The sequence below is a fragment of the Muscardinus avellanarius genome, assembly GCF_963383645.1.
Source record: "Muscardinus avellanarius genome assembly, chromosome: 5".
Classification (NCBI taxonomy): domain Eukaryota; kingdom Metazoa; phylum Chordata; class Mammalia; order Rodentia; family Gliridae; genus Muscardinus; species Muscardinus avellanarius.
The window spans coordinates 90,536,489-90,663,685 of record NC_137790.1 but is presented as its reverse complement, the minus strand read 5'-3'; the positions used below and the strand labels follow the sequence as shown (position 1 = coordinate 90,663,685).

Sequence of the window (127,197 nt, the reverse complement as noted above, 5' to 3'; positions counted from 1 at the left end):
AATAAGGCAGGGCAATCAGCCTGCAGAGGGCTCTATCTATCACAGTATCAAATACCCCGCTCTCCCTCCCACCCCACCCAGAGGGTCTCCTGTGCAACTCCGGCCTCCCACTGTTACTCTTCTCCTTCCTGAGTCCCAGGAACAACCTCCCAGCACAATACTTGGGTTCTTTAGTGCAACTATGGTAAATGAAGAGGGAAGAAGTACTTGAGTAGGGCACACATGAACAGATTCTCTATAGTTTAAGCAACACATCTGCAAACCCCAAAATCTCTAATCTGGCCCAAATTGACAGACCACAAACTTCAACCCCCTGCCTAGAGAGAGGAGAAAATAGACGCAAAAGGTTAAGCTCTACCACTGAATCATATCATCAGCTCCAGAATCTTTCCATAAACTACAGGGCTTGTTGAACATACTTAAAAGCCTTCTGGGAATCTCAGGACCACCAATGACATACATATTTCCACCTATTACTTGGTAAAAATAAGACTATGCAAAATCAAATGTGAAAACTAACCCTACCCCTTGCAGAATGAAGTATACTTAAGTTCAGGAATCTGATCTGTTAGCTAACTTCTCTCTCTGTAAATGTTACTATTAAGAACTACAGATAAAAATCTCAACCTCTGTACTACATTAAAACTGAGATACTATAAATTCACTAACCTCCTGCTATTCACTAATAATCCCACCACCTCTGGACACGATATCCCATGATATGACACATCTCAAAGATCTAGGATTCTTAAGAACTATCTCTTTGTGACTATTACATGATAAACTCAAACTGAAATCAAATGCCAAGGAAGGTAACAATTGAAATTTCTGAAAGTTAATGAACTGAAAGTAAACAAGAAAACCATTTTGATTTCAACTTTTGTTATTGAAAATTATTTTAAAAGGTAGTATACCTTTCTCCCTTGAGTCATATGGTACACTGACATGTTTTAATCCTCCTTTGAAGAACAGGGAAGTACCTGAGGGTCACTGTGATCATCAGTGACTGCTGTACAATGTTGTAGGAAATGGAGATTAACCTGGAAGTATACCAACCACAGTCCATATCCTGGAAATTACTTTTTAATTAAACCTGACATAACTTCTTGTATAACTTCCCCCCATTCTCCTAAAAGCTGGAGGCAGTAAAATAATTAATTTACTTGGGTTTTATCATATGGTTATTATACCCAGAGCTCTGTTCTTTAAAGTTTTAATCTCTGTTGAAGATAGAAGTGAAAAACACAGTTTAAGTCACTTCTGGAAGCCAAGAAGAGCTGTTTACTCTCCTAATGATATCCTAATAGAAAGCAAGATATTAGAAAATTGGAACAAAAATAAGATTGTTTTACTTATATAAACAACAAAGTTATATAAATTATTTAATTTCATGTCATGTTTTAAAATATACATATATATATAATAAATAATACACGTAAATGTCATGTACTTTAACTGTTTTAATTGTTCATTTCTGGTATCTGAGGCAGTATCAATATAAAAAGGACTGAAGCTCCCCATTCCCAACACCTTAAAGGTTAATGGATGACACCTGGCAAAGAACTGATAGTATGGGATTGCCAAGTGGTTAGGGGCAATCCCATTCCTGCAAAGACTGATAAGCACCCTCCTCTTTTGTACTTACTTAATGTACGCTTAACACCATTTCTAACTTTCTGTATCTAGAATATTTTAACACTTCCCTACTAGGGAGAACATACTTAGTTCTGTAGCCTCAAAGACTATCCTGGAGTAGACTCCATACACCTCCTCGCCAGCATATTTAGGAGAGCTATATAACACTCCCACCTGAGTGCACCAGGCAAGGTGTTCCGATTTTGAGAGCAAGGTATTAATTTTAAAATTTTCAACTTAAGGAAGATAAAAAGGGTGACTAACCAAAGAAAAATTATTTTATGGGGGATGACAGGGTGGATAGAAAACTGAGGTGGAAGAGCAGATGGATTTTCTCTATTTCTAATAAAAACCCAGTGGGGATCTTCCCAAGTGCAAAAACGTGTGACAGCTACAATGATTCAGCATTCAAATGTAGTATATGCCATTTACTTTAATACTTATTTAAAGTTAGCAAACTATAGTGGTCACTAAATAAGACTCAATAATACAATATTAAGGTGTTAAAACTACCCAGATATTATCCCGTTTTGAAGAAAGTTTTAAGTATGAAAAAATGTGTAAAACAGGATACATTTTAATTATTTTACTTATTCACATGGGGAAGGGTGTACTGGAGATTGAATCCAGGAGCATTCTACCTCTGAGCTATACCCGCAAGCCCTATTTTTTAATTCTTTATTTTGAAACAGGGTCTAAGTTGCTGAGGACCTTGCTAAGTTGCTTAGGCTGACTACAAACCTGCAATCTTCCTGTCTCAGCCACCCAAGCACTAGAGGGTAGGGGGAGAAAGATACTGTCTCTTGTAATAGAATAAAAAGCTAATTCTAATTTTTTCAAAGATTATCATAATTTGGAGAGTAAAATGCACTTTTCTGCTCAGCTTTCCAAAATAAAAATGGGCTAGATTATCAACACATATGCTTTTACACTTAAATCTAGTATATGTTCACTTTTTTTTAACTCAAGAAATTTAAAAACTACATTTAAAGTAATAGTTTAGGAGTTTAGGGTTGGGATATAGCTCAGCAGTGAAGCACAAGCTTAGCATGCAAAAGTCCCTGGGTTTAGTCCCCAGCACCGATAATAATAGTTTATCTGGGGGGAAAAAATGAAATATAGTGCTTTAGATGTAGCCAAGTATATACCAAGTATATTTACCACTGAACCTACAAAGTATTGTGAAGAGAAGAATGGAGGCCCAAAAAAGGTTTACAGTTAAAAAAAAAAAAAGTTGATAAGGTCTTCCTACTATAAGTATTTCCCTCAGAAAATTAACATGGTCAACTAATTCAAAGCAATTTCAAAACAGAATTTTAATGAGTAAGCAACTTTTTTTTCTTTTTCGTTTTTGGTGGTCCTGGGGATGGAACCCAGGGGCCTCTACCTCTGGGCTACACCTCCAACCTATTTTACATTTTATTTTGAAACAGGGTCTCACTAAGTTGCTGACAGCCTTACTAAGTAGCTGAGGCTGGCTTTGAACCTGTGAGATCCTTCTGTCTCAGCCTCCTAAGTACTAGGATTACAAGTGTACGCCACCATGCCCGGCTTGAGTAAGCAACATTTTAAGAGCAAAAAAATAAGATCCATTTGATTCTTTCTTTCTTTCTTTCTTTCTTTCTTTCTTTTTTTATTTATTTATTTATTTATTTTTTGTGGTATTGGGGTTCCTGGAAGCCCTTCTACCTCCAGGCTACACTCCCAGACCTATTTTTACATTTTTATTTGGAAACAGGGTCTCCTAAGCCAGCGTGCGCGGCTGGCTTTGAACCTGTGCGATCCTCCTGTCTCTGCCTCCCAAGCGCGGGGATTACAAGCCTGCGCCACCACGCCCGGCCCCATTTGATTATTTCTATTATCCTGAATTTTTATCTTCTTACTCTTAAGTTCCAACTTTAGTCTGAACTCTGTCCAGAAAGAAACAGACACACAGGCTTTATATTTTTAGGGAAATTAATTTTCAAATCCAATTCTAGTTATTTGGTGAATCTAGTTCACAAAAGTCAATGTTTTAGACAGTAAAACACCTTAAGAATTTTTTAGTGAAAACTGTAAATTTCACTAAAAGCTCTGTATGTGTGATTATTATACAGTTAACAGCTTAATGTCAAATAAAATTAACAAGAGCTCATTTTAGTCTAGAAAATCATACATTTTATATATGATACGTAGAATTCTGCAGATGGCCAAATGTTACCAATTCCCGAAGCCACTTATCTAAAAAAGGCCTTCCCATAAATTATAGGTCTAATGTCAAAAGTGCAGGAAAAATCAGTTCAACTAAGGAGACTACCTGCTCCAAGAGAAGACTTTCGCCTACATGCAATGTTCGATTGCAGAAAAGTCAAGCTAAGACTCTAGGTTGGAGCAGGTCTTCTACTGCTTCATTCTACCTGCACTTAATATGTAATAGTAATATAACAGGGTTAGTTCAGAATGCAGCCTCTCAAACCTCAACTGCTGTGTGGTTATTGGGAAAATTGCTTAGTCTCTTTGTGCCTCAATTTTTCCTTCTGTTAGGGTTCCATGAATTAACTGAGATTAAACACTTAGAACTGTAACCAGTACATAGTAAGGACTCCTTACAAGTCATAAGGGAAGAAAAATCCACAGAAAAAAGTAAACCAACTTAAATGATAAAAAAAATAACCATAATCAGAAAACTAGCAACTAGCTAGGTGTGGTGGCGCATGCTTATAATCCCAGCATTCAGAAGGCTGAGACGGAAGGATTGTGGTTTGCTGACAGTCTCAGCTACTTAGTGAGGCCCTCTGCAACTTAGTGAGACCCTGTTTCAAAATAAAGAATAAAAAACAGGGCAGGGAGTGTTGCTCAGATGTCGGAATAAAAAACAGGGCAGGGAGTGTTGCTCAGATGTCGGAGGTCTAATGCCCCTGGGTTCCATCCCCAGATCCTCAAAAAAACAAACAAACAAAAAAAACCAAACAAACTAGCAACTAATTTTATTTGTGTTTCTACTGTGTGCAAGACACTGTGCTAGGCATTTAGTTATCAACAACCCTGCGAGGTGGTCTTATTGATCCCCTTTTACCAATGAGGAACAAACCTCAGAACACACTTATACTCATCCAAAAAGTAGCCAGGATTGAAGAAACCCTGCTGCCAGATGCAAAGAATGTTGTTTTTCCATTTATTCTAGAGTCTCCACATGAAGGTAAGGCAAAAAGTGCAATCACTGGTGTGTGTGCGCTGGGAGAGAGGACAGGAATCAAGCAGCACTGCTTCACCTATTTCTATGGAAAAGTAGCTGACTTCCCTTTTCAAATGTAAACAATTTGCATCCTAAAAAAATAAAAATTTCTCTCACAACCTTACTAAAAGACTAATTCTGAGCGGAACACCTATTTAGAATTTGTTGGGGGAAGATGAAGAGGATAGATTATTTTTAAGACAAGTTATTACAAGAGAAAGAAAAACATATTTATAGCACGGTGACAATCTATTCTAAAAGCAGATGGCTATGATCTATGGCTTTGATGGAACAAAGGTCCAAAAACTGGGGTACTAGAAGTCAAGATTCCCTTTTCCAAGGAGATGGTGTGAGACAAAAAACACAAGCACATTACAAAGTATGGCTAGAAAACATAGGGAATATACACAACTTTAAACATTAAGCAAGAGCAACAAAGCACTCATAGTATTTGTTTTAATTATAATCTGCAGTCTGGAATAATCACTTTGTTAGGCCTATGCTGCTCATCATTCTTACATTTCCTGTACTATAAGTAACAAAATTAACTTCTCTAAGAGCACTGTACTACTGCTGAGTCAAATATGGACTAATATACTATGTAATTACTGTACACAATGATATATAATGGCAATCCACCTAAAAGTATTTCAGAAAGTATATCAGTAAGATTGAAATTGGTTCTGTAGAATTTCTCTCACAGGTTTAAAAAAATTCTATTAATGGAAATTTAAATAATTTTCTCCTCACTAACCCCAGAATTATTAGGTTATTCAAAAGACTGCCACTGTAAACAAAAGTCTTGACTTTAGAATAGAGATTGTTTTGCCGGGTGTGGTGGCTCAGCTTCTAATCCCCATACTTAGCAGGCTGAGACAGGACGATAGCACAGGTTGGAGGCCAGCCTCAGCTACTTAGTGAGTCTCTCAGCAACTTAGTGAGCTCCTGGTCTGGGAGGTACAAAGCCCCTGGGTTCCATCCCCAGTACCACCACCAAAAAAAAAAAAAAAAAAAAAAAAAAAAAAAAGAGAATAGAGATTGTTTTGGCTTTAAAGTTATTTTTGCTAATTACTGATTACCTATGATAAGAGAGAAATGGCTTCCTTAAAATTTTACCTATGTTAGCCATACTTCAAATGATTCTCCCAAACTTACTGCTTAAACAAGTAGTCAAAGTAGCTATTATAAATTTGCTTTTCAGGCTGGGCATGGTACCTTTTGTTTTTAGCAATACTTGCTACTTGAGAGGCTGAGGCAGGAGGATCACAAGTTCGAGGCCAGCCTTAGCTACTTAGTGAGGACCCCAACTTAGTGAGACACTGTTTCAAAATAAAAAATTTTAAAAATGGCTGGGGGTATACCTCAGAGGTAAAAGGCCCCTGGGGTTCAAATCCCAGTACAGCAAAAATAAATAAAGAAATAAAATAAAAATCTAAGACTTAGTTTTACTCAAATCTTAAGAGAATAAGGATCCTATGAATAATAAGCACTCTAAATGTTTATTAAAATGAAAATACTCTTATAACAAGGGATTGAGCTATTTACTTTGGGAACTTACCTCTGTGCTCATTGAATAGGAGGTCAAAAGGATAATTCAACAAAACTTTAGAAAAGAACCATTTAAAAGAAAATCTCTTGCAGGGAGGGCATGGTGACCCACACCTGTAAAGTAATCTCAGGACTCTGGGGCCTGAGACAGGAAGGAGCACAAGTTAGAGGTCAGTCTTAGCAAATTAGTGCAACTCTCAGCAACTAGCAAAACCCTGCTTGAAACCCCACAGTAAAAAGGGCCTGGGGGTGTAGCTCAGAAGTAGAATGCCCCTGGGCTTAATAGTACCACTAGGGGGGAAAATGCAAACAAGTGGCCTAATCGTTCTCAATGACCAAGTACTAGTTATATAAAACCAACTCAACAAAGTGATGAAAGATTATTTTAGAAACATTTATCAATTTTGGTTTTGCTCCATGGCTGTAGGTTATACACCTAAAGTGACTAGGTACACTAGATAGTCAGCTGGCTATTCAAGAGCTTGTTTCTGTCCACAAAGCAACTGAATCCTTTTTGGAACTATTTCTCTTCATCAAATGTCATGGCTAATATCACCGCAACTTGAACACCACATACTGAAATTTAAAAGAGGGCTTTCTCCCAGATTTTCCTTACACTTGGTTCAACCTCTGAGAGCATAATCAAAACTGCTACTTGACACAAATGAGCTCTGCTCTCTTATAGAAAAAAAAAGTTAATTTTACTTTACAATCTTTTAAATAAATGTACCAAAAGCTTTAATTTTCAATTACACACTTAATGTTAACATCGAATCAATGAACTGATATGGAAACTCGGTTGCTATTAAACAGAGGAAGAAACCAGAGTGAAACTAATCTACATTTGAGACCTGTACTGAACTGGGGGCTTGCTGGATTAAGAGAGGGGAGGTAAAGTGTAGAACTAGAAACCATGCTTCTAATACTGACTCTGCCACATACTAGCTCTTTACCTACCTTGGTCAAATTACCGACAACCACTAAGTGTACATTTCCAGATCTAAAAGGAGGCAGTAACAAATGAGAGTGGAAATAGTTGCAAACTGACTATACACAGTATGTTCTCAATAAAGGTCAATTTCTGTTCTCCCCCAAAGCCCAGTTTTCTCCATATAGTCACTAAACTACATAGAAGCACTGGCCATACTCAAAAATCTATGAGAGATGTTTTGTTGTGCTCTTTTTATTAACCCTAGTGTGGCTAGCTAAATTTGACAGCCAACTAATTTTGACTGGACATTAGACAGTCATCTTAAACAGATTTCAAAACTGTAAATTATAAGCTGAACAGTAAAGAAAACTTCAGTTAAGGGTCTTATCTTTTTATAAAAAAAAAAACTATGTTAAAAATAGTTATTTATGCCAGGCATGGTGGCGCACACTTGTAATCCCCGCACTTGGGAGACTGAGACAGGAGGATCACACAGGTTTGAAGCCAGCCTCAGTTACTTAGTGATGCTCTCAGCAACTAACTCAGTGAGACACCGTTTCCAAATAAAATATAAAATAGGTCTGGGAGTATAGCTGGGTAGAAGGCCCCTGGGTTCCACCCCCAGTACCACCAAAAAAAAAAAAAATATATATATATATATATATATATATATATATTATCATATTATATATAGTTATTCATGATACTGTACTAAGACACTATGTGACAAAAAAAACAAGGACTATATCACTCCGAATCTTTCAGTGGTTTCCCAACGCTCTAGGAGTAATAGTCCTAACAAATGCTCATAGGTGCCTCTATCCCCACTCTCTACCACTCAGACATCATTTGCTCCAATGACCCCTCAACACATTTGAACACACAGCTCTAGCACACCATCTTCCCTGATTCTCAAGCTCTCTCCACTCTATTCCTGCATGGCTTACCCACTCATCTCCTAGTCTACTCAAAATTCACCTGAAGCCGGGCACGGTGGCACACACTTGTAATCTCAGTACTTGGGAGGCTGAGAAAGGAGGATCACAGCCGGGCATGGTGGTGCACGCTTGTAATCCCCGCGCTTGGGAGGCAGAGACAGGAGGATCGTGTAGGTTCGAAGCCAGCCTTGCTGGCTTAAGAGACCATTTCCAAATAAAAATATAAAAAATAGGTCTGGGAGTGTAGCCCAGAGGTAGAAGGGTTTCCAGAAACCCCAGTACCATCAAAAAATAGGAAAAAAAAAAAAAAGGAAGGAAGGAAGATCACAGGTTTGAGGCCAGCCTCAGCTACTTAGTGAGGCCCTTTGCAACTTAGTTAAGACTCTATTTCAAAATAAAGAATAAAATAGGAGTGGGGGTATAGCTCAAACGTAGAATGCCTCTGGGTTCAATTTCCAGTACAACAACAACAAAAAAAAAATTCACCTCAGAATGGTACAGATAACATTTTGCAACCTCACTCCACCATGTTTGTTTCCCACAGAACACTTTCTAACACTGTAAGGAAGAATATTATATCCTATGTTTATTACTGTACTTTCCTACTAAAATGTATGTGTATGTTTACTAAATAACTGTCAAAAAGACTTAATGCCCTCCTTTACTTGAGGATAATGCAAAGGAATGTGCAAAAAGTTTTGAAGAGACAACCTTGGAACAGATTCACACATGTGGATTTATAAGTTCTGATTGATATATATATATATATATATAGAGAGAGAGAGAGAGAGAGAGAGATGATCTTAATTTCAAAGTCTATACATTTTAAAAAGCCATTAAAATATATTTTATGTTATTTAAAAGACTTAAAGCTACCACAAATGTGGGAAATGGTAGGCCAAAAGAAAAAAGTTTCAGTTCTATAACAATCTTATAAACTTGAACCTCACAACCCCTTGATCCTAAATTATTTATTCTGTAAATGGAGGGAGGAGCAAATTAGATGATCTCTGTAGCCATTTCAGTTCTAAAAACTCTGATGCTATGTTTATAAAAACCTGAGAGATTATACAATCTACACACTGTCACATATTTAATATTATAATCATAAAATTGTTATCTGGGTGGAACTGTAGAAATCATCAAATCAAATCCTGTTGTTTTACGAATAAGAAAACCCAGAAGTTTTGAACATTTCTTAAAAGATTTTTTTAAAATAACATAATATAGTCTTGTTTGGAGAATTATTTGTGTGTGTGTATTTTGCTGGAGATTGAACCCAGGGACATTCTACCTCTAAGCCATCCCCCTCCCCGTCTTTTTTATAATGCTGGGAACTCATTTCAGAGGCATTTCTCCAAAATACACCCCCGACACCCTATTTCATTTTTTAGTTGGAAACAGCGTCTCACTTAAGTTGCTGAGAGCCTTGATAGGTTGCTAGGGCTGGCCTTGATCCTCCTGTCTCAGCCTCCCAAGTACTAGAATTACAGGCATGACCCAGCAAACCTGGCACCTCATTTCTTTATTTTTTGCCTGGAAATAGGGTCTTACTAGGTTGCTGAAAGTGTTGCTATGTTGCTAAGGCTGTCCTTGAACCTGCTATCCTACTGTCTTAGCCTCCCAAATACTGGGAGTACAGCTATGTGCCACTGCACCTAGCTTACCTGAGCAATTTTATGTTTCACAGAGTACTTTCAGCAGGGTGTGGTGGTGCACACTTGTATCCTTGTACTTGGGAGGCTGAGACAGGAGACTTGTGCAGATTTGAAGCCAGCCTCGGTTACTTACTGAAGATCTCAGAAACTTAATAAGACCCTGTTTCCAAATAAAATATAAAATAGGTCTGAGGTAGCCCAAAAACTGTGTGGAGTTTGTAATGAAATATCTTAGTGATAACATTCTTGTAGGCCCATATTGGTTTTCCAAATTAACAAGAACATATCAATACAATTCTAGTGACATGAACTGAGTTCAGTCACAGAAAGTGTTTTCTAAATTAACGATATCTTGTCACCACCGGTATATTTACAACACTTATGACTAAGTTCCAAAATACCTAATTGAATATAAAAAGGACAGGCGCTTACATGCTCCAACCCAGGTTGAACTCTCATCTGAACCACAGCAATCCGGCCCCCAGATCCTAGGGGATCCCTTCATGTAGAGACCTTACTAGACACCACCCATCAGTGCTCTCACTGAGTGTTTACCAGAGAACTTCAAACTTGCTGTACTCATCTAAATACCAAAAGTCTGGAAAGTCTTGGAATTTTAGGAGTAATGTCCCTGTTTAAATACTTAAAGAATGAAAAACTCTAAGGACTCCCTGGTGGATTTCTAAATTTACACTTGTAGCATTAGTCCAAACATTACCTGCACTTTATAGGAAGTTTCCTCACAAATTCAGATTGTAAAGTTTTATGGAGCTTAACAGAAAACAAAAATTCTGAATATGCCGTAGCTAGACCACTTGCCCATATCTGACACCAAAATACTGACAAGTTGGAGGCTGAGGCTAGATACGCAAAATAATCCACTAAACCCAAAGACGCTGGGGCATTCCCCCCAACACGGGCGCTCTCACACACACCCTCCTCAAAGAAGCCTTTATGTTCCCCATGGGCAAAAGGACAATATCATTTTTACTATTCAAACCGTAACCTGCAAGGACTCCACTAAAGCGCTGATTGTAAAATGCCAAACATCACCTCTGCACAACAAAGAGTGTCCAACAGAGTCAGGTACTTAATTACCAAAGTAAACAACTCAACTCCAAGGATCTTGGGGCTTGGAAGAGTTCCCCCCACACTCACAAACAAAAAGAGTAACTTGATGAACTGTTTTTTAAAAATCACAAATGGTGTTTGACTGCTATAATAAAGCAATTACTCCTCCCACCCCAAGCAAATAAATAGGTGCTCCCCAGGCAGCAGGTCTGCTCCCCGATCCTCTGGGAGGAGGACAGGTTGCACTTCCGCGCGGCCCCGGTGCCGCGGAGGTCGGCGCACCCGGGCGGGCAGCGGCCGGGCGCCGGGGCGGGGGGCGGCCAGGGCTGCGCGCCCCGGCCGGGCGGCGCCGGGAGGGCTGGAGGGCGCGCGGAGCGGAGCGGGCGCGGGGCAGAGCGCGGCTCGGCCCTCGGCGGCCGACACAATGGGCGCGGGCCGTTGCCCCGCCGCCCGGCCCCGGCCCCGGCCCCGGCCGCCCCGCTCGGCGCTCCGACTAGGCCCGGCGGCGCTCCGCCTCCTCGGCTCTCGCGTAGCGGCGGCGCCGGCCGGCAGGCGCCGGGGGCGGGCGGGCGGAGCGGGGCGCCCGGAGCGGCGGAGGCCGCGGCCGAGGCTCGGGTCGCGGCGGCGGCGGCGGCGGCGGCGGCGGCCGCAGAGCCTCACCATGTTGGTGTCCTCCAGGCCTCTCCCCTCCTCCTCCGGCTCCGCAGCGAATGGACGGCGGCGGCGGCGGCGGCTCCTCTCACGGGCTCGCCGGGCTCCCGCTCATGCGCAGTGCGGGGCGGCCCGGCGCGGCCCGCGGAGGCAGCCCGGGCCTGGGGGCGGAGGCGCGGGCGCGGGCGCGGGCGGCGGCGCGGGGTCCCGCGGCCCTGGCGGCGGCGGGGAGGGGGCGCGGGGAAGCCCCCCGCGCCGGCGCCGCCTCCCGCCCGCGCCCCGCCGACGCGCGGGCTCGGGCGCCCCTGGAGCGAGGGCTCGGCGCCGGCCCTCCCGAAACACCGCCCGTCAGTGGCCGGGTCCGGCTGCATCCTCCCTCCACGTGAGCACGCGGGGGGACCCTGGTCTGTGCCTGTGGGAGCCCCGACCCCCTCAGGATCTTCCGTACGCAGGGAGACCGGGGGTGGGGGGCAGAGATCCCGGGCAGGGGGGGAGAGGCCGGGCAGCAGAGGCCCCACAGATACAGACCGAGCCCAAGTTGCAGAATGAATCTGCCTACTGCTTGCTCTAAGTAGCCTCTAAGTTCTTACCACGGTAAGTATTGGACTTACATGACTACGTGAACCCCCCCCCCCCAGGGCTGATGTCACCCCTGACCTCCCTAGGTTCTAAGGTGACTGAGGTTGAGGAGAGGAGGGAGTATCAGGGGGTGTGTGGGAGGGGGGTACTGGGGATCGAACCCAGAGGCCTTATACATGGGGGGGGGGCGGGGGGGGAGGTCTCTTAAACCAGTGGAGGCTGGCTTCGAACCTGCGAGATCCTCCTGTCTCAGCCTCCCAAGCACGGGGATTACAAGCGTGTGCCACCACAGCTGGGGATCAAGTAGCAAGGAGTATGAAAAGTTCATTTGGGGTGGTCCCTGCCCTTAAGAAATGTATTGTCCAATTAGAAAAGGCACCTTCCCACACAAAGGAAGGAAATAAAACAGGTAATATAGCAAACCTACTCAGAAAATACATCCAAGCCTGGGCCAGGGGTGTATATAGATTTCAAGACAAGACCAACCCGAGGAAACCTGTTGTCACTATCATCACCAAGACTGCTCTCCTCCCATATCAGGTATGCCAGGTGAGTCCTACAACTTATTTTTGAAATTCTTATCAAAACAACGTTTGTTGTTGTTTTGTTGTTATTGTTACATCTGAGGGCCTCCTCACACTTCCTGAAACCAGCCATGTATTGGAAGCTCCCAGGCTCTACCAAGACATACCTCTCCTTTCCTTCATTCATCCTTTCCACCAAAATTTAGTGTGTGTTTACAAATGTAGTAAGCTTCTTGCTAAGCTCTGGGAAAAACAGCTTTGCCGAGAGAGGGGCAAGATCTGCCTTATGCAGCAAGCCAGAAAACCGGAGCACATGCATGGATGTTCTTTAGGAATACCTAGCAACCTAAAATACTAGGTTGGACTAAAATATTAACTAATGTCTAAAATCTTAAGAGGATTCACTGTATTTCTTGCCCAGCTCTGCTCTACTTTACTAAAGCACTAGATTCTGGGTTTTCTTAAGATTTTTTTTTTTTTTTTTTTTTTTGTGGTACTGGTGATTGAACCCAGGGGCATTCTTTCTACCTCTGAGCTGCACCCCAGCCCTACTTTTTATTCTTTATTTTGAAACAGTGTCTCACTAAGTTGCCTAAGTAGCTGAGGCTGGCTACTACCCACAATCCTGTCTCAACCTCCCAAGTACTGGGATTTCAAGTGTGTGCCATCAGGCCTGCCTCTCTTGAGATCTTTTAACAAACTGCCAACTGCAAGGCGCAGTTCTTAGTTGTCATTCTATTTGTACTCCTGCATTTGAAAGGCTTCCTTCTTGAATTTCCGTAATTTTCCGTGGATCCATTTTCTTCCGTATTTTCTTCTTCCTCTGTGACCACACTCCTTTACTAGCTGTACACTCTGACTCAAAGGCTGCACTTTCTAGAAACATTCCTAAATCTCTTCCTGTATAAAACAGGGCCATGCTCACTCACATTTCTACAATAACTGCTGCCTTTATCACAAGGAGTTCTAAATCATTTCCAGCCCCTCAGTGACATGTCTAACCACTAATTCTGCTCCTTCCACAGGACCCCTCAAGATCAACAAATCCAAAATCATACCTTTAAACTTACTTTCCTCCTGTCTTTTCACCAAATCATCCCAAATCAGAGCCAAGCATGGTGACACACACTTGTAATCTCAGTACTTGCGAGGCTGACACAGGACGATTGCAGGTTCACGACCAGCCTCAGAAATTTAGTGAGACCCTGTTTTAAACTAAAAATAAGCTAGGCATGGTGGCGCACGTTTATAATCCTAGCATTCAGGAGGCTGAGACCACCTCCCAGATCGTGATTCGTGGACAGCCTCAGCTACTTAGGCCCTCCGCAACTTAGTGAGACCCTGTTTCAAAATAAAGAATAAAAAATAGGGCAGGGGGTGTAGCTTGGAGGTCAAATGCCCCTAGGTTCCATCCCCACACCTGCAATAAATAAATAAATTAATTAAATTAAATAAAAATAAAGCCGGGCATGGTGGTGCAGACTTGTAATCCCAGCGCTTGGGAGGCTGAGACAGGAGGATCGCACAGGTTCAAATCCAGCCTCAGTTACTTAGTGAGGCTCTCAGCAATTTAGTGAGACCCTGTTTCCAAATAAAATATAGAATAGATCTGGGAGTATAGCCCGGAGGTAGAAAAGCCCCTGGGTTCCATCCCAGTACCACAATAAAATAAAAAAAATATGGCTGGGGGTATAGCTTGGAGGTAGAATGCCCCTGAGTTCAATCCCCATTAAAACACCACACACACACACACACACACACACACACACACACACACAGAAATCAGAATCATCCAGGACTCTGTCTACCTCAACCCCTTTCATCTAAGCTGCTACCAAGTCCTATCAATCTTGCCTACTAAGTAGCTTTCAAATCTGCACTCTATTTTCCATCCCTGTACCAAGGCTTTATCCTCATCTTACCAGCCAACCTCTTACCTAATCTTCTGGTCCCTATTTTCTCACCGCACCAGAGTTAGTTTATATACTGCAAATCCAAATTTCTTCCTTAAAATTCTCCAAGGATTGCCTTTAGCACGAGTCTCTTTGGCATAGTGCAGAGGTTCTCTCCCCTAATCTGTCTACTCTCCTTACTCTTCTCCATAACCTTCCACACAAATGCAGCTCTTGTTTAATTTCAGTAAACCAAGGCTGCATACTCCTTCGTGTTTCTTGCCGCTTCTCATCCTGCTATTCCTGGCATAACCAGCTAACACGGCTGAAGGCTTCCTGTGTGAAAGGCACCGCTCTGAGCCTATCAAGTAATCCTCACCTTGACCCTGTGGGCTGTGCCCAATTATTCTGCCCTTTTTACAGAGGATGAAACTGAAGCATAGATTAAATAGCATGCTTAAAGTTCAACAGCAAGTAAGTAGTAGAGCTAAGATTTACGTTCAGACGATCTGACTACAGTCTATTCCCTTAACCATCCCAATCAATGTATTTCTTACCAAGACCTTAGTAATCAACTCAAAGAGGGTCTTCTCTGTGATTTTCTCCTGACTCATCCCTGGACTCCAGCAGTTAGGCATGTTTATCCTTCTCTACTTCTATGACACCTTATATGTACTTTTATTACACTTATGACATCATCTGATGGTCATTTGCCTCTGTGACCACCTCTCCTGCCAGACTGTGCACCGCTCCAAGGTAGACACCTGGTTGAACATCTCTGAATTTTTTCAATACTGGGGATTGAACCCAGGGGCATTCTACCTCCAAACTACGCCCTCAGACCTATATTTTATTCTTTGTTTTGGAACAGGGTCTCCCTAAGTTGCAGAGGGCCTCACTAAGTAGCTGAGGCTGTCCTTGAATCCTCCTGTCTCTACCTCCCAAGTACTGGGATTACAAGCATGGGCCACCACACCTGACTCACATCTTTGAATTTTTAGTGTCAAAGTGAGGGCCTGACCTATATGACATATACATGTGTATACAGTAATAACTAAATAAATAAAAGAAGAAAGGAGATATTTACTGATGTCTGTCAATTGGTCTAAGACTGTGACTGGGCCTGAGAGTAACACACTTGCCTAGCATAGGTGAGGCTCTGAGTGAAATCCCCAGCACTATTAAAAAAGAAGAAAAAAAAAGAGCCGGGCATGGTGGCGCACGCTTGTAATCCCCGCGCTTGGGAGGCTGAAATAGGATGATCACACAGGTTCGAAGCCAGCCTCAGCTACTTAGTGAGGCTTTCAGCAACTTAGTGAGACCCTGTTTCCAAATAAAATATAAAAAAAGGTCTGGGAGTATAGCCCGGAGGTAGAAAGCCTCTGGGTTCCACCCCCAGTACCACCAAAAAAAAAAAAAAAGAAGAAAAAGAAGAAGAAGAAAAAGAAGAAGAAGAAGAAGAAGAAAGACTGTGCCTATATTGTATTTGTAATGAAATGGCTGTCCTTGGCAGATGTATGTTGTGCCATATGGTCAGATGTTAAATGTAGTAGCAACTGTACCCATCTCTGCACTTCCTAGCTATGGTACTGAATGTGAAATGGAGAATTATTACTCAATCTTCATTATTGTATGAGAGAAACATACTTGTTAAAATTGTCCGGGTTATTTTTAAAATGGAAAAGAGATCTGAAGACAAAGTATAAATTACAATGTTTGGTTAAAAAAAAGGATATTCATTAACATGCTCATATTACTTTTTTCATGAGGTTTCAAATATTTGGGTTAAGGCTTTGCATTTTTTAAGTATAAAATGTCTAAGGATATTTTATGGTAGCAATCTCAATTTAATAATAAAAGATATTTTGGAAATATCAGGCTGAAATCTATTATTTCCCTCTCCACCCACAAGAACACATGTATACACATATAAATTCTTGGTACACCTATAGATTATATAGACTGATGCAGAGTATATGTAGATATGTGATAGTTCAGGGTAAAACATTTAAGTTCAAATAATTATTGCTGTAAAAGCCTAAAAATTCATGGTAAGATGAATATTCACTGACAAAATAATTGGAGTTGTTTAAAGAAACATAAAACTAAAGATTCTGTACTTCTAGAATCTGTCTTTAGCAGAAAGAGCAGAAGAAATCTAAGAAGACAGACTGCTGACATTTCTAGTAGTTTATCTAGCTAAAATTAGGCTGTTAGTTACAGTTCAAAGACCCTCGCCTGGTGCACAGCCACTAACCTCCCACGTGTCACTTGGGTAGACTCAGTTTTGCCCAACATTTACATTTACATTGTTGGATTCAGACTTGCCTATAAATATGTAAATGAGATTGACCAATGCAATCTATTTTGGTTTGAATAAAACATGGCATGTACATCTTATCAACCCAGAATTATAACTTTAGGGAGGGGATTCTGGGAATTGTACTGAAGGCCTTAAGAATGCTAAACATATATTCTACTACGGAGCTACCCCCTCAAACTCCAGAATTATAACTTCCCTTTTTTTGTTATGCCAGGGGCCTAACACATGCTAGGCAAGTTACCACTGAGTCACATCCTCAGCCCCCTAACTTTTTTTTTTTTCAGTACTGGGGTTGGAACCCAGGGGCATTGTACCTCCACGCTACACCCCCATCCCTATTTTTTAGTCTTTATTTTTTAAACAGAAGCTCAGTTGTGAAGAGCCTTGAAGTAACTGAGGCTGTCTTCAACCTCGATCCTCCAGTCTCCACCTCCCAAATGCTGGGATACAAGCCTGCGCCACCAGGCCCGGCCCCTATAATAGCTTTCTAAAGGGCAAAACAGACTGGGTCAGGAATAGACCCTAGTGTTGTCAAAAAAAAAAAAAAAAAAAAAAAAGTCCAATGTGGGAGCTGTGGTCCCAAATTCACACCAAACTCACCAGAGTGGACATTAGAATCAAAAGCTTTCAGCTCTTACCCTCCCGGATAAACATTACCCGTGAAGCTGAATGGCAGACTCTTTCTTTCATATTCTGAACCATTTGAAGAAGAAACCTTAGTGAGGATAAAGGGGAAAACCTCCAGGACTGTACCTAGGAAATTAGGCATCACTATCCCCTTTGTACAAAAAACCAGTATTCCAGTGGGCCACCTTCTAAATAAACAATGGGACTATTCACCAGAGCCCGTCTGTCACCTCAAGGTACATGTGGATCTGTTGCTTTCAGCTGCTCCACACTCATGGTAGAAGAATGGACTTGTAGTAACAGCTGGGACTGGAGGACCAGCAATGGGACACTTTCAGACCATCACTGATGATGTCACAATGTCCCACTGTCCCACACTGCCCATCATGGACCTCCCTGCCCAACCCAGCATGGTCACTCCTAGATGAAACCCCAGCTCAGCCCAGTGTGTTTGTCCTGCACAGCTCTGTTCAGTGTAAAGAATTAATACCATACCTGAAACAGGCCCACAGAGCAGGGTTGATGATCCACACAGTATCCTGGGTGTTCCTTCCTGGATACTTTTGATACCTCACCAAGCATTTTCCACTGATGACAGAAGGATGCTGGTATTAAACCACCCCCTGCTTTCCTCTACTCAATGGGAAGTACATAAGGCATGAACATTTCTTGGAGACTTGGTATTTTCAAGTACAAAATGAAAATTTGAAATTAGAATAAATTTCCATTAAGCCCTGAGTTCATTTGATTCCTTCCTAGTAAACTATTGGGAGCTGGCCTAACATCAGGACAGGATAGCCAGTGACATTCATTTGTTCTAAGAACATGAAATGCCTAGCTCAGCACTAACATAACAAATGTAACACAAGCCACCAATATATAGCAAATTGAAATTTTAAATTTCACAGTAGTGGCATTTAAATAAGAAAAAAGGGCCTCATTTTAACTTTTTTTTTTTTTTTTTTTTTGGTGGTACTGGGGTTCCTGGAAGCCCTTCTACCTCTGGGCTACACTCTCAGACCTATTTTACATTTTATTTGGAAACAGAGTCTCTTAGCCAGCAAGGCTGTCTTCAAACCTTTGCGACCTCCTGTCTCCGCCTCCCAAGTGCGGGGATTACAAGTGTGCGCCACCACGCCAGGCTTATTTTTAACATTTTATTTAACCCAAGATATCCAAAAAGCATTTCAAGATAAATTCAATGTAAGGTATTCTTGAGATAGTTTACATTTTTTGTGTGTAAGTCTGAAATTTGATGAGTATTGTTATTATTTGAATCTTTTTCTATTATTATCATTAGTGTGTGTGTGTGTGTGTGTGTGTGTGTGTGTGTGTGTGTGTGTTATACTGGGGATTGAACTCTTGAACATTCTACCTGGAGCTATACCCTGTTTTGAAACAGTCTCACTAGTTTGCTGAGTCTTGCTACTTCCTGAGGCTTTCCATGAACCTGAGATCCTCTTATCTCAGCCTTCCTAGTACTAGAATTATGGTCATGCACCACCATGCCCGGCTTACTTGAATCTTAAATGTCTCCCTGAAGTTCATGTGATAAAAGCTTGGTCCCCAGCTGATGGCACTATGGGGAAATGGTAAAACCTTTAGGAGGTTTTTACACTTTAGGAAGTCAGGTGATTGAGGGCCTAACTTGAAGGGTATATTGGGACTCTGGCCCTTTTCTCTCTCTCATTCCTCCCTGACCACCATGAGGTGAGCAGCTTTCCTCTGCCACATGCTTTTGCCATCAGGTCCTCACTGAGTCCAAAAGCAACAGGGTCAAGAGATCATGGACTGAAACTGTGATGCAAAGCAAAAATTTCCTCTTTGTGTGTGTGGGGAAGGTATTGGGGATTGAACCCAGGGGCATCCTACCTCTAAGGTACACCCCAGCCTCATTTTGAAACAGGTCTCACTAGGTTGATAAGAATCTCACTACTTGTTCCTAGCTTAACATTTCCTCTTTTTAAGGTGTTTATCTCAGGTATTTACCACAAGCAACAGAAAGCTGACTAGCACACATATTTTACACCTAAAGTAGATGCTCAACGGCTAGGAGTACTAGTACTCTTTTATCTTCCGGACATAAAGTTGAAATGTTTATACATAAACAAGAGTAAGCACAAAATATTTAGCACTTGGGAAGTTAACACAATTCAATTGGAGAAAAACATTTGGCAAGAGGATAATAGAATTATTCTTAAACATCTTTTAAAAACATGATTTTGATGTCTATTGCAAACTAGAAAACCACTTGTACAAATTGATAAATGTCTTCCAAGCACCAGTAATTTGCCTGAACCTGAACATGTTATCCTGTTAACTGTGAATTCTGCACAAGAATTATTTTTCAGTCAAAATAAGATATATGAGCCAGGCTTGGTGGCACATGCTTGTAATCCCACTACCTGGGATTCTGAGACAGGAGTATCACAGGTTTGTGTCTAGCCTAACGTACCTTTTTCAGCTACTTAGACCACACACACACACACACACACACACACACACACAAAGAGGTAATTAAAAAAAATGAAATACATTTCACAAACACTTCAGGGCCATATAGTATATAAGTAAATGTCATTTTCTCCATTTTCTTCCTTGGAAATGAAGAATTTTTTAAATTTTCCCTTTTTGTGCATGTGTGTGTGTGTGTGTGTGTGTGTGTGTGTGTGTGTGTGTGTGGTACTGGGAGTTGTACCCAGGGACATTCTACCTCCAAACTACACCCCCAGCCCTATTTTTAAAATTTTTATTTTGAAACAGGGTCATGCTAGGTTGATAAGTAAAACTACTTGCTGAGGCTATCCTCAAACCTGCAATCCTCCTATCTCAGACTCCTAAGTACTGGGATTACAGGCATGCACCACCATGCCTGGATCTAAATTTCCCTTTTCAAAGAAGTTATTTAGGATGGGTTAGGGAAAAAAAAGTTTTGGAAAAAGGAGGATTTTGTTGTTGTTGTTGTTGTTGTTGTTGTGTGTGTGTGTGTGTGTGTGTGTGTGTGTGTGGTACTGGGGGTGGAAGCCACGGGCTTTTCTACCTCTGGGCTATACTCCCAGACCTTTTTTATACTTTACTTGGAAACAGGGTCTCACTAAATTGCTGAGAGCTTCACTAAATAGCTGAGACTGGCTTCAAACCTGTGTGATCCTCCTGTCTCATCTTCCCAAGCGCTGTGATTACAAGTGTGTGCTACCACGCCTGGCTTGGAAAAGAAGTTTTTACAAATATAACAAGCCTTAAAACAATCAGGGTCAAATTTGTGTATAGAATTATGAGAAAAAAACAATAAAATGCCATATTATGAGATGATCATTTTGAGAATATACATATACAGAAAAAGGAAATCAATGAAAAATATCAAAGGTAAAACCCAACTGTTTTTCTGTATTGTGGGAGACCAGGGAGAATCCTTCAGGACATTTAGGCAAGGGGATGAATGGGTAAAGGTTGTTTTTGTTTTGTTTTGTTTTGTTTGTTTGTTTGTTTTGTGCGGTACTGGGGCTGGACCCTAGGGACAAACTACCTCCTAGCTGCACCCTCAACCTTATTTTTTTTATTCTTTATTTTGAAACAGGGTTTCACTGAGTTGCAAAGGGCCTCACTAAGTAGCTGAGGCTGTCTGCAAACAACAATCCTCCTGTATCAGCCTCCCAAATGCTGGGATTACAAGTGTGCACCACCATGCTTGACTAGGTGAAGGATTTTAGAGATAAAATATAACCCAGGAGCTCTTATAATCAATTATGAAGTCACTGTCCTTGCAATTTTCAATATTATCTCTACATTTTTTTGTGTGTGTGTGGGTTTGGGGATGGAACCCAGAGGCATTTGACCTCCGAGCTATTCCCTCTGCCCAATTTTTTATTCTTTATTTTGAAACAGGGTCTCACTGAGTTGCAGAGGGCCTCACTAAGTAGCTGAGGCTGTCCGTGAACTCTGATCCTCCAGTCTCAGCCTCCCGAATGCTGAGATTACAAGCATGCGCCACCATGCCTGGCTATCTCTACATTATTTGATGTTCAGATCCCTTGGCATTTTCTTTTCTCATTTTTATTAATGTAAATGGAAAAGGCCATGGCCACAGATCACCATGATAAACCAAAACAATGAATTTTAGAGAATGTGAAGAGGTCCTTGCTTTTGTTAACAGGCTGACCATAGAAGGGCCAGGCAGAGGGTGGTGCTGAACAGGGCAGAAGGAAGGAAGCACAGGCTCATGTCAGGCCTGCTGGGTGAGCTCTGCAGAGGGTGGATGACAGCATCATTGGCAGATCTGGTCAGGCTGGAAAGCACAGCCAGCAGGAGGGGTCAAGAGAGAGGGAGAGATTATTTTCATTCTTGATCAATAGGCTGCAGCCCTACAGAGTAACAGCATAGCTGTGAAATGTGTAAGGGAAGACCTCGCTCAGTCTGTGTGAATGTGACCAGGCTACATGCCACTAGTAAAGTGCGTGGCACAGAGCCCAGGCTTTCAGCCCACCACCATTGATCCAAATGAACTGTTGCTTGGTTGATTTTGTGCCTGAGAAGTGTCTAAGAGTTTATTTCAACCATTCAGAGGGAGGATTTTTTAAAAGAACTAACATAGAGTACTGATAATCAGTTAGAAAGTCATTGTAGTTGGAATTTTTAATGTTGTTTCTACATAATTTGATGTTTGGATCTCTTGGTATTTTCTTTGTGCATTTTTATAATTTTCACATAATTTACAAACTGAGATGTGACATCAGCTTTGTGACTTCTTCAGTAGGCCTGTGGGCTATGTGACAGTCATGGACTTAAACTGCATTCTAGTCCAACTTTCATCATGTGACTGGGCAAATCACCTGCTTTCTTTGAGACTCAGTTCCCCTGACTGGTAGTAAAATAAGAACTTTGAATTTAATAAATGTTTGGTTACCTTCCAACTTCAAATCTGAGCTTTCCTGAAAACTCCAGGAAGTATAATTGTTTTCATTAAGTCAATTTTAATATTTATTGAACACCTGTGTGTCAGCCACAGTAGGAAGTGCTAGAAATAGATACAAAAATTGATACAGTCCCAGCATCCTTGCCCAACCTACTCATCCCAGGAGCTGAGGATCAAGCAATATGGAATCCAGAGGTGAGAAAGGGTCTCCAAGAAGGAAGTACAGGTACCACCTTTGAGGATTCCAGGAGGATTGTGAGGAGAATGTGGGTTTTGAGTTTCCTGCATCTGTGCCATTTATGACAAAGACAGGGATGGAATATTTCTTAACCTCTCTGAGCCCCAGTGTCATCCTCTGTAAAATATTTACCTGATAGTATTGTGTGATATGTAAATGAGACAACACAGGTATACTAATGGGAGACATTTGATGACCATGGCTGCTGATTCCAGAAGAGATGATATTGAATAGGGTTCTGAAGAATGAACAGCAGTAAGCCTCAAACTCATATGATTTGGTTTCACTTTCAGAAAAGGAAAGAAGTTGTAAAGGATTATACACCATGAACAGTTAAATAATTTAGGAAGAAGAATTTTTTTCCAGTTGCATTTAGATGTCTTTTTAGCCAAAAGTCACCTTCAGGTAGAGTACTGTACTTATTAGACTAAGTCAGCCAAGATCATAAGTATTCATATTACACAATGAGGGCAATATTGGATAATTCTCTTTCAACATAATGTCAACACACAGATTCTTCTGACAGTTGAGGCCCTAGCATCCAGAAACACTTTGACCAATAGAACCAACTTGATTGGTTATAAATATCTGCATACCACTATTATATTTCTTCCCCCAAACTCAAGGGGTTATGGTAAGAAATGATGATGATGATGATGATGATGATGATGATGACAATGACGACTACTCAGGAAACATTTTTTAACCTTTCCATGATGCAAAACAGAAAAGAAGGCAACTTTTTCCTCTCCTTAATGTAGTCAATGGAATAATTTGAGTCTGAGCCAATTAGGTCCTGGCCTCCATCTCTCTCTGTTCATCCATCTCTGATAATGTTGATAGAGGACTCTGGATAGATCTGGGGATGATCCACTGATGGCCAAACCAATAAAGAAGATCTGGCCAAGCATGGTGGCACTCACTTGTAATACCAGTACTTGGGAGGCTGAGACAGGAGGATCACAGTTCACAGACAGCCTCAGCTACTTAGTGAGGCCCGTTGCAACTCAGTGAGACCCTGTATTAAAATAAAGAATAAAAAATATGGCTGAGGGTGTAGCTTGGAGATAGAATGCCCCTGGATTCAACCCCAAGTACCCAACTCCTACTTGGCCTCACCTGGCAAAAGTCCTCCCACCTCTCAACATCACCACAGTGGGAACCAAGCCAACACATGAACCTTTGGGAGACAAATGATATCAGAGCCACAGAACCCCTTCTATTCAACCTTGTACTGAGGTTCTAGCCAATTCAGTAAGGGGAAAATGTTAAGGCATCCAAAGGAAAGAAGAAATAAAATTATTACTCTCAGATGACATTGTCCTGTATGTAGAAGACCTTAAGAAGTCTGCCCACCACCATCCAGAATTGCTAGAAGTTAAAAAAAAAAGTGAACTATACCTCCAGCATTATTTTATTTTTTAGGTTTGAACAGTCTCACTAAGTTGATGAGGCCCTAAGTTGCTGGGGCTGGCCTCATGATATATTTTTTTCCATCCTTTCACTTTCAGTCTATGAATATCTTTGGCTGTAAGGTAAGTTTCTTGCAAGCAGCATATATTTGGATTATGTTTTTAAATCCACATTGCCAGTCTATGTCTTTTAATTAGCAAGTTAAGTCCTTTGATGTTCAGGGTTATTATTGAAATATGATTTTTGTTCCATGTCACTTTGTGTTCTATCTTCTGTTTGATATAATGTTATTTCTTCTTTACTTAGTTGCCCCGCTGATAAACTTGATCTCTTATCTGGTTCTGTAATTTGCTTCTTTTTCCTTCTTTATGGTTTATTTCTAGTGTTGGTTTTGCATTCATGAATTTTTTGAGATTCTGCTTATCTTGAAACACTTTTGTTTCTCCATCAATTTTGAATAATAACCTTGCTGGATATAGCAGTTTTGGTTTAAATAAATGAAAGATGTATACAAGGATGTTCATATCAGCATTGTATATAACAAACAAAAACGGTTGATTATCCAAATGTTTATAATCTGGTAAATGGATCAAATAAATATGGTATATCACACAATGAAATATCATTCAGTAATAAAAAAGGCAATTTTGTGTGGCTCCTGGTTATTCCCATTTTCTTACAAATTGGAGTCTCCTTGGGTTGAAAGCAAACTAGGAAAGTGAGCTATGAATCTGGGGTGCCATGGCACATGCCTATCATCCCAATACTTGGGATGCTGAGACAGGACAATCACAGGTCCAAGGTCAGCCTCAGCAATTTAGCAAGACCCTGTTTCAAAATAAAACATAAAAGGGCTAGGGGTGTAGCTGGCAGGTAAAATACCCCTGGATTCAATCCCCAGTACCAAAATAAAAACAATAGTGAGCTACTGGTTTCTAGCTGGGGTGGCAGGACTCATTTTTTAAAATATGCTTTTATTGGTGCATTATAGTCTCACATCATAATGTAAATTATGTTGGCAGCAATGTACATGCACACAGCACTTGGTAGACCCCCATACCTCACCATTTCTTTCCTTCCCAGTACAGAGTACTGAGGCTGACATTGGTATTTTCACATATGTACACAGAATTGATAGTAGTAATTCCATTAATGAACCTCACTCTTCCCTCTCCCGTTCCCCTAGACCATTTCACTGGCTCCACTGAGGTTTCTTCTCCATTACCTGGAGTCCTTTTGGTATACCTATTACTCCCTCGCTTGCACATACTAGAGATGACACATGACCCTTCGTTTTCTTTGACTGACTAATCTTACTTAACATAATGTCCTTCAGGTTCTTCCTTTTCTTACAAATGACATGACTTTGTTCTTTTTATTGCTGAGTAGAATTCTATTGTGGGTATATCCCATAATTTTGTGGTCCATTCATCTGTTGATGGACACCTAGATTGGTTTCATAATTTGGCTATTGTGAATTGTGCTGCTAAGAACATGGGTATGCATATGTTACTGTCATTCTCTGATTTCAACCCCTTTGGAAAGATACTCGGGAGTGGTATAGCCAGATCATATGGTAGATCCATTTCCAGTTTTCTTTTCTTTTCTTTTTCTCTCTTTCTTTTTCTTTTTCGATACTGGAGATGAAACCCAGGGGGATTCTACCTCTGAGCTATACCCCCCAGCCCTATTTTTTATTCATATTTATTTATTTATTTATTTATTTATTTATTTATTTATTTTTGTGGTACTGGGGATGGAACCCAGGGGCATTCTACCTCTGAGCTACATCTGAAGCCCTATTTTTTATTCTTTATTTTGAAACAGGGTCTCACTGAGTTGCAAAGAGCCTCACTAAGTAGCTGAGGCTGTCTGTGAACTGCAATCCTCCTGTCTCAGCCTCCCAGATGCTGGAATTACAAGCATACGCCACCATACCCAGCTCCATTTTCAATTTACTGAAGAATCTCCACACTGATCTGCATAGCACCATAGCATCTGAACTAAGTTGCAATCCCACCAACAGTGTAGAAGAGTTCCAATTTCCCCACATCCTTCCCAACATTTATTGTTTTTTGACTTCTTAATGATTACCATTTTGATTGGGGTTAGATGGAATCTCAGTGTAGTTTTAATTAGCAACTCCCTGGTTGCTAATGATGTTGAACAGTTTTTCATGTATTTATTGGCCATTTGTATCTCTTCATTTGTGAAGTGTCTGTTCAATTAAATTGCTCATTTCTTGATTGGGTTATTTTTTCTGGTGTAAAGTCTTCTAAATTCTTTGTATTCTCTCTGTATTAGTCTTCTGTCAGAGGGATAACAGGCAAAGATCTCCCATCCCATAGGCTTTCTCTTTAAACTCTTAATTATTTCCTTTGATGAGCAGAAACATTTTAGTTTAATGCCATCCCACTTACTAATTCTTGTTTTAGTTTCCTGAGATTTGGGGGTCTTGTTGAAGTTTCTACCTGTGCCTATAGGTTGGAGTGTTGGGCCTATGCCTTCCTCTAGTAGTTTCACGGTCTCTGGTCTTTCACGTCTTTGAATCTCAAGTTGATTCCTGTGCAAGAGTAAGAGGTAAGGATTTAGTTATATATTTGTGTGTGTGTGTGTGTGTGTGTGTGTGTGTGTGTGTGTGGTTCTGGGATTGAACCAAGGGGCATTCTATCCCCAAGCTATACCCCCAGCCCAATTTTTTATCCTTTAATTTGAACCAGAGTCTCACTAAGTTGCAGAGGGCCTCACTAAGTAGCTGAGTCTGGCTGTGAACCCAGATCCTTCAGTCTCAGCCTCCCAAGTACTGGGATTACAAGTGTGCCACCATGCCTGGCTTAGTTCCATTTTCTAAAACTGAATAACCAGTTTTCCCAACGCCGTTTGTTGAAAGGTCTACTAGAGTTAATTAAACTGAAATGAATACCCAAAGGGAGAAAAGAGAAAGGCAGGAAGCTGAGGGGTTTCAAAACAAACCACCTTAGGCCAGGCGTGGTGGTGCATGCTTGTAATCCCCGCACTTGGGAGGCGGAGACAGGAGGATCGCACAGGTTTGAAGCCAGCTGCGTGCACTGGCTTAGGAGACCCTGTTTCCAAAAAAAAAAAAAAAAAAAAAATAGGTCCGGGAGTGTATCCCGGAGGTAGAAGAGCTTCCAGGAACCCCAGTACCACCAAAAAAAAAAAACAAAAAACAAAAAACAAACAAACAAACAAAAAAAAACAAAAAGAAAAACAAACCACCTGCTTCACAGAAAATAAAAATGGCAGCAAAGTTTTACCCAAAAAATTATTAATTCATGTATTTTAATTAATGAGAAGGGGGAAATTTTACATTTTAAAACATATTCAGGTCTTTTTTATAGGTAATTTAATAAGTAGAGCTATTACCCCAATTACCATTTGCAAAGATAGCAATATGGATCCCAGACCATTTTAATATGTAAAATGGTGTGAATAGAGGGGAAAAAAAAAGGTTTTCTACTGCCAACAGATTAAAATTCTTTCCTTTTAGGTAGTATTTTTTCACCTTAGGGTGTAATCTTTGTCACACCAACTCACATATCTGCCTAAAGTATTCACCACCTCCCAGTAGTCCATGAAACCCAGGGGCCTTCTAGCTCTCAGCTACACCCTCAACCTGATTGTATTCTTCATTTAGAAACAGGATCTCTTTAAGTTGCTGAGAGCTGCACTAAATTTCTGAAGCTGGCTTCAAATGTGGGATTGTTCTGTCTCAGCCTCCATAGTACTGGGATTACAGGCATGCACCACCATACCCAGCTAGTTATTAAAATTATTAATCCATCAAATGGATTAACCCACTGATAAGATTAGAACCTTCATTATTTCCCAAAGTTCTAACTCTGGACACTGCTGTATTGGGAACCAATCCTTCAACAAATAAGACTTTGGGGGTATTTTTCAGATTCAAACCATAACTTGAGGTGAAATGAGAATAGTTTTAACAAAAAGGAAATGCAATAAGGGATGTGGGGTTAATGGCACACGCTTATAACCTCAGTATTGGGGAGACTGAGATAGAAAGATCACAGGTTTGAAGCCAGCTTTGGCAATTTAGTGAGGCCCTCTGCAACTTAGTGAGATCCGATTTCCAAATAAGAAATAAAATTGGGTTGGGGGTATAACTTTAAAGTAGAATGTCTCTGGGTTTAATCCCTAGTACCAAAAAAAAGGGGGGGGGGAATAGTTTCTAGGAGTATTCCAGGTTTATATGATCAATTTTAGTGTGCTCACATTTTTCAAATTTTAAACCAATTTAAATCATAACAAAAGGAACCACTTTCCCCTTACTTAAAAAGCTGCAGAAAATCAATCTTTTACTGGAAAATTTAGATTTTTTGTTGTTGTGATACTTCTATATAGTTCATTGATCAAGTCAAGTCAATGCCAAAGAAGGCAGGAATTGGGATGCTGGTAGATATTGCTGCTTTTAGTAGTTACAATATAAGCCAAGAGGCCAACCAATTTCTACATTATGCTTTCATCTGGAGTTTAGAATAAACTCACCCAAGAAAGTTTAAGATTTCACTGGCTTTGAGAAAATTCAGGATGAACCATTTCTGTGTTATTCCCAAATAAGCATATTTTTTATTTTGGGGGGTCCTGGGGATGGAACCCAGGGGCATGCTACCTCTGAGCTACAATCCCAGCCCAATTTTTTTTTCTCTTTATTTTGAGACAGGGTCTCACTGAGTTGCAAGGGCCTCACTAAGTAGTAGCTGAGGCTGTCCTCGAACCGCAATCCTCCTGTCTCAGCCTCCCAAATGCTGGAATTACAATCATGCACTGCCACACCTGGTGCAAATAAGCATATTTTATTTTTTTTATTTTTTTAAATAATTTTTTAATTGAACATAAATGGTATACATTTAAACTATATTTGGTGCCCTCTCCCCCCCCGCCCCCATTTTCCCTTCCCCCCTCCCACCAATGGTTGTCCAGTTTAACCATGTCATATTCATAATTTTACAGTATTCAGATGTAGACCCTCATTAATCAAGGTCAGCCTTCCTCCTCTCCTATCTTTCCATTAAAACTTTGCTGATATTTCCCCTCCATTATCTGGAGTCCCACTGGTATCCTCTGTGTTTCCTAGTCTGGACATATTAGAGGAAACATATGTATCTTCTCCTTCTGTGCTTGGTGATCTCACTTAACATAATGTTCTCCAGGGCTTTCCATCTTCTTGCAAATGATATAATTTTGTTCTTCTTTATGGCTGAATAGAATTCCATTGTGTGTATTTCCCACAGTTTTGTTATCCATTCATCTGTTGATGGAGAACTGGGTTGGTTCCATATTTTGGCTATTACAAATTGTGCTGCTATGAACATAGGTATGCATATGTTGCTGTATTTCTCTGAATTCAACCCCTTTGGAAAGATACCCAGGAGTGGTATAGCTGGATCATATGGTGGATCTATTCCCACCTTTCTTAGGAATCTCCACACAGATCTCCATAGTGGCTGAACTAGTTTGCATTCCCACCAACAGTGTAAAAGAATTCCTTTTTCCCCACATCCTCACCAGCATTTGTTGTTGTTTGATTTCTTTATGCTTGCTACTCTGACTGGGGTTAGATGGAATCTCAGTGTAGTTTTGATTTGCATCTCCCTGATGGCCAGTGATGTAGAACATCTTTTCATGTATCTATTGGCCCTTTGTATCTCTTCTTTTGTGAAGTGTCTATTTAGTTCATTTGCCCTAAATAAGCATATTTTAAAGTTCAAAATGACTGTCCCACTAACAAAACCTCATTGTCAACACCTCCCTTTCAGATACATGCTTTGTAGAAATGCAGGAAACCCAACCACAGGAACGCTTTGAGGTAGGCAGGGTAGAGATCCGGGTTGAGAGTTTCAGATGATGTGTGAAATCACTGAGGCTCTGGTAATATTTAGTGTTTTGATTTTACAACTGAAATAGACTAAATAATAACATATCATGCTAAAAGTTTGTGTGTGTGTGTGTGTGTGTGTGTGTGTGTGTTACTAGGGATGGAACCCAGGGGCTTCCACCCCCGGCTACACTCCCAGACCTATTTTATAATTTATTTGGAAACAGGATCTCACTAAGTTGCTGAGAGCCTCACTAAGTAGCTGATGCTGGCTTCAAACCTGTGCAACCTTCCCGTCTCAGCCTCCCAAGTGCTGGGATTACAAACATATGCCACCATGCCCGGCTCTAGAAGTTTTTAAATATATACAAAAGTAGGCTTAATGGTATAATTAACTCCTATCCATGTACCCACCACCCAACTTATATATCTATCAACTCAAAGGAGAATCATCTCTTATCTGTACCCCATTCATTTTTATAAAATGCATAATTTTAATGCAAATTTCTAACATAATGATTTTGTAAATATTTCAGCATACATCTCTAAGAAAGTGGGCTTTGGAAAAATAAATGTAATATCATTAACTCACCTACTAAATTAACAATAATTATTTAATATATTTAAATCTATAGTTTGTGTTTGTGTTTCCCTGAGGATCATCTTTTTTTAAATTTATTTTTGTGGCATTGGGAATTGAACCTAGGTGCATTCTACCTCTGAGCTATACCCCGTGCCCATTTTTTATTCTTTATTTTGAAACAGGGTCTCACTGAGTTGCAGAGGGCCTCACCAAGTAGCTGAGGCTGTCCGCTAACCACGATCCTCCGGTCTCAGCCTCTTGAATGCTGGGATTACAAGCGTGTGCCACCACGCCCAGCTCCCCCAGCCCTATTTCATATTTTATTTTGAAACAGAGTCTTACTAGTTGTGGAAGGCCTCACCTAGTACCTGTGATCTGCCTGTCTCAGCCTTCCAAGTGCTGCGATTACAAGTGTGTGCCACCATCCCTGGCTTATTTCTTAATTTTAAACTTTACTAAAATATTAATTGACTCAGGATTTTGTTCTTAATTTCCTAATAAATGACATAGTGTTTGAGCAGAGAGACTGTTTCATTTATGCCTGCCTCTGACTGCTTTGTATATATGTATATATGTCCAGATTTCACAGTAGAGGTAATAATTAAATTTGTAATAAAATAGCTTTTTAGAAACTTTTTACAAATTAGAAAATTATCATACTACCTGTCCAGTTTGTTTGTTTTGTGATGCTGGTGACTGAATCTAGGGGCATTCTACCTTTAAGATATATCCCCAGCCTTAATTTTATTCTTTATTTTGAAGCAGGGTCTCACTAAGTAGCTGAGATTTACCATGAATCTGTGATCCTCCTATCTCAGTCTCTCAAGTACTGGGATTACAAGTGTGTGCCACCATATTCGGCTTTTTTTTTTTTTTTTTTAATGATTCTACTGATGTATTAGACCCAGAGGCATTCTACCTCCAAGCTACACTCCCAGCCCTATTTCATTGTTTACTTTGAAACAGAGTCTAGGTTGATGAGAGTCTCACTACTGATAAGTCAGGTCCCTCCCTTCCCCTGGGGACCCCGCAGCAGGGACAGGAGGCAGAACTCCAGAAACCAGAACAAAGATGTTGCGAGACTCCAGATGTCATGAGACTCCAGATGTTGTGAGAGGACTGGCTAGCCCCACCCCAAGACCCAGCTATATAAATACCCTCACTTCTTCTCTGTGGCATGACTCTGCCTACCCTGACTCTGCTGACCATGACTCTGTTGACCATGTGACTCTGCTGCTCGGTCATCAGTCCCTTCCCCCACAGTCGGCAGACCTCGCTCCAAGGTGCCAGTTTTAATTAAAGAGGCCTTTTATAACTTGGCTGGTGTTTGCCTCTTTCTTGACCGCCAATTCAATTTCAACATTACATCTGGTGCACAAAACCTGGGAGGATTAATTTTTTTATTTTTTCCCTTTTTTGTTGTTGTACCCCCTCCTTGAGCCCCAGACTCTCCGACCCGACCCTCAATTGGACCAACTGCTTTCTTTCAGACAGGGTAAGCTCCCTCCCCTTCTGTTGGTCAGTGGGTCCTGGCTTCTGCTTCCAGCTTCTCTGTTATTGAAATGCATGGCTCAGTCAGAGTTGCCTCCGGACGAGCAGTTCGTGCTCAGGTCTTGAGAACAGAGTAGAGACATCTCTCTCATGCATGACCCCCATTCCCGGACTTTGATCAGGATAATCAGGGCACCTATTTCTTGTTCTTTGTTCTTGCTTGTGGACCAGACATGGGAAGCCAGAATTTTAAAATAATGGGTCACTATGGCCCAAAAATGGAACTCTGGATTTTTTTTTTTTTTTTTTTTTTTTTTGCTGGTACTGGGGGTGGAGCCCAGAGGCTTTCTATCTCTGGGCTATTCTCCCAGACCTTTTTATGTTTTATTTGGAAACAGGATCTCACTAAGTTGCTGAGAGCCTCACTAAGCAGCTGAGGCTGGCAACAAATCTGTGCGATCCTCCTGTCTCAGCCTTCCAAGCACGGGATTACATGCGTGCACCACCACGCCCGGCTAGGAACTCTGGATTTTAATACTCTGACCGGGATCAGCAATTTTTGTAAGGAGTCTGGTAAATGGTCGGAAGTCCTTTATGTCCAGACCTTCTTTTTCCTGCACTCCCGTCCCTCTGACCCTTCTCCCCTGACAGCCGCCATTTTGTGATGGCGCGGTTGTGACCTAGTGATGTCACAAGGTCGCCATCTGGTCTCCCCATTGTAGTGGCATGTGATTGCCAGCTTGTGACCTTGCTGGGTACAGGTGCCACTTTCTGAGGACCCTGATTCCCAGGATCTCTCCTCACTACCCTGACCACCAGCCTACCTTAGGACAGCTTCTTACTCTAACCTGCTCCTTTACCCCTCGCCATCCTCCCTTAAGGGACCGACCCTTACCTCCCCCTTGTCGTCCCCTGTAAATTACTGTACCCAGGTCCAAGGACCCATCTCGCTTGGCCCCGCTCTGCGAGGTGGCTAATACAGAAGGTGTAGTCTGTGTTCAGGTCCCTTTCTCCCTTCCAGACTTTGCTCAAATTGAAATAAAACTGTGTTCTTTTTCCACCAATCCATCCAGTTTTATTTAAAAATTCCAATATATCATGCAAGTGTATGATCTCACATGGAGGGATCTTCTTGTTATTTTAATCTTCGCCTTAACTCCAGATGAACAGGATCATATTATAAAGGCTACCCAAGAACGGGCCAACCAGGCTCATTTAACCAACCAGCACTCCCTGCAGAAGCAGCTGCAGTTTCTTCTGAGAATCCCCACTGGGATTATCAGCTAGCCCCTAATGGCAGAGGTGAGGGAATAAAAATGAGAGACTGTATGATACTATGCCTTCTTGATGGCTTGTGGGTTGCCTCCCATAAGGTGGTTTATTACAGTAAGCTTAAGGAAATCACCCAAGGTCCAGATGAAAACCCAGCCATTTTTCTTAATCAGCTTCAGGAGGCTTTTACCCTCTATTCCCTCTTAGATCCATCTACTGAGGCAGGATTTATGGTGTCGGCAACCCATTTCATTGGGCAATTAGCCCCTGATATTTGAAAAATTAAGAAAGGTTGAGGATAGCTCTCAGACCCCTATCTGAAATTTGGTGAACATGGCATTTAAAGTCTTTATTTCCCAAGAGGAACAGGCTGAAATGGAGCATAGACTCCAACTTCACCAAAAGGCAGATCCCTGGTAGCTGTCCTGTGGCTGGTGGTGGCAGCTCAGCCCTCTGGAGCACCACCTAGGAGTGGAGGACAGCAACCATGACTACCTCCAGGAGTCTGCTTCAAGTGTGGCAAGGCCATGCCCACCAACCAGACCATGCCCAGCATGTGGCCAGGAGGGTCACTGGAACAATACTCTTGGAAAAGCAGTGAGCGCCAGGTGTCTCAACACAGGGGGACCACCCTTCCAGACCAGGCCCTGCCGCTGGCCCTACTCAGCCTGGCCGCAGACTGACAGCTCCCCAACTCCTCAGTCTTGATCATCTTTGCCGAGCCCAAGGTAACTCAAGGTAGCAGGTAAGCCAGTCTCCTTTTTGGTTACCTACTCAGTCCTTCCATCCTTTTTGGGTCCTAGTTTTCCTTTTCCAATCTTGGTATAGGGGATTGACAGTAAGCCCTCCTGCCCATGCACTAAAGGCCCTCTTTTACAGGACAAAATTGTCTTGCCTGAGGCTCAGGCCAAAGCTGTTGTTAACCTAATACATAATTCCCTATATATTGGGCCTATAGCACTTAAACATTTCCTAAACCCCTTGTTTTATTCTCCCCTGCAGCAGATGATTAGTAAAGTCAGTGCCTACTGTTCTACTTGCACCACCATTTCTTCCCAAGGAGGTCTACCTCCCTCTTTTTCTACCCACTAAATGAGAGGACATTTTCCAGGACAGGACCGGCAAACTGATTTTACACATATGTCCTTTCACAAAAAAACTAAAATATCTTCTTACCATGGTTGATACCCTAACAGGTTGGGTAGAGGCTTTCTCTCCAAAGGAAGAGACAGCCAGCACGGTGGCAATTGTTCTATGCTCGGACATCAACCCTTGGTTTGAACTCCCTAATTTCTTACAGTCTGATAATGGACCAGCTTTTATTTTTAAAGTTACTCAACAGGTGGCACAAGCCCTTGACATTTCTTGGAAGCTCCACATCTCATATTGACCAGAGTTATCAGGAAAGGTAGAAAAAATAAGTGGGATTCTTAAAGACCATCTAACAAAACTCTCCCTGGAGCTGCGGGTGTCGTGGCCTGAACTCCTACCACTGGCTCTGGCCTGTGTAAAGGCTACCCCCCGAAGCCCCACCTTCATGAGCCTCTTTGAATTGCTGTGTGGTCGCCCTTTTTTGATTAATCATTCTCTCCCTTTGGATCCCCCTCCTTTGGCTTCCTATCTCCCTTTTTTGTCTTTTCTCAGACACCTCCCTAGGGCACACACTGACCAATATCTTCCCCAACCTGAGCCTGAAGAAGCAGCTGCACACTCAGCAGCCAAAGCCCTCAAGCCAGGAGACCAAGTCCTCCTCAAGTCGCTTAAGCAAAAACATCTCCAACCACAGTGGACTGGGCCGTTTACAGTGATCCTCACCACACCCAGTGCAGCCAAACTGCTGGGGGACCCCAAATGGCATCACCTTACTCTGCTAAAAAGGGCTCTGTTACAACAGCCTCATGGAAAATTCTTCTGTACAAAGTTGGGGCCCACTAAGTTCCATTTTTCTCAGCATAATTCTCTTGTATGCTTTTATTTCAGAAGGCCCACCTATTTATGTCTAGAATTTCACTGTGCAAGTGACCTATTTGCCTCCCCTCCATAAAACATTGGACTGACCACAAGGTGGGATCAGTGCATTGCTCTCCCTCTCTGATGCCAGGTAGCCATAAGTATTAAATTCTCTAAAATCTGTTACTGATGCTCCTGACCCAATAGCATGTTTTCCGTTTGACCAGACTGACCCATACTTACTAACTGCTGAAAATAGTGGTGTATGTCTCTTTCTCATGGAAAAATGCTGCTATTAAATTAATGAATCTTGTCTAATGGAGAAAAATGTCTAAACACTGACCAGGTTAAGCGAGAATCTAAAAACACAATATTGATAGTCTCCCTTATATCTGGAAGGTTTCCAGGGGCCAGTAGTTGCTGGGCTCCTTCCCTTCCTGGGACCCATTCTCATGATTTGCTGTTCTCATTATTTGCCTTTTTTAAAATAGTTCCTCGTCTGCTAAAGTTCATTCGAATGTGCATTACTGAGCTGTTCAGGATAACCTCCAATTAACTCCCGCTGCAGCCATATTCCCAACTACCTACTCCCAAATGACCCAACCTCTCTTGGCCAAGGGACCCCCTAAAATGCCCCCTGACAGCAGGAAGTAGTTATTGACTCGGTCATCGACCAATATCACCAAAAGGCTGGGATGGTAGGTCGTGTCTCTCCCTTCCCCAATGGGACCCTGCAGCGGGGACAGGAGGCATAACCCCAGAAGCCAGAGCAGAGATGAGACTCCAGATGTTTCAAGAGGACTGGCTAGCCCCACCCCAAGACCTGGCTATACAAATACCCTCACTTCCTTTCTGCTGCATGACTCTGCCTACCGTGACTCTGCTGACCACGTGACTCTGCTATTCGGTCATTGGTCCCTTCCCCCATGGTCAGCAGACCTTGCCCAAAGGTGCCAGTTTTAATTAAAGAGGCCTTTAATAACTTAGCTGGTGTTAGCCTCTTTCACGAACCCCAACTCAATTTCAACATTACTACCTGTTGAGGCAATCCTTGAACCTGCATTCCTCCTGTCTCACTCTCCCAAGTGCTGGGATTACAAGCATGACTCAGCATGCCTAGCTCTTGTTCAGGTTTTTGGTATAGAATAGGGACAATATTGATCCAAAATTTCTTGAATTTAAGTTGGAATGAAAATGTTACATCTAGCATAATTAGGTAATTGCAAATATGAAAAACCTGGCTATCAAATAATCTTTCTTAAAAGCTGGGTGTGGCCGTGCGTGGTGGTGCACCCTTGTAATCCCTGCGCTTGGGAGGTGGAGACGGGAGAATTACACAGGTTCGAAGCCAGCCTTGCTGGCTTAAGAGACCCTGTTTCCAAATAAAAAAATATAAAATAGGTCTGGGAGTGTAGCCCATAAAAGGGTTTCCAGGAACTCCAGTACCATTAAAAAAAAAAAAAAAAAAAGCTGGGTGTGGTGGCACACACTTGTAATCCCAGCATTTGGGAGGCGGAGACAGGAGGATCAGAGTTCATGGCCAGCCTCAGCTACTAAATGAGGCCCTTTGCAACTCAGTGAGACTCTGTTTCAAAATAAAGAATAAAAAATAGGTCTGGGGTGTAGCTCGGAGGTAGAATGCCCCTGGGTTCCATCCCTAGTACTGCAAAAATAAATAAATATATAAATAAATAAATAAGTAAATAAATAAATAAATCTTTCTTGATAGAAAGATTATAATTATTATAATTTTTGACCACTTGAAAAATGGGTTCTCCAAATAATTATATACTCTTGTCGGTTTTGGTGTGATACACACAGTCACCAAAGAAAAGCAGAAGAACAACCCTGATATGAGAAAGGTATATGTTAGGATAAGCAGCCCAGTCATGCCAAAGATGGCACCTCTCCGGCTTCTCTTCCGGATTGTGCTGATTACCTCATAGCTTGCCAAAGCCAGTCAGTCCCCTGATACACACCCACTGGGGTATGAGCCACCCAATCAGTAAACGCCCCGTACTTTATGCGATCTTCCGCTGTGAGCGGAAGCTCCCTCCTCCCAGCTGCCTGATATAAAAGGGAGCTGGGCTGTCTTAATAAAGCTTTTGCTTGCTTGCTTGCTTATGACGGCTAGCCTTGGGTCTTTCCTGCGCCGACCCCCCCACCTTCATTGTTCCTGGAGACCCCCGACCCCCTTCAGTATATATTATAAATTTTAATACAAAAATTAAAGGCTTTGTCTAGGGTTAAACCAAAATAAATAATTCTGAGTATCTACCTATGAAGGGTGTTTTCTTTTTTAATAGCTCCCTACATATTTCTTTCCCTTTTCTACCCCAATTCTAGTTCTTTTTTGGGTGGAACAATGCAACACATAGGTTTGTAGAAAAATAATTTGAGAGATATGTATCCTTGGGCATACGGATCCAGTATGAGATAGAAAGCTAGGTATACCAAAGTGCAGTGCAGTATTCTTTTATCGTGTTTTATTGCTTTTTTTGTAGTACTGGGGGTGGAACTCACGGCCTGTCTACCTCCGGGCTATACTCCCAGACCTATTTTATACTTTATTTGGAAACAAGGTCTCACTAAGTTGCTGAGAGCCTCACTAAGTAGCTGAGGCTGGCTTCGAACCTGTGCGGTCCTCCTGTCTCAGCCTCCTAAACTCTGGGATTACAAGCATGTGACACCACACCTGGCTTTATCTTATTTTAAACTATATATATATATATACTGGAAATTGCACCCAGGGACTTCTACCTCTGAGCTATGCCCACAACCCTTTTAAATTTTGTTTTGAAATACAGTCTTGCAAGCCAGGTGTGGTAGTATATGCTTGTAATTCCAGCATTCAGGAAGCTGAGAACGGAGGACTATCATTCGTGGACAGCCTCAGCTACTTAGTGAGGCCCTTTGCAACTCAGTGAGACCCTGTTTCAAGAAATAAAATGACTAAAAAATAGGACTGGGGATGTAGCCCCTGGGTTCCATCCCCAGGACTACAAAGAAAGAAAAAAAAGAAATAAGGTCTTGCTAGGTTGCTGACGGTCTTGCTATATTGGTGAGGCTGTCCTCAAACCTGCAGTCCTCTATCTTGAACTTGAACTGGGCATGATGGCACACAATTGTAATCCTAGTACTTGGGAGGTTGAGGCAGGAGGATTTCAGGTTCAAGGACAGCTTCACCAAGTAGGAGACTCTCATTAATCATATTGAGAGTCTCACTACTAGTGAGACCCTATTTCAAAATAAAAATAAAAATAAACCGGGCATGGTGGTGCACACTTGTAATCCCAGCATTTGGGAGGCTGAGACAGAAGGATCGCGATTCATGGACAGCCTCAGCTACTTAGGCCCTTTGCAACTTAGTGAGACCTTGTTTCAAAATAAAGAATAAAAAATAGAGCTGGGGGTATAACTCAGAGGCAGAATGCCCCTGAGATCCATCCCCAGTACCATAAATAAATAAGTAAGTAAATAAATAAATAAATAAATAAATAAATAAATAAATAAATAAAATAGGGTTGAGATTGTAGCTCCAAGGTAGAAGGCCTCTGGGTTCAATCCCTATTACCACACAAAAAATAAAATAAAATTATAATATTGTAAGTTAAAAATTTTAAGGGTAAAACAATAGAACTTAAGTTATATGTATCACATTCAAATATTTGTCTGTTTAAAATTTATCTTTAGCCGGGCGTGGTGGCGCACGCTTGTAATCCCTGCGCTTGGGAGGCAGAGACAGGAGGATCGTGCAGGTTTGAAGCCAGCCGTGTGCGCTGGCTTAGGAGACCCTGTTTCCAAATAAAAATGTAAAAATAGGTCTGGGAGTGTAGCCCGGAGGTAGAAGGGCTTCCAGGAACCCGAGTACCACCAAAAAAATAAAAATAAAAAAATTATCTTTAATATATATAGCAAACTATATATAATACATATATAAAAATATGTATATTTACTTATTATATAGCAGTCATGAAAGAATAAAATTAACTTTTTAAAAATGATACATTGAAATCAAGTACAATTATTTCTTTCATTAAATTTTACTTCTCCTTTCTCTTAAGTATTAAATCATAATGCTGTAATATTTACTAACATGATACCTAGCAGGGCTCATTACAGATTTAGGCTCTTGACATACATTGGCTGAACAGACTTAAGATCATCTAGTTAACAAGTATTTATTGAAGATCTACCTCACCAAACACACTTTTTTCCAGTTCTGGGGTGGAAGCCAAGGGCATTCTACCTCCGAGCTACACTCCCAGCCCTATCTTTTTTATTCTTTATTTGAAACAGGGTCTCACTGAGTTGCAAAGGGCCTCACTAAGTAGCCGAGGCTGTCCATGAACCGCGATCCTCTTGTCTCAGTCTCCTAAATACTAGAAATCTAAGCATGCACCACTACACCTGGCCCAACAAAATATTATTTTGTCTTAGAAGAAAAGAGCCAAACGGTGGTTGTTGCTGTTTGTTTTTTTGTTTTTGTTTTTTGTTTTGGTGGTACTGGGGGTGGAATCCAGGGGCTTTTCTACCTCCAGGCTATACTCCCAGACCTGTTTTATACTTTATTTGGAAACAGGGTTTCACTAAGTTGCTGAGAGCCTCACTAAATAGCTGAGGCTGGCTGTGAACCTGTGTGATCCTCCTGTCTCAGCCTCCCAAGTACAGGGATTACAAGTGTGCACTACATGCCCAGCTCCAAATGGTTTTTTAAATTATAAAATGCAATTATTCATAAATGTGCAATAAATGTAAGTATACAGTTTAACAAACTGAAACACACCCCGGTGTGACCACTTTCCTACAGCGTCAAGAACTGGAACACCACCAGAGCCAAGAGCCCAACACCTGAGGTCTTGAAGCCCCTGCCTGCACTCCAGGGTCACCAGGACAGAGCTGGATGTGGCAACATTCGGGAAGCTCCAGACCCTGCTTGTACAGCCCCTTCCAAGATGCCCCCATTTGACTTTTATAAAATTTGCAAAAGAAACATTTTACCACATTCAGTTGAGATCTCTTTTTACTTTTATAACTAAATTTGTATCCGTAATTTTACATTCTCTGTCTCTTTTTTTTTTTTTGGTTCTAGGAATTGTTTTATTTTTATTATTATTTTTGGTGGTACTGGGTTTCCTGGAAGCCCTTCTACCTCCGGGCTACACTCCCAGACCTATTTTATACTTTTTTATTTAGAAACAGGGTCTCTTAAACCAGCGCGGCTGGCTTCAAACCTGCGCGATCCTCCTGTCTCCGCCTCCCAAGTGCAAGGATTATAAGCGTGCACCACCACACCCGGCTGGTGCTAGGAATTGAATACAGTGATACTGTGCCCTGAAAGAGATACATTCCCTGACCCCCCCCCCCTTTTTTTTTGGTGGTACTGGGGGTGGAACCCAGGGGCTTTCTACCTCCAGGCTATACTCCCAGACCTATTTTATATTTTATTTGGAAACAGGGTCTCACTAAGTTGCTGAGAGCCTCACTAATAGCTGAGGCTGACTTTGAACCTGCGCGTTCCTCCTGTCTCAGCCTCCCAAGTGTGGGGATTACAAGTGTGTACCACCACACCCAGCTTCCCTGACCATTTTTAAAAATTGTTTTTAGAGCCGGGCCTATATAATAGGTCTGGGAGTGTAGCCTGGAGGTAGAAGGGTTTTCAGGAACCCCAGTACCACCAAGAAAAAAATTATTTTTAAAATTTGAGATAGGGTTTCTCTAAATTTCTCAGACTGGCCTCAAATCTTCAATCCTTCTGCCCTAACCTCTCAAGTCACTGGGATCACAGGTGTACGCCACTGTGCCTGGGCCACTCTGACATCCTTTTTTTTTTTTTATATGGGGTCCCTCCAAATTGTATAAGCTCAGGATCCACAAAGCCTGGATCTGCCTCTGGAACCACTCTTCTAAGATTGGGTATTCTTGGCTTCCAGCTGGATTACATTGTGTGAAACCATCTACTCCCAATATAAAACGTTCCAATTATTTCTGTGAGTGCTAACCCTGGGCTGCTCAGGGAGCGACTCAGAAGAGTTGACCAGCCTGCCACAGAAGCATGGAAAATGCTTCCCAGAGCTGGGAACATATTTCAGCTTGCCTGGCTTCTTTGTGAGACACTGGCTCAAGAAGGGCAGCAAAGCAGCGCGTCACCTCCTGGGCTCGTCCTCCAAAGTACAGCTCCTAACCAAAGGCCAGCTGATTAGGCACATGGGATATTTTCACGAAATCTCAGTTTGCCAAAGTTTAAAAATAAAAACAAAATCCTGGAGTACGTGACCATCTGGGCCCACATCCCACCTGGCTGACCTGGCACCACCTGGGCGTGCTGAAGCACAGCTGCTCCCTGAGGCCTGCAGCTCCTCCGCCCCTGGCCAAGCCTCCCCTCCCGGGTGTCGCCCACTTGCTGCCTGCTTGGTCCTTTGGCTTTTGCATCTACAAAGCCTATTCTAATTTATTATATTAATACAAAGCGGTTTCCGTAGTGGAGTTTAGAAATGAAATTTGTAGCTATCAAGGAACAAGCTCCACCCTGACACTCCAAGATGACTTTTTTGCCAATATTTCCTGAGCCATTTACAATGGGACTAGCAAGTCACTTTGCTAGTCCCCAGTGACGTTAAACAATGTAAATGTACACAAAACAAGTAAGAGTGAAAATATGCCTCTCAAAGTAATTTTCCAGCCAGAAGCATAAGAAACAGCTAAGCAAACCACAGATCTGTGGCTCTTGAATTTAAGTCTATCCACACCTCAAGGTGATGAGCCCCTTCTGCAGAGATCCTGGTTCTGCAGGTGTAGGCTGGGGCTGAGGTTCTACCTTTCTAACAAGTTCTCAGGTTGCTGATGCTACTGGTCCTGGGCTTTGAGAATCACAGATACAGGCTACTCCAAACGGGGCCTGCAGCTCGCTAGAAATGGAGGCTCTCGGGCTCAGACAGGGAGATGGCAGGATGGGGTGTAGCTGGGAGGCAGAATGCCCCAGAGTTAAATCTCAGTAAAACACACACGCACACACAGTTTGGTTGTCGTAGTGGAAAAATCAGTACCTGAGAGGCTGAGACAGGAGTATGGAAGGTTTGGGGCCAGCATGCAGTAACTCAGACTCTGTTTCAAAATAAAAAATAAAAATAAAAAAAGGGTGGAAAATGTAGCTCAGAGTAAGAATGCCCCTTGGATTCAATCCTAAGAAGGGAGGGAAGGAGGAAAAGAGGAAGGGAAGAAGGAAGGGAGGGAGGGAAGATGAATCTCTCAGTCCTTCTCCAGACCAGTGAAACCAGGATCTGCTGTGGTTTATAGGGACATTGCATTTTGAGATGCCCTGGACTAATGTTATCCACAGAACTTTCTGGTAAAAAATGACCTGTAGCCGGGCGTGGTGGCACACGCTTGTGATCCCCGCGCTTGGGAGGCAGAGGCAGGAGGATCGCACAGGTTCGAAGCCAGCCGCGCGCGCTGGCTCAGGAGACCCTGTTTCCAAATAAAACTGTAAAAATAGGTCTGGAGTGTAGCCCGGAGGTAGAAGGGCTTCCAGGAACCCCAGTACCACCAAAAAAAAAAAAAAAAAAAAAAAGACCTGGAGCATTTGTTAAATATACAGAATGTAAGACCTTTTCCTTAGAGATTCGAATTCAGAAATTTGCTTTTGGAAAGGATTTCAGGTGATTCCTGTCCTTGGGGAATTTTAGGGGAAACAGGCTAATGGTATTAATACATCTAAAAATAGGCTAATAAGGTAGAGATGAGCAAATAAAACAGAAAAATAAGAAGTTTGAGGAGTGAGACTCGTAGATGCCTTCAGCTCTTGGGGGTTCCGCAGCTTCTGTAGAGGGAGGTGCACCTAATTGTTAGATGCTCTGCTCAGCCACACACCATGCTGCTTGGGTTGGAGCCATGCACCACGCTGCTCTTTTAACGGGTTGAATAAATTATATCCTTTTTGTGTGTGGTACTGGAGATTGAATCCAGGGGGCATTCTATCTCTGAGCTACAAGTCCAGGCCTTTCCCCCCCTTATTATTTTGAGTGTGTGGTGTGTGGTGTGTGTGTGTGTGTGTGTGTGTGTGTGTGTGTGTGTGTGTGTACTGTTATTGGTACATTATAGTCTCACATCATAATGTAAATCATGTTGACAATGGCATACACGCACAAGCTCTTGGTGCCCTGTTTTCCAAAGTGGTTGCACTAACTTGCAGTCCTACCAACAATATTTTAGAGTTCCCATTTCTCTGAGTCCTTGCCAGCATTTATTGTTGTTTGTATTTTTAATGATTACCATTCTAGTTTTGTAATCTGTTCATCTGTTGATGGACACCTTGACCCAGCCCTATTTTTTATTCTTTATTTTGAAACAGGGTCTCACTAAGTTGTAGAGGCCTCACTAAGTAGCTGAGGCTGGCTGTGAACCTGCGGTCCTCCTGTCTCGGGCTCCCAGTTCTGGAATTATAAGCACATCGTACCACATCCAGCTGCATTTGCTTTTGAGTGCGTAAAGAAACAGCAGAAACAAATAATAGCATTTAACTCTTAATGGAGATGGAGGACTAGATCAGTGGGAGGGATATTATTTACAGTATATGTTTATTTTTTAGTACCCTGGATTGAATCCACAGGCATTTACCTCTGAGCTACACTCCCAGCCCTTATTTTATTTTATTTTTTTGAGTGGGGTCTCACTAAGTTGCTAAATTCCTTACTAAATTGCTGAGACTGGCCTCTCACCTACAATTCTCCTGTCTCGGCCTCCCAAGTACTGGGATTACAGGCATGTGCCACCATGGCCTCGCATCATGGTATACCTTTTAATATGTAGTTTTAGATTTTTTGAACAATGGGAATGTATTACCTATTTAAAAAGTACTTTAGCGCTTAATTGGTATGTAAATAATATTTACATGGCCAAGGAACTACATATTCATGGTCTATTTTAAATAAAGTAGATCTTCAATAGTTAGTTGATGTAGTAAGGATTAAGGTTTGTGATAGTTCAGACTTAGCAGAGGACTAAGGAAGGGCCAGGGCAAATGCTGCCCACTGACCAGCTAGAAGAGGAAGCCTACTTACTCTGGCTTAGGAAAAATGACAGGGGCCAGAGAGGCAACAGCAAACTTAGGGGTGGGGGTGGCAATATGAATTATAATGAACAGGTAGCCAGCTCTCAATGGGGAAAAAACCCATGATGTTTTTAATGACATGATTGAGGAAGAACCCAAGTTATCTTCTTTTGCTTGGTGGCTTTTTGTTTGGGGAGAGAATTGGTTTTGGAGTGACAATTCTTTCTTTTGGGGGGCAGGTGCTAGAGATTAACTCAAGGGCTTCACACATGCTAAGTATGTGTCCTACCTCTGAGCTACAACTCTGGACCTTGAGAAGGATTTCTAACCTACTTTAAAGGTTTAGCAAAATGAAAATGAGAGGTGGTGCATTTGGAGAATGGAATTAGCCATTCTGAGGAGGAAGAGAATGGCCACCTATGCTGTGGCTTGGAGGTCTAAGAGGGGAAGAGGAGTGCGTGCTATACTTGGAACTCTCAGCTGAAGCCTGAGCTAGTGATCCAGCAGATGGGAGGTAAATGTCAGGGTGACAGGGTCATCGTGGGCATCAGGGCTGTAATCTCCCAAAGACCCAGGCACCCTGTGGGCCAGAAGGGTTGTGGCAGGGCTTGGCTGCTCCCACCCAGCCTGGGCCTTGAGAACTGTGGGCGGGAGCTTCTGCGATGCCCTATACTGCCCAGAGCCTGCTAGGGAAGAATGACTAACCCCAAGGCTGCAGCCCCTGGGCAAGCCCTCTGGGACAGTGTGTCAAGAGCAGGGAAGGACCGGTGACCCATGGCTCCCTATGGCATAGGGCAGAGATATGGAACAATTCCTCCCCTCTCACAGACAGACTAAGTCACTTTTTCTTCTCTTCCTGGGTATTTTGGAGCTTGGTGTGACTATCTGGGAGTGCTTTTTGAGATCTTCCCATTGGTGCAATCGAAGTGCAAAGTATTATGATCCACACTGTAAATATTTTAACGACAACCGGAGAAGTGCTGTGGCAACATAGAGCGCAGATGCATATTGCTAATATTCTAAGTAGAGTCCTAAGAACAACAGTGTACAGGAGTGAGAAGCTGACCGTGGAGGAAAAATAAGAGTTCAGCGGAGTCCACCTACCCTGCTCCCCAGTGGGGGTGGCGATGCCCACCGCACCGAGGCCGAGGCCAGCTAGGAGGGCTGGCTCCAGGGCTAGCGACACAAGTGTATGACGTGTGATGAGGCAGATGGAAGAAGTCCAAGCCCGGCCTTCGTGTGGCAGGCAGGCTGCCCTCGGGCACGCGGCTGTCCGGTCGGCTCATAGGCCGCGGTTACATGCCGGCCTGGCAGTCGGCTAGAGCAACACAATCTGCCTGAGGTTGACAGGTGCCCGGGTGGCACTGACACAGGCCAGAGCTGGGATGGGGGGGGGGGGAACGGGCTGGCGCAGGTCCAGGCAGGGTTTTTCACCATCCAAGGACTGGGCATTTTTGCTAGGCTGAATTTAGTTCTGTTTCTTAATTGTTCCCTAGCAGTAACTGGGACCAGAAATTAATGATAACACATGTAAAGGGAGGGAGGAGGGGGAGCAGGTGGGACACAGAGGGCTGCACACTCAGGGACGTGTGTGCGCATGCGTTCGCATCCCTTGGAATCTCACTCTGACGTATAATTATAAAGCGTAAATAAAAGGCATATATAGAAAAAGTTAATAATAAGTACTAGGTGAGCACAAATGAGGTTTCAGGGATAGCGCTAAAGGCAACATCTACATTTTCTCATTTAATTTCCAAAACAACCTTGTGAGGTATGTCTGCATATCACAAAGCTCGGAGAGGATAAATGGCCTGTTCAAGGCAACACGGCTACTAGAGACAACGTGGGGCTTCAGTGGAAAAGTTTGAACTCCTAGCCCATGTTTTGACTACACTAACAGTGTCAGGATTAAAGTGTTCTTCCCTGGGATTAAAAAGAGACCACCAGCCAGGTGTGGTGGTACGTGCCTGTTATCCCAGTATTTGGGAGGCTGAGACAGGAGAAATTCAGATTTAAAGCCAGTCTCAGCAACTTAGGGAGACCTTGTTTCAAAATAAAACATAAAGTAGGTCTGAAGATGTAGCTCAGAAGCATCCCTGGTTTGCTTCTGAGATGCCCCTGGATTCAATCCACAGTACCACACACATGCACATAAAGGCAACCACCATGGGGCTGGGGTGTAGCTGAGGTAGAGCACATGCTTAGCACAGGTAAGGCCCTGGGCAACGGGGCTCTGAAATCTTGTTCTTCTCTTGGTTATCATGGACTTGAGCAGCTGCTTCCAGAATGTTACTGTCAAAGAGAAAAGAGCAAATTGCCCTATTCCAAGTATATGGCTCTTTGGATTCCGTGCCTATAAATGGATCTCACCAAAAGGAAGAAATTTGTTGTTGTTGTTATTATTATTATTATTTTGATTATTATTTTGGTGCTGGGGATTGAACCAGGGCCTCATACATGTTCATGTGCCCTACCACCTATCTATACCCTAGATCAGAAGAATTACTTTTTTTTTTTTTATTTTGGTATTGAGAATGGAACCCAGGGGCATTCTACCTCTGAGCTACACGACCTGCCCTATTTTTTATTCTTTATTTTGAAACAGGGTCTCACTGAGTTCCAAAGGGCCTCACTAAGTAGTAGCTGAGGCTGTCCTTGAACCACTATCCTCCCATCTCAGCCTCCCAAATGCTGGTATTACAAGCGAGTGCCACCACGCCTGGCTGAAGAATTACTTTTAAGTCAAGGATGTACACCAAGGTCTGTCTTCCCCACCCTGGGCCCCACATTGGGCATCTTCTTTGGGCCCTCTTCACTCACCAACTTACACTCCAGACTGTGCACATAATACAACTTGGAACATAGCTGTTTGAAAATCTCCAGCAGTTCCCACTGCTTCCAAAATAAAGTTTGGGACAGAAAAAGTCCTTTTCCTTCAGGGCAGCCACTTCCCCAGCTCCTCTCTGCCAAACTTTCTTGTGGTCCAGTCCATGCTGTGTCACTCTGTGTCCCCAAACCACTGTGGCTTTCATGCCTTGCTGTTATTATTAGCATCTGCTAGTCCTCTGCCTGCACTGGCTTGGACTCACCACCTTCTTTCTCCATCTGGCAGATGGCTGCTCTCCAAAGACTGGTTCAAATGTTACTGCTTCTCACAGCTTCCTGACCCAACCAGAATTGCTCACTGGCCCCCACGACTCCTAGGGCACAGGTGAAGTATTCCACTTGCTATCAATTACTTTGTACTTTCTCTGCAGCTGGGTTCTGTTTCTTATTAGACAGAGCAAGGGCAGAAGCCATTTCTTATAATCTTTTTGTTGTTGTTGTTACTGGAGATTGAACCTAGAGGCATTCTACCTCCAAGCTATGCCTCCAGTCCGATTTTATTTCCTTATTTGAAAACAGAGAGGGTTTTAATCCCTGAGACCCTCACTATGTTGCTGAGGCTGGCTTTGAACTTGTGATGCTACTGTCTCAGTCTCCCAAGTACTGGGATTACAAGCATGCATCACAATGCCTGGCACCATCTTTGCTTACAAAGGCCTTGGTGGACAAGTGCTCTGGAAGTGTTTGTAGAATAAATAAGCATCCCTGTGAAGGGAACTCTGCTCACACAGCACTGTAACTGGAGGTGATCCTAAAATATGAATTCCAAGCTGAGCGTGGTGGGGCAGGCCTGTAATCCCAGTATTTCAGAAGCTGGAACAGGAGAATCATAGGTTCAAGGACAACCTCAGCAACTTAGACCTCGTTTCAAACTAAAAAGTAAAATAGGGCTAGAAGTGTAGCCTATACCTTGGATTCAATCCCAAGTACTGAAAAAAAAGGATGGGTTCCACTAGTATTTATGTAATCATTGGACTAGCTGGCTTTAAAAGTCTTCTACAAGCCGGGCATAGTGGCGCACGCTTGTAATCCCAGCGCTTAGGAGGCTGAGATAGGAGGATTGCACAGGTTCGAAGACAGCTTCAGCTACTTAGTGAGGCCCTCAGCAACTTAGTGAGACCCTGTTTCCAAATAAAATATAAAAAATAGGTCTGGGAGTATAGCCCGGAGGTAGAAAGCCTCTAGGTTCCACTCCCAGTACCACCAAAATAAATTTATTTATAAATATATATATATATTTTATTTATTTATATAATATATATTTATTTATTTATAAATAAATAAATAAATAAATAAATAAAAGCCTTCTACACACGTATTTCCAACAGTTTGGAAACAGCTCTGCCTTGTTCCACTGAAGGACAGAAATTATGTTCTTTAGTTGGGCACAGTGGCCCACACCTATAATCTGAGTACTTTGAGTACTTGGGGGTATGTGGGGGTGTGGGAGGGTCTGAGACAGGAAGATCACAGGTGTGAGGCCAGCCTCAGCAATTTAGTCAGACTCTCAGCAACCTAGTAAAACCCTGCTTCAAAACAAAAGTAAAAAGAGCTAGGGTATAGCTCAGGGGCTAGAATGCCCCTGGGCTCAATAAGCCAGTACCAAAAAAAAAAAAAAAAAAAAAAGAAGTTCTTTCAAGAAGTCAGCAAACTAGAAATTTCTACCAGAGAACCTTTTCTCTTCCCTTATTCACTTATTTATTTAGTGGTACTAGGGATTGAACCTAGGGACATTCTACTCCAGAGCTACACAGCCCTATTATTTGAAACAAGGTCTTGCTGGGTTGCTGAGAACCTCACTACATTGCTGAAGCTATCCTTGAACTGTGGTCCTTCTGTCTCAGCCTCCCAACTACTGGGAATACAAGGCATGTGCCACCATGCCTGGCTCTGCTCTTCCCCTTTTTATTTTATTTTAGTATTATTCTGCTGCTGGGAACTGAAGCTATTCTACTTCTAAGCTATAACCCCAGACCTATTTTACTTTTTCTTTTGAAAAAGGATCTTGCTAAGTTGCTGAGGCTATGCTCAAACCTGCAGTCCTCCTGTTTCAGCCTCCTAAGTCCTGGGATTATACCTGTGTACCACCAATGCACCTGACTCTTCCTTTTTAAATGAGGAAACTTTGGGCATAGCTTAGTGGTAGAGTGCCTGCTTTGCATGCCCAAAGCCTTGTTTAATTTCCAGCAGCAAAACAAACAAACAAACAAACAAACAAAGTAGAAAGCAGAAAAGTATTGAAAAAACATAGCTTGAAAAGCCCTGGTGTGAGGGGCTCACTGAGTTGCTGAGAGCCTCACTAAGTAGCTGAGGCTGGCTTCGAACCTGTGTGATACTCTTGTCTCAGCCGCCCAAGCATGGGGATTACAAGCGTGCACCACCATGCCTGGCTGTTTCCCAGTGTTTAGTTTTCTCTTCCTCCATCCAGTTTGTATGCTGATGTGAGGTGAAATCTTAAAACATACCTAAAAAGTATCATTTGAATTATAAATGTTTACATGCAACATGTTATGAAGCATAATTCTGTAATGAATATAACCAACCATTCAGCCCAACTAGAACATTAACAGACATTGTACACGCCTTTTTCAAAACAACATTCTTGCCTAACACCCAGAGCTTGTCCCTAAAAACAACACCCAGACCGAACTGCCATCTGCTTTGAGTTTCTTGTTCCATTTTGAAAAGAATATAGCCTTATCACAGGTCTATAGGAGCTAAACACTGTACTATCATGTCGGGTTGCTGACTTTGGAGGCTGGTCCTTGTGCTTCCCGGCACATACTTATTTCACTCAGCATTGTAATTTCAAGATCCATCCATGGTGATGCTATTAACCCGATTATTTTATTGCTACACAGTGACCAACATGTGCCCAAGCCACAATTACCCCTTTGCCTGCCAACCCTGTTCCCAGTGCTTTGCTTTTATGGATGGTGGGGCTATGAACACCTTTTCTTTCTTTTGTTGTGTTCAGAATTGAATCCAGTGCCTTGCACATGATAGCCAAGAGCTCTACCTCACTACACCCAGCCTCACTGTGGGGATTTCTAGAAGTGGGGTGTGATAGGGAAATGTCTAACCTTGTGAAATTATGTCAGTGTTCCTCAAAGGGGCTTTAATAGATAAAATTTTCCCAAATGTTACTGCTTTTCCCACTAAAACATAATTCAATGTAATCTCTACCAAAAATAAAAAGCAAAAAACCCCAAGCCTGACATTCTATGTCAGCTACACACTGGCCCCAAAAGAAATCCTCATGTTCATACAGCCCTCCTCCCACTCTGCTTTCTGGCACAGAACACGCCTTGCTCATTACCAAGAGGGAAGCCCTCCACTTATTTCTCATCTACAACTTCCACACCTCACTCCTGTCCCTGGTTCTACTCTACGAACCCTATACTCTGCTCACATCCGCCTACAGAACTCTCTCTCACCCCAGCTCCTAAAATGCCTACTCTGCACCAGCATGGCAGTAACCCTCACCTCCACCCGTGTCTTGGCCATTCTGAGTTTCAGGTTGCCTTACTTGAGAAATGGACACTCTTAACTCAGCTGTGGAATCAGATTTATTTGAGAACTCAGCATTTCCAGTTTTAGTAGCCTGTGCTTCTCCCCACTGCCTTGCAGATGGGCTCGCTTCCTTGGCAGACAGGAGGTGGGTTCATTTTGGAGTGCGTGTCTTCTCACATAATATAGCTTCTGAGATGATTATGTTTTATTTTCCAATTAAATTATAGGCATCTTAAAGGACAGAGATTATCTTTGTATTTCTTTATATTCTCCACAACATTTAACATGGTCTTATGTATTCAGCAAGAAAGCCATGGAATAGATATTTACCATGTCAAAGAATATATAAAAATGCAGAGGGCCCCACATGTTTGTGATAGTAACATAAAATCTAGACAAAAGGAAAGAAATAAAATGGAAACTTTCTCTTTTATTTTGCAATAAAGACTCTAAAAAAGCATGCAACACTCTGGATTTCTACTCTCACCCACTTTCTGTAAAATTATATTTTCTTTTTCTTTCTTTCTTTTTTTTTCTGTACTGGGGATTGAACCCAGGGGCATTCTACCTCTGAGCTACACTCCTAGCTCTATTTTATTATTTATTGGAACAGGGTCTCACTAAATTGCAGAGGGCATCACTAAGTAGTTGAGGCAGGCCACAAACCTGTGACCTTCCTGTCTCAGCCTCCCTAGTACTAGGATTACAAGTGTGTGCCCCCATGTCCAGCCAAAATTATATTTTAATTTTTAATTTTTAAAAAATTTTTGGTGGTACTGGGGTTCTTGGAAACCCTTCCACCTCCAGGCTACACTCCTGGACCTATTTTATACTTTTATTGGGAAACAGGGTCTCATAAGCCAGTGAGGCTGGCTTCGAACCCGCGCGATCCTCCTGTCTCTACTTCCCAAGTGTGAGATTACAAGCGTGCACCACCACGCCCGGCTCATAATTGTATTTGAAAATGTATTCAAATTAAGTATTAATAAGTGTTATGTTCTAGCATAGTATGCACACTTTTTATTTACAAGCTTAGAAAGTATAGTGCCATATAGGCAGAGACAGTCTAGATAGAAACTTTCTAATCACAAGGACCAGAAACTAAATTCATGCCTCAAACTGCCTAATAAGTAACTCTTTGCAAAACAAAGCCTTGGTTGAGTTTAGCTTTATGACATCTGTCTCTAAAATATGTTACTCTCTATTTTCATTATGACTGTAAAATTAAAATTAAAACTAAAATTAAATGAACTGGAAAGCAGTTCATTTAATTAAGCGACCTTTTCTTTTCCAATCATTCTCTTTCGATCAAGTTGCTACCCCCCTTCCTAAAAGATACTAGAATGTATAAAATTTGAGACAGACACAAAGAATAGTGGCTTCCAAGGAAAAAAGTAGAATTTCATTTTATTAGTATAAAATCTTGTGACATAATTTATCATATTTGTGACCCAAGTGCATGATTTTGAAGCATGAAAGGGCTTTAGCACAAACACACAATCATCTACTTAGTGCAACTGCTGTTTTTGATTCCTGGAGAAAAGCGAGGCACTTTCTCTTTTTGGCACAGAAAAGATACTGCTTGGTTAGCCATTTCTTTGATGGGGTTTATTCTGATTCACTTTTGTCAGATTCTTCCTCCTCAAACTCCACTAAAGAAGCGTGTCTGTTGGCCTGAGAACCTTCTCTGTAGAGCACTTTCTTTATCGTGCCATCCTTTGGAGCCTTTATTGTATGCTGCCGAGACATAAGACAGGACAAACAATGGCTGCAGTACTAATGAGGACTGAGCATATACCAAGTCAAGGAAGCCAGACAAAGTAATGAATGTTTTGATGTCGTGTGGATCAGTGCATCCCCATTTTTTTTCTTCTTCTTTTTCTCTTCTTTCTTTCTTTTCTTTTTCTTTTTTCTTTTTTTTTTTGCGGTACTGGGGATGGAACTCAGGGGCATTCTATCTCTGAGCTACACCCCTAGCCCCATTTTTTATTTTTTATTTTGAAACCGGGTCTCACTGAGTTGCAAAGGGCCTCACTAAGTAGCTGAGGCTCTCCTTGTACTGCGATCCTCTTGTCTCAGCCTCCCGAATGCTGAGATTACAAGTGTGCGCCACTACGCCTGGTTTCTTCTTCTTTTTTAAAAATGCACGGCAATACACAGAGAAAATGGTGACATTTTTATAGGTGAGAGGAATTGATACTTAGACAACCAGTATCCCCTTCACGGACATGACTGGGAAGCTGTGGTCTAATTAGGAGTTCTCAACACCAGCTTCACATTAAAATTTCACCTGGAAACTTTTACAAAGTACTAGGGCTAGGGATATAAATTGGTGGTGAAGCGTTTTACCTGGCAGGGTCTGAACCCTGGGTGCCATCCTAGCACTGTAAAACATACAAAGAAAGGGACTGCCTCCCACCTAGGCTTTACTCCTGGAGATCCCTATTCAACTTGTCTAAGGAAGTTGATTTGAAAATCTTCCCAGGTGAATGTGATATTTGGCTAGGGCTGAGGACCACTCATCTGCAATTTCCAAGGATCAAAAAAGCTTAACATATGATTTAATTTGGCTGAGGTTTTCACTTTGATACTAATGCTTGGCATCCAAAGTTCAGCCTCAGAAGATACAAACAGTTAACATTCAGTTGGGTTACTGCCTGATTCTAAGCTAATGTTAATTTCATAATCAGAAAATGACAGGTGCAATTTCACAGAAATAAAATTGAATTTTCATTAAAATGAAAATGTATTTACAAGAGGGATGCTCTGGTTATGTTCCTGCAATGAATGCGTAGCCAATCCCTAGTTCTTAATATTTAAAGCAGGACTTTAGATAATGGAGAAGAAACCCCATTGGAGCGATGCGGGGCCTAGGGGGAAGGGAGGGAGAATTAATGAAGGAAACACTTTCACTGACATTATGTACAAAAGTGACTACTGCCAGGTGGGGTGGTGCACGCCGTAAGGCTGAGACATGAAGATCACAGGTTTGCGATCAGCTTCAGCTCCTTAGGGAGGCTCTCTGCAACTTAGTGAGAATGGTTTCAAAATAAATAATAAAAAATAGGGATAGGGTATAGTTTGGAGGTAGAATGCCTCTAGGTTCAATCCCCGGTACTGCAAAAAAAAAAAAAAAAAAAAATTTAAACAACCAACGACAACCTCAATATCCTGTGTGGGGAAAGAGGGAGTGGAGAGGGAGCTAGTGGCAGCCCACCACGTGCTGTGTACACTCTGAACTACATTATGATGTGAGACTACAAAGTACCAATATAAGTACATAAAAATAAAACAAAATGGCATTCACTTACAAAACGAGCAAAAGAACAATTAGGTCTGATAGTTCCCAAGGTTTAAGCAGCAACAGAACTTGCGATTTCACATACCTCCATCTTCATGGCAATCATAACCATCAGAGAGTCTCCAGCTTTGACTTTGTCTCCAGCTTTCACAAACACCTAGAGATTCAGAGTGATAGGTTTAATGTTTAAGAACACAGAGGTGTTTTGTGGTCCTACAGTTGGCATGTAAACATGCAGGCAGAAGTAGGTGTCTGTGTGATTGTGTCATCTGCCAAAGACAAATGTCCTGGTGCAGGCTGGAGATGTCCTGGTCAACCTGGCATTGCCAGCCCCACTGTCAGGGCCCAGAGCTGCTTGGTCCCCGTTCCTACTTCCCAAGACAGCTAGACTGGCTTGAGTCAAGGGACTACACATACATGTCTGGGTATCCTTTTGTTTTTTTCACGAATGAACAATGGAGACACGTTGCCAACAGGGAAGCACTAATATGTGTAGTCTCTATCGTAGACAGGGTGGAGGGATGAGAGTCTTGACTGGTGTTCTAGTTTGGAGGTTGTCTAGAATAGTGTTCCAGGTCTTTAGGGCCCTGTACGGTAAGTGTGTAGACAATCCTCATTTGAGAGAATGAAACTTAGCAGCAACCTCATAAAAGTATTTCCATTTCCTTTTTATGTGTATAAATGAACTCGGATATTCCATATGGTCTCACTAACTTTTTCCTTAACATGGTCACTAGAGAGCTTTTAGAAACATCACACAGTGGAGTTAGGGTACTGGGGATTGGACCCAGGGGAATTCTACTCTGAGCTGCACCCCTAGCTCCTTGAACTGAGGCTGAACAGACTAAAGGCAGATCCAGGTTTTGGTTCATAGCCCCATGGAGGCGAATACTCACAGGGGGAACAGCCGATGGAATCACCCACATGGCATACACCCTTCTTTCTTTTGGGGTGGGAGATATCAAGAACATACAGCTGAATGTTTATGATTTAAATGCATCAGGGAAGGCTCACCTGGCTCTAGACTGAGCTCTCCCAACTGAAGTTATTTCAGTCCATGCCTTTTGTTTGAGTATTCACGTCCCTGAAAATGTATATATTGAAATCCTGACCTCTGAGATGAGCGTAGTTGAGTTGGGCCTTTGGGAGGTGACCAGAAGGAACCACGGCCCTATAAAGAGGCCAGAGCAGGCGCTATGCCCCTTCTATCATGTGAGGACACAGTGAGAAGATGCTCTGTTTATGACCCAGGAAGCAGACTCTCAACAGACACCACATGTGCTGGTATGTCTATCTTGGACTTCCCAGGCTCCAGAACTGTGAGGAATAAATGTCAGCGGCTTGTGAACCCCCAGTCTTCGGCATTCTTATAGCAGTCCAAATGAACTAAGACAGTATAGATCTTGATGCTGAATACATCGCGTGTTCAACATCAAACCACATTGTCCTTTACCAACACTCACCTTTGAAATTTATATTAAAACAGATACAATTATGTACATTAGAGCAAATGTATTATTGAATGACAATAGTATTTACTATTAAATTTAACATTAAGCCGGGCATGGTAGTGCACACCTGTAATCCCAGTACTTGGAAGGCTAAGACAGGAGGATCACAGATTTGAGGCCAGCCTCAGCAACTTAGTGAAGCTCTCAGCAACTTAGTGAGATTCTGTTTCCAAATAAAAAATAGAAATAGCCCAAAGGTAGAAGGCCTCTGGGTTCTAACCCCACTAGCATAAAAACAAAACAAAACAAAACAAAACAAAACAAAAACCTGCTTTTTTGGATAGTGCTTGGTGAATGGTCCATTTCTTTTTCTTTTTTCTTCTTTTCTTTTTTTTTTTTTGTGGTACTGGAGATGGAACCCAGGGACATTCTACCTCTGAGCTATACCCCAGCCCTATTTTTATATTCTTTATTTTGAAACAGGGTCTCAGTTGCAAAGGGCCTCACTAAGTAGCTGAGGCTGTCCGCAAACTGTGATCCTCCTGTCTCAGTCTCCCAAATGCTGGGATTACAAGTGTGTGCCACCACGCCCAGCTGGATGCTCCATTTCAATCATAAGGCAATTTGAATTATTTTTCCCTTTTTTGTTTTTGGTTGAATTCAGGAATTGAATTCAAGGCCCTGAGCCCAAGAAGTCTTGAGCCAGGTGTGGTGGCACACACCTATAATCCCAGTATCTGGGAGGCTGAGACAGGTTTGCAGCCAGCCTCAGCAACTTAGTGAAGGCCTCCTCAGGGAGACCTTATTTTAAAATAAAATATAAAAATAAAAAATAAAATAACTCAGAGGAAGAATGTCCCTGGGTTCAATTCCTAGTACCAAAATCTCAGTGGTAGAGCAGATGCTTAGTATGCACAGGTTCCTAAGTTCAAGTCCCAACACCAAAAACAAACAAAACAAACAGCCGTCTTTACTATAAATTAAATAAATATTTTTTAATGAAGATTGAAACATAGAATCTGAACCTTAGTTTCGTGTGTGTTTGTGTGTATGTGTGTGTGTGTGTATGTGTGTGTGTGTGTGTAACTGTGGACTGAACTCAGGCATTCTACCTCCCAGCTGCAACCCGAGCCCCATTTTATATATTTATTGTGGTGCTGGGGATTGAACCCAGGGGCATCCTTCCTCCGACCTACACACCCAGTTATATTTTTCATTCTTTTTTTTGAAATAAGGACTCACTGAGTTGCAGAGAGGCTCATTAAGGAGCTGAGGCTGACCGTGAACCTGTGATCCTCTTGTCTCAGCCTCCTAAGTACCAGGATTATAAGCATGCACCATCACACCTGGCTTATATTTTATTTTATTTTAATTTTTTTTATTTCTTTTTTGCAGGTCTGGGGATGGAACCCAGGGGCATTCAACCTCCAAGCTATACCCTCTCCCCTATTTTTTATTTTTTATTTTGAAACAGGGTCTCACTGAGTTGCAGAGGCCTCATTAAGTAGCTGAGGCTGTCCGCGAACCGCGAGCCTCCTGTCTCAGCCTCCCGAATGTTGGGATTATAAGCGTGAGCCACCACGCCCGGCTTTATTTTTTTTTTTTAAACAAGGTTCTCTAGTTTTACTTAGTTCCTGAGGCTGGCTCTGAACCCTCAATCCTCCTGTCTCAGTCTCCCAGGTACTGGGATTACAAGCATGCACCTTAGTTTTTTCTGCTAAGATTTAGAGAGAGAAAAGGATATATATGACAAAATTCAACAAAGACACTGACTAGGCCTTACTGGCCAATATTCTACTGACACAGATGGCTACCTTTTCAATGGTTCCAGTCATAGGAGCTGTGGCTCCTCCATGAGTTCCTTCTGAGCTCACTGAAGACAAATATTTGGGTACTGGAATGCCAATCTCAGTGCTTCCTTCCTATATAAAGAAAACAAAATGGAAATGAATTGAGATCTAATCACTGTATTTTCACTAATAAACCTGCAGTAATGATGAGATTTACAAGCAATTTGCTAACTATTAGTCTTCACTGATACCAAAATTCTAATCTAGCTTTGTGACTTTGAACAAATTACTAAACCTCTCTCCATCTTGGTTTCCCATTTTAAAGGGAAATTTATACACGCCTCATCAGGAGATTAAAGAACTAAAGCATATAATTGGAGTAACAGCCAGCCAGTGTCTGGAAGCTAATTTTAGTAGCACCCTCACTATTGAGTGTTTCACCTATGTCAGGAACTTAACATTTAGATGAATTATGTCATTAACCACTACAACTCTATGAAGCAGGTACTGTTATTATTCCTATTTATAGGTGGGGGAACTGAAGCCCAGAGAGTTCAACTGTGCCAGGTCATAGAGCTGCTAAGAGGCAGGGCCAGGATTTGAACCAAAGTATCCTCACCTTCCAAAACCTGTGCTCTTCACTACTCCATAACCTTCCTCTACCATTATATTGTTACAGCACGGTCAACGGTGAGAAGGAAAGCCTGGCAGAGTAGGATCATTCTTGATTCCACACATGCAAGTTTAATGATTACAATACTAAAACCACCTCATCATGAAGGGCTGTGATCTTTAAGAGGTTTCCCAAATGTGAGGAGACTAAAAAAGGCCACGTTATACCTGAGAAGCCATTCTCCTTCTGCCCAGACAGAAGGGTAAGGACTCACTGGGCAGCAAGCTCCTAACCAAGATCATGTGCAGCCTTGGCTGTCCTGTGATTGCCAGAGACTACCACTGACGCCATCCGCCTTCCTACTGTCCAAGGCCCCAGAGGAAGGTGTGCTGGGATGAAAGCCCTAGAGGTCATGGCCCACTGGCCTGGGAGAGGCCCCAACAAGGAGAGTTTAGTTAAGCTGTATTTCAGAATTCACGGGGGAGCATGCTTATGTGTCTAACAGTGACAACCCGAGTGAACAAAAGGAACCAAGGCAAGAACGTGGCAAGGAGACACCATGCAGAGAGGGACACGGAAAAGCCATCACAGTGTGGCCGCAGGAGGCAGGACCCTTCTAATTTCCCTGTGAAGTGCCTGTGGTCAAGCAATTCTCTCCCAAGCCCTAAGTGTGAAATGATAAAAAAAAAAAAAGACATTACCATGGAAAATAGGTAAATAGTGTTTTTCAGGATAATCAGCTTGGATTTAGTAACAACTCCATCCACAGAACATTTCAGGTAAGTACAGTCTCCCTCACTGTAGAGATCACCAAGGACTTGGAAAGTTTTATCTTCAATCTGAAAAAAGAGAGAAAAGTACAATCTTTAAAATAAATAAACATTCCTACAGAATTAATATAATTAGGACCAATCTTCACTGTTAGTAGTTTTAGAGGGTAACATGTAAGATTTATTTTCTAAAAAGTAGGAGCTTCCCCCAAGCTCCTAGCCAAAGTACTTTAGATAGAAATGATAACTAAAAGAAAAAAAATTGGTTATATAAAACATAATGCTAGAGATAAACATTCACTTAAGAACAGAAAGAACAGCAAAAATGTGAAATAAAAATACAAACCAAATTAAGTAAAATTGTTTATATTGCTTATATAAATTGTTTATTTATATAAATCAAATCTGTGTATATTATACATTAATATTAATTTCTGAGTACCTGGGTTCAAAGAAACTTAGCTTTCCTATACCAATGCCAGTAATGAAAAAAGCCAGTTACATAATTAGATGATTCTTCTTTGATCTCGACATGTAGATCCAGCTCCTAAACTTAAATCTCCTAAATCTCAGAGAACACAAATCAATGTGTCTCAAAGAATTGGGAAGTTTGGTTGTGATTTAGATTGGCCATAATTTTCTCACTCTATATAAGAGATTTTTAAATTAATGTTTCAAAGAAGTTGACAAAAGGACATGAAAACGTCCCATTTTAAAGAGTATTTTCTCACATACACACTGGAAAAAAATTCCTTTGTACAAAAAAATTCACTTCCATCTTCTCTGTATTTTTCAATTCAATCCCCATGATGTTAGTTTAGAAGTCTTGTGGCTGTTCTTATCAGATGTATTATGGAGGCTAAGGTGAAATAGGTCACACGGCAGTATTTACACATTGATTCTCATCTATCCTAAGTTAAATGTGACATTTTATTCTGTTTTGTAACTTACTAAAACAACCATCTGAATGTTTGTGAAATTCTCAGGCCAGAAAGGTTGGATTAGAAACAGTTTTGTTTAAAGTTTCACAAAAGTACATTCTCAATTTATGAATTTAGTTCCATGAACTATTAGAACAAATTGGTCATTTACTTTACAAGGAACAAAAAGGATCCCCCCAACCAGAGGCACCAATATGAATTACAGCCCTCACATACTAATGCTCGAATCTCAGAGAACACAAATCAATGTGTCTCAAAGTGTTGGGAAGTTTAACACATGTCACTGATGGATCCATTGTGCAGGATTTGAAATCTTTTGGTTCATATTAAAAATGATATATCTATCCCTGAGTTTATACCTTGCTATAGGAATTTGGTTGAATTCTTTATTGGTATTTCATTGCCAGTGTAATGCACTTCTTTTAATTGAAGGCTATCATAAACTTTCCATTGGAGGTTCTAAACCGTGACCTGAGATTCCTTGAGGCTCCCAACACCCATTTAGGGATCCATGAAGTCAAAGACTATTTTCATAAGACCAAGATATTATTTGCCATTTTTTATCCTCATTCTCTCATGAGTACATGGTGGAATTTTCCAGAAGCTACTGGATATGTGAAAATATGTACCTGCATAATCATAGGTTTTACAATTTTCTCAGTTTTTTCTGCAACACAACAGCAATAGCAAAATAACTGGATTTAAATATAAGTAAAAGTCTTAAATAGACATTTCTCTCCAAATGAAATACAAATGGCCCATAAACTCAGACTGGGAATACAGCTCAGTGGTAGAAGAATTGTCTAGTATGTATGAGGCCCTGGGTTTGATCCCAGCACTGCAAAAACAAACAAACAAAAAACAAAAAATACCTCAACATCCTTAGTCGTAATGAAAAGACAGATCAAACTCAAAATGAAAGGACACTTTATAACCACTAGGATTGCTATTATTAAAAACACAACCAGGCTGGGTGTGATGGCGCATGCTTTTAATCTCAATAGTTGAGAGGCTGAGACAGGAGGATCACAGGTTCGAGGATAGCCTCAGCTACTTACTAAGGCCCTCTGTAACTTAGCGAGACCTTCTTTCAAAATAAAGAAAAGAAAATAGGGTTGGGGTGTAGCTCAAAGGTAAAATGCCCCTGTTTTAATCCCTAGTACTACAAAAACAAAAAACAAACAAAAAATAATCAGTAATAACAAAACAGGAAGTAACAAGTAGTGACCAGTGTGAAGAAGTCCGAATCCTTGTGCTCTGCTGGTCAGAATGCAAAATGGCACAGTTGCTACAGAAAATAGTGTGTGTGTGTGTGTGTGTGTGTGTGTGTGTGTGTGTGTGTGTGTTTCTTGATATGAACCCAGGAGTGTCCTACCCCCAGCCCTATTTTACTTTTTACTTGGAAGCAGGGTCTCGCTAAGTTGCTGAGGGTCTGCCTCTAAGTTGCTGAGGCTGGCCTTAAGCCTATGATCCTCCTTTCAGCCTCCCAAGTACTGGGATAACAGGCATACACTACCAAGTCCAACTAATATGGTTGTTTCTCAAAAAAATTAAAAATAGAATTACTAGTAGAGTATGGTAGCACAGGCTTATAATCCCAGCTATTCTAGAGGATGAGGCAGAGGGTTTTAAATTCAAGGCTAGACTTGATAACTTAGGAAGACCCTGTCTCAAAATAAAAACATAAAAGGGCTGAGGATGTAACTCAGTGGTAGGATGGTGTCTAAGGGCATGAGCCCCTGGCTGTGATCCCCAGCACCTTAAAAATAAGTAAATACAGCATATATAGCAAATATAAAATGTGGTTCTTGGGCTGTGGGAAAGCGGGAATGGAGTTAATATTGCTTAATGGGTACAGTTTGCAAGATAAAAAGCTCTAGAGTTGGATGGTGGTGATAGTCACACAACCATGTTAATGAGTTTAATGCCATTTTCTCAATCATTTGAGAAAAATTATTAAAATGGTAAATTGTATGCCATGTATTAAAAATTTACAAGGTTGAGACCACAAAATTGAGGGCTGTTACTTTGATGTAAGTATATACACACATTTTAGGATTCTTAAGTATCCGATTTGAGGCTATTAATTTTTCCAAGCTTTTATTCTTATGGAAACAATAACCAAACTGAGTAAACAATTAATTAAAAAGTACATGTGGGATAATTCCTCCTCCAAATTTGTCTGAAATAAAAGCACATAACATTTTCCTAACTATAATAACAGCAGTCAAGGGTTTAAGAGACACTGGAGAGTGAAAAAAAGAATTATTCATTATGACAACTATCAGATGTAGGTCTGAACCACCACACAATAAAAACTTAATAAGACTTACCTGCATGGTATATGATCCATCATGGTTATATGTTACAGCTATAGCTACATCTTTGTGAAAAAGGAAAAACATTAAAGAAAAATTAGAAGATATTCATTTATTCAATAACTGAGTTGCCAAAAATCTCACTTTCAATCTTTTTTTAAAAATTTTTATTGGTGCACTGTATTCATACATCATAGTGGGACACAAAAAAAACTTTTGTAGACTTACATGCACACATCGCCAGTCAACCCCCACCTGATCCCCACCCCGTTCCCTCCCCATCACTCCTTCCCATGCTTGGCTTAGTGGTTGACATCTAGTATTATAGCAATTTATCCAAAATTAAAAATGATAATCTCACATAACAGTTTCATTTGTCTGTCACTTTCAATCTTAAATAGCTATTCAAAAAAATCATCTTTTAACTTCCTGGAAAAAAAAAAGCTTTTTCTTAGAAAAGCACCTGCCAGGCAGGTTTGAATAAAGTTAAATCACAAACTTATTAAAAATAAAGTTTTAGGTACTTTAAGATTATAGAACATTTTAGCTATTTTTCTTTGAACAAATAGGCTACAGAATTACATAAGAAAATACAAGCCGGGCGTGGTGGCGCATGCTTGTAATCCCCGCACTTGGGAGGCAGAGACAGGAGGATCACGCAGGTTCGAAGCCAGCCGCGTGTGCTGGCTTAAGGAGACCCTATTTCCAAATAAAAAAATGTAAAAATAGGTCTGGGAGTGTAGCCCGGAGGTAGAAGGGCTTCCAGGAACCCCAGTACCACCAAAAAAAAAAAAAAAAAAGAAAATACAAAAAAAAAAATCAATAAAAAGGAAGTTCTGGTTTAATACCCAAATCTGCCACCTGATAATCTCTGTGATCTTGATTAAGTCACTGAATTTCTGAGCCTTTATTTTCTGAGCCATGAAATGGGTATAAGAACAGACCAATGATCCAATACATGGGAGAGTGCTTTATAAACAGCAGCAGCATATACAAATATAAGAAATTATTTGTGTTATTACATAAATACAGAATTAGATGAAGACCATCCTAGGAGTTGGAAATAAAAATTTTTGTGGGAGTCTAAGTGTGTTGCTCAGTGGTCAAGCATGTGCTTAGCATGTATGAAGTCATGGGTTTCATCCTTAGCGACAAAAATTTTGTTTAAAGTTTTATGGGGCAGAGTTTGCCCAACCTGACACGTTGATCATCATTTTGATGCTGCTAGCTCAAATCAGGTTCTAGCCCTGACCGTCCTTCTCTAGAATGCTGATTAGTCATCACAACTGGGTACTGCACTGGCACCTTAATATGAACATGCTGGATCCTGACGTGAGCTCCAGGACTGGCACCGCTGTTCTCCTGGTTGCCTGGACCTCAGACCTGTCGTCCTTGACTCATCCTCCTTTGCTTTTCATATCCAGCTTCTGCATCTCTTCCTTTCCATTCTAAACATCTGTCTCAGGACTGGCTGGCCCTGCGCTCCTCCAGGGTCTTCCTGCTTTCTGTCTCAACCCGGCCCCACTACACTAGAAATACTTGGCCTGGTGCTGAAGGCCCCGAACTCTCAGCCTTACTCGCTACCTTCCACACACAGAGCCCTCTGCCCCAACCAAATGGACGACTACTCCCCACTGTGCTCAGGGCTCCTCCTTCACTGTGCCGCTGTCCCCAGCCACCACCTCAAGACCCCACACCTGTTCACATCATGCTCGCTGTCTCCTGTCCCCAGGAAGTCTGACTAGGCGGGATGGATGCCCCCTCCTCTCAACATTTACACATCTGCATATATAACACCACTATGATTCTCTCCTCATCCTGATTCATGATAGAGTGATCCTTCCTTCCTTCCTTCCTTCCTTCCTTCCTTCCTTCCTTCCTTCCTTCCTTCCTTCCTTTCTTTCTTTCTTTCTTTCTTTCTTTCTTTCTTTCTTTCTTTCTTTCTTTCTTTCTTTCTTTCTTGGTTGGAACCCAGGGGCTTTCTACCTCCAGGCTACACTCCCAGACCTATTTTATATTTTATTTGGAAATAGGATCTCATTAAAGTTGCTGAGAGCCTAAGTAGCTGAGGCTGGCTTTGAACCTGCGCGATCCTCCTGTCTCAGCCTCCCAAGCGTGGGGATTATATGCGTGAGTCACCACACCCGGCGTAGAGTGAGTTTTCTCTGCATCAGTTATTAATAAAAACAAAACAAACAAAAAAACTATACAAAAATAAAAATGTTCACAAAAGTCAAATACTAAACTCCAGGACCTACATTATTAACCACTACACCAGCCATCTTCCTAAGACACATACTTCCAAATTGTAATTTTTTTTTGTATTGTATTGGGGATTGACTCCAGGGTCCTTCTACATCTGGGCTACACCCTAAGCCCTATTTTTTATTCTTTATTTTGAAAGAGGGACTCACTATGTTGTGGAGGGCCTCACTGAGTAGCTGAGACTGGCTGTGAACCTGTGATCCTCCTGTCTTAGCCTACCAGGTACTGGGATTACAAATGTGCACCACAACACTCGGTTCCAAATCGTAAATTTCTTGACAGAACAAAGCAGGACTAATACCTTTTCTCCGACCCTTCTCTATATCACTCAACTATTATATCAAAAACTTTGTATAAAAATTCCCCACCCTACATTTTATAAAGTTGATCTCACGGGCCTGTTCTGAAAATGCAAATGAAATCATCTTTGGCAGGTGTTTAACACAGCACCTGACATACACCAAATACTCAACAGGTCTTAGCTGTTATGATCATTGACAGTCAGGGAACAGTACCAGGTTTCAAGCCTCTGATATAGTACTTGTTGGTTCTACTTTGGAATGATAAATGCTTCAAGGCCCTAAGGCTTCTGTTTAATGTACTCACTCATTCAAACATGGTCACTGCTGGTGAGCATCTTTCAGAGACTCACTAGAACATTTCTATAGCTATTGCATTCAGACCAGGATATGTATATATATATACATATACATATACATATACATATACATATACATATACATATACATATACATATACATATATATATATATATATATATATATATATATATATATATATAATTTTGGTGGTACTGGGGTTCCTGGAAGCCCTTTTACCTCCGGGCTAAACTCCCAGACCTATTTTATACTTTTTATTTGGAAACAGGGTCTCTTAAGCCAGCACAGCTGGCTTCGAACCTGCGCGATCCTCCTGTCTCTGCCTCCCAGGCACCGGGATTACAAGCGTGCGCCACCACACCTGGCCTCAGACCAGGATAATTTTTGTAGAGTAACAGCATAAGGGTAGAGTAAACAGTAATCATGTTGGCTTTTCAACTATTTATTTCCAAATTAAACCTTTTTTAATTCCAAAAAATTCAGCATAATTCAAAACATTGCTCCATACCTAAATGAAGATCCATGCCAGATAACACAGTGGGCTCATCTGAATTACAATGACATGTGTAATTCTTCTGTTTAATTTAGGCTGAAGAGGCCACTTAAAACTTTATTGCTTCTGATACTAATATTCGTCATAGAGGAATCGAGAGTAAGATATTCCTAGGTTTGTGAGGCTGCTTTTTTGGATGAAATGAGTAAATAAACCAGCATAAAGTAGACAGGGTAACTATGTACACAATGCTACCATGTAAAAGATGCTTGTAACCTTTGTGAAGGCTTGGAGATACACCTTAAGGTAAGGACCATCTAGGTTCACCACGACAAAACAAGTAGTTACTAGGTGAGTTGTTATCTAGAAAACTGACGTTGAAAAGATCCTACTCTCTTCAGAGCATGCAGTGATCAGCTGGCAAGAGGATTTGCTCAATCTGGTAGGCACATTTTTGTAACGAGGCTGTCACAGTTCAAGGGTGCCTCACATTCAAAGCAATCCAGCACTCTTACCTCTGTCTGCACCTATCTGACTCCCCATGCAAACTGTCCTGGGTCAGAAGGGATAGAGTCACCAGCTATCATAGCAGTCTAGTCCCGCTGGTACACTACTCCAGGTATAAATTTATAAACTATCTTCTGGCTTCGGTGTCAACCTCTTCTGACTTCAGTTAAATCAGTCCCTTCCTTGAGCCTGCTCAAATGAGTTTGCAATAAGAAATCAATATTCCACTGGAAAAGTGGTAGAAATAGGATGGGATTTGGTGCCAAGAAGAGTGGGTATCAACAATGCTCTACCATCTACTGGCCTTGAGTAAGTTCCTTCACCCTCCATTTCTCAGTTTTATCATCCATAGGTGGGTATAAAAGTGACTCCCTGGCTGGGCATGGTGGCACACGCTTGTAATCCCAGCATTTTGGAGGCAGAGACAGGAGGTCGAAAGTTCAAAGACAGCTTCACCTACTTAGCAAGGTCCTTTGCAACTCAGTGAGACCCTGTTTCAAAAATAAAGAATAAAGAATAGGGCTGGGGGGTGTAGCTCAGAGGTAGAATGCCCCTGGGTTCCATCCCCAGTACCTCAAAAAAAATGATTCCCCCTGTTGTATAGACAAGAACTTACATGTTAGATAAGGCCTGCAGTAAAGTATAGCTCTTTAGCGACCCACTTCCATGTGAAACATTGCCTAAGCAATGGTAATTCTCCCTTTCTGACATAGTTTTGGATGTTTGCTTTTCTTATTTAAAAGTAATATACTCTCACTGCAGAAAAACTGAAAGCAAGGGAAAACAAGGACAAAGAACTGGGAAAACAGAAATTGCCTCAAATTTTACTACCCTATGATAACCTTGCTAAAATTTTGGTATATTTTGGTTGTTTTGATATATACACACACACACACACACACACACACACACACACACACACATACACATATACATTCACACACATATATACACAAATATATATGTATATATTATTATATAGCATGGTATATTTGGTATATATTGGTTATTTTGATATATAGAAATATATAATAAATATTATAGCAAATATAAATATGTATATTACTGACATATTTTTAGAATATTTCAGTAAAAAATAAATACCATTAATTCTACCACTTGGAACCAATTAATTCTAATTTAGGTATATTCCCTACTAATGTTTGAGTGAGGCATTTATAAAACTATTCTTGACTGGTCATGACCAGGCTGAATTGTTTTTATCAGTTTAATGTGATATATTTTCATGACTCATATTTCTCTTTTAACAAAACAAAATATTACTTACTTTTTGTACCGTCTTTAAAAGTCATGTTTCTGGTGTAACACATATTCAGCCTTCTTCCACTGCTGAGTGAAAATGGAGAGAACTGATCTAGAAAAAATATAAAGTTCAACAACAAATTTACAAATATCAAGTCTACAAAAAATACCTTCCAAAAGGAAACAAACTGCAGGTCCTAAACTGGCAGTTCAAATGTATTCTCCTTGTTCTTCTATTGTTTTAAATTTACCTCAGATACATTCACTTATATCTCAGAAAATTTCCTATGAAAAAAAGCCCAGCTTCTCTGAGAGAATCAGAATATGTGCAAACTGAACCCTCATCCTCTGGTGGTATATACTGTGCAGTGCTCACCCCATACACTCTGGCTCACCCAAACCCACTACTCACTACTTTTTGTTCACTGGACCCCTTTCAGTCCTTTTGTCTAGCCCCTAGGGGGCTTGGGGACACACCCTCTGCAGGACAAAGTCCAGGGGCCACAGTCTCCTATTTGTGCTAGTTAAAAATTTTAAAAAGAAAGATGATAGCAGAAGGACACTCCATTCTAAAAATGTTAAGTTCAGGCTCAGTAATACCACATGGGCAGATTCTTTTCATTTAATGTAGAAGAACAAAATGAGAACACAGCACACGTCTAAGACATACTTGTACACTTTAAGTTTTCAACATAACCATCTCAAAGGCATCTAGAAACTAAAGAGCTTAATAAAAAGACCCTATAAAAAGGTAGAAAAAAGCAATTAATACTCCTAGTAATGAGAGATAAATGGAATAGGTTTTTTTAAAAAAAAATTCTAGTTGCTTCAAAGGTCTGTTAGTCTGAATAAATATTATGGTACAAGTTTGAGAGAACTCATATTTTAGATCTATTTGATGGAAGACCTTTCTAATAGCTGACTGAAGCTATAATAGGCCAGTGTATGAGAAAATGACATTCCAGTTTCCGACATGTTAGAAAGAGGTTGGGCCTAGTGGGGATGCTGACACAGTCAGGATGAATCCCTGCTCAGATTCTATGATACCATGGAACACCTGAGTCTCTAGGTAGGTAGAGATGCAACACAGTATGGAAAAAGTGAGGAAGAAGTAACTCAACAGTAAATTATGGAGTTTCAGCTGGGCATGATGGCACACACTGGTAATACCAGTACTTGGGAGGCTGAGACAGAGGATTATAGGTTTGAGGACAGCCTCAGCAATTTAGTGAGAACCTCAGCAACTGAGCAAGACCCCATTTAAAAAAAATTGGGCTGGAGTAAAATGCCTCTGGGTTCAATCTCCAGTTAAAAAAAAAGGCCGGCTCTTTAAAAAGCAGGAGGTACATAAACATACGTATCAGAGTTAATCACCAAACAAGCATGGGATCGAGGGAGGGGGGAGGGAATGGAATGGGGACTGGATGAGGGCTAATTGGATGATGTGTGCTTGTATATCCTCTCAAGTCTTGTATTCCAATGTGATGTATGATTACAATGTACCAATAAAAACAAATTAAAAAAAATAAAATGAATAAAAAAAAAAAAAGGCCGGGTGTGGTGGCTCAGCGTGTAATCCCTGCACTTGGGAGGCTGAGACAGGAGGATTGCGCAGGTTCAAAGCCAGTCTCAGGTGGCTTAAGAGACCCTGTTTCCAAAAAATATATAAAATAAGTCTGGGAGCATAGCCCAGAGTTAAAAGGTCCCTGGTTCCATCCCCAGTACCACCACCACCAAAAAAAAAAAAAAGATAGGGCTGGAGGTGTAGCTCAGAGGTAGTTGCCCTTGGGTTCCATTCCCAGTGCCGAGAAAAAATAAATAAATAAAAAATAAGAAGTCTCTAAGAGTCTTCAGTGTTCTGTCTTTAGCTTCTGGGTTCAAAGTACAGGTACCTCTGCTACAGGGCCAGAGTTGAGGACAAAGCAGACCTTGGGGAGTGGCAAATAAAAGGAGTCACAGGGAATCCGTTCAAGATAGAGGAAGAATTTGCATTGGGTTAAAAAGAGACCCATTTCTACAATGTTAAGGATTAGTTAAGCACTCCATGGGTTAAATCATGTTTAAGGGTGCTTCCATGACATGTGAAGAGTTCTCCTTCGTGCTAGAGAACACATCTCAGAGAACAGTGTCAGTCACTGAGAACGTAGAAAGAAGGCAAGGGCAGTATACAGAACGGCATGCTTAGTGGCGATTTATACAGTGCAGTGGACAGAAGACAGAGAGAAGCTTTCACACCTTGCCTCTGGAGTTTAAAAGCCTCAGTCACTGCTTTCTCCTGGAGGATGAGGCCAAGAGCTGCCTGGCACAAGTATACTTTTGTCGCTGCCCTCCGTTCGGGCAGCAGATCTTTGTGGTGTTGAGGGATGAAGTCAGTGTGCACATTGCCAGCTTCAAACTCTGGGTGGCCAGACAGACGCAGCAGGAAGTCAATGTTGGTGCTCAGGCCCACGATCTGGGAAGAGAGTAGAGCGAGGTCCTACTGAGTGTGGGAGACAAAATATTCAGAAAAGCATGCTTTCTTTTTCCTAAGTATTTTCTACTGTGGACAACTCTTAGAAAAAATTAAAAAATTATTAATGTAGCATATCCATATCCATCACTAGATATCTGGATCTCACACTTAAAACTGCATTTTAATAAGATAAAGAGGTTGTAGGAAAGGGTGTCATAGTAGGTAGTGTGGAGACATCTAATTGACTCAGTTTAGAAAAGGGGTAAATTTTAAGAAACATAAATGAAAAACTTTTGTAAGACATTGAGGGATGTCTGCTCAGGACTCCACAAAATAAAATGACTACACACAGCAGGCAGGATTCCCATGGGGGGCGGGAACAGGATGAAATGGCCTCAACAGAACTTCTTTCCAACACTGAAATCCAAACTTGACATGCTGATATAGAAATAAATAAGATATAAAAATAACCCCAACCCATCTAACAAGCAGGATCAAAGGTAAAATAGCTGCATGAGCCGTAGGTTTACTCGTTCATTCACACGTTCGTCTATTTCTTCATTCACTTAATAGCCATTGACAGAGCATCTTTTAGGTGCCAGGCTCTGACCCAGGCCCTGGAGACAGTGAGGAATAAAACAGATGAAGTCCTTGCCTACACAGAGCTTACACTCTGGAGAGGCAGGGATTAAAGAAAAAACAAGCAGTCATCTAGTATAATTCACTTGCTATGAAGGAAACTAAGCTGGCTAGGGGGACAGAGTTTGTTTATTTATTTATTTATTTATTTATTTATTTATTTATTTATTTATTTATTTAATGTGGTACTCAGGGGCTTTCTACCTCTGGGCTACATTCCCAGACCTATTTTATATTTGAGTTGGAAACAGGGTCTAAGTGGCTGAGAGTCTAAGTAGCTGAAGCTGGCTTCGAACCTGCGTGATCCCTCCTATCTCAGCCTCCCAAACTGATTACAAGCCTGCTCCACCACGCCCAGCTTCAACAGGTCTTATTTAAAATAGAGTGGCTGGGGAGGGTTCCTGAGAAGTGAGCAGAGTTGAGGACAGGAAAGAGCCCTGCGATCATAACAGGGATAAACATTCTGGAAGAGAGGACAGGAACATGACTCCAAGCTGGATATATCTAAGGAATGAAAAGGATTCAGTGTGGATGGAGCCACAGAAATCAGAGGCTTGATCAAATTAATAGCATATAACAATTTTAAAAAGTAATGGGTATTCTTATGTGAAGCTAAAATCAATGTGGTATGGGACTTTCTGCCCCAAGGAAATTAATGTGCTATAGAAAAATAACAAACTGTCAAATGGATGGCACTGAACAACACTTGTGTGGTTGCTTCACTCATAGAATGACCAGGAGTTCACTGAAATATAACACTATCAGTAAGAGCTTTACTTTTGCAATTTTTCTTTTCTAACCCAAATCAAGGTCTTCAAACCCTTCTCTAACCCATGTTAAACTCCCCTGTGTGAAAGGATTTTGTCTGTGACACACAAGCAATTGGTGGAAATAGTCTGACAGGACCAAGGCTCTGACGAGGACACAGGATGACCTTTGATGCTGACAAAGGCATCACTCACATTGTACTGACGAAGGCTGTACCTCAGTTTTTTCAAGGCCGCCTGGCGATCTGCAGCCCATATGACCAGCTTTGCAATCATGGGGTCATAATGCACTGAAACTTCATCTCCTGAAAGTGAAAAACCATAGCATCTCTCAAAGTCAAAACTTAGAATAAACCATGACAAGCAAGACCTTCTACTAATGTACATTTCACACTTAGTTCTCACAAACTCCTATATGATGGGCATCATTACTACTATTTGTCTGTAGGGGAAATGAGGCTCAGAGGAGTTTAAGAATTTGCCCAAAGTCTAAGAAGAATGTGGCCACCCAAGAACACCAGGCCTTAATGTGCTGATTCAGTGACACACAGGTTGGCTTTCTCCATCCTATCTCTTTCTCCTCTTCCTCCTCCTCCTCCTCTCCTCCTCTTTCTTCTCCTCCTTCTTTTTTCCTATGGTACTAGTGATTGAATCCAGGGGCATTCTGCCTCCAAGCTATACCCCCAGCCCTATTTTTATTTTTTGAAACAGGATCTTACTAGGTTGATGAGTGTCTCACTACTTGCTGAGACTATCCTCAAACCTGTGATTCTCCTGTCTCAACCTCTCAGGTACTAGGATTAACAGGCATGTGCCACCATGCCCATCAATCTCTTCTCTTTATTTTTTATTTTGTGTGATATTGGGGATTGAGACCAGGGATGTTCTACCTCTGAGCTATACCCCCAGTCCTATTTTATGTTGAAACAGGGCCTCATTAAATTGCTGAAGTTTTCCTTGAATCTGTCTCAAACTCTCAGGTACTAGGATTACGGGCATGTGCCATCACACCTGGCCGAGGGTGGGCAGTGGCGCCATATTGACAGCAGCGGTGGCGAGTTAACTACGCCCATGACGGCTCCAGATCAGCGGGCACAATAACGGTAAGTGAAATTGCGGCCCCTAAGGAGAAATCCCAGCACTGCACCCCCAGGGACTTATGCAGCTTTGATAATCTCCCTGGGTCTGAGATTTTGCAGTCCAACTCAGTGAAGGAGTAGTGGTGGCAAAGATACCACACCCTGGTCACAGCTCTCCGTGGGAAAACGCCCAGCCTGGCACCACCACGGTCTCACGCAGCCTCAATTAACTCCCTGGGTTCTGAGACTTCGTGATACAACCCAGTAAAGAAGTAGTGGCGGCTAAGATTACCACAAACTCGAAATCCAGAGCACCCTAAGTGAAGTCGTGGTGACTAGGGGAAGAACTCAGAGAAGGCACAAACTTCTGAAATCATGGGAAAGAGGAACAACAATAGAGTAATGTACGCCCACAACCCCACAATATCAGAACCTGATAAAACAGAAATTCAGAGATCTCCAGAAGATCAAATAAGGAATATAACTGTAGAAATAATACAGGACTTTCAAAAAGAATTTAGAGAGAGTCTAAAAGATATAAAGGATGCAATCATTGAAGTAAAGGCATCAATTCAAACTATAAACAATCAATTAGACCTCATGGAGAATAGAATCTCACTCCTAGAAGATGATCATTCCAGAAACGAATGCATAATTTATAATTTAGAGAAAAAAATCCGACAGCAGGAATTTGACACTGAAGAAATATGGGACAATTTTAAGAGAGCTAACCTAAGAATAATTGGAATAGAGGAAGGAAAAGAAGGTGAAACCAAGGGATCAATAATCTCTTCAAAGAAGTAACAGCAGAAAATTTTCCAAACATAGATCAAGAGGTCAATACACAGGTCCAGGAAACTTATATAACTCCCTTTAGACAGGATCAGAGAAGAGGATCCCCACGCCACATAATTGTCAAAATGACCAATGTGGAAGCCAAGCAGAGAATCTTAAAGGCAACAAAAAACAAAAGGCCAAGTGACATTCAGAGGCAAACCAATGAGAATCACTCCAGACTTCCCAAACCAAGTCATGAAAGCCAGAAAGGCTTGGAGTAACATATTACAAACTCTGAAAGAAAACAATTTCCAGCCAAAATTTCCTACCCAGCAAAACTATCTATCAAATTAGATGGGAAATAAGAAGCTTCCATGACAAACAGAAACTCAAGGAATTTATGTCTTCAAAACTAATGCTAGAGAAAATACTCAAAGAGATTAACTACAAAGAAGAAATAGGATACACACACCAGAACCAGAGAAATAAGATTTTCCATCCAGCAGACAACTAAGCAAAAAAGAATAAACAGTCTTTCAAACAGAAATAAAATCTTAACATGTTAGGAGTTAAAAGTTATCTCTCAATAATCACACTGAATGTAAATGGCCTCATTTCCACAATAAAAAGACATAAAGTGGCAAAATGAATTAAAATTCAGAATCCATCCATCTGCTGCTTACAAGAAACACACTTTACAAGTAACAATGTAAAGGGCTGGAGCAAGGTAATTCATGTTAAGTAGCCATCCTAACAAATGTGAAGTAGTATTTCACTATAGTTTTTACTTGTATTTCCTTAATGATTAGTTATATTATGATAATGATGAGTGATATTCATGTGTTTATTGGTCATATAAAAATCTTTGGGGATTCATAATCTATTTTAGTCTTTTACCTATTTCCAGATTGTATTGTTTGCTTTTATTTTTGCTAATTTTTAAGATTTCTATTTGGAATATTAATATACCTTCAGATATAGCATGTGGAAATATTTTAACATATTCTATCAGTAACTTTTAATTCTGTTTACATTGTCTTTGGATGTACAATATATTTTTTAAATTTTTTATGAAGTTTGTTTGTTTATTCTTTTTTTGCCTGTGCCTTTGGAATCATATCCAAGAAATCACTGCCAATTTCAATGTTGTGAAGTTTTATAACCCAGGTTTTCTTCTAAAAGTTTATAGTCTTAAGATTTACATTTAGGTCTTTTATCTATTTTGAGTTAATATTTGTATGTGGTGGTAGGAAAGAGCCCAATTTTATTCTTTTTCATGTAATTTTTATTTTTCAACAATATTTAGCGAAAATATTATTATTTCCTTCACCAAATATTCTTGGAAACTTTGTCAAAAATAACTTGACTATATATGGAAGAATTTATTTCTAGTCTTTTTATTTTAGTCCACTGGCTTATATATCTGCCTTTATAGCAGCACTACACTGTTTCTATTATTGTAGCTTTATAAGGTTTGAAACCAGAAAATGTATGTCTTCTAGCTATGTTCTTTTTCGAGATTGTTTTGGGTGTTTAAAGTTCATATTTCATGTTAGGATAGATTTTTTTTCTGAAGAATAAGTGTCAAGACTTTTTTTATAAAGATTACATTAAGAAGTGGGAACTATAGCTGGGCATGGTGGCGCACGCTTGTTATCCCCACGCTTGGGAGGCGGAAACAGGAGGATCGTGCAGGTTCAAAACCAGCTGCGCTGGCGTAAGAGACCCTGTTTCAAAAATATAAAATAGGTCTGGGAGTGTAGCCCGGAGGTAGAAGGGCTTCCAGGAACCCCAGTACCACCAAAAAAAAAAAAAAAAAAAAAAAAGGGAACTCTAAAATATTGTTGATAGGATTGCAAATTAGTGCAACCACTTTGGAAAACAGTATGGAGGATCCTCAGAAGAATGGGAACAAACTCACCATTTGATCCAGCAATACCACTTCTGGGTATCTACCCAAAAGAAATGAAACCAAACTACCAAATTAATGCATGTGTATCTATGTTCATAGCTGCACAATTCACCATTTCCAAACTATGGAAACAACCAAGATGTCCATCACCAGATGAATGGATTACAAAACTGTGGGATATGTACACAATGGAATTTTACTCAGCCATAAAGAAAAACACAATTATGTCATGTACAGGGAAATGGATGGAATTGGAGGACATTATGCTAGGTGAGATTAGTCACAAAAAATAAGAAATCGGATGCTTTTCCTAATATGCGAAAGCTAGGGAGAAATGGGTAACAAGAGGAACTCCAGATGAAGAAGGAGATCCTACAGAGAAGTAAATAAGGCAACCTAACTGAGGGAATTGGAGGGTGAAGAGGGAAAGTCTCTAAAGCACATGATGTACTTAAACATATAAAAATCAATCACTAAGCCAAGCATGGGAAGGAAGGATGGGGAGGTAATGAGGTGGGGATTGGGTATGGGCTAATTGGATAATGTGTGCATGTATGTCTATACAAATCTTTTATCCCATTAAGATGTATGACTAGTAACATACTATAGAAATGATCCCTGAAAGTATAGCCTTAACTGAATAGACACTTTGCAAAAGAAGAGATACAAATGGCCAATAGATACATGAAAAGATATTCTACATCATTAGCCATCAGGGAGATGCAAATCAAAACTACGCTGAGACCCCATCTAACCCCAATCAGAGAGGAAAATATAAAGAAATCAAGGTGAGGATGTGGGGAAAGAGGAACTCTTTTACACTGTTGGTGGGAATGCAAACTAGTTTAGCTGCTATGAAGATCAGTGTGGAAATTTCTTAGAAAACTGGGAATAGATCCACCGTAAGATCCAGCTCTACCACTCCTGGGTATTTTTCAAAAGGGATTGAAATCAGAGAACTACAATAACATATGCATACGTATGTTCATAGCAGCACAATTTGTAATAGCCAAAATATGGAACCAAGCCAGATCTCTATCAACAGATAAATGGACTGCAAAATTATGGGAAATATACACAACGGAATTCTATTTAGCTATAAAGAAGAACAAAATAATGGCATTTGCAAGAAGATGGAAAGATCTGGAGAACATTATGTTAAGTGAGGCCAGCCAAGCACAGAAAGAGAAGGAACATATGTTTTCTCTAATATGCCCAAACTAGGGAGCATTGGGGATACCAGAAGGACTCCAGATAATGGAGGGGAAACCTCAGCAAAGCTAGAATGGAAGGATAGGAGAAGAAGAAGGCTAAGACTGATTAATGGAGGAGCTACGTCCAAATATGTGTAAAAGTATGAATATAGCATGGTTAACCTGAACACTCATTGTTGGGAGGGGAGAAGGAGAATTGGGGTGGGAGGGAGAGGGCACCAAGCACAGTCTAAATGTATACCATTTTCAATATGTTCCACTTATAAATAAAAGTAAAGAAAAAAATTAAAAATGCATTATAAAAATAATAAAAAAGGGAAATAAAGGGTCTCATTAAGTTGCTGAGGGTCTTGCTAAGTTGCTGAGACTGGCCTAGAACCTGCAACTCAATCCTCTGTCTCAGCCTCCCAAGAACCAGGATTACAGGCATGCACCACTATGCCTGGCTGGCTTCACTACCACCTATATTAAAGTATACTGCAAACTCTGCTTGCCCCGCAGGCTTTTTTTCTATTGTAACATCCTTTTATTCCCAACATGCTCAGCTAATAAGGTAAACATTTTACCAACTATCAAATATTTTTTTTCTGCTTTTATTTTTTTATTTTTTATTTTTTTAAATTTATTTATTTTTATTGGTGCACTGTATTCATACATCATAGTAGGATACATACTTTTGTAGACATACATGCACACTTTTCCCAGTCAGCCCCCACCCAATCCCCACCCTATTCTCTCCCTATCCCTCCCTCCCATGCTTGGCTTAGTAGCTGACATCTAGTATTACGGCAATTTATCTAAAATTAAAAATGATAATCTCACATAACAGTTTCATTTGTCTGATACCAAGCTTTTGATGACTTAAAGATAACATTTCAATATTTCTTTTTGCTTTCTTTCTTACCAGAGAATATTTTTTTCTATTTTTAGGTGAAACTATCATATATTTATATATTTATTTTTCAGAAAAAAATCTATCCTAATATGGAATATGGACTCTAGGTACCCAAAACGATCTTGAAAAAGAACAAAGCTAGAAGATATATATTTTCTGATTTCAAACCATATAAAGCTACAATAATTGAAACAGTGTAGTACTATTCTAAAGGCAGATATAAAAACCATTGGAGTTAAATAAAAGCCTAGAGCTAAATTCTTCCCTATAATGTCAAGTTATTTTTGACAAGGTTTCCACGAACATTTGGTGATGGAAATATTAATCTTTTAACTAAATATTGTTAAAAAATAATAATTACATGGAAAAGAATAAAATTGGACCCTTACCTAATCCCATATACAAATATTAACTCAAAATAGATAATAGACCTAAATATAAATCTTAAGACTATAAACTTTTAGGAGAAAATCTGGGTCATTAAACCTCACAATATTGAAATTGGCAGTGATTTCTTGGTTATGATTTCAAAGGCACAGGCAACAGAGGAGTATACAAACTCCCTAAAAAAAAAAATTGTATATCCAAAGACAATGTAAACAGAGTTAACAGTTACTAATAGAATGGGATAAAATATTTCCAAATGCTATATCTGAAGGTGTATTAATATTCCAACTAGGAATCCTAGAAATTAACAACAATAAAGGCAAATAATACCCTTTACAGATAGGTAAAAGACTAATATAAATAATGAATCTCCACAGATAACCAATCTTAGTTGTTTGTTGAATGGAAAATCTTGTTTCTCTAGTTCTGGAGTGTGTTACCTATTTCTTCTTTGTAGTTAATCTCTTTGAGTATTTTCTCTAGTGCTGGTTTTGAAGACATAAATTCCTTCAGTTTCTGTTTGTCATGGAAGCTTCTTATTTCTCCTTCTAATTTGATAGAAAGTTTTGCTGGGTAGGAAATTTTTGGCTGGAAGTTGTTTTCTTTCAGAGTTTGGAATATGTTACTCCAAGCCCTTCTGGCTCTCATGACTTGGTTTGGGAAGTCTGGAGTGATTCTAATTGGTTTGTCTCTGAATGTCACTTGGCCCTTTGCTTTTGTTGCCTTTAAGATTCTCTGCTTGGCTTCCACATTGGTCATTTTGACAATTATGTGGCGTGGGGATCCTCTTCTCCGATCCTGTCTAAAGGGAGTTCTATAAGTTTCCTGGACCTGTGTATCGACCTCTTGCTCTATGTCTGGAAAATTTTCTGCTATTACTTCCTTGAAGAGATTGTTGATCCCTTTGGTTTCACTTTCTTTTCCCTTGAAGAGATTGTTGATCCCTTTGGTTTCACTTTCTTTTCCCTCCTCTATTCCAATTATTCTTAGGTTAGCTCTATTCAAATGGGCCCATATTTCTTCAATATCAGATTCCTGCTGTCGGATATTTTTTTCTAGATTAGAAACTATGCGTTCATTTTTGGATTGCTCATCTTCTAAGAGCGAGATTCTGTTCTCCATGTGTTCTAATCGGTTGTTTGTGCTTTGAATTGAGGCCTTTACTTCATTAATTGCATCCTTTATCTCTTTTTGGCTCTCTCTGAGTTCTTTTCAAAGCACCTCTATTATTTCTACAGTTATTTTCCTGATTTGATCTTCTAGAAATCTCTGATTTTCTGTTTTATCGGGTTCTGATGTTGTGGGCATTTATTGCTCCAGTATTATTCCTCTTTCCCATGATTTTGGATGTTTGTGCCTTCTCTGGGTTCTTCCCTTGGGTCACTATGACTTCACTTAAGGTGCTCTGGATCTCGAGTCAGTAGTATCTCAGACCCCACTACTCCTTTACTGGGTTGTATCACAGAGTCTCCGACCCAGAGAGTCGATAGAGGCTGCTTTAGACTGTGGGGGGTGCCAGGTTGCACGTTCTCCTATGGTGTGATATCTCTGCCACTGCCCCTCCTCCACTGGGTCAAGTCCCAGGGAGTACAGTACTGGGATTTCTCCTCTGTGGCCCGCAATTTGACTCACTGTTCTTGAGTACGCAGATGTAACTGTACTGGCCTCACTGGATTCGGTGCTGCTGCCGCCGGTGACAATATGGCGCCGCTGCTACGCCCTCGGCTGTGGGGCTGGTGTTTTTCTTCTTGGTTTTGGTTTCCACTCTGAATCCCTGCAGCGTGTGCTGAGCTCGGCCACTGGGAACTTTAGATGCTCTCTGCGCGGAGAAATCCCGCCTGGCTGTTCCGCAGTGGCTCACCTCGGCTTGCTGTAGCCGTCCCGTGAATTCGCCGGCAGTATGGCGCTGCTGCCGCCGCGTCTGCCGCGTCCTCGGGCGATAGGCCGGTTATCTCCTCTGTGGCTCTGTTCTCAGTCCGCTTTCTCTCTGGAGCCTGGTGATTTTTTGTTTCACTGGTGATGGTGTTTTCTGGCTATGAAAGGCGCTGATTTTGTGGTAATGGAGGTTTGTTGTTAGCGGGGCTCTTAAGCCCCGCTTTTCTCGGTCGCCATCTTCCCGGAAGTCCCAACTATCAAATATTGCTGTGGCTCAGCTAATTTATTATCAACACGTCCTAATTCCTCATTTTGGATTTTGAAATGCCACATAATTTGACCTCAACTTATGTCTCCAAGTGCATTTCCAACTATCCACTTTTTGACCCTTTTCTTCAACCACATATTTATTTTTTACAGTTCTTTAAAATTTTTTTTCATGTTCTCTTCTCTTCACTCTTTATTATACTATTATATCTGTCTACTTCCTCTGAAAAATGAGTCCCAATTATATTAGCCTAACTTAGTCTCTTAGTTCTAAGAACTGCTATATCCCATCATTGTGTAGTCTACTCTTGCAACTGAAATTAAAACGGCTGTAAACAGTGGTGACTCAGAGCATGAACTCTGGAGCCAGATGGCTGTGTCTGAATCTTAGATCCATAGGTGACCTTGGGGAAGTCACAACCCTTCTTGTGACCTAGTTTCCTCATCTCCCACATGGGGATGATAGTAATGCCTGCTCAGAGGGTGGTTCTCATGGTTAAACAAGCTTCGATAGAAAAATCACCTAGATAGTACCTGTATATAGGAGGTGCTAAGAAATTGCTAATTATGACCACTGTTATTAAACATCTGTTGAACTGTGAAAGCTCTTGCACTGTTACTTTTTAATGTATTTTATTTATTTTATTATTGTTTAGCTTGTACTAGGTTTACACTTGACTTTAAGGCCCTTGAAGGCAAAGTGCCTATAGTAGAGCAGATTTTTTTTTTCTCTGTGTGGTACTGAAAATTGAACCCAGGGGGATTTTACCTCTGAACTACATCCTCAGCACTTTTTAAATTTTCTACTTGGAAACAGGGTCTCACTAAGTTGCTGACAGCCTCACTAAGTTGCTAAAGCTGGTTTCAAACCTGCAATCCTCCTGTCTCAGCCTCCCAAGTACTGGAATTACATGTTTGCTCAGTATAGCAGATTTTATCATACCTTAAATCATGTTTAGAGCCTAGGCAGAGTAAAAAAATAAAACAACACACACAACATATTTCTTGGTAAAGGGTCTGAATATGTTGTATTTCAAAACAAGAGTACAATGTTTAAAATACTAGTTATGCCAGGCATGATGGCACATGCCTGTAATATCAGTACTTGAGAGACTGAGACAGAAGGATCACAAGTTTGAGATCAGCCTCAGCAACTTAGTGAGACCCTGTTTCAAAATAAAACATAAAATAGGCCTGAGGGTATAGCTCAGAGGTAGAATGCTTCTGGGTTCAATCTGCAGTACGCCCCCCCCCCCAAAAAAAACCCCAAAACTCAAAACAGCTGGGCGTGGTGATGCATGCTTGTAATTCCAGCACTTGGGAGGCTGAGACAAGAGGATCACACAGGTTCGAAGCCAGCCTCAACTACTTACTGAGCCTCTTGGCAATTTAGTGAGACCCTTTTTTTTCTAAATAAAGTATAAAACAGGTCTGGGAGTGTAGCCCCAGTACCACCAAAAACCCCACAAAAAAAGAAAAAAAACCAAAAAAACCCAACCCCCCAAAAACCTAGTTGTTCTTTTAAAATAATATTCCAGAAGGAAAAAGTAACACTTGAAATAAATGAAATGCTTTACTTTTTTAAAACATGCTAGAGCCAAGTATCGTGGCACACACCTGTTATCTCAGTACTTGGTAGGCTGAGACAGGAGTATCTGGCTTTGCAGCCAACCTCAGCTACTACTTAGTGAGGCCCTTTGCAATTCAGTGAGACCCTGTATCAAAAATAAAGAATAAAAAAATAGGGGCTGGAGCCGGGCGTGGTGGCGCATGCTTGTAATCCCCACGCTTGGGAGGCTGAGACAGGAGGATTGCACTGGTTCGAAGCCAGCCTCAGCTACTTAGTGAGGCTTTCAGCAACTTAGTAAGACCCTGTTTCCAAATAAAACATAAAAAAGGTCTGGGAGTATGGCCCAGAGGTAGAAAACTTCTGGGTTCTACCCCTAGTACCACCAAAAAAAAAAGGGGGGGGGGCTGGGAGTGTTGCTCAAAGGTAGAATGCCCCAGGGTTCCATCTTTGCTACTGAAAAAAAAAAAAAAAAAAAAAAAAAAAAAAAAAAAAAAGGGCTAGGCGTGTAACTCAAAGGTAGCCTCTGGGTTGAAACCCCAGTACCACACACACACACACACACACACACACACACACACACACTCATAAATCAATAAAGCATGCTAGATATTTCTATAAAATTCAAAGATAAGACTCCATCCCAAAATAAACATACTAAAGCGGTATATGTCTATAGGCCTGGTTAATCAGAAGGATGAGGCAGGAGCATCACTTGGACCTAGGAGTTTGAGATCAGCCTTAGTAATATAACAAGACCCCATCATAAAAGAAAAAAAAATGCACTAAAAATTAACAAGAGACTGTTTTACTTCAGCTTACCTTGCCGCACCCCAGTCTCTATCCTAGTGGAAAGGTCTGCTCGAGGGGTAGAGAGATGCACCAGTGGTCCAGCCCCCGGCATGAAGTTATTGTTAGGATCTTCCGCATATATTCTAGCCTCAAAGGCATGGCCCTGTAGAGGTATTTCTTCCTGGCTCAAAGGAACCTTCTCTCCTGCTGCAATCTGGTAATAAAAGAATAATGCCTCTCATGAAAATTCCCCTAAAAGCAGCTACAAGACTTAGTAAGTCAACAATCTTGCCTTGCTTTTTTTTTTTTTTTTTTTAAATAAATGTTTACTGGTGCATTGTAGTCATACATCTCAATGGGATAAAAAACTTCTGGAGATATACACGCACATATCACCCAATCAGCCCCTACCCAATCTCGAAGCTCTTCCCTCCCCCTCCCTCCTACCCATGCTTGGCTTCTTGATTGACTTTGATATGTTTAAGTACATCATGTGCTTATCAACAGATGAATGGATTACAAAATGGTGGGATATGTACACAATGGAATTTTACTCAGCCATTTAAAAAAAACTCAATTACATCATTTTCAGGGAAATGGATGGAAATGGAGGACATTATGCTAAGTGAGATTAGTCAGTCACAAAAAATAAGAAATCAGATGCTTTCCCTAATATGTGAAAGCTAAGGAGAAATGAATGGGTCATAGAGGAACTCTAGATGAAAAAGGAAATCCTATAGAGGAGCAAACAAGACAACCTAAAGGAGGAGACAGGAGGGGGGAAGAGGAAAATCTCTAAAACACACAATGTACTTAAACATATTGAAGTCAACCACTAAGCCAAGCAAGGGAAGGAGGGACGGGGAGGGAATGGGGTAGGAATTGGGTAGGGGTTAAATCAGTGATGTGTACATCTATGTACACACAATTTTTTACCCCAATATGATATATGAATATAATGCACCAATAAAAAATTTAAAAAAATAAAGTTTCCCTTATCCTTCCTCTTATCCCCTCAGATATGTCACCTTAATTTCTCCTCTATAGGGTCCCTTCTTTATCTAGAGTTCCTCCTGTTACCCATTTCTCCCTAATATTTTGTACATTAAGTAAAGCATCTGATTTCTTATTTTTTTGTGACATTTCACTGTAAATGCCACAATTTTGTTCTCCCTTACAATCTTGCCTTTCCCTGTGGAAAAATATACATTTGGATTTACCAGTTTAGCCAAATAAAAACTGGTTTTACCCATTTACTTGAGTATTGGTAGAAACAGAAAAATTTAATTTATTTTTTAATTTATTTTTTGTGGTAATGGAGGTTGAACTCAGAGGCATTCTACCTTCAAGCTACACTCCTAGCCTGATTTTATTTCTTATTTGAAAACAGGGTCAGCCGGGCGTGGTAGCGCACGCTTGTAATCCCAGTGCTTGGGAGGCTGAGACAGGAGGATCGCACAGGTCTGAAGCGAGCCTCACCTACTTAGTGAGGCTCTAGGCAATTTGGTGAGACCCTGTTTCTAATAAAATATAAAAATAGGTCTGGGAGTATAGCCTGGAGGTAGAAAGCTGGGTACCACCAAAAAATAAATAAATAAATAAATAAATAAATAAATAAACAAATAAATAAAATAAAAAGAAAACAGGGTCTCACTAGGTTGATGAGAGTCTCACTATTTGCTGAGACTATCCCAGAACCTGAGATCCTTCTGTCTCAGCCTTTCAAGTACTGTGGTTATAGGCATGTACCACCACTCCTGGTTAGAAACATTTTTAAAAAAGAGATGTAACTTGGGAATAATCTATGAACTGCAATGGGTTTCTAGGGTTTTTAAGTGGAGAAATGCAAACTAATGGCTAATCTGTAAGTAAAAAAAAAAAAAAAAACCCAGTTTTTAATATAATCAAAATCAAAATTTCTTGCCAGGGATGGTGGCATACACTTGGGAGACTGAGACACAAGAACCATGGGTTCCTGGCCAGCCTCAACTACTTAGTGAGGCCCTCTGCAACTTAGTGAGACCTTGTTTCAAAATAAAGAATAAAAATTAGGACTGGGGGGTGTAGCTTGGAGTTAAAATGCCCCTGGGTTCCATCCCTAGCACCAAGAAAAAAAAAAAAAAAGAAAAAAGAAAAGAAAAAAAAAAGAAAAAAGGAAGAAAAACAATTCTAACTGGTGAGATAGTCTCAATTTTCATTTAAAACATTAGCACTTAGATCCTAAATCAATAAATTAAAAAATCTTTTTTTGGTACTAGAGACTGAACCCAGGGACATTCTACCCTTGAAATATACTCCCAGCCCTATTTTACTTTTTATTTTGAAACAGGGTCTTGATAAGTTGCTGAGGGCCTCATAAGTTGCTAAGGCTAGTTTTGAACCTGGAATCCTTCTAAGCCTCACCAAGTACTGGGATTATAGGTGTGTACCACTGTGCCCAGCTAAAATCAATCTTTTTAAATAGTAAATTATTAGTTGGTATTTTAAGACTACATTCACAGCCATGAAAAGAATGCATCTGGCTTTAGTCGTCCTATGATGTACTTTTCATCAAGTGAGTAATAAAGCCAAAGGAAAGGGGAACCCTGATGGAGTCTCAATCTTATTATGCTTCAGTGTGCTACCAGATTAGAAACAACAATAATGATTACAGTTCATTGCTTCTATAATTAACTGCTATCTTGGCTCTGAGGTACAAATACAGCAAATTTCTCTTTTTGAAGCTGGGTGTAGTGATGCATGCCTATAATCCTAGTATTTGGGAGGCTGAGACAGGAGGATCACAGATTCAAGGACAGCCTGAGCAAGTAGTGAGAATCTTATCAACCTAGCAAGACCCTGTTTCAAAATAAAAATAAAATAAGGCTGGAGAGTTATAGCTCGGAGGTAGAATGCCCCTGGGTTCAATCCCTACTGCCTCATACAAAATAACAACCTCTTTGACTAATATAACTTGGAAAAGCTATTGGAGGATACTTGGTCATCTTCTCTCTTTATTCTACATTTCAAGTTTTTCCCCCCAAGATGGGAAATGACAACCTGAGAAAGCAATACAGACACAAGAAAGAGGACTCTAAGTTAAACTCAGCATGATCCTGAACTCAACAGGTAAACACACAGCGGAGGCAAGGCTTCACCTCTTTGAACCTGTAAATAGGATAGATCAGGCACCACAGTGGTTGAGCATGAAAGGAAGCAAACTGAGTTGACTTTTTGGTGTTTCAAACCAGACTCTGCAGTCATTTTTCATGGGTGCGAACTGTCTCTATTCTCACTTTGTGACGTGGGCAAGTTTCTTAACTCATTCAGTCCCATCATCCCAGATGTAGAGCACCTACTAAAAACTTAAATATACTACTTATAATAACTTTGAAGTAATTTCTATGTTTTAGAGTCCCATTGAGAAAAGTAACAGGTAAATGATTAGATCACTTGAAAATATTTTTAATTTCACTGTGGCAATGGCATAACTTTACTACTAAAGTTACTTTTACTAAATATCCAGCTGAACAAATTATTCTATCTATAATTGATCTGCAGTATAAGAACTGTACTCCTGAAAGTATTTTGTAGCGCTAGGTTGTCATTTTTTTCTCCAGGAATGCACCATATTTCAAATGATCAGTGTTCAACAATAGCTCTCCTGTAATCAAGAAACAGGGACAATGTACACTGCAGTTAAGTGTAGTGTACTGCATTGCAGCCCCAAAACTGTAACATCTGCCTGTGACTATTTTTTGACAAGGTATGACCTATGTTTTCATACTCCAAAGAATATATTAGGAAAAAAAAAACACTTATTCTGAATGTTTGAGAAAAATAAAGGATTCATTGATGTATTTCAGCCTGGTAGAAATTTTGAAAACATATTGACACCTGAAATATACAATGTACTCTAATCTGCATTAAATAAGAACAAATTTAAAGTACTAAATGTGGATGAATTATAAACACTTTTAGGAATTCTTATGCTTTCAGGTTATTATTAGCTATCTTCCATAAGAAATGTTAGATTTGGGTGTATCTATCATCAAAGATTCAATGTCAAGAAATCATTTCCAGGAGTTGAAAAGTATCATACATTTTTTTTTCTCTGTGGTACTGGGGATGGAACCCAGGGACATTCTACCTCCGAGCTATACCCATCCCAATTTTTCATTATTTATTTTATTTTTTTTGTGGTACTGGGGGTGGAACCCAGAGGCTTTCTACCTCCGAGCTATACTCTCAGACATATTTTTTATATTGGAAACAGGGTCTCACTAAGTTACTGAGAGCCTCACTAAGTAGCTGAGGCTGGCTTCGAACCTGTGTTGATCCTCCTGTCTCAGCCTTCCAAGTGCAGTGATTACAAGCATGCGCCACCATGTCTGGCCTTATTTATTTGTTTGTTTGTTTATTTATTTATTTATTTATTTATTTATTTATTTATTTATTTATTGTGGTACTGGGGTTCCTGGAAGCCCTTCTACCTCCAGGTTACACTCCCAGACCTATTTTATATGTTTTTATTTTTGGAAACAGGGTCTCTTAAGCCAGCATGGCTGGCTTTGAACCTGCGGGATCCTCTTGTCTCTGCCTCCCAAGCGTGGGGATTATACCCCTGCACCATCATGCCCGGCATTTATTCTTCATTTTAAAACAGTGTCTCACTGAGTTGTAAAAGGCATCACTAAGTAGTAGCTGAGGCTGTCCTTGAACCTCAATCCTATTGTGTCAGCCTCCCAAATACTAGGATTACAAGCATGCGCCACCACGCCAGGCATACCATACATTTTTGCAACAATAATGAATGGCAAGAGAATATTGAACATAGCTGGACGTGGTGGCGCACACTTGTAATCCCAGCGCTTGGGAGGCTGAGACAGGAGGATTGCTCAGGTTCAAAGCCAGCCTCAGCTACTTAGTGAGGCTCTCAGCAACTTAGTGAGACCCTGTTTCAAAATAAAATATAGCCGGGCGTGGTGGCGCACGCTTGTAATCCCCGCGCTTGGGAGGCAGAGACAGGAGGATCGCGCAGGTTCGAAGCCAGCCGCGTGCGCTGGCTTAGGAGACCCTGTTTCCAAATAAAAATGTAAAAATAGGCCTGAGAGTGTAGCCCGGAGGTAGAAGGGCTTCCAGGAACCCCAGTACCACCAAAAATAAAATAATAAAATAAAATAAAATATAAAATAGGTCAGGGGTGTAGCCTGGAGGTAGAGGCCCTGGGTTCCATCCCCAAGAACTCCCCCCACACACACACACAAAGAGAAAATACTGGACATAAAGGTTTTATTTTTTATTATTTACTTATTTATTGCAGTACTGGGGATGGAACCCAGGGATATTCTACCTCTGAACTACACCCCTATTCCTATTTTTTTATTTTGAAACAGTGTCTCACTGAGTTGCAAAGGGCCTCACTAAGTAGCTGAGGCTGTCCACATGTGCCACCACACCCAGCTCTTGAACATAAAGGTTTTAAAATTCATCTTCTAATACGCCTAATTTAAAAGTCATGCGTGGGCAATCAGAGAGATACAAATTAAAACTACCCTGAGATTTCACCTAACTCCAACTAGAATGGCAATCATTCAAAACACAAACAACAACAGATGCTGGCGAGGATGTGGAGAAGTGGGAACTCTAAGACATTGTTGGTGGGATTGCAAATTAGTGCAACCACTTTGGAAAACAGTATGGAAAATCCTCAGAAGAATGGGAACAAACTTACCATTTGATCCAGCAATACCACTTCTGGTTATTTACCCAAAAGAAATGAAACCAAACTACCAAACTAATGCATGTGTATCTATCTATGTTCATAGCTGCACAATTCACTATAGCCAAACTATGGAACCAGCCAAGATGTCCATCAACAGATGAATGGATTACAAAACTGTGGGATATGTACACAATGGAATTTTACTCAGCCATTTAAAAAAAAACTCAATTACATCATTTTCAGGGAAATGGATGGAACTGGAGGACATTATGCTAAGTGAGATTAGTCAGTCACAAAAAATAAGAAATCAGATGCTTTCCCTAATATGTGAAAGCTAAGGAGAAATGGGTCATAGGAGGAACTCTAGATGAAAAAGGAAATCCTATAGAGGAACAAACAAGACAATTTAAATGAGGGAATGGGAAGGAGAAAGAAGGAAAATCTCTAAAACACACAATGTACTTAAATATATCGAAGTCAACCACTAAGCCAAGCAAGGGAAGAAGGGATGGGGAGGGAATGGGGTGGGAATTGGGTAGGGGCTAAATGGGTGATATGTATATGTATGTCTACACAAGTTTTTTACCCCAATATGATGTATGAATATAATGCACCAGTAAAAAATTAAAAAAATAAAAGTCATGCATACAATTTTGTGTTTCTAAATAATGCTTGACAGCAGATAATATGATGATCAGATATTACAGATTTTTTTTTTTTTGCAGTACTAGGGATATAATTCAGGGGCACTCTAACTCTGAGCTACCCTCCTGGCCCTATTTTTTATTCTTTATTTTGAAACAGGGTCTCACTGAGTTGCAAAGTAGCTGAGGCTATCCGTGAACCACTATCCTTCTGTCTTGGCCTCCAGAATGCTGAGGTTACAAGTATGCGACACCATGCTCATCTTATGGACACAATTTACTAAAACAATTTATAAGAGGTAAGCATGTATGATTTGCCTATCAATTCTGGACACTGGGTATTGTTATAACTTTAATTTGTATCATGCAAAAAGTGCTTGTGAAGGATTCAACGATGATCTTTTATTTGGGAGTAAATGCCTGAAGTGGTTCAGAATCCACAGGCAGGCTCTAGTTTTTTTTTTTTTTTTTTTTTTTTTTTTTACAATTTATTCCCCAGTAATGATTTTTTATACCTTTGAAATACTGGATTCTAAGCTGTAGCTATCATGAGGGAAAAAAGCCTAAACAAGTAGCCCCTGAAACTGATAACACCAGTAAAGAAACAAGCAAGAGGGAAACACATCACTACAGATTCAATACAGATAATAAAATCCTCATTGTAAAATGATTATATAATAAATGTGTCATTGTTGGAAGAACTACAACACAGTGGAACCATTTGGTAAAGCTCAAGTATAGAAAAAAGCAATAAAGAGTAGAACCACTGTGCCTCAGCCAAAGGTAGTGGGTGACCACAACTTCATTGGTGGTGAGGATACACGTGATGAGCTTGTTTCCCAACACTTCACTTCTATTAGAGGTAAAAAATGGTAATAGCCTTTGTTCACTTGAATAATTGATAAATGGATCATAAATGCAAGAATAATTCACAAACTTGCTAACAAAGGTAAAAAGAGCTGGATTTCAAAAGAGGCAACTACTTGGTATTTCTAAAATGAGGCAACAAGAAGCCACCAAGAGGAAGAAAATGAAATATTCCCCAATATTCTCAGACCTACTACTATCTAAGATGATACCAGATTTGATATGAGAAGCCATGTTATTCTCAAATAGCAGGAACAACACCCATGTCAAAAACAAGCTGTGTCATGCAAAACCAACACATTGTCAAAATATATTATAAAACTTTGCTTGAAATACTTTGTTCCTTTCCACCAAAATTAATTGTTGAACAGTTCAGGAAAGTCATTTCCTTGCATAATGTGTAATGTATAAAAGAATATCATATTGTCCCAATTTCCTATTTATAGGACAATCTGTTTTTATTTTTAATGATAATAAAGGATATATTATCATACATTATAATCTTATAATAAGTATCATAAGATAATAAAGTCTAGATTATGATATTTAGCCTATTTTTAAAGTATCTGTATCAATTTCATTGAAACATTCGAAGAATTGAAACTTGGTATTTAAGGGTTAAGTACTCCATACCTCAGAAAAAAGTGCTTGGAGTACTTTAAGTACTATGTAAGTGTTAGTGGGTAGCATTTCATTCCTATCCCCATAATGAATTTTCTCTAATGTTTTAATAAAGAGCTCTATTTTAATATAAAAAGAATGACCAGTTGCTGAGGCTGTCTTCAGACCTGCCATCTTCCTGTCTTAGAATTGTTTGTGTTTAAGACAGTGAGACAGTGATGCTTTTATTTGGCAAATTTTAGTGGACTGATTTTAGTCTTAAAACATTAGGAAGACTTCTGGGAAGATGGCGACTGAGAAAAGCAATGTTTGCTAGTCCTGCTAACACTCAATCTCTATTGCCACAAAATCAGTGCTTTTTATAGCCAGAAAACACTATCAGCAGAGAAATAAAAATATGTAAACACAAGGGAGAGAGAAAAAGAAGACTAGAAGAACAACCAGAGACCAGAAAAGAAACCAGCCTGCAAAGCAGAGCTGCACTGGCACCATCATGGCTCACAGAGAGGAAAGGTAAACAAGGAGCTGAAGTGAACAGCTGCGGATCATTTGGGTGTAATTCAGCAGTTCTTTCAGTGCAAAGAACGTCTAAAACTCCCAGTGGCCAAGCTCATCACGCCTTCCTGGGACTTAGAACAGAGCTCAAAACCAGAAAAGAAATATGCCAGCCTCACGGCTGAGGGCGTGGCAGCGGCGTCATATTTCCAGCAGCGTGAGTTCACCACACCCACGACAACTCCAGATCAGCACGCAAAATAACTCTAAGTGAAATTGCGGCCCTTACAGGAGAAATCCCAGCACTGCACCTCCATGGACTTATGCAGCTTTGATAATCTCCCTGGGTCTGAGATTTTGCAGTCCAACCCAGTGAAGGAGTAGTGGTGGCAAAGATACCACACTCTAGTCACAGTTCCTTGTGGGAAAACTCCCAGCTTGGCACCCCCCACAGTCTTGCACAGCCTCGATTAACCCCTGGGTCTGAGACTTTGTGATACAACCCAGTAAAGGAGTAGTGGCGGCTGAGATTACCACAAACTCGAGATCCAGAGCACCCTAAGTGAAGTCGTGGTGACCTGGGGAAGAACCTAGAGAAGGCACAAACTTCTGAAATCATGGAAAAGAGGAACAACAATAGAGCAATGAACGCCCACAACCCCATAATATCAGAACCTGATAAAACAGAAATTCAGAGATCTCCAGAAGATCAAATAAGAAATATAACTGTAGAAATAATACAGGACTTTCAAAAAGAATTTAGAGAGAGTCTAAAAGATATAAAGGATGCAATCATTGAAGTAAAGGCATCAATTCAAACTATAAACAATCAATTAGACCTCATGGAGAATAGAATCTCACTCCTAGAAGATGATCACTCCAAAAACGAAAGCATAATTTATAACTTAGAAAAAAAAATCCGACAGCAGGAATTTGACATTGAAGAAATATGGGACAATTTTAAGAGAGCTAACCTAAGAATAATTGGAATAGAGGAAGGAAAAGAAGGTGAAACCAAGGGATTAATAATCTCTTCAAAGAAGTAACAGCAGAAAATTTTCCAAACATAGAGCAAGAGGTCGATACATAGGTCTAGGAAACTTATAGAACTCCCTTTAGACAGGATCAGAGAAAAGATTCCCCACACCACATAATTGTCAAAATGACCAATGTGGAAGCCAAGCAGAGAATCTTAAAGGCAACAAAAAACAAAAGGCCAAGTGACATTCAGAGGCAAACCAATGAGAATCACTCCAGACTTCCCAAACCAAGTCATGAAAGCCAGAAAGGCTTGGAGTAACATATTACAAACTCTGAAAGAAAACAATTTCCAGCCAAAATTTCCTACCCAGCAAAACTATCTATCAAATTAGATGGGAAATAAGAAGCTTCCATGACAAACAGAAACTCAAGGAATTTATGTCTTCAAAACTAATGCTAGAGAAAATACTCAAAGAGATTAACTACAAAGAAGAAATAGGATACACACACCAGAACCAGAGAAATAAGATTTTCCATCCAGCAGACAACTAAGCAAAAAAGAATAAACAGTCTTTCAAACAGAAATAAAATCTTAACATGTTAGGAGTTAAAAGTTATCTCTCAATAATCACACTGAATGTAAATGGCCTCATTTCCACAATAAAAAGACATAAAGTGGCAAAATGAATTAAAATTCAGAATCCATCCATCTGCTGCTTACAAGAAACACACTTTACAAGTAACAATGTAAAGGGCTGGAGCAAGGTAATTCATGTTAAGTAGCCATCCTAACAAATGTGAAGTAGTATTTCACTATAGTTTTTACTTGTATTTCCTTAATGATTAGTTATATTATGATAATGATGAGTGATATTCATGTGTTTATTGGTCATATAAAAATCTTTGGGGATTCATAATCTATTTTAGTCTTTTACCTATTTCCAGATTGTATTGTTTGCTTTTATTTTTGCTAATTTTTAAGATTTCTATTTGGAATATTAATATACCTTCAGATATAGCATGTGGAAATATTTTATCCTATTCTATCAGTAACTTAATTCTGTTTATGTTGTCTTTGGATGTACAATATTTTTTTTAAATTTTTTATGAAGTTTGCTTGTTTATTCTTTTGTTGCCTGTGCCTTTAGAATCATATCCAAGAAATCACTGCCAATTTCAATGTTGTGAAGTTTTATAACCCAGGTTTTCTTCTAAAAGTTTATAGTCTTAAGATTTACATTTAGGTCTTTTATCTATTTTGAGTTAATATTTGTATATGGTGGTAGGTAAGAGCCCACTTTTATTCTTTTTCATGTTATTATTTTTCAACAATATTTAGTGAAAAGATTATTATTTCCTTCACCAAATGTTCTTAGAAACTTTGTCAAAAATAACTTGACCATATATGGAAGAAAAAAAACCAAACATATCAAAGTTAATCAGGAAACAAAGCATGGGACGGAGGGACGGGGAGGGAAGGGTGAGGGATGGGTAGGGGCTGATTGAGTGATGTGTGTGTGTGTATATCTCCACAAGCTTTTTATCCCATTAATATGTATGACTACAATGTACTAATAAAAGTTTATTTAACAAGAACAACAACAACAAAAAGAATGACCAATGCATCCAGATCCTAAGATCTTATTTCAAACTATATAGACCCATTAAAAAAACTAGTTGGTCTTTGCCTGTTTATTTTCCTCTGAGAATGACTTTCTAAGCCCAAAAGTGTTGGCTCCCACCATGCCTACAGGTATTTGGAATTCTGAGTCGCTTGGGTTCTCTCAGGCTTAGACATTGGCCCTTCGGAACCTTTAACCTTGGACACTTTCTCTAGCTTCCCCTGCATGCTGCTGGCCATCTGCACCTGCAGCCTGAACCTGGATGTTCACATCACTGAACATTCATTCTAAGAACGCTGAGTCCACAGGCAGGTCCTGGAGCTCGAAGTCCTGACCCCCCCAAATGGAGAGTTCCCTTATGTTTCCTCTGCCTGGAAGACAGCCCACACAGTGCTGTGAACTCTGCAAGACAGGTCCAGCAGTCTCCCTACTTCAGAGTCTCCCCTTACATGATAAAAATGTGCTTCTCTTTCTGAAGAGCTTTGACAAACTTTTGTGATTTCTCAAGTTTCAGAAAGAAATGTCTGGCTGGGCATAGTGGCACACCTGTAATCTCAGGACTTGGGAGGCTGAGACAGGACGATTGCATGTCTGGGGACAGACTCAGCAACTTAGCGAGACCCTGTTTCAACTTTTTTTTTTCTTTTTTGTGGTGCTTGGGATTGAACCCATGGGCATTCTACTTCAGAGATATACTTTCAGCCCTATATATTTTTTTTGTTATTCTTTATTTTTAAATAGGGTCTACGTTGCAGAGGGCCTCACTAAGTAGCTGAGGCTGGCCGTGAACTTGTAATCATCCTGTATCAGCCTCCCAACAACTACTGGGATTATAATCATGAGCCAATACACCCAGTTATTTCAAAAATTAAAAAAAAAATAGAGCTAGGGGTGTATCTTGGAGGTATTACGCCCTGTTTTTTTTTTTTTTTTTTTGTGGTACTGGGGTTCCTGGGAGCCCTTCTACCTCTGGGCTACACTCCCAGACCTATTTTATTTTTGGAAATAGGGTCTCTTAACCCAGCGCGGCTGGCTTTGAACCTGTGCGATCCTCCTGTCTCTGCCTCCCATGTGCGGGGATTACAAGCATGTGCCACCACGCCTGGCTATGCCCTGGTTTTAATCTCCACTCCCACCAAAAAAAAAAAAAAAAAAAAAGGAAGAAAGGAAGGAAGAAAGAAAGAACGATCTGCTAATTTCACTGATGTCCAAAAGTTTTCTCCTTCCTTAATTCTTAGAGACCTTTATCCTCCATTGTTTCAAAAGCCTACTCTCTTGGTTACTGCTTCAGAAAAAAAAAAAAAAATCCTTCTTTTTCTTGAATTTGGAAATACAAGTACTCATGCTGAAAGTTTCCAAATATACTAGTTTTTCCTGACACTAACACTTACTAGCCTCATGTGCCTCGTTTTCATTAGTTCCTGAGGCTATTTAGCTCAGAAGACTCTGGTCCCAAGGAGCCAGCAAAATGAATATCATATTACTGTCCACAGGAGTTCTGAAAAGACAAAATTATCAAAATAATCAAGACTGTAGCATCACAGCATGGAAAAAGATAATTTAGATTCAGTATGTATGAAGAACCAAGACTCCTATAAGAATAAGTAATAACAACAGTAATAATAATATTTAATATTTTGGGAGGACCGGGGATGTAGCTCAGTATCTGCCTAGCATATGAGAGGTTCTGAGTTTGTTCCCTACTATCATGAAAACAAAAAAACTAAACTTTTTCATATTAAAAAGGATGAGGTAAAAATATCCTAAGATATTATTATATTAATAATACTTGAAGGAATATGCTTTTTAGAACTCTGGTTACACTTGTGCTTCTCAAAATATTCACAGTGAAAAAAACAGTTATAGGTGTATTTCTTTTTGTAAAATACAGCAGACATGTCATTATAATGTCAAAAAGGTTTAAGTTTCTAAAATTTACTCTCAAGGGTTACTAAGAATGCACATTTACTTATGGGCTGGGAACAGGTTACGAGTCAGCACTTTACATGGATCATTCTATTGGCCTAGACCACTCCCTGGGCTCTTCATTCCCAACTCTGCCTTAGCCTGTTTCATCTTGCTGAGCATCTGCTTGCTCCAAAATCTAACAATGGCATGGCCCAGACTGCTGTGGCCTCAGGTAGACCACTAAGCTCTGGCCTTGAGACCACGTGGTCATGAGGAGCCCAAGGTTGGGACAGATCACCTGCGCTTGCCTGGTGCCTCAGGGGAAGTGAAGGTTAAAGTGACAAATTGGAAATCTGAGTTCCTAATGTGCAAATAATGTCACTGCATCAAATGTAACTCCACTTGTTACCTCTTATTTTCCTGTCCTCATCACAAGTACCAAGAAGAAAACTAATATATTTGGAAACTTCTTTCTGTCCAAAGCAATACCTCTTTTAGGAGGCAAAAGGTAATATATCTTTAAGACCAAACTAACTTACTTACTTACTTTCTTTCTTTTCTTCTTCTTCTTCTTCTTCTTCTTCTTCTTCTTCTTCTTCTTCTTCTTCTTCTTCTTTTTCTCTCTCTCTCTCTCTCTCTCTCTCTCTCTCTCTCTCTCTGTGTCTCTCTCTCTGTGTCTCTCTCTCTGTCCCTTTCTTTCTTTCTTTCTTTCTTTCTTTCTTTCTTTCTTTCTTTCTTTCTTTCTTTCTTTCTTTCTTTCTTTCTTTCTTTCTTTCTTTCTTTCTTTCTGCAGTACTGAGGATTGAACCCAGAGGCATTCTACCTCCAAAGTACGCCCCCAGCCCATACTTTTTATTGTTAATTTTTGAAACAGGGTCTCGCTAAGTTGCAGAGGGCCTCACTAAGTAGCTGAGGCTGGCCAAGAACCTGCAATTCTCCTGTCTAAACCTCCCAAGTACTGGGATCATAAGGGTGCACCACCACGCCTGGCTTGAACTTTATTTTTAATATGTTTTATTTTTTTGCAGTGCTGGGGATCAAACATTGGACCTTATGTATGCTAGGCAAACACATTCCCAATGAACCACACCTTAGCTCTTTTGAGACTGATTTTTTTTTGGTACTGGGGCTGGAACCCAGGGGCATTCTACCTCCAACCTACACCCCCACCTCTATTTTTTATTCTTTATTTTAAAATAGGATCTCACTCAGTTGCACAGGGCCTTACTAGCTGAGGCTGTCCACAAACCGTGATCCTTCTGTTTTAGCCTCCCAAATGCTGGTATTACAAGCGTGTGCCACCAGGCCCGGCTCAAGACTGATTTTTAATAGAAAATATTCTCACCCTAAGCTGCCACTCCACCAAGTCAGTTCCTGTGATCATCTCAGTAACAGGGTGCTCCACTTGAAGTCTTGTATTCATCTCCATGAAGTAGAAATTGTGCTGTGAGTCCATAATAAACTCCACAGTTCCTAGTGAATAAGGTATAATTGTTATCTTTCAGTAGTATACAGTCAGTAGCAAATCAAGATATTCCATGCTGCCTGCATTTAATAGTAAACAATCTGCATTTCATGAAGAAAACACTTCACATTTTGTGATAGAAAATGAGTCTGAGTTAAAAATAGGGACTTGTATAAAATTTAGTGATGGAAAAGTATATTTGGGGTTGTGAACAAATGGTAAACTCAAATTATGAACCACTTTGGCTGTTATAGTAGTGAGAATACGGCTGGACTGTGTGTTACTGCACCAGAGCACCAACACTCCTGGGGCCTCATACCATGACATTCCATCTCAATCTCACTCTGTAGAGAATCACTTACTCCTGCCCCCCTGATTGTGGGCTCTTGGGAGTTTCTTTTAATAGTGCTTTTGTGCCAGGCGTGGTGATACACACCTCTAATCCTAGTACTTAGGAGGCTGAGACAGGAGGATTTCAGGTTTGAGGACAACCTGGGCACGTAGTTTGACTCTCATCAACATCACAAGACTTTCTCAAAATAAAAATAGGACTGGTTGTCTAGCTCTGAAGTAGAATGTCCTGGTTTCAATCTCTGGTTCATAAACAAACAAAAAAGTGCTTTTGTTAGCAGCACACTATAAGACGATTTAGAAACTAAGCCATATGTTAATTAATCCCTCCCCATTTGTTTTTCTTTTATGTAGTGCTGGGAATTAAACCCAGAGCCTTGCACATATTAGGCAAGCATCCCTTAGCTTTATTAAGTTTAGTTTTAGACAATAAATTTTAGGTATTTCAAGTGTAGGTGTGCTGATTTTTGTCAAATAAATAAAATTGTATTTATAAAATAAATAAAATTTCTGATTTTTGTCAGAAAATTAGTAAGGATAGAGTCGACCTTAACAGTACCATCAATCAACCAGATATCATTTACTTGTATAGACTACATCATCCAACAACAGAACACATTCTCAAGCTACCAAAGAACCTTCACCAAAAGGGACCACATTCTGTGCTCTAAGCCCAGAGCACACACACATCTTAACACCTTTTAAAGAATAGAAATCATATGGTGTCTGCTCTTAGAACACAATAGAATGAAACTATAACCAAGAGCAGAAAAACAGTTAGAAATCCCATAGAATGTACAACACTAAGAGTAAACACTAAAGTAAACTATGAACTTTGGTTGTGATGACATGTAGGTTTACTGACTGTAACAACATGCTACTGTGGTACAGGAATGTCGATAGTGCTGAAGGAGGTGTGTGTGTGTGTGTGTGTGTGTGTGTGTGACACCAATAATTTTTTTTTTTTGGTGCTGGTACTGGGGTTCCTGGAAGCCCTTCTACCTCTGGGCTACACTCCCAGACCTATTTTTATATTTTTATTTGGAAACAGGGTCTCTTAAGCCGGCGCACGCAGCTGGCTTCGAACCAGCACGATCCTCCTGTCTCCACCTCCCAAGCGCGGGGATTACAAGCGTGCACCACCACGCCTGGCTACACCAATAAAATTTAAAAACGTGTTGGATATGAGAACTCTGACTTTTTAATTCCATTTTGCTGTGAACTTAAATTGTTTTAAGGAGTATGAGTGTTGTTCAGTGATAAAGTGCTTGTCAGAGCATGAGTGCTGCTTTCAATCCCCTGCACCATAAAAACAACCCCCCCAAAAAAAACCAACAAAAACTGCTCTAAAAATTAAAGTTCAATTACTAAAATCAATTTAGTAATTTAATTTTAAGGCAGTGTAGGAAATATTAAAACTCAACATATATGACTTGAGTGAATAATGATCAGTGCAACGTTTCAAAGGCACATATATACAACCATCATCACTTAAGTGTACAAATATATAAAACATATTTTTTACTAGTGGATCTGGTAAAAAACAAACAAACTTGAAAACCACTGATTTAAAAGTTAAAGGTTTCTCTTATCTTCTGAAACAAAAATAAATTAGTTTTGTCACTTCTGATAGAAGAAAATTTTAATGTACCTGCTCCAACATAATTTACAGCTTTAGCAGCTTTGACTGCAGCTTCTCCAAGTTTTTTTCTTACTTCAGGTTTAATACCAGGCTATGAAAAATATTAAAAAATTATTTTCATTATACAATACACCAATAAAACGTTAAAAATATTTCCATTAGTACATTGCCTTACTAGACATTTCCATCAAAATGCAATACTATGAAGCTGGGCATGGTGGTACACACTTGTAGTCCCAGTACTTGGGAGGCCGAGACAAGAGGATTGAAAGTTCAAAGCCAGACTCAGCAACTTAGTGAGGCTCTCAGCAACTTAGTGAAACCCTGCTTTCAAATAAAAATATAAAATAGGTGTGGGGTTGTGACTCAGAGGTAGGAGGCCCCTGGGTTCTACCATCCCTAGTACTACACACACACACACACACACACACACACACACACACACATACACACACACACACTCACATGCAATACTATGTTTTCATGTATCAAATAACTGCATTAAAAAGATAAGGATAAGCCGGGCGTGGTGGCGCACACTTGTAATCCCTGCGCTTGGGAGGCGGAGACAGGAGGATCGCACAGGTTCGAAGCCAGCCGCGCGCGCTGGCTTAGGAGACCCTGTTTCCAAATAAAAATATAAAATAGGTCTGGGAGTGTAACCTGGAGGTAGAAGGGTTTCCAGGAACCCCAGTATCACCAAAAAAAAAAAAAAAAAAAAAAGATAAGGATAAAAAGCTAATGTTATATACTTCTTCAAGAAACACTTGTCCTTTGCCAGTTTAACTGTCAATACACCAAGTATAATGGTTTTGCTGTAATTTTGTTGAATCACAGGTACTACCCAACATAATTGCTTATCTTCATCCCTGTATATAACTTTCAAAATTATGTGAAAGATTAGACATATCAAGATGAGAATTTTCTTTCTTCTTTCCTCCTCCTCCTCCTCCTCCTCCTCCTCCTCCTCCTTCTTTTTTTGGTGGTACTGGGGTTTCTGGAAGCCCTTCTACCTCCGGGCTACACTCCCAGACCTATTTTATATTTTTATTTGGAAATAGGGTCTCTTAAGCCAGCGCAGCTGACTTCGAACCTGCGTGATCCTCCTGTCTCCGCCTCCCAAGCATGGGTATTATAAGCGTGCGCCACCACGCCCGGCCTAAGATGAGAATTTTCAATGATACTTATTTTGCTTTATAGAACACCTGAATCAGGTGCCCAATGATTTCTTGGAATAAGGAGACATCTTGAGTCTCAAAATTATTAAGCAAGATTGGTAAAGTGAAATAAACATCAATAAATAAGCAAAGTTTTAACATCTTAAAACAGTGTTCTACAGGGATATATTTAAGCAGTCCCTGTTTGAAAATAAGTCTTTACTGAAATTCTTGTTGACATGGTATAATATACCCTGCAACAGATTATATATATATATATATATATATTTTTTTTTTTGGTGGTACTGGGGTTCCTGGAAGCCCTTCTTCCTCCGGGCTACACTCCCAGACCTATTTTATATTTTTGAAACAGGGTCTCTTACGCCAGCACGGCTGGCTTCGAACCTGCGTGATCCTCCTGTCTCCGCCTCCCAAGCGCGGGGATTACAAGCGTGCGCCACCATGCCCAGCCTTCAGATATTATATTTTGAATATATTGTAACAAACTAAGAAATCTTACATCCCTGGTTTTTTTTGAAATACATCTTGAAACAAAGAAAACACAAACAAAATACCACATATTTAACCCCAGGCATTAGCAGGCCAAAAAGATATATAAATCCAAAATGAGTCCTCATAGTTGGCCTTGACCCAGACAACAATCTAAACCATTAAGGCAGGAAAAGGATTGACATATTTTAGGAACATCTGGAATAGTTGTTAAGAGTCCTATCTATAAAACCTATATTCAATTAACCAGATCATTCCATTACTGTAATTAGTTCTAGTTACAATGTCAAATGTGTAGTGAAACTTCCTATCCAGCTGTTTACCCTACATCAGATTCCTGAGTGAGAGGTGATTTTCCCAGATTCTATTCAGAAGGAACATGGCCCTGCTGAGTCTGGCCCCAGAACATCAATGCCCTCCTCCCTCATTTGCAACACTGCAGTGAGGCCCCATCACTGTACTAGCTGTTGTCCAACAGGGATTTGAGGGGTGGGAAGCACTAGATTTAAGGAATACTGATGTGAAAATAGGACCGCACAAGATTTACATTATAGGGAAGCTTTTGAACTTTCTTTCAAGGTCCTTACCGCTGGGGCCTCCTCAATGATCTTCTGATGTCGCCTCTGGACACTACAGTCTCTTTCAAACAAGTATACTGCGTTGCCATGGTGATCACCAAATATCTGGACTTCAACATGCCTATTTAATAGCAAAAACACATATACTTTGTTAAGGGTGATAAATACCACATTCATTAATCTAAACTAGTGGCCATGGAGATCAGGACTCCTCAACTTTAAGTAACATCTAATTGTTTAATTTCATCATCACCATCACCACCATCATCATCATCATCGCAACAATGTACTTGGTGATTATAGCTTCTGGGTAAATTAAATGAAGAGGAAAGGTCAACAATGCAAGAAAGCCACAGAGAAAAAAATCAGTCCAAGTATTTTGTCAAGAGTGTATTAGATGGGTGGGAAAATTAAAAAATAGAAAGGATGATAAATGAAGACAGAAAGTTTGACAACTAGTGGTCCTGGGGATGGGACCCAGGGCCCTGTAATGCTTAACATGTGCTCTACCACGGAGCCGCATGCCCAGCCCTGCTGCTATTTTCTGTTACAGCCATTTAGAATAAGAAACAGAAGAGATGTTTATCATCACTTATCTTCTTTAATCCCTTTCCTTTATGTAGAACTGAGTTTCTGACCTATATAATTTTCCTTCTTTTTGAAGAACTTCCCTTAATATTTCATACAAGGAAGGTCTAGTGATAAGTTCTTTAAATTTTTTTTTTCTTTCTTAATTTTGTTTGCCTGAGAAAGTCTTTATCCTTCACATTTAAACAATGACTTTGCTGGACGCAGAAATCTAGGTTGGTGTTTTTTTTTTTTTTTTAACCTCACTGTCTTGTCTATGTGGTTTCTGATGAGATTGCTTTTTTGATTCTCTTTAAGTAATATCCCCCCCATATCTTCCATTTCTTTTTCATTTCCAAATGTTTGAATAGGATGTGCATAGGTATAGATATTTTGGTGTCTATCTTGCTTGGTATCCTCTTCTCATTAGTTGATTTTTTTGCTACACCCCCAGTCCTGTTTTTATTTTTTATTTTGAAACAGGGTCTAAGTTGTAAAGATCTCACTAAGTAGCTGAGGCTGTCTCGAACCTGCAATCCTCCAGTCTCAGCCTCTCAAGTGCTGGGATTACAAGCCTGTGCCACCATGCCCACCTTAGTATCTTCTTTTGAGCTTCCTAGTTCTATAGTTTTGTTTTGTTTTCTGGTACGAGGGATGGAACCCAGGGCATTTTACTTCAGAGCTACACCCCAAGCCCTTTTTATTATTCTGATACAGGGTTTCACTGAGTTGCAAAGGGCCTCACTAAGCAGCTGAGGCTGCTGCAAACCGTGATCCTTCTGTCTCAGCCTCCCAAATACTGGGATTACAAGCGTGTGCCACCACACCCAGCTTGGTTCTATAGTTTGATGTGTATCATTAATTTTGGAAAATTCTTGGTCATTATTATTTCAAATATTTGTCCTGCTCCTTTTCCTCTTCTCTTTATGGTATGCAAATAACACATTATACTTTCTTAAGCTTTCTTGTAGTTTTTGGATAAGATTTTTTTTTTTTTTTGGTGGTACTAGAGGTGGAACCCAGAGGCTTTCTACCTCTATGGGCTATACTTCCAGACATATTTTATATATTTTTTGGAAACAGGGTCTCACTAAGTTGCTGAGAGCCTCACTAAGTAGCTGAGGCTGGCTTCGAACCTGTGCGATCCTCCTGTCTCAGCCTCCCAAGCACGGGGATTACAAGCATGCGCCACCACACCCGACTTTTTGGGTAAGATTTTGGAAACAGTTTTTTTCCCTTTATTATTCTTTGCGTTTCAATTGGGGACGTTTCCAGTGATGCATGTTAAAGAGCACTGATACTTTCCTTGGCTATCACTGGTCTAGGCTACTGATGAGCCCATCAAACACATTAATTTCTGTAACAGTGTTTTTGATTCTTAGTATTTAAAAAAGTCCTTTGTTAGCATTTCCCTCTCTCTACTGATATTACACACACACACAGGGCCTCACACACATGCAAGGCGAACCCTCTCCACTGAGCCATATTCCCAGTCCTACCCGTCTGCTCTTGCATTGCGTATTCGTGTTCCATTGAAGTCTTTAACATATTGGCCAGTTACTTTGAACCCCTTATCTGATCATTCTAAACTGTGATATCTTAGCCTGGCTGTGATATTTACTTGCTTCTTCAGATTGTGTTTTTTCTGACCCTTTAGCGTGTCTAGTAATTTTTGCTGTTATTGTTACTGTTGTTGAAAGTAGGCATGATGTATCAGGTAGTGAGCTCTGAGGTCAAGAGACCTTCAGAAAGGTTCTACATGAATCTGGTCAGGAAGTAGGCTGTGTGCAGTGTTGGCAGTGGCTATCAGTGCCAGAAATTTCTGTTTCTTCTAGAGTTGCTATTTCATTATTTTTTCTTCCCTGCTGTTTTTGGGTTTCCCACAACTTCTTCAATAGAGCTTGTGTTTTATATCTCCTTCCTTTGTAATTCAGTTGCATATTAGAGCCCCAGCAACATGTGTCTTCCTTGGTTCTGGCTACCCCTCCAAAATGTTTTAGATTGAGTAATTGATAAACAGCAGAAGTGTATTTCTTACAGTTCTAGAGATTGTAAGTCCAGTGCGCGAGCAGGTCCAATGTTGGGTGAGGGCTCTTTCCCCAAAGATGGTGTCACCTGTCCTCACGTGACAGAGGCCAGCAGGCTCCTCCAGCCTCGTGGAGGCACTCACTCCACTCATGACCGAAACACTCCCCAGGTCCCTGGGGCTGAATGCCACCACGTTAGCAGTTAGGTTTCAACATAGGACTTTTGGAGGCACATAAGCATTCAGGTCATTGTAATGTGACGTCAGAGTTTGGGGAGAGAACACACCCTATAATCTTATGACTAAATCTCAGTCTTTCAGTGGGGCTGGTTAGTGCTGCTTCTTAGCCTTCTTTTCTTCCCTTATGTGAAACAGATGGGCTAGAGGGAGTTAGAGCTGGCTAGCTGAGTTTCTCCCAGGACAGATGAGGTTTCGGCAACATTTTCCCTGGAGTTAGGGAGTCTTCTGTTAGAATAGAATGCTCTGGGGTCTATTTTCACAATAGTCACTTTCCCCCTTCTCATTTCCTCAAATCAAGAGGTAAGTTTTCTTAGATTTCCACTTGAAAGCCTCATGGGGATTCTTAGAATTAAAAACCAGGAAAGCGGGGAATCTCCTGAAGACTGGGCCCTAACAGGTTTCACTCTTTCAAACTAATCCACATTCAATTGCTAGTCAGGTGTTAAAATTTTTAGCTAGGTGTGGAGGTACAGGCCTGCAATCATAGTATCTGGGAGGCTGAGACAGGAAAATCATGGGTTCCTAGGCCAGCCTCAGCAACTTAGTAAGGACCCTGTTTCAAAATAAAAACTAAAATAGGGCTGAGGGTATAGTTCAAGGTAGAACATCTCTAAGTTCAATCCCCAGTACCAAAAACAGAAAAAAACTGCTCTAGCAGTTCAATTTAAGGTAAATTGGCCTCAGGTATGATGTGCTGTATCCACAGGCTTGTCCAGATTTCAGAATGATGATCTGATTAGAGGCATCCCTTCTCTGATAGGTCTAAATGTCACAATCTTTCATTCTGGTCAGCATTTTTCTTGCTTTTTGGGTATAAGTGATGACTTCCAAGCTTTTTACATTTTGGAGCTGAGCCATCTGTGAAATTCTAACTGTAAAATTACCCTCCACTAAAATTTCCACTTCCACTGACCCTCCCTCATCTTTTAGAGGCTCCAGGGAAGGACACACTACAGCAGGGACTCTGAGTTACAAAGAGAACACACAGGGGCCTCACTCCGAATGCATCGCAGCTGCTTTCTGAGTTCCCAAAAGTTGATAACTCCTTGGCTACTCCATACATGGGGGAAACCTGAGGGGGAGCTGGATCCTCTGGGTTACCTGTTGTGACTTCTGTCACCACCCAGTCATTCTTACCTTGTCTTTGTTTGTTTCTTTCCCTCCTCTTCCTCTTCCTCCTCCTCCTTCTTTTTTTTTTTTTTTTTTTGTACTGGGGATTGAACCCAGAAGCATTCTACCTCCAAGCTTTACCCCTAGCCCGATTTTTTATTCTTTAATTTGAAAGAGGGTCTAAGTTGTGGAGGGCCTAAATAGCTGAGACTGGCCATGCACCTGGATCCTCCTGTCTCAGCCTCCCAAATACTGGGATTACAAGTGAGTGCCATCATGCCTGGCTCGCTTCTTTTTCTGAAGGACCCTTTTTCTATGCCGCTTTACCTAACTGTGAGATTCTGGATCACAATGTCTAGCAGGATTTGAGGCGTATTAAATCCCAGTGGCTCGAATCCAATCACTGCTGGAGTCTGACTAAATAGACATGGGTTGAGGTGCTGTTGGATCCTATCAGAAATGTCTTGTGTTTTCAAAGAATATTGAAATCTTTATTTTCTTATTATTAAATTTTTTAATCTATCTAAAATAGACATTGAATACAAATTGAGGAAGCAATACAGTTTTCCCCCATTCTAAAATAGTACACTTTAAAGATGGTTTCCTAGCCCAGCCTTGAAGGTAAACTCAATAGTTCTAATAGGATTTGTAAAGCACTTGACATGTACTTTTCAGTTGTCAGCACCACTCTGACCATCTTCTAGCATTCCATTTGTTTAGTAGGTAATTATTTAGAAGAGCATACATTATCTGCAGCATGATGATGAAATTTAAGTGTCATTACCAGAAATTACAGAACAGAAATGCTTATATTTACATTCGGAGGAGATTAAAGGATATTTTGTCATGCATCCTGTATTTTCCAAAATCTTATAAAATATATTTATAAGCTGAGCATGTTGGTGCACGCCTGTAATCCCAGTACCTGGGAGGCTGAAACAGGAACATCACACGTTCAAGGACAGTCTCAGCAAGTAGTAAGACTCTCATAAACCTAGTGAGATCTGGTTTAAAAAAAACAGGACTGAGGGTATAGCTCAGAGGTACAATGTCCCTGGGTTCAATCTCCAGTGCCACAAAAATAAATAAGTAAATAAATATACATATATATTTATATTTTTATGTTTCAAAACTTATTCTGATTATTATGAGAAAAATAGTATACCAAGCAATATATATAGGAAAATAAAGTGATATATATCACCAGGTTTCTCATTCCTAGGAATTTCTCAAATACTAGGAGAATAAAGTACAATGTGAAGCAATGAATAGCTAACATTCCACATAAAAAAAATCCATGTCTTCAGTACTTGGGAGGCTAAGATAGGAGAAACACAGGTTTGAGGACAGCCTCAGCAGTTTATTGAGACCCTGCGAAATTGAGACTGTGTCTCAAAATAAAAAAATAATATAGGAAGTGGGGCCTGGTGGCACATACTTGTAATCCCAGTACTTGGTAGGCTGAGACAGGAGGATCATAGGCTTGTGGCCAGCCTCAGCTACTTAGGCCCTCCGCAACTTTGTTTGACCCTATTTCAAAATAAAAAATGAAGCTGGGTGTGGTGGCACACGCTTGTAATCCCTGTGCTTGGGAGGCAGAGACAGGAGGATAACGCAGGTTCGGAGCCAGCCTTGCTGGCTTAAGAAACCCTGTTTCCAAATAAAATTATAAAATAGGTCTGGGAGTATAGCCCAGAGGTAGAAGGGTTCCATCCCCAGTACCACCAAAAAGAAAGAAAGAAAGAAAGAAAGAAAGAAAGAAAGAAAGAAAGAAAGAAGAAAAGAAAAACAGGACTAGGGGTGTAGCTCATAGACAAAATGCCCCTGGGTTCAATATTCAGCAAATAAATAAATAAATAAATAAATAAACAAACAAACAATAAAATAGGGCTGGGAGTGTAGCTCAGAAGCATAATCCCCCTGGGTTCAATACCAGTACCGTTCTACACACAGAATTTACATCTTCAAAACAATGTTGCAGGCATTTAGTTAGAGTTACAGCACAGTCAGCTGATGCTTCCACAATTTTAACTCCAGAGCATTATAACTGGGTGGCTAGCCTATTCCTTTTTGACAGATATCACAGAAGGAGACTTTTAATTTCTTTAGAACCTCTGCTATTTTGTCCTGCATTCTCCTAACAGGTGGCATATGCTGTGCTCTCCTAATCAACTGATGTACTTTGAGGCTGACTCTTTAAAAAACTATCAAACTATAATTGAATTGCATTTACTGCATCATGCTCAAGTACAGTTCCACCTTTGTAGGACCTGAAACAGAAACAATTTGGGACCTTATTTTAGAAAAAGTATACAAAATAAAATTAGATAGTCCTGGAAGAGGCTCATGTAGGAGAAGGGCCTAAAGCTTCCAGTTCTATATATCGTCAAGGTAAATCCTTTTCTGATATAGTTTCCGAATGAATGATTATTTTTGTTTGACTTACACATCATATGTAAATAGAGGTAGACCTCTATTTACTGACATGAATAGATGTCTGTGATATATTAGTATATCATATGATTTTAGTTCTAATATTAATATATAAGATTCTGTTCACTGTTCTTTTGCCTTTTTATTTTTGTACTGAAGACTGAACCTAGAGGCATTCTACCCTGAATTACACCCCCAGCTATTTTCATTTTCAATTTTTTTTTTTTTTTTTTTTTTTTTTGCGGGTCTGGGGATGGAACCCAGGGGCATTCGACCTCTGAGCTATACCCCTTGTCCTATTTTTTATTCTTTATTTTGAAACCAGGTCTCACTCAGTTGCAAAGGGCCTCACTAAGTAGCTGAGGCTGTCCGCGAACTGCGATCCTCCGGTCTCAGCCTCCCGAATGCTGGGATTACAAGCGTGCGCCACCACGCCCAGCTAATTTTTCAAAAATTTGAAACAGGGTCTCACTAAGTTGCCAGGGGTCTCATTAAATTGCTAAGGCTGGTCTCAAACCTGTGATCCTCCTTTCTCTACCTCCCAAGTACTAGGATTACAAGAATGTGCCACCATACTTGGCTCTGTTCACTGCTCTTTTGTATGTATTTTCTGTCTCTATGTGATGTATGGTTCATTTCCTATAAAACTGCTCAGAAGAATACATACAATCTTAATTAGCAGTTATATCAGAGGATGGGGTGGGGAATTTAATTAATTTATTTACTATTAGAATTTTATGTTTAATAGACTGTGCATATATTACTTTTAGAATGTAATTTAAAAATCTGAATTAGGAAAAAAAACCCTCAGTCTACCTTGGCGTGTCTACAAACTTCTCAATCAGCATAGCATCGTCATTGAAAGACTTCTTAGCCTCTCTCCGGGCGGATTCTAGCTGTTCTTGAAATTCTTTTTCTGATCTAACAATCCTCATGCCCTAAGAGAGAAAAGATGGTTACAACTACAACACAACTAATCAAAGACAAGGACCTTGAAACAGCAAAGACGAACACCCCCAACCTTACCTTTCCTCCACCACCGCGGACGGCTTTGATCATGACAGGATAGCCGATTCTCCCAGCCTGTTCCTTCAGGCACTGGTCAGACTGGTCCTCACCATGATAGCCTTCAACAACAGGCACTCCAGCAGCAGCCATTATGGATTTGGATGTGCTTTAGAGCAAAAACACCAAGATGCCCCAGTTCTACGAGCTTTCCCACAAAAGAAACACACAGGCAGCCCAGCCTATAAATTACAATGGGACTCAATCTAATTAAATCAATTTATTGATTGATTGAACCGAGGATAACTTTACCAGTGAACAACAACCCAGCCCTTTTTATTTTGAAACAGGTTCTCAATATGGTGTCCCAGCCAGCCTTAAATAGGCAAGTAGCTGGGGTCACAGGCAGATGCCACCAACCCTGGCACAATGGAACTCTTTAAAGAAAGCATCCTGTAGGTAAAATAACACTATAGTCTAAGACAACAAACATTAATGCTCATACTAAAATGGCTACTAGCAGCCAGGCGTGGTGGTGCACGCTTGTAATCCCAGCATTTGGGAGGCTGAGACCAAAGGACTGTGGTTCATGGACAGCCTCAGCTACTTAGTAAGGCCCTTTGCAACTCAGTGAGATCAAAATAATGCATAAAAAAATAGGACTGGTTATGTAGCTCGGAGGTAGAATGCCCCAGGGTTCCATCTACTGTACCACAAAATAAATAAATAAATAAATAAATAAATAAATAAATAAATAAATGTTTACTAGCTGTTTTTCCTTTTTTTTTTTTTTTTCAGTACTAGGGATGAAACCCAGGAGCATTTTACCTCTGAGCTATACCTCCAGCCCCATTTTTTTATTCTATATTTTGAAACAGGGTCTGAGTTGCAAAGGGCCTCGCTAAGTAGCTGAGGCTGGCCATGAACTGCAATCCTCTTGTCTCAGCCTCCCAAATGCTGGGATTACAAGCATGTGCCATCACGACCAGCTTATTTTTCCTTATTTTGTGTGGTAACTTACCCCACCTTATATTTGTACCCCCCAAAAAACCTAATTAACATATTGATTAGAAACACTGATTAAATGAGTATTTTTCTGTAACTCAATAGCACTTTCCTACATAGCAGATAAATCACTATGCCTATGACAATAAAAGGGTATTATCAAAATGCCAATGACAGGTAAAGAAACTTTCAATTGAATTTCATATGGTTATATTTAAAAAGATGTAAGTTCCACTGGGCATGGGGGTGCACACTTGTAATCCCAGCATTTGGGAGGCTGAGACAGGATGATCACAGTTCGGGGACAGCCTCAGCTACTACTTAGTGAGGCCCTTTGCAACTCAGTGAGACCCAGTTTCAAAATAAAGAATAAAATATATAGGGCTGGAAGTGTCACTCAGAGATAGAATACCCCTGGGTTCCATCCCCAGTACCAAAAAATTAAATTAAATTTTACAAAAAGATGTAAGCTCATACCTCTTTATACCCATGTCTCTAATTGCAGATGAAGGAGGACCTATAAAAATTATTCCTTCTTGTTTACAAAGTTCGGCAAATTCCATATTTTCAGAAAGAAAGCCATATCCTGGATGGATAGCCTAGAAGTAAAAGAATAAAATTATTAACTAACTAGTTAGTAAGGCAAAGCTTTGATGCATGTAAAGTTGTGTTCCTCTGCAGAAGCTTCTTCCCATACTGTCACAGGTACACTATGGTCTCCATCAAAACCTTCCAAAGAGATGTCTGGACATCCAAACTAAAATTCAGAAGCCCATCTAAGCTAGGAAAGTCTGCATTTTCTCTTCCCTTATCTATTCCCTGCTCCCTCCCTTTCTTCAGATCAAACCCAGGGTCTCATGTGCCAGACAAGAGTTCTACCACTGAGCCATTCAGATACACCACCAGCCCTTGTAATTAAACAAAACAAAACAAAACAAAACAAAGCAAACTGATGTAGTGTTTACATAACTTAGAATTTTTAATCACTTTTTTGGTGCTGAACGTTCTATTTCTGAGCTAGACCCCAGCCCTATTTCATTTTTTATTTTGAAACAGGGTTTTGGCCGGGCATGGTGGCGCACGCTTGTAATCCCCGCGCTTGGGAGGCGGAGACAGGAGGATCGCGCTGGTTCGGAGCCAGCCGTGCTGGCTTAAGAGACCCTGTTTGCACATAAAAAAGTTAAAAAATAGGTCTGGGAGTGTAGCCTGTGGGAGTGTATCCCGGGGGTAGAAGGGCTTCCAGGAACCCCAGTACCACCAAAAATAAAAATAAAAATAAAAAAAGGAAATAGGGTTTTGTTAAATTGCTTACTTATTTGTTTACTGTCTGTGTGTAAAACAGCTAGATTGAAATAAGACCATCCCAAAGCTAGAAAGAGCACACTAGCACTCAGATCGAGTTATCTTCAGGCCTCTATCTGCTAATGTCTTTTCAGCAAAGAGCTAAGAAGCAAATAAAAGTCAAGTGTTTGAGTCTCTGTGTACTTTAGTGAAAAAGGAACCCCTGAGAAGCCAGCCTAGTCACTTCTAATTTACTCAGATCTTAACACATTTAGTTATCTGTCTTTTTAGTCCACAGACAGGAAGATCGCCACCCAAAGGACAGCAAGATTTCTAGGAGTTAATGCACTGACAGTCAAGGGAGGAAACACGAGAGCCAGAGGAAGCGGGTCCTGGGGAGCTGGTGATGGGTGAAGCAACTCTCTCCAGCAGCAGCCCGGGGGCCTGCGTGCTCTTCTAAAATAAGAAGGGATGTAAAAAGAGCTCAGTCAACCCTAAGTCAAAGCAGTGAAGTCCCAAGAACATTTCACAAGTAAAAGGGTTATCTTGAGTTGTCTGAGAAACAGTAGAATAAGCTGTTACAGAATAACTGACAGCAAACAACAAAGTGTCAGGTGCAGGTAAAACTCCCGGGCACTCACACCTCGCTGACAGCTTAGAGATTCAAGCTCAATTTTAGGATTTTATATCAAATGTCAAGCAGTTGTGATAAGCAAGGCAAAACAGGTCCACATTCGATCCCTCCCTTGGTTGTTTCATTTTTTTTAATTTTAATACATAGCACTAGCTTCTGTGAGTGATTACCTGTCACTGTAATCTGGTTTCTGTCATTAGAGAACGTCCCTGTGCTCTTGTGCAGTCAGTGCCTGATCTCAGGTCCACACAGCCGCTGACCTGCTGCCTGCCTCTGTAGCTTGCTTTTGAAAGCTTGTAGCACATGTTTATGTGTCTGGATTACTTTATGTAGCATAATTTTTTGAGGTTAGTTCATGTTGTATGTGTCAGTTACTCATATCTTTTTAGATTTCATTATGATTTAGATTCAGATTTCATATCAATCTGTCACATTTTATTTACTTATCTAGCTGGATATTTATCCAGTTTGGTGTTATAGCACTAAATGCTACTATAAATACACATGTACAAGTGGTAGACATTTATTTTTTCATTTTTATTGAGTAAATAAATACTCAGTGGTACAATTATTGGGTCATAATATGATAATTCTATGTTTAATTTTTAAAGAAACAGCTAAGCTGGGCCTAGTGGTACATACTTGTAATCTCAGTACGTGAGAGGCTGAGACAGGAGGATTTCAGGGTTAAGGCAGCCTCAGCAACTTAGCAGTAAATAAGAAAACTTCAATAACAAACATAATACATCTCTCCCCCTACTCTATGTGAGTCTACACACACACACACACACACACACACACACACACACACACACACACATTTCTTTTTCCTTTTGTAATACTGAGATGGAATCCAGGACCTTACACATGCTAAGAAAATGCTTTACTATGGAGTTACATCTTTAGGCCCAATGTATACAATTAATGTCTAAATTATTCAATATAGAAACTCTAAAAAAAAATAAAAATACTAACTCAGGATCACACATACACAAAAAACCCCACAAAACAATTACATGTATTCACTAATTCAAATGAAGGACCCTCTTTGTATCGGTTCTTTGGGCTTCTAAGAGGTATTAGGTAGAACATGACCATAGTAAGAAATCAAATGCTCAAGGCAAAGAGACATCTGTGTGACCAGGGACAGGAGAGACTTTGTGAGGGGCAGGATGCCGGTGGGGCAAAGGGCAGGACTACTGCACTGCTAATGTTCCCCTGTTTACCTGTCTGTCAGCAGCCCAGCCTTCAACGCGCCCAGCTTATCTAACTGTTCCCCGCCCAGTGGCCACAGGCGCTTACTAAACTGTACCTCAGATCATTCACTCTTGTGCTCAGAATCTTGCAATGGTTACTTAGAGTGAAATGCAAACTCCTCGTGAAGGCCCATCATGTCCTAAATAACTCTGCCCCTCCTCTCTCTGCTTCAGTGCCTCGATTCTGAGCTTCAAACCCAGCCATCCAGGCTCTGCTCTGAGATGGGGTTCTGGGACTTTGCCAGGCAGCTTTTCTGTTAGGTCTTGCCAGCATGGTCACTCTAGGGAAACTAGAAAGCGGAAAGCTTTCCTCTGCTGTGCCCTGGGCAGCAGCAGTTGGGTCCAGTCCTCAGCTGTTCTGGAACTTCCACAGCCATCCCCACGAAGCCCCCCGCAGCCAGCTGGGCCCCTCCAAAGATACACACGAGGGCCAGAGGTCCCTCCTCCAGCCTCTTCCCCAGACCAGGGGAAGGTTGTCAGTTTTTCTTGTTATGCTCATGAGGGTAATCTCCCTCACCTCATTCAGCTCTCCAACACTGAGGGAACTAACTCCTAAATTAAATTCCCTCTGCTGAAAGTCAACGGAATTCTAGTTTCACTGACTTAGTACCCTGAATGCCACAGTCCCTGGCTGCCTTCACTCTGATCACACCGAACACTGCTGTCCCTTGAACACGAGGTTGTTTTCAACTCAGAGTCTTGGCAATTACCCCTGAACCTTCTTCCTTAAGTTCCTCACGTGGCTCACTCCTCATCCAGGCCTTTGTTCAACTGTCAGGGCCTAAGCACCGTATTCAAAAGTACCTTCTACTCAGTCTCACCGCCTGTACAGCATTACTTTCATCTCACCAAGGACACTTGCTGGTTGTATGATTTGTTTAAATGTTCACATATGTCTCACTCCCTGTGGTGTGGCTTCATAGGGGAGGAGCAGTGTCTCGCTTAAAGCAGGAAACCAACCAGCATGGTTGAGAGAATAAATGCATGGATGAAAGGGATGGGAGAAACGGCACTTCAAGCAAGTGGAACCATGTCAGCAAACGCAAAGATGAAACAGCAGGCTGTAAAAGGAGAGGGAGAAAACTTCAGTACAGCTATTAGAAAGGCCTGGAGATGAAACATAAGTTGCTTTTTAGGTTTTATTTTTGTTTTGCAGAGCTGGGGATAGAACTCAGGGCCTCTCACATGCCAGGCGAGTGCTCTATCACTGTTCTTCACCCAAACCACAAATATGTTTTTTGTTTGTTTGTTTTTTGTTTTGCAATACTGGGAATGGAACCCAGGAGCATTCTACCTCTGAGCTACACTCCCAGCCCTATTTTTTATTCTTTATTTTGAAACACGCCACCATGCCCCGCTCAAATGTAAGTTTTGATAAACAGAATGGGACCAAGCCATGGCGTGGTGGCTCACGCTTGTAATCCCAGCATTTGGGAGGCTGAGACAGGAGGATTGCAGTTCGTAGACAGCCTCAGCTACTACTTAGTGAGGCCCTTTGCAACTCAGTGAGACCCTGTTTCAAAATAAAGAATAAAAAATAGGGCTGGGGGTGTAGCCCCTGCGTCCCATCCCCAGTACTGCAAAATAAAATAAAAAAAGAATAGAATGGGACTATATTAAAAATTCTTTTGAATGACAGGCCTAAGAATTTGAACTTTATTTTGTAACCAGTAAAGATTTACTAACTAAAGGACAACATGGGGAAGGAGTAAGGTTATTTAACAAAAAAAGGAGTGGGACAGAAGATTATAATTCATCGCATTTAAGAAATGTTCATCCAGAAATATAAAAAACTGATTGGATTGGTAAAAGATTTACAAATAGGAAAATCAGCTGAGACTCAGAAATCCAGTTAAGAGATCCTAAGATCTAGCTATGTGATAGTTGGTTCCTATTTCATTTTGAAGAATAAAAAAGAAATGTAATAACATCCAAATTCTGAACCTGGGATATTGGAAAAACCAGAAGAGGGTCCCTAAAATTACCAGAAAGTCAAGGGAAAAAAGATTTGTCTTCTGATTATATTTTATCTTATAATTTAGAGCAACATCTATTTCTCCTGAATAATCTGATGCTTCTAGCACTTGCTTTTGATGGTAGAAGAACTGAATTATCTCTCAATTTTAATTTACACTTTAGACTGTCCCTCCCCTATGTCCTCTAAGGTCTAAGGTACACAGGATTCAATAAAAGTGGCTGAAGCTAGGCATGGTGATGCACACTTGTAATCCCAGTGCTTGGGAGGCTGAGACAGGAGGATCACAGGTTCTGGCAGCCTCAGCTATTTAGTGAAAACTTGTTTCAAAATAAAGAATAAAAATTAGGACTGGGGTATAGCTCAGAGGCAGAATGCCCCTGGGTTCAATCCCCAGTACCAAAAAAAAAAAAAAAAAAAAAAAAAAGAGAAGAAAGAAAAAAGAAGAGAAAAATAAGAGTGGTTGAGAAAAGAGATGTATGCAGTTTCCAATGTCAACCTAATAATAAAATAAAAAATCTTGGTTAAAATAGAAAATAGTTTCTACGAATATATAATTTTGAAGGCCGGGTGTGGTGGCACATGCTTGTAATCTCCGCACTTGGGAGGCAGAGACAGGAGGATCACGCAGATTCAAAGCCAGCTGTGCTGGCTTCAGAGACCCTTTTCAAAAAAAAAAAAAAAAAATAGGTCTGGGAGTGTAGCCCGGAGGTAGAAGGGCTTCCAGGTACCCCAGTGCCACCAAAAAAAAAAAAAAAAAAGAAAAGAAAAAGAAAAAGAAAAAAAATAGTTTCTACAAATATATAATTTTGAATAAATTAGACAAAACTTATTCCTTTTGCACTGTAAATCTCTTCAGAACTCTTACCTGGGAACCAGAGATCTTGGCCACTTGAATAATTTTCTCCATAGACAGGTAGCTCTGCTGGCTGGGGGCGGGGCCAATGCAGTATGCTTCATCTGCCTGTTCAAGAAATATCACATGCTTCAAAGATGGCATGACTGGTGCACACTTGTAACCATTTAAAGCTGCTTCAAGGGCATTTTATTATCATAGACAAAAATGCTAACTCCTCAAGGACAATGCAAGAATTAAGAAACAGATGATAGTACCAGCTTATGTTTATGTTATAAAAATGAGCCAATCTTAGAATCTTTCATATGGAAAAAATGCTAAGACTTGATTTTCACAAATAAGCCATACTCTAAAGTGAAATTTGAATGTCTGAGGGTAGAAAGTAGGAAGTATCCAATATGGAATTATTAGAACAATAATGACCTTAAATATATTTAATGTCAAAATGTTAAAGTTTGATAAGATTCAAAATACACAACTGACATATACAGCAAGAAAAGAAATTTAAAAGTTTATTACAGTTTATATAATTGTTAAGACTATGATAATAATGCTCCTTCCATACATTTATAAGCTATTTTTTTTTTTTTTTTTTGGTGGTACTGGGGTTCCTGGAAGCCCTTCTACCTCCAGGCTACACTCCCAGGCCTATTTTTACATTTTTTTATTTGGAAACAGGGTCTCCTAAGCCAGCATGCACGGCTGGCTTCGAACCTGCGCGATCCTCCTGTCTCTGCCTCCCAAGTGCGGGGATTACAAGCGTGCGCCACCACGCCCGGCCCCATTTATAAGCTATTTTATACTGTCCCTTGGAACTTTCACATAATCCTAGCATCCCTTGAACTAGAAAAGATAGAAAACATCACTCCTTCATTCAACGACTTGCTGAATGCCTACTGTGTGCCCTGCTCTTGCCTCGTGGGTAGGAGCTGTCTGTACAGCAATGAACAAGACCAATGACCCTATCTTGAGGGAGAGACAGTTATTAAGCATTCACACACTTAATGACAACTGGGATAAAGGCCCTAAAATACAAGAACATCAGAGGAAGGTGGAGGACCGGGTCTGGTCTGAAGGTGATCAGGGTAGGCTAGGAGGAAGGTTCCTTAAAGACAATGAAGACTTGGCCTGGCAAATGGCAGGAGAATGTGAAACTTGGAGCAGGAATGAAGTTGAGAAGGAGCTTCCCAGGCAGAGAAATCGCTTGTAGGCAGGTGCTGAGGTGGGAAGAAGCCTGTGTGGTTACAACACCGTGAGTGAAGGGGTCAAGTGACCAGAGATGAGGCTGGACCAGAGTAGGGCACAGACTTCACAGGCTACTGGGGGAGATTAAAAAAGCTTTGGATTTTCTCCTAAGAATATATAATAAGACCTAGAAAAATATTTTTCTCAACTTTTAACCTTACACAACGCAAATTCATTTCCATTTTACAGAATGTGAACAGTAATACGAAGGCAATTTTTTTTGACACTCTCTTCTCTCCTCATTTCAATTTCCTTCCAGACAGAACTTCCTCTATGACCATTTGGGATAAATTTTTTCCATGTCCAGATTCCTATGTATTGATAAGCACTTGCACAAATACACACAATTTTAGTTTTTGTTTTTACACAGATGGAATCACACTATATAGTTATCTTTTGCAATCACTTTTCCCATTAACAGAATTTTTTTTTTTGTGGTACTGGGGGTGGAACCCAGGGGCTTTCTACCTCTAGGCTATACTCCCGGTCCTATTTTATTTTATTTTATTTTATTTTATTTTATTTTATTTTTGGTGGTACTGGGGTTCCTGGAAGCCCTTCTACCTCCGGGCTACACTCCCAGACCTATTTTTACATTTTCATTTGGAAACAGGGTCTCCTAAGCCAGCGCGCGTGGCTGGCTTCGAACCTGCGCGATCCTCCTGTCTCTGCCTCCCAAGTGCGGGGATTACAAGTGTGCGCCACCATGCCCGGCTCCCAGTCCTATTTTATACTTTATTTGGAAACAGGATCTCACTAAGTTGCTGAGAGCCTCACTCAGTAGCTGAGGCTGGCTTCAAACCTGTGCGATCCTCCTGTCTCAGCCTCCCAAGGGCTGGCATTACAAGTTTGCGCCACCACGCCCGGCTTAACAGAATGTTTTGATCATATGATCCAGCTATACCACTCCTACCTAGGTATCTTTTCAAAGGGACTGAAATTAGAGAACTACAGTAATATATGCATATCCATGTTCATAGCAGCCCAATTCACAATAAACAAATTATGGAACCAACCTTGGTATCCATCAAAATATGAATGGATTACAAAATTATGGGACATCCACACAATGGACTTCTACTCAGCAATAAAGAAGAATAAAATTATGTCCGTGCAGGAAAATGGAAGGACCTGGAGAACATTATATCAAGAGAGATTAGCCAGTCACAGAAAATGAAAGGTTATATGTTTTCTCTAATATGTACAAGCTAGGGAGTAGTTGGGATACCAGAGGGACTCCAAATAATGGAGGAGAAACCTCAGTGGAGCCAGGGAGGTGGTCTAGGGGAAGGGTGGGGGAAGAGTGAGGATCAATGAAGAAATTACTACCACTGGCTTTGTGTACATATGTAAAAATACCAATGTCAATCTCAGTATTCTACATGGGGAAGGGAAGATGGGGGAGGGTTACAAAGTGCTGTGTGCATGTGTCACTGTCAACATGATTTACATTATGATGTGAGACTGTAGAGCACCAATAAAAGCATATATAAAAATAAATAAATAAAAAATAGACTTAAAAAAGAGTATGTTTTGGGAGCTGCTTCCTTGTTAGCACAGATGTGTCTACCTCACTTTGTGTAACACATGCAAAACATTCCCTGGTATGAAGGTGCCACGGTTCGTTTTATCATGGGCCTCTTGGTATTCACTTAGGTTTTACCAATATACATCTCCATCAGCAGACCAACAACCACCTTCATCACCACTGAGCATTACCTGTCTTTTAAATCACTCCGAATCTGGCAGGTCACATACAGGTTCAAAGCATTTAAAGCAGGAAGAGCAACATGATCACATTTTGTTTCACACTCTCATTCTGGCTGAAATGCAGAAACTAGATTGTAGAAGAGGGCAAGAGTAGAAGTCAAGTGACTTCTCAGGGGCTCTAGCAGTTAGCTGACCAGGCAAGAGATGACAGTGGTTTGACTTAAGGTTCAGAGAGGAGAGAACACAAAGTGGAAGGAGATGTTTGGGCAGAACAATTTATGGCACTTGGTGACCTGGGAAAGCAGTGGGGGGGCATAGAGTATGGGAAAAGGGAGAAATGTTCAAAGACATTCAGATCTCTGATGTTACTATTTTTATAAGCAAACGTATTGCCATCTACCGGGGAGGGACAAATGCAAGAAAAGCACATTTAGTAACAGAGGAAAAGTCAGGAGTTCAATGTCAGACACATTAGTTTGGAGAGTGGGCATCTGGGTATACATGCATCCTGCTCAAAAGAAAGTCTGGGCAAAAACAGAAACTCAGGGGTTTTTCATAAAATTAGAGGAACAGATGAAATGACCTAGAATGACATACACAGTGATTAAAGAAGTGGGTCAAGGATCAAGTTCTGAGGAATTAGAACATTAAGGCTTTAAGTTTACTTAAGATGGGTAAGGTCTAAGGGCACTGAGAGAGGACAGAAGGGCCAGAGATCATTAAAGCCATAAGAAGAATTTAGTTCTAAACAGAGGGACAAGTTTAGTATAGTGTTAAGTGGTGCTCTGAGGTCAAGTCGTTTCAAGACTCCATCAAATTTAGGGACACGGATGTTGCAAGTGACCTTAGCAGGGATAGCGTCACTGGGGGAACGGAGCATCAGCCAAAGAGGAGTAGATTGAGAAGAGAATGGGAGGTAAGGGAGAGAAAAGGTCAGGGCAAACAATTATTAAATTGGCAATACATGGTAGAAGAAAGAGTGCTGAGTGGGGAGAGGGGAATGTGGGGCGACAACAGTTAAGAAGAGGGAGAACAAAATGGTCTTGCAGTGCTTTCAGGAGGTTCTAGTAGAGAGTGACTGAAGAAATGGAAGATTTCTTTTGAAGTAGGAATATACCAATGTGTTTTTATTAATATTTTAAGTTGACAAATATAATTGTGTGTATATATGTGAAATATAATGTGATTTTAATTTATTTTTGTGTTTTTATTGGTGCATTATAGTCTCACAACATATTTTAAATCATGTTGACAATGCCATACATAATGTGATTTTTGATATATGTATACAATGTTAAATAACTAAAATCAAGCTAATTTACAATTCTATCACCTGGGTTTACATATCATTCTAAATGATGAGACATTTGAAATTTATACTCTAGTTATTCAGGGAAAGTGTGTGTGTGTGTGTGTGTGTGTGTGTGTGTGTGTGTGTGTTGTGCTGGGGGTTGAGCCCGGGGCTTTACAAATGCTAAGTATTTGCTCTACTACTGAGCTACCTCCCCAGCCCAAGAAAATTCTGAAAAAGGCAAGAAGAGAAGGGAAGATGAATGGCCTTAGGTGGAAAGATGATGGATATAGTTGTGCCTGGGTTAGCAGATTCTGTGGCAGGAAGTTCAGTTCTATTTTCTTTCTGAAATCAAAATCATTTGCTGAGAATAGGTGGGTAAAGAAAAAACTTCAGGTTGTAATGAAGCCAAATGAATTAGAAAAAGAATGAGAAAGCGAAGGGGCTGGAGAGCTACATGGCCTCTGTGCAGCGAGGAAAGCCCAGGTGAGGCGAGGAAAGCCCAGGTAAGGCGAGGAAAGCCCAGGTGAGGCGAGGAAAGCCCAGGTGAGGCGTGTCTCCACTAACATTTTTTTGTACATTGAATCTTGCTGCAGGCATAATGAAGGCCAAAGTGGAATTCAGCCATGGTTGGGGTTCTGTCTGGTGCTTAATAGCAAGTGACACAGCTGATAACATTTACAAACTTCAGGGGAGTTGGTTTTTTTTTAGATAGAATTTTACAAATAAACCAAGGCTCGGAAACATGAAGTGACTTATCTAGAATCATTCAGCCAGGAAGAGGTGGTTTGTAAGGACTGGGTCTAGGTCTTTCTTTTTGTACACCAGAGATCTAGACATGTGCCATTCCAAGTGTGGTCTGTGGATAAACCACATTCTGTGAACTGCGTTATCCAATCCTTAATGAGATGGGACCTTGCCACAAATCAATTATGCCAGTAAGCTAAGCATACTATTTAATTCAACTGGTGTTATATTTTTAAAGTGTCTCAAGAGGAATTATTAGTGAACAGTTTCAATCTACTTAAACCCCATTAACACTATTAACACTAGCAAATATCAATTGCCACCATAAAGAACTAAAACTGACATAATAAACAAATAAACATGACCACTTACAAGCCCTACTTCCAAATTTTAACAACGTACCATGGCCACATGCATAGAGTGCCTGTCAGCCTCGCTGTAAACAGCCACAGACCGCACATCCATTTTTTTGGCTGTTCGCATCACTCTGCAGGCAATTTCTCCTCTGTTTGCAATGAGAACCTTGGTAATGCTTTGTCCTGCTTAAAATACCATGAAAGGAATACACAAATATTACTGAGGAGCAAGAAATGAGAGTAGGAACATGGTTGCAGCCATCTGATAAAAATTTGTTTTGGTAAAATCAGCATAACGAAGCCCAAAATTATCATTTTACCATATATTAGTGCATTTATGTTCAATGAAATTTAAGATACCCTTATTGACATAAATTACATAGCTTTTCAACTTAAAATAAAATTCAAAGGTGCTTTGCTATGCCACAAGTAAGATTATAATAGCTTAAAAGTCATGTTCATTAATAACAACCAGTCTTTAATAAACACACTCTATGTGCATAGAGTGTGTTTAAGCTGAAGACGCACCGAGCTACATGCCCAGCAGGATGCGAGTTTGCTCCCAGGTGTGTCTCACGCCAAGACACGAGTTCCTATTTACTCTGCTCAGCTGGCTCCTTCTCTGTGCACACAGAGCTCTATGGCAGTCCTGCAATATCAATGGCTATTGCATCAGTCCACTGCCATCAGGCCACAACGACGTGCTGCTGCATTAACATATAAATCTGACTTCTATCACCACACATGAAATAAATATGAACAGTTTATAATAAAGTTATTCCCCAAAACTAAGGGTTCATAGCATTTAGGTTTTTTTGGTGGGGATCTATAGAGCTCAAGAGTTATCACAGGTCACAAGTGCTGTTGGAATCAAAGGTGGGGTAGGTAGGAGGTTATACTCAATTAACCAAAATTTATAGTTTTATTACACTTTCCTTTTTGTGTGGTACTGGGGTTCCTAGAAACCCTTCTACCCCTAGACATATATACATACACACACACACACACACACACACACACACACACACACACACACACACATATATATATAGGAAACAGTGTCTCTTAAGCCAGCACGGCTGGCTTCGAACCTGCGCGATCCACCTCCCATGCGCAGGGATTACAAGCATGTGCCACCATGCCTGGCTTATACTTAACTTTTATAGTTGGGAATTCCATATGAATATTTATTTATTTATTTATTTATTTTTGGTGGTACTGGGGTTCTTGGAAACCCTTCTACCTCCGGGCTACACTCCCAGACCTATTTTTATACTTTTTTTATTTGGAAACAGGGTCTCTTAAGCCAGCGTGATCCTCCTGTCTTCACCTCCCAAGCGCGGGATGACAAGCGTGCGCCACCACACCCAGCCAATGAACTTTTATTTTAAAACAGAGGTTTTGTTACTTAAAATAATTGCTTTAGAAGCACTAATTTAGACCATCATAATTATGCCTTTCCATTTCAATATAAGGGTCAAACAGAAAGAAATAACAACATAAATATATAATATTCTCCATTATTACTCTCTCTGTTTTTGGCACAATAGCAAGCGGAGTTTGATATAAAAGAAGTGAAAACCTAGCCGGGTATGGTGGCACGTGCCTGTAATGCCAGTACCTGCAACACTGAAACAGAGGATCACAGGTTCAAAGACAACCTAAGCAACTTAGCAAGGCTCTCAGCAATTTAGACCATTTCCAGATAAAAAATTTAAAAATAGGATTGAGGGTGTAGCTCAGAGAAAGAATGCCCCTCCCTGGTTAAAAAAAAAAAGAAGTGAAATCTTAATAATTGGTAATAAAATTATCATGAAAACCCAAAGCTTCAAAGCTTTATGAGAACTAATTATATTTTTAACTAATTCTATTATGCATTAAGCAAGGACTAAACAGTAATTCTCTTTCTTTGTTCACAATTGAAGCAAAGTCAAATAGTATAATAACAATCTGTTGGTACCTGTGCTTGTTGCATACATGGCTCTTGGCTTCCAATTCCATTTCCTATAAAACAAATCCAAATAGAATTACAATTAACCAGAAAATACCATATTAGTCATTGTTCTTTCAAAAAATCTAAGTTGAAAAAATACATGTTGGGTATAGTGGCACATGCTTGTAATCTCAGTAACTGGGAGGCTGAAACAGGAGGATTGCAGGTTTGAGGCCAGCCTCAGCTACTTACTGAGGACCTCCATCGTTGGGAGTACTGTTATTTATCTGCTTTGAGTTCACCTTAGCCCAGCTTGGGAGGGGCACAAACTGCCCAACCAAGTAGAAATTGCTTGTATACAGACTAGTTTCCAAGGACCAGATAGGACCGGTAGAGGGACCCTGACTCATAAGCAAAGACCCTGACAGTTTCCTTGTTTACCCTTTCCTTCCCTAATTTATCTGTGACTGCCTTGGTGTTATTCCCTGACTTGCCCCATGACTGCTTTGCTATTTCCTGTGATAAGTAATTTCTTATAATTTTTGGCTGTAGCCCTCAGTAAAAGCAGGATGCTAGTGGAAGGATGGCAGGAGTGGAGATCTCCCTCTCCTTCCTGGCCTCCTCAGCTGCCATGCTGACTCCTTGTCATTCACGTGAGAGACGACTTCTCACCAATCAACATCAATGCCATTCATTCTCTACACTCCGCAACTTAGTGAAACCCTGTTTCAAAATAAAGAATAAAAAATAGGCTGGAAGCCAGGCGTGGTGGCACACGCTTGTAATCCCAGTACAAGGGCAATTGAGACAGGAAGACTGCAGGTTTGCAGCCAGCCTTAGCTACTCAGTGAGGCCCACCACAACTTACTGAGACCTTGTTTCAAAATAAAGAATAAAAAATAGGGCTGGGGGTGTAGCTCATGGTAGAATGCCCTGGTTCTATCCCCAATACCACACATATTTGAAAAAAAGAAAGAGAAAAAATAGAGATAGGGATAGGGGTGTAGCTCAGAGGTAAAATGCCCTGGGTTCAATCCCTTCTACTATTAAGAAAAGAAAAAAAAAGATAAAACCTAAGTTAAACCTTAAGCCCACTCACAAAGTGATTTAGTAAGACTTTCTTTGTGGAAAGGAAACTAATCTAGAAATCAGGATTTGGCGTTCCGGTTGCTTTCCCCTTGCAGGACAAGTCCTTGAATGAGTCACCAAACCAGTCTGCACCTGATGCTGGCCTTTAACTATGGTCAGAGACAACTAAGAAGCCAAGGTGCTTCAAGATCATCTACTTCAGCTTTTCAAACTTTTTTGTCTATAACTCACAGTAAAAATTACCTGGTAAGCCAGGTGTAATGGTGCACACTTGTAATCCCAGCGCTTGGGAGGCTGAGACAGGAGGATCGCACAGGTTCGAAGCCAGCCTCAGCTGGCTTAAGAGACCCTGTTTCCAAATAAAATATAAAATAGGTCTGGGAGTATAACCCGGAGGTAGAAAAGCCCCTGGGTTCCACCCATGGTACTCCCCCCACCTGGTACAGCTGGGCATGGTGGCGCACGCTTGTAATCCCAGCATTTGGGAGGCCAAGACCAGAGGATCGCAGTTCGTGGAGAGCTTCAGCCCTCTGCAACTCAGTGAGACCCAGTTTCAAAATAAAGAATAAAAAATAGGGCAGGGGGTGTAGCTCGGAGGTCGAATGCCCCTGGGTTCCATCCCCAGACTGGCAAAAAAAAAAAAAAAAAAAAGACTAAGACAGGAAGATCACAAGTTTGCAGCCAGCTTCAGCAAGTTAGTGAGGCCCTCGGCAACTTAGTGTGACCCTATTTCAAAATAAAAAGTGAAATAGGGTTGGAAGTGTAGCCCAGATGTAGAAAGCCCCTGGGTTCAATCCCCAGTACCACCATTTAAAAAAAGAAAAAGGAAACAAAGAAAGTAGAGCAACGGATGGTAAAATGATTTGTTTGGAGGCGTCTTAACGAGGTAGAAGTCCGTGACAGTCTATAACAATTTTTATGCTCCACAATCCCTGTTTATGTGATGAGTTAACATTAACCAACAACTTACTAAGTCAGTCAGATTCACTTTTGGAACAAAAAAGTGTAATACCCACTAAGCTTTAATTAAAAAAAGAATGTGCTAGAAAAGCAACAAATTGCATAAGGCCTTTTTCATCTGTATATGGAAGCTGGAGCAAAACCATGGTTAAAAAAACTGACCATTTTGGGGCCTGGGGATATAGCTCAGTGGTAGAATACTTGCCGAGCATGTACAAAATCCTGGGTTCAATCTCCAGTATCATTAGAGAAGGGAGAAAAATTCAAGAATGGCCATTTTAGATTCTTCACATAGCACAGGATAAAAGTGCACAGCACAAGGTAGATACTATGTACACAGCAGTACACACACACACACACACACACACACACACACGGGCTGGTAGTACATGGGGCAGAGATGCAGGAGGCGGGATCACTCCAGTGGGTCTATACACTCATTGCCTTAGGTCACACATTCAGTGCTGCCATCCACAAAGGGCTGGAGAAGGACCCACAACTTTGGCACATGAGTTCCACATGGCTTCCTCAGAACATGGCTGCTGTCCCACATCTTCCCAATTCAGTTTGACCTCACTTTCTTGATCTTCAAGGAGGGAGATCATCTTTCCTTATCTTTATAAGATACTTTCTACCTTACAGCATCTTCTTCCCTTTGTAGGTTTCTGATAGGAGTTTAGGCCTGTCCTGAGCACATATGTTTATAAAATGGCTGTTTCTTGGTAAATATAGAGTAAGATTCTGATTAAGTTCCATGACCATTGTTGACTGAAAGCGTCCTTCTGCCATATTCTATTAAAAGACATACAGAAGTGTGGTGTGGTGGTGCACACTTGTAATCCCAGTACTTGGGAGGATCACAGGTTCTATGCCAGTCTCAGCAACTTAACAAGACCCTGTTTCAAAAAAAAAAAAAAATAGGGATCCAGGTGTGGTGGTACACATCTGTAATTTCAGAACTTGGGAGGCTGAGAAAGGAGGATTACGAGTTTGAGGACAGCCTCAGCTAGTAGTGAGACTCTCATCAACCTAGTGAGACTCTGCTTCAAAATATACAAAACAAAATAGGGCTGGGGCTGTATCTCAGAGGTAGAATACCCCTGAGCTCAATCCCCAGTATAAGAAAAAAAAAAAAAAAAGACAAAGACAGACACATATACAACTTAATTATAATCCTCTATTTCAACAATATTTTGATTCTATTTTCACAAATTTCTAAAGAACAAATTAAGACAGTGGCTTAAACAAGAAGATTAAGTTGCTTTCAAGAGATAATTACATACTGATTCAAGACAGCTTCTACTTTCATGCCTATAATTCTACTAGAGATTCTGTTCTCTTAGCCATTAGAATCATGACATAAAAAGAAATGTAAGACCCTTATATTAATAATATTTTAAATTCTATAAACCATTAGCAGCTCTAACACTCTCCAGGGTGGCACCTACCTGAGAATTGACAGTAAGTAAGCTTTGAGAGGGAAGAGAGAGAAAGGTGTCTGTGGCAGTATCCTGACGAGCCCTGGGGACTTAAGAAAAATCTGAGAAAGAAGACTGCTAACATTACTTTCACTAACTTTCTCATTTTGCTGGAGACTAGTTCTATAAGTTAGTAGCTGAAAGTCCAAGGCATCTACAATCTCTTGTACAAAATAGAAGCAAACAATAAAGTTTAAATAGTTGAGTCTGTAGAGTCTGTGTTTATGGATTCATATGAACCAGATTTGTTCAAATTTCTTTCCATGTGTTAATATTAACAAAGAGTGCCCATAGCATCTCCTCCAGATCTCCTCTCCTCTTCTTAGGTGGAAAATTGAAGATATTAAGTAACTGAGCCAAAGTTACATACCTAGCAAGTAGCTAAGCTGAGAGCCAGCCCAGGCTGTATTCTATTCCCTTGAGGACTGAGCTACACTGTCTTTCCAGAATGCTGAAGGATGATGGTAAAAGGGAAGCAAAGAAAAAGAAGCCAGCTGCCTGCACTCCTGAGGGTGTTTCACTGTTAAAGTTATTGTCCCGGGCACGTGGAGCTCAAAATTTGAAATGCATCTGGAGTCAGTTTACCGGGATGAGTCATTTAGTCATCTGATAACTTAGTTCAGCCTAGTATACTATAGCTTTTGACAAAAATAACACAGCCCTCTGAAGGTTAATTTTCTTTTGTTCGCTTGATTCATTCCAACAATGGGAAAAAAAAAACCCTAGGAGTCTTTCTCTGAAGTGGATACCTGATGGACGGTGGCTGAACTGCGGTGGACTTGGAGGGCGTCCAGACCCTACACTTGCTAGTTGCCATACTGGGTAGATCGTTAATCCACCTTGAGCTTCAAGAGAACTGGGGCTGTAACGACGCTTCCACACTAGCTGTGCTGCGAGAGCACCACGTAAACAGCTAAGAGCTGCAGAAGGGGCCTGGAGGACGGCAGGGCAGCTCCACCTCGCCCCAGTCCTTCCAAATGCAAAGACTCCAGCCGAGCGCGGGGGAGTAAAGGGAAGGAAGGGTCCAGTCCCCTCCCGGGGGCAAGAACTGACTGCGAGCAGCCCCCCACAGGAGCTGGCGCTGGCCTTCAGTCCCGATGCTGCCCGACCCTCCCAGAGTCGCGCGCGTCCCTGCACCTGGCTCTGGCCTCCGCGCACCGATCCGCCGCCCCTGCACCCACTGTTACCTGGGCGGCAGCAGCAGGCTCCGGAGACAGTGCCACCGGCTTCTCTCCGCCGCCACCAGCAGCACCGACACTGCGGAGACCGCCGCCATGGCCCGGGAGCCCCGCCGCCGCCGCGGGTGGACGCGAGGCTGCGTCCCACACACGCAAGCCGGGTCTCCGCTGCAGAGGTCTGCTGTCCTCCGCCAGCCACCGTCGGAGACGGGAACGTGTGGGGGCGTCTCCGCGAAAGCCAATCCAAGACCAGAGGAGGGCTTCGGGGGCGAGGATTGGCCAGCTCGGCAGCGTGCACGCCCACGCCCGGGGGCGTGGCCTCGCGGCGCCTGCTCGGGCCGGGTCTATGCGATCCTCCAGCCCGGGCTCCCAGGCTGCAGCTACCCGCGGCGCCTTGGCTCCTTCGGTCTTGTTTGGCCTCGGGAAGACGAACCCTCCCTAGTAACCTTTCTCACGAAAGCACCGAGGCTAGGGGAAATGTCACATGGGTTGGAGAACAAGACAGAAAAGTCTTTAGTGTTCTCAAGAATGAAAATAAAATAATTAAAAGCCCCACTACGTTAGTGTTCT

General features: G+C 40.8%; 1 protein-coding gene across 1 annotated transcript; it reads right to left on the bottom strand.

The window, feature by feature from the left end:
- Window positions 1-52,360: 52,360 nt before the first annotated feature.
- On the bottom strand, window positions 52,361-126,725 carry MCCC1 (methylcrotonyl-CoA carboxylase subunit 1; the record flags this gene model as incomplete). Its single annotated transcript, XM_080696734.1, has 19 exons — window positions 52,361-52,489; window positions 54,139-54,210; window positions 57,319-57,426; window positions 58,609-58,746; window positions 61,952-62,001; window positions 67,110-67,196; window positions 69,320-69,536; window positions 71,138-71,247; window positions 81,738-81,921; window positions 95,895-96,022; window positions 98,017-98,098; window positions 100,262-100,373; window positions 107,445-107,566; window positions 107,655-107,802; window positions 109,116-109,237; window positions 114,653-114,748; window positions 120,036-120,172; window positions 121,950-121,993; window positions 126,637-126,725. The coding sequence occupies 19 exons, from the start codon at window positions 126,723-126,725 to the stop codon at window positions 52,361-52,363; spliced, it is 2,175 nt and encodes a 724-aa protein (XP_080552860.1).
- Between the last annotated feature and the right edge of the window lie 472 nt (window positions 126,726-127,197).